A 144,179-nucleotide genomic window follows, 5' to 3' on the forward strand; every position below is an offset into this window, starting at 1 on the left:
TCGTTTTCCGTTTATGCAGTAATTTCCAGTATTCCCTTGGGTTCTTCTTCTGTTTATTTCGAATTTCGGTGACTAGATTACACTCATATCTATTCATATGTTTGTTCATACATTTTTATACTCCTTAGCTGCATGGCGGTAGTAGATATGATTTGTATCATTCCTATGTTTTCGATATTTCTTTCTAGCTTTATAGTAGTGTCTACGTTTCTGAATACATTCTTTTCCAAACCAGGGTTTGTTACATTTACTGTTCTTATAATTACAAATTCTCAGCACAAAGAAGTCAAGACTACTACCTAAAGGCCGTGCGAGCTTGTCACCAGAGAAGAAAAGAAGTCGTTCACAACTCCAGGTATATTTTGGAAATGAACGAAAAAACCAAACAATGTAAATAAAATTTGAATAATTTTGTGAAAGAAATCCGTTTATAATCAATTAATTATGATGTTCTAAAATATTAATTAATGGATTTTTTCGGAGGCACTAATGAAGGACATCCATAAGGAAAAAGAAATAACTGAGGGTTCTGAAGAGCCAGCTACAAATGTTGATAATGAAGGCATATCTATTTAAAGTGTATAAATGCCACATGTTTAACATTTTATAAACACCATAAAATCAAGTACAAATTTCTTTTCAATAAATGTTGCATTAAATAAATATTTCAAACACATGTATTGAAAAGAAATTATGTGGTGGATAATTGCATTGAACATGGATTAACACTTACCCACCAGTACATTCACAAAGTGCTAGTTTGATCACTCCTTTTGATTTTTCCAGGAGGAACCAGCGTATGTTGGCTTTCCAAGAAATCCTTCTGTGTTGGTTTCACCTTTAACTTGAATGCACAAAGATTACTAGCATCACTAATGTCACAATATTGGAAGTCTATCACCTGGCCGTCATAAAACAAACGATAGTCCTCCAAAGATTTGAAAGTCTTCAATTTCCTCCTAGCATATTCAGATCTGTGAAATAACAGGTAGTTGAAAATAACATACAAGTCAAAGTCTGAGATGAAGGTGAAGTTCGACGCATAAAACTTTAAGTAAGAGCAAATGGATCATGAAAATCACAAGTCCATTTGCCACTACTTTTGTAACGCTTCTGGCCGACAGTCATCTTGAAAATCGGGTTCACACTCCAAATCATGATTGACATCTGCATTGGCTAAAGCTATGAGAACGTCTTTACTGTGACCCGTAGTTGTTATTCCGTACTTCTTCAAATACTTCTTGAGTTCTGTGACATTTAATTTCTCCACAGGAATTAATCCCAACTTGTAAACTGTTTATAACATGACAACAGGAGATGTGCCGGCTACTGGCGTTACAATCTTAATGCTCGGCCGAATTATGCAGCCTCAGAGAAATATTTTATACACTAAAGGGACAAAATATATATACAAAAACTATTTAGAGCAAGTATTTCACTGACCGAACTCTGTAACTGTGATTAAATGTTACAACAAACGTGATCGGTAACTGCAGCGATCCTTGACGGATGCCATTTTGTCCCAAATGGTGACATGGTCACGTGATCGCGTCGTTTAGTCATGTTACCATCGACTTAACCAGCCTTTCACAGTAAGTGTACTATACCACATTTTACGCCTCTACACAAGTGTTAGAAGATCACACGTAGCCATTACTTGCACAAATATTGCAGTTTCACAGGAACAGTTTAATAAACAGCGATTTAATTCAACTGATTAAAACTGATAATATTAATGAACATGATTTGTACATTTTATGAAGTGTATAGGCACACGTTTTTGAAGGATTTGTCTAGTTCATTGCATTGGTTTGTGTCGTTTTTATAGACAAAACAATTATGAAAATTGATTGATCAGGTGTGAGTTTGTCAAAAACGAATAAAGTCCAATTCAAATTCGATTGAAACATATTTTGATGGCAAATATCTAACTCAAACAGTATTTCACAAATTTGTTAAAAATATATAACCAGATTCTTATAGTTCCGTACTAATAAAGCGATCTCTTGGTACCTTTCATTGCATACTTATGAACTAAAATAATAACACAATCATCAGTTGGTATCCTAAATGAATATTCTCAAACCTTACGAAAATGTGGGCCTGAAAAAAAACTCGGCTCCAGGTTTGTTGTTAAAGAACAGCTTGTCACCTATATAAACCTAACTGGCACATGCAGTTGACAATATTTTTCACAAAGTGTTACAAAATCAAAATGAAGTTTAAACAACTTTTCAAAACATTGTATCCTCTTCAAAACAAAGTAGGGGAAAATGAACTTTCAATTTGGATAGGAAGAGTAAACGTTAACGTTTCAAGGACAGACATCTTATGAACGCACTGCCATTTCCCTCTATTACCACTCCTAAGCACAACGCATGATGTGCACGAGCACAACGTAGTAGCCCCATACACGTGCGTGGGGTCCCATTCTTGATTTTGACGGGTTTTTTTTCAAGAAGGCCGAGAAAACACTTAGAACATAAATTGTGACACTCATCTTGCATCACACATTGGTTAGTGTTTGTTTCTAGTCGTTTGTTATAAAATGAAAACCGTGTACATGCAAATTACATGCCACACACCAGTCATCTTTCCAAAGTGACTACATTCCAAATAACTATGGTTGTAAGGAAGTGGTGATGCACTCTCAAACCATTCAATACAATGTACAATTACGATAGGGTCTGATAACGAGACATTTTGAGCCATTATCAAGTCAGTGTTAGGCGAAGTCATAAGTAGCTCAGCTGTTGATATTCAATCAGCTACGACTCTTTTGAACTTGAGTTCATATTTCTGGTTGTATTGGCAACGGTAGATTTCCGATCTTCACCTCGAAAAAATGGCCTAATATGTACAACAACGTTGACGTCACAACCGACGACCGATTTCTTACAAAGGGTGGCTTCGCAGACAAGGGTACACAGGGTTTTGCGAGGAATCTTACCTTGATTCAGGGATCGTGTGAACATAAATATGATGTGTAAGTAATCAGAATGATCCCGACTATCTGTGTTACTGTTATATGTTTTCATCGTTTTCTCTCAAGTAAGAGAAGAAGCCAGAAATGCTGATAGTTACCGTTGTTCTGCGTGATTTTGCTTCTGTTCTGGCGTCACGCTGCACAGACATTTCGACAATAACTTATGAAGTATCAGATCTTTGCATTGTATCTAATTTTAATTTCCTCTTTGCTGCCATGATACTCATTCCATGCTTAACGCTATTAAACCATTCAAAGCAATGAATAGCCGGTTGGATGTCGGATTTTTTCCAAAAGATTGTATTTATTTTTCGTTCACGAAATATTTTATCGTTATCCGATCGAAAACTCACTACACCAGGATATTTTCAACCATCCCAACCATCTATGTACTAGTAGTGTTTACGACCTCCTAGAGCATTGACGACAGATCAATCGGTGTCCTAAATTTTGAGCTGTTTACGACACAATGTAAATGTACGAGGTCTTTGCGAAATGGTGTAAAACAAATATAAGAGGTTGTCTATGACCTGCTTTACTAAGTCAGAACGGTAAGAGGGTTTTGTGAAACGGGCTCCTGTTCACCATACCATACCACACCATACAATAGTTGGGCAAAAATATATCAACATCCGTGTCCCTAGAATGGGGGTCTACCTTCTGTAATTTGAGATCTATAACCTGTTTTAAATTGTATTGTCCAAATAGTTCTATTAGTTTTAACTTTCCACGCTAGTTTTAATTCTACTGTCCATGGTCGACAGGTTTTAATAAAATACATATCATAACTTGTTCCATTGTAATATGGCCTATGTTCCCGTCACGATATGGCTGAAATATTGCCGATGTGCCGTTAAATATGAATTCACTCACTCACTCACTCACTCACTCACACACTCACTATAAACATCCGTTGAACTAGTTTCAAATATTCTCAGCTACTGCATCACGTACATCTAGTGTATATCTGCGAGCACAGCAGTCAACGGGGATGAAATATGACACGTTAACGTGTATTGACAAAAAGTAAGATTTTCCACTTCTAGTGTATGAGTGAATCTATTAGCCACTCCACTAGTAAGGTAAATTAAAAGTGAAATGTCAGGAGTGAGCTTAAAGAAAGCGTAACGGCGCATACACAGCACGTAATAATGAGGAAATTGAATTCCTGCGAAATTGCTGGCTAAGTAAACTAAGTCTGAATGTTATTCGTTACACTCCACCACTGAGTCTAACTAAAACCTAGTAGAAGGTCGCGTCAGGTAACCTTTGAGCGACCTATGTGACCGTCCAAATCAATAGCGAAATGGTTAAGTAGATTTAACCAATCAGACAACGGCTGATCGGAGGGACTTACAAAATATTCAGGTCACTGACACAGATCTCTCCGCAAACAAAAATCCCCATATATCACCATTATTTGACCTGCAGTATATACGCCTTGGGGTTTCTGTTGACATGGTTACCATTAGCTAAAATTTCCGCAAGATGGCATCCTTGAATGCTGCCCCAAACACTGTTTTCAGCGACTGTTTACTCACTGTTGTCATTCATGGTTGTAACGAGCGCCGTGTACATCACCTTGAAGGGATCGTAGGCTAAATAGCATTCGGAATCGTCCGGGTGCGAACCTTTTCGAGACACAAAGTTCTAAAGGTATGTGCAAATGTCCACTTTCGCGATTTGGTAAGTTGTGTTCTGATTGGTCAGTCTCAAAGGTTACCTGACGCGACCTCCCATAAGGTTTTGTTAGTCTCAGTAGTGGAGTGTAACGGAAAGTGCTGAGGCTAAGTTTACGTTGACTGTGGGTTACAATACATGGATTGTATGCATATATGACATAAAATGGTTTAGTCCGACGTCACTGTGAGTGTTTCTTGATATTTCCACTTCATGTAAGTCTACTATTGTTATGCAAATGTTATCATGGTCCAGAATAGTCCTAGCTCCAAAATCCATCAAAACAGGTTGTAAATTTCACACAAAATACGACGTCCATTAAGCTTATGCAATAGCTTCACGATTTTGGGATTACATAGATTGATAATCCAGTAATTGTGCACGGAGTTAAATGCTTGTATAAGCATTGATCAAACAGCTGGGATATTGCCTAGGGGCTCCTTTCACGAAGCATCATTTACTAAGGTTAACCTTAACTCCCATCCTTCAACACCGCACTAATGTTACCTTAGTGACTTACGATCACCTTAGTGCTTTCTGAAAGGAGGCCCAGGGCCAAGATCTTGAAAGCTCTCATAGCACTAAGATAGTTAGTTGTAAGTTGACGTTAATGTATGGTACTTACGACTATCTTAGCGCTAAGAGAACTTCGAAATTCTTGGCCTTGACTCTCATACTGCGATATGTAATTTAAGAGGTATTGCAGTTCATATTGTGACAAAGAAGCTGGAAGGTTTCTATTCAAGTGCATGCATAACATATTCATATCAGCTCTCTGTATGCGACATCTTTTTAGTTGCTGTTGGTTGCACCATACCTTCAAGCTAAATGTCCCAATTGTGTATGGCTGCACGCTTATGGTTTATAGCTAAAGAAAATGATATTGAGTCTTTATGTAGAATGTTTAATTTAAGTACTGTATTGCAACAAAATTTTGCAAACATAATGATAAAGGTAGTAGTATAAACATGGTTTTCATGTTCAATGTTGTTTGCTTCAACAAAATGCACTTCAATGTAGTATGTAATTATTATCACTGTATGTCAGTGATCTCATGTGGCCTCAGACAACTTGACATTCTTGACTGGAATGTTATCCTACAAAAAATAATATCATAAAAAACATAATGCATGTGTGGAAAGTGGCCCGAATACTTAATACTATAATATGAGTGATATTTCACAATCATAGTTGCCTCTTAAAAGCGAGATGAATGAATGTCATCAATTCAGAGTGTGAAGTTGTTGGCATAAGTTTTGAGAACATATGTACTGGTGGGTTCCTGGTCACATAATTTGGTAGAAAAAGCTTTCTTGGTGGTGTCAATCGAATGACATGTCAAAGTAAAATGATTTCATATCAATCACAGTCTGGACAGATACGTTGCTTAAGGGGTGTGTATGTATTTGTCATCCAATACAATTCTTGCTTTCCTTCGGAATGTTGTGTAGTACCGGGCAAGGTTCCAGTTAGAAAAATAACAGCTACTGAATTGTGAGCTGACAGCAAGTGCTTTATTGAGTAGTCTACTAGTCAGTTTCCAGCTCTGTAAATATTATATGAAAATACAATTAACATACATGTGATAAATTAATTGGACCAGCCATATTACGTAATATCCTTGAATTATACATGAATAATACAGAAAGGGCACAGCAACTACAGTTAAACTGAACGAATCAACTTCCGCAGATTACTTTGTATGCCTAGGAGGCCGACACATTACTATCGACACACTTCAATATCTATACAGTCAATATATACAATATGTGCAGCTAACTTACCACTGTGTGGCAATGAGCTGACAGTTGATTTAGTTGTCAATGTCCAATCAGGATATCCCCCAAATGTTACACAACGATGAGCCATCAGGAAAATGGCAAAAAAACAATACCACAAAAATCAGATGCCAGTACCATATATTATCCACGCAGACTTTGAAGTTATCATTAAACCAGTTGATACAGTGGCCAATCTCCTAATAAAAGTTTCACTCAGAAAAATCAAGAAAACGAGGGGGTTTGGGTATGTGGTCATTCGTTGTGATGGCCAAACTAACCCTCCCGTCATTTATAGAGGCCCACACGTGGCACTTTCTAAAGTGTCTGCAACACGAGGTGGAAGAGATTGCAAAAAAATTGCGGAACATAAGACCAATGCATTTGACCCAAGCAGATCGTGTGGCTCACATCAAAAGCACACATTGTCATGTTTGCTGTAAACCTCTGAATGGTGATTCAGTGAGAGACCACTGTCACGTGACAGGGAAATACAGATGTGCGGCTCACAATAAATGTAATCTAAAGTTGAGAATAAACCTTAAGCTTATTCATATCCCGGTGGTGTTTCACAATTTATGAGGGTATGATTCACACTTGATTATGCAAGCTATTTCAAAGGTAGAAGACAAGCTATCCTGTATCCCAAACAATATGGAGAGATATATATCCTTTTTGCTAAATGGGTTGAGATTCATAGATATTGTTCAGTTTCTTTTGTTGTCTCTAGACAGTTTGGTCAAGGCAAATAACCCAGATGACTTGGCTATAACTAATCAATACACAGAAGAGAAAACTAGAGCCTTGCTGCTACGTAAGGGTATTTACCGAAATGAATTTATGGATGACTGGTCTAAGTTTAATGAGACAGAGTTACCTCCCATTGACCGCATCTATAGCAAGCTAGCTGACACGTCTGTCTCACAAGACAATTACAAACACGCGAAAAATGTATGGGAACAACTAGGCTGTAAGAATCTAGGTAATTACCATGATTTATATTTGAAAATGGACGTGATGTTTCCAGCAGATGCATTTGAGATATTCAGGAAAATGTGTTCAAAGCACTATGGTTTGGACCCCGCATGGTATTCTTCATCACCTGGGCTATCATGGGATGCCTTACTGAAGAAAACAGGTGTGGAATTATTCACAGATTACAATATGCATCTGTTAGTTGAGGAAGGGTTATGCGTTGGTATTTCTATGGTATCGAAACGTTATGCTGAAGCTAACAACAAGTATGTGGAAGGCTATAGCCCTAATAAACCTACAAACCATCTACTCTATCTCGATGGTAACAACCTGTAAGCCTGGGCTATGAGTCAATATCTGCCAATGGGTGTGGGGCTTTACCCCACAGGGATGTCATGAGTATTGCACCTGTATATGGGTTATATACTCGAAGTGGACTTAGAATACCCCGTGGAAATACATCAATCTCATAACAGCTATCCACTCGCTCCTGAACATTTTAAGGTTAATCCCGACTGGATGTCTGAGTACCAACATAACCTGATGAATGGACCACTAGCAAATGTAGAAAAACTACCGAATTTGATGAATAAGACAAAGTATATCGTTCACTATCATAATTTACAGCTGTATCTATCACTGGGTATGAAACTTACTTATGTACATAGAATACTGAATTTCAATCAATGCCCATGGATGGAACTATACATTAGGATGAACATGGACATGTGAAAGCTGGCCACTAACGATTTCGAGAAAGATCTGTACAAACTCATGAACAACTCTGTATTTGGTAAAACGATGGAGAATTTACGAAAATGTGTCAACGTGAAGCTAGTCAGGTCAAATGAGGAAGACAAGCTCAGGAAACTGATAGCGAGTCCGGCGTACAATAAGTACTATATTCGATGATGACTTGCCGGCCATACATATGAAAAAGAGTCACAATAAACTTAATCGGCCGGTCTATGTTGGTATGAGTATTCTAGACCTTTCTAAACACCTGATTTATAACTTCTACTATAACAAGCTAAAGAAACAATACGGTGATAAGTGTGACGTGTTGTACACGGGTACAGATTCCCTGCTGATGGAAATTCAAACCAAGGACGTGTACGAGGATATGAAAAACAATATACACATGTACAATACCAGTGATTACCCAAGAGACCACCCCATGCAGTCAAGTCAACAAGAGAGCATTAGGTAAGATGAAAGAGGAATGTGCACCAATTGCTGAATACATGGGGTTGAGACCTAAGATGTATTCTATCAAGAAAGCAGACGATGCTGAAGTAAGAAAGGCTAAGGGTGTGAAAAAGAATGTGGTAAAATGACATATCAAGCATACCCTCTACAAACCTTCACTATTTGAGGAAAAAACGTTCAAACACCAGATGAACATATTCCATAGTGACGGGCATTAGATACACGGGTTGACTTTGAATAGGACGTCTCTATCACCGATGGATACAACACGATGGATATCCACGTATGGTGTCAAAACATATGCTTACAGTCATTCCTTGATCTCTGGGGGGTGTGGGGGGATGCCCCACTAAAGATATTTAAGTAACAAAGCCTGGTTACAAAAAAACAAGCTATATGGCAAGTATACTTATCTGCACCGAGATATATACCCAGTAGAAAATTTGGTATTCATATCCCTAATCAAGTTCACCAAGTCAACCTGTTGTTTCTTCCACATGACACCATCAGAGGCAAAACCTACAAGTATGTCCTGACAGTTGAGGATGTAACCAGTCGCTACAAAGAAGCTAAATCCTTGACTGTGAAGGATGCAACACAAGTAGTCCACAGATTCGAGCGCATATACAAACGCAGTCCGCTGACGTGGCCTTCTGAGTTGCAAGTCGACACGGGTAGACAATTCATGGGTGCCGTGTCACAACCGCTAGGCAAACATAATGTTGTGATAAGGAGCAGTGTGGGAGGAGAACATCTAAGTCAAGCCATAGTCGATTCAATCGCTCGTTAGCTGAATGTTTATTTGCACACCAATATTCACGTGATATTCAGTCGGCTCCCCCCACCCACAGGACCCCCAACACTGAAAGGGTAGTATCACTTCCTTGTGTGGTTGACTTTATGAGTCATGAAATAACACGACTACTCGATAAGAGACTGGTTGACGCAATCCGTATGAAAACCACCATAGCAGAGGCAGCATTACCCCATCGTAAATGAGAAAAACAAAAAAAAAGATTGTGCACTTGTTAGATATTTATATCAGCCAGGTGAATACGAGGGAGACACCTGAAAACGTGCTGCAGATCCTATCTGGTCTATGAAAATGTACAATATCAATTGAGTTGATATAAAAGCTGGAGAGCCTAACCTGTACTTCCTGGTAAATGGGCCGAGTAGAGGATTCGTTCGTGAGGAATTACAAATCATACCTTGATCTTTAACAGGCATATAACTTCACCGATGTACTCTTTTTTCTTCTCGGAAATAAGCTGAAATCGTTTTTTATCCGAGCCATGGGATTTACAGATACAATAATGACCTTTCACCCCTATTCCACACACCTAGCATGTGTAGTTGATATTATCTTTATGGTGATAAGAACAATAACCCATGCTCTGGCTTATGTCAGCCCGCATATAATACAGTGGGAGAGGAGAGTGGGGGACTCCTGTGGACAGCCGACTGCAAGTCCCTCCCATAGCCCCCAGTGTGCCTGGCCACCGCAGGTCAGTAGATGGCCTGCATGAATCTCCCATTGTCTATATCAAGTTGTGCATCCATAATTACATATAAACATAATTTCAATTTACCATGTGATTGAGCCTTCTTAGATATTTGAATGGTTATACCCTCGCTTCCATTATCGATACGCCGACCACTATCGTGTAGTCTGTTATCATCCGTCGATCTCATACCCAACCACAACGCGTACTTTATTATTAAGTAACCCCAGATATTCACAGAGTATAGTTCAAGGTCACAGGCCACGTTGTTGACTATTGACTTTCGTCTGATCACTAGCAGTTTCTTTATTTCATCCCACTGCTGGTATGCTTTCATTCCATGGCTAAATAGTTGATTAGGTACTCCCTCTATGGTTACTTCTACTTTGGTGATTGCTGGGTTGTAAAATTTCTCACTGTCTCTTTCAAATGAACTGTATTCCTCCATTGGTGTGATCAATATTTCTTTCATCGATCGAGCTGGCACGTTCATGTTGATATTCCATATGTTGTCACTCTTGTCACGTGCTATCATTCTGTGGGCACCCGTGAACGGCCACCACCTCATGGTGGGTGCTGGATAACGCCAAGAGCCGTTCACACCCGTCGTGGACTTGGGGGATGTTTAGTCCACCAACCTGTTTGCCGTGGGTTGTCGGCCCTGTGTCGGTGGAGGAGGGGATCCTGGTGGTTGAGGGCAATAGGTGCCTGCAACTGTGTTCCTGTTGCCTAATGCACCACTTCGGCCCTGACTTCACCTAGACGGGTGTTTGAATGGGCCCAGTTCAACCAATCATCTGGTCATGCCAAGCCCTGTGCATATGATTTTGTATTTGCACAAATTCTATTTCTGAATTACTTGTTAACTTTAGGTCTTGGTCCAGTTTGTTAATCAGAGAGATCTTGGTTTGGAATTATTGTTATTATACATCTGCCTAGAGTCTTTATTTGCCCATGGGCCAATCTGGTAGTACATTTTATTCAAAGTTACTGCTGGAGTATACTCTCTTGGTATCCTTGGTGCCGCCTGTTGGAGGCCCACAGGCATATGGCATTGTCCTTGTTGACACTCCATGGTGGGTCAGGAGAGTGAACAACAAACTATAAAATCATGGCTTCACAAAACCAAAAAAAACCCCCCAAAATATTATCATGCTGATGATGAGGAAGATGCAATTAGCAGACTATGCTATTCAGAACATGAAACCTGGCCTCGATTCATTGTTGCAGAGTCAAGTGAGACAAAGTTAACTTCATGTTCTCCTTTTCTATTAGAAAAAGCAATTCAAGGTATTGCTGGAACTGTTAAGAGTGTTACCAAAATTAGATCTGGTTCACAGGCAGCAAATCTCATGGAAACAAAATCATTTGCAAACATTCCTGTAAAATGTTATCCACACAAGTTTCTTAATTTCAGCAAAGGTATTATCCAAGACAGAGATAGACGTCTTGCTGATCTCTCCAGGGATCACATTGTAAGTCAGTTAAGAATGCAAGGTGTAGTTGAGGCAGAGCGTTTCACATTCAAGTAAGATGGTGTCTATTCGCCTTGAAACACGTATTTGCTTATGTTTGATGTTCCAAAGTTACCCCAATCTCTTAAAGTCGGATGCTTCTCCATGAAAATTGACCTCTATATTCCTAATCCTCTCAGATGTTTTAACTGCCAGAAATTCGGCCATGGTCAAAACTGATCTTAAAATTATGCTTCCTGTTTTTGCTGCAGTGACAAAAGATCATGATAGTGGTACTTGTACGTCAGAACCAAAATATGTGAATTGTTTGGGTTCACATATATCTTCTTCTAAGAAGTGCATGGTTTGGAAATTTGAAATGGCAATCCAACACATGAAAACAGAAAAGAATGTTAGTTTTTCAGAAGAAAGGAAATTAGCTGCTTCATCCGGCAACACTCCACTACGGAGTAAGTTAACATATGCTGAAGTGATGAAACCCTCTACTCATTCTGTTGATTGTCAGACTGACTTAACCTGGGTGACTACACAGACAGAAGATGGAACTTTACAAAAGCTGATTGGTCTTTATTTCATGCACTATGCACTCAAAGATTGCAACCTAATTTATTTCTTAGTGTTACCGATCCAATTCAAACATTTTCTGATGAACTTAATACTATTGCTGACGAATGTATTCCCAAATCCTCTACAGTCCCACACATTCGTAAACTATGGTTTAACAGTGACTGCAAACAAGCTAGAAAGGCGAGAAAGAAGGCAGAAAAGTTTATCCGTTGACATCCACCTGTCCAAATTTGAACCAGTTTACAATTTCAAATGCCAAGGCTCGTCGCACTTTTAAGCAACATAAACGACAGTCATGGCAAAATTATGTTTCTAAAATAAACTCACGAACACCAATTCTAAGATTTGGAATATGGTGAAGAAAATTAAAGGTAAAGGATCCAAATGTAGTGTCCACCACCTGAAGGAGGGTGATATTCTTCTAACTGAAACTTCTGTTATTGCCAATAAAATTGGTGAAACGTTTGCTAAACATTCCTCCTCATCTAACTATTTGCCGGCATTGAGGAAATTTAAAGACCAAGAAGAAAAAAAGAAAATTCGTTTTAATTCAGACAATGGGGAGGATTATAATGAAATTTCTTCCATTCATGAGCTCCATACTGCCCTTGGACAAGCTCATGACACCACTTCAGAACCCAATAATATACATTATCAGCTACTTAAACATTTACCTGAATCATCTTTAGAAACATTTTTGACTATCTTTGACAATATATGGACCTCTGGCCATTTCCCATCATCATGGAGAAATGCTATCTTCATTTCTATCCCTAAACCTGGCTGGGATCATACTGATCCTTCTAACTACTGACCAATATCACTTACTAGCTGTGTTTGCAAGACTCTGGAACACATGATTAATAATCATTTAGTTTGGTATCTGGAAACCAACAACCTCATCACTAACATTCAGTGTGGTTTTCGCAAAAACCGAAGTACCATCGATCACTGGATATGTTTGGAATCTTTTATTAAAAATCCCATTTTGAATAAACAGCATGCTGTATCAATGTTTTTCGACCTTGAAAAGGCATATCATACAACATGGAAGTATGGCATTCTAAAAGATCTCCATGACTTCGGTTTGAGAGGCCGTTTACCCCAATTTATATCTCAGTTTTTAGAAGACAGACAATTTCAAGTAAGAGTAGGCTCTACCCTGTCTGACCATTACAATCAGGATCAGGGTGTCCCATAAGGAAGTATTTTGTCTGTTACCTTGTTTAGCATTAAAATCAATAGTTTATCAAAAGTCGTAAATGATTCAGTCGATGGATCACTCTTTGTGGATGATTTTAACATTTCTTGTCGCGGTAAAAACATGCATACTATTGAAAGGCATTTGCAGTTATGTTTGAATAAGATTCATAAATGGTGTCTTGGAAATGGTTTCAAATTCTCAAAAGCCAAGACCAGCTGCATTCATTTTTGCAGGAAATATAAACCACATAAGGATCCAGATCTAGTATTGGATGGATCTCCTATCAAAGTTGTCAAAGAGGCCAAGTTTCTTGGCGTTGTCTTTGATCAACACCTGACCTTCCTACCGCACATAAAACAGTTAAAGACTAAATACATGAAGGCAATGGATTTATTAAAAGTAGTCTCAAATAGCAACTGGGGAGGGGATCAGAGGACCCTTCTCCAACTGTACAGATCCCTCATCCGATCAAAACTTGATTACGGCTCCATTGTACATGGTGGAGCATGCAAAAGCAACCTCAAACTATTAGATTCGGTACACCACCAAGGTCTAAGACTTTGTGTTGGATCATTTAGAACTTTTCCTGTTGACAGTCTTTGTGTCGAGGCAGATGAACCATCTCTTACACAACGCTGTATTAAATTATCTTTACAATACATTACAAAACTACACTCTAACAAATCTAATCCTGCATATAGCTGTGTTTTCAATCCTCTATATGAGGATTTATACAATAAGAAATCTTCTCTTGTTCCGCTCTTGGCATAAGAATTAAACCTTTTTATCTGCTACCGGCATTGAGCTGGGAAATATAGCTCCTTCCCTTCTTCTTTCTTCTCCTCCTTGGCAGTTGTTTGGCCACAAGTTGACCTAACATTATCTATGCTTAAGAATCAGAAACTAATGATTTACAATACAAGCGGGAATATAATCAACTAAAAAGTAAATATTTCAGTTACAAGTCCTTATTTACAGGTTGATCCAAGGACGGTGGCTTAGTGGCTTGTGCCACCATCATTGGGTCCAAAACAATATCTCCTAGATTACCGGAAAACAGCTATATTTTTACAGCTGAAGCAAATGCAATATTAACAGCTCTTAAATATATTCAAAAACATCCTAAGCATAAACAGTACGTAATCTATTCAGACTCCCTTTCTTGTCTTCAGGCTATTAAAAATATTTCATGTAAACATCCACTTTTAATTGACATCATTGAATTATATAATAATCTTGCTACTGGCCAATACAGACATCGTCTTCTGTTGGTTACCCAGCCATGTAGGCATTTCTGGTAATACAATGGCTGTTCTTGCTGCCAAGGCAGCACTCAACAAATCTGTGACACCACTTCTTATACAATATTCGGATCATAAACCTACAATTAGATCTTACATCAGTGATCTGATGCAGAAGAAGTGGGACACCCAAGTGGGTCTAAATAAATTACATGCGATAAAACCTTATATTGGTCACACCTATTTGGGATGTTTGAAGAGGTCACCAAGCGATGATGTCGCATTGGCCCCACAAGATACACACACGAATATCTACTAAAAGGTGAGAATCCTCCATTCTGCATCCCTTGTGATGAAAGAATCACAGTCAAGCATATCGTACTTGACTGTATTGAGTATTCCATCACAAGGGACAACTATTTCAAATCAAGAACTATGAAGGACCTTTTTAACAATACTAGTTCTCATTTAATTATTGCATTTTTAAAAGAATTTGATCTGTTCACTGATTTGTAAATGGATACTTATTTTATGATTGGAAGTTTAAATTAGTAACTCAATTTGTTAGTGGCTGTACCCTCAAAGGGGTTTAAAGTACTGTAAAATTATTGTCCTCCTGAGAGGGTACATAAGTCCCGCAACACTTGATGTAAATTTAAGTTTTCCAGGTTTTTAATCGTAGCATTTTTGTCATTTTAATGTATGGCTAATTCTCTGCATAAAAGCCAATGGCTGAAGGGATGGTGTAAATCCAGCTAGGGTCCATGTAGGTAGCCAAAGTAACGCAAGTCCCCATGGTCCCTAGTATGGTGATCAACCTTCAGTTGTTTCATTTTGTATTGTCCTCCGTAGTTGAACTGTTTTAGACCTAACTACTAGTTTTACATTTTCTGTGATATCCTAGTTGGTTTTACTGTCCTTCGTTGACAGTTTTTTATAATGTGCCATTGATTAATGTGTAGTTTTGTAATTAATCGTTCTTGTCACGATATGGCTGGAATATTGCCGATGTGGCGATAAATATTTAAAACTCACTCACTCACTGGCACCCGTGGCGAGCCACCTCCTCGTGGTGGGTGCAGGGTAAGGCCAAGAGCTCGCCGACACCCCCGTTGTGGACCCGGGGGGATATTTGGTCCACCAACCCGTTTGCCATGGGTTGCAGCCCTGTGTTGGTTGAGGAGGGGATCCTGGTGGTTGAGGGCAGTGGGTTCTTGGAACCGTGTTCCTACTGCTCAACACACCACTTTGGCCCTGACTTCACCTAGACGGGTGGTAGAATGGGCCCGATTCTATCAATCGGCTGGTCATGTCAAGCCCTGTGTTGGACATACCATGTTTTGAGTCTAATATCCTATTCCTTTGTGTTTGGGCTTCACATTTGTAAAAAGTATCCACAGTTTTTGCCTAGAGTCCTATGTCAGAAGGCGGTGGCTCATGGGCCAATCTGGTTAATGTCAACCGCCGAATTCTGTAGGTCTCCAAATTTCTGTCATGTGCAGAACCAGCTGGACAGACACTTTGGTAGACAAATATAGCTATTCGTGTTACATTTGCTGGAGTATAGCAGACTTGTAGCCCTGATGATGCAGACTGGATTCCTCTGAAACATCGACCTTTGTTGACGCTAGATGGCGGGTGGGGAGTTTGCCGACTATAATTCTCTCACCATGTCTCTCAACCAACACTCTGGTTCGTTGAAGAACAAACGCTGTCATGTTGATTCTGTATCATCTGATGAGGAACTTACACCTGAAGTTAATGATTACTGGCCGAGATTTATTGTCATTTCATCTTCCGATGGTAATGCGCTCAAGTTGAATCCGTTTGCCATATCCTTGGGCATCAAAGGTGCCTGTGGAGAAGTTAAAAACGTCACTCGACTCCGCTCAGGCTCACTTCTTGTGGAATGTATACGAAGACAACAGTCCGTCAATCTGCTTGGATTAAAGCAGTTTGTAAATGTCCCGGTTGTTGTCTCAGTACACACTACACTTAACTCCTGCCGTGGAATAATTCGAGATCGTGCTCGTTGTCTTTCTGACATGAGCGAGGAGGAGCTTCCGGTCGAATTCACAAACCAAGGAGTAATTGCTGTTATGCGATTTACAAGGAAACAAAATGACACTGTGATAAAAACAAACACTTATCTTTTCACGTTTGCCCTGCCAACTGTCCCAAAATCAATAAAAGCCGGATACTTCAACATTGGAGTTGATGTTTATGTTCCAAATCCTCTCTGGTGTTACCATTGCCAAAAATTTGGTCATAGTGCCAGAATTTGTACTCGCACTCAGATATGTTCTCACTCCGGTGGTACTCATGCCAATTCTGATTGCAACAATGCAATAAAGTCTGCAAACTGTAATGGTTAGCATTTGGCCTCGTCCAGGTCCTGTCCCATCTTCGTTTATCAGTCAAAAATTATGAAAGTGAAATGCACAAACAATATTTCTTATTTTGAAGCCAAAAAGTTGGTGCCAGATCCGTTTTCAGTTCCAAGTACATTATCCTTTTCAGCTGTAGCATCTTCTCCTGCCCCTATGAAAGTTACTACAGTGGCTACATCGTGCCAGACTGAAATTTCATTGATTCATGATAAACAAATATCTGTAAGTGAAAGTATCCTATCAAGTCTGACGACAAATACTTCAGCCTCTCAAACCGAAAGCCCACCATTGAAGATCACAGAGCCAGCATCTACAGAACTCTTTGACACTGAGAACAATGTTCTTCGTCAAACAAGGAAAGAAAAAAAAAACACAAGAAAAAAAAGACGAAGGTGCTTCAACACTTGGAGGCGCCACCTTCTTCGCAACCACCTGTAGAGGTTGCTACTCCATTTGCTACTCCATTTCAAACCAAAAGGAATGTTCTTCCTTCACGTTCTCGTTCACCCATTAACCCACCATGAGTGCAAGTCACATTATACAGTGGAATTGTAGGGGACTTCAGAATAATTTCAATGATCTGCAGGTATTAATTCAAGATTACAAACCATCGGTAATTTGTTACAGATAAATTTGATTAACAGCTTTACAATTTATATCATCACTATTCTCCCGGGGGAGATAAAGCTACTGGTGGATCGTCAGTACTAGTGCGACAAGGTGTGAATCAAAGTCCTGTTCCTCTAGCTACGGCACCCGTGGCAAGCCACCTCCTCGTGGTGGGTGCTGGGTAACGCCAAGAGCTCGCCGACACCCCTGTAGTGGACCCGGGGGGATATTTGGTCCACCAACCCGTTTGCCATGGGTTGCGGCCCTGTGTCGGTGGAGAAAGGAATCCTGGTGGTTGAGAGCAATAGGGGCCTGTAACCTTATTCCTGTTGCTCAATACCCCACTTTGGCCCTGACTTCGCCTAAACGGGTGGTTGAATGGGCCCGGTTCAACCAAACGGCTGGTCATGCCAAGCCCTGAGTATGTATATTCTCCTTCATAAATTTCCGAAACTTTTTAAAGTTTATCAGATGTCTTGGCTTAATCATTATATATTTGACTTTCGAATCAGTGACTTCAATTTTGTAATTTGCCTAGAGTCTTATGCCCAGAAGGCGGTGGCTCATGGGCCAATCTGGTTTATCCTCCGGGTTAACTGGAGTATATCATTTCTGTAACCCTTAGGTGTCAGTTTGCTGGAACACCACTTACATATGACATCGCCCTTGTTGGCGCTCCGTGGTGGGCAGGGAACAGATTTGATGAACCAATCTACAATTCACTATGGGTAAGCAAAATCCAAAAAAACCAAAACGGCAACTTTCAGAATCTGATTCTGAGCTTGACTCTGATGAAGATGAGATTGTTACTAAATTGTTATATTCTGAATGGGATACTTGGCCACGCTTTCTTGTTCTGGAAGCAAAGGGTGAACGAGCCCTTTCTTCTTACTCACCATTTTTGTTAGAAAAGGGATTGCAGGGTAAAGCTTGTGAGTTGAAAAATGTTACCAAGTTACGGTCTGGAGGTCTTTTGGTTGAATGTTTCCCAAGCCATTAACCTTATGACGTCAAACAAATTAGCTGATATTCCAGTTACATGTTCAGTGCACAAGACCCTTAACTTTTCCAAAGTACTAATCTGTGACAGAGACCGAGGTCTCGCAGATGAATCTGTTGAAGACATTGTATCTCTGCTTCGAAGTCAAGGTGTCATTGAGGCCAAACGATTTACATATCGTAAAGATGATCGTGTGTCCCCATCAAACACATATTTGTTGACTTTTGACACCCCGGTTTTACCTCATTCTATTAAGGTTGGATGTTTTTTCCATGACAGTTGATCTCTTTATCCCACGCCCGACTCGTTGTTTTAACTGTCAGAAGTTTGGCCACGGGCAAAATTCCTGTAGGAACAAGTTAGCTTGCTTCCGATGTGGAGAACCTGATCATGATGGGAAAATATGTACAAACACCATCAAGTGTTTACATTGCAAAGGTGACCACATGGCATCTTCTATAAACTGTCCTGTGTGGAAATATGAGGCCACGGTACAGAAACTGAAAAGTGAGAAACGTCTCAGTTACTCTGATGTCAGGAAACAAGCCAGACTTCTTACACCTGATTCAGCACGTTCATCATATGCATCAACGGTCAAAAAGGTAACTACATCTATTCTTTGTCAGACAGACCTTACTTGGGTAAAATCTGAACATCCAAAATCCCTCTCAGATTCTGCACTAAATACAGAAAGTTCCAAATCGGCCACAGATCCAGATCAGTTACCAGTAAAACAAAGAGGAACATCTACACAAACAGAGTCACATCAAATCAATTTGTCAAAAGCTACCAAAGTGGATATAAAGAAGAAACAAATTCAGCCTGACAGATTGCCAAAAGCATTGAAAACTACAGTGCAGATCCATAATAAATATGGACTGCTTGAAGACATGGATACAGAAGTATCCACCCGTGTGAGCACTGGTGACCATACAAGTGGTCACTCTCCAAAAAAGAAAGGTAGAGCAGTCTCTCCTGTTACCGGTCCTTAGATAATTAAAACACTATGAGTCATTCACCTAATCTAGTACAATGGAACTGCAGAGGCCTCAAGAATAATTTTAATGAACTACAGTTGTTAGTTCAAGACTTTAAACCGTCAGCACTATGTCTCCAAGAGACTTATCTCAAGTATACTGATGCATTCGATTTACGGCAATACACTTGTTATCACTCTTTTTCTCCTCCAGGGGATAAAGCGACTGGAGGTTCAACTATATTAGTTAGACGTAACATCATTCACAGCGATATTCATTTAAATACCAATCTCTAAGCCGTAACTATTCGCCTCAGCCTGCACATTGCGTTTACTCTGTGCTCTTTGTACATTCCACCTTCATCTGTTCTCCGACAAACTGATCTCCAAAATCTCTATGATCAGTTACCAAAGCCCTGCATCATCATGGGCGATTTGAACGGGCACAACTCTCTATGGGGAAGTACAAGTACAAACCATAAAGGCCAGATTATTGAGGATTTTATATCTGATAATAGCTTGTGTGTTTTTAATGACGAATCATACACCTATTTACATCCTGGAACTGGAACCTATTCTATATTTAATCTGTCTCTTGCTGATTCGAATATTTGCAACGAATTTGACTGGTCTGTTCATGACGACCTTTGTGGAAGTGACCACTTCTCAACTGTCCTAAAAGCTATCAAACCTGATGATGATCCACCTTTGTCACGGTGGAATTTTAATAAGGCCAATTGGTCTTTATATGAAATGTTGTGTATGGAAAAAATAATACCGGAAAACTTTATGAATGTACCAGATTTGATAGAGGTGTTTTCAGCTGTGTTGAATGAAATCGCTGAAGAATCAATTCCTAAGTCCTCTACAATTCCTCACCTTCGTAAACCATGGTTCAACAATGAATGTAAACAAGCAAGAAAGTGTAGGAAGAAAGCAGAAAAATACTTTCGCAGACATCCTACAGTTCATAACTTAAATAGTGTCAAAATGACGTGTGCCAAGGTACGACAAACTTATAAACAAAACAAGCGCCAGTCTTGGAGGCAATACGTTTCTAACATCAATTCGTGCACACCCATGTCTAAGGTGTGGAATATGGTCCAAAGAATAAAAGGCAAAGGTTCCAAATCCTCTGTTAAACATCTTAAAGAAGGTGATACACTGATAACTGGTAAGGGTAATATTGCTAATAAAATCGGTGAAACTCTTTCCAGAAATTCATCATCATCAAATTATATACCTGAATTTCAGAAATATAAAAATCGACAAGAAAGACAAAGAATTAATTTTGATTCTAATAACGGTGAAGATTATAATGAAGTAGTTTCATTTCATGAGCTACATACTGCTCTCGAGCAAGCTCATGACACTGCCGCTGGTGATGACAACATTCATTACCAATTACTGAAACATTTACCTGAGACATGTCTTTTGACACTTTTGGAAATATTTGACCATATTTGGATTTCAGGAAACTTTCCTCAGTCGTGGCACAATGCCATTGTAATCCCCATACCAAAACCTGGCCGGGATCATACAGATCCATCAAATTACCGCCCTATATCGTTAACCAGTTGCGTTTGTAAAACCATGGAACGAATGGTGAACAATAGATTAGTCTGGTATTTGGAAACGAATGATCTTTTCACAGATATTCAATGTGGTTTCCGGAAAAACCGAAGTACTATTGATCATTTGGTACGATTAGAATCCTATGTTAAGAATGCTGTTGTAAATAAACAACACGTTGTATCAATTTTCTTCGATCTGGAGAAAGCATATGATACTACTTGGAAGTATGGCATTTTGAAGGATTTACATGATTTTGGTTTGAGAGGTCGTTTACCTCATTTTATCTCACAATTTTTAACCCAGAATTATGTTTAAATGGCACACCCATTAAAGTTGTAAAGGAAGCCAGGTTCTTGGGACTTATTTTTGATTCTCATCTGACTTTCCTACCACACATTAAGTACTTAAAAAATAAATGCCTGAAGGCACTTGACTTACTGAAAGTAGTTTCGAATTCTAAGTGGGGAGGAGACCAAACTACCCTCTTGCACATATACAGATCTCTCGTCCGCTCGAAACTTGATTATGGCTCCATTGTATATGGTGGAGCATGTAAGAGCAATCTCAAACTATTAGATGTTGTCCACCACCAAGGTCTAAGACTTTGTCTTGGAACTTTCAGAACTTCCCCAGTTGACAGTCTCTACGTCGAGGCCGATGAGCCATCTCTTAACCAACGACGTATCAAATTATCTTTACAGTATCTCACTAAACTATATTCCAATAAGTCCAACCCTGCATTTATCTGTGTTTTCAATCCTCTTTATGAGGCTCTATACAATAAAAAGTCTTCTCTTGTTCCGCCTCTTGGTTTAAGAGTGAAACCTTTCCTCTCTGCTGCTGGAATTGAGCTAGAAAATATATCTCCCTCCCGTCTGATTTCGTCTCCTCCTTGACAGTTAGTGAGACCAGATGCTGACCTAACACTGACAGCATTTAAAAAATCAGAAACAAATGATTTACAATATAAACAAGAATATAATCAATTAAAAAGTAAATACTCCAGTTACAAATCCTTATTTACAGATGGGTCCAAGGATGGTGGCGCCGTGGCTTGTGCCACCGTCATTGGATCCAGAATACTATCTTCCCGATTACCCGACAATAGTTCTATTTTTATTGCAGAAGCAAACACAATACTAACAGCTCTAAAATATATTCAAAAACACCCTAAGCATCAACAATATATATTCTATTCAGACTCTCTTTCTTGCCTTCAGGCGATTAAAAACGTATCATGTAAACATCCACTTTTAATAGAAATTATTGAGTTATATAATGATCGTGCTACTGGCCAATGCGACATCGTCTTTTGTCGGTTACCCAGCCACGTTGGTATTACTGGGAACACAATGACCGATCTTGTTGCGAAGGCAGCGCTGAACAAATCTGTGACACCACTTCTTATTCCCTATTCCGATTATAAAGCTGTTATCAGATCTTACATCCGGGATATAATGCAGAGGAGGTGGGACACTCAAGTAGGTATCAATAAATTACATGACATAACACCCAATATTGGTTACACCTACTTGGGCTGTCAGTCCAGATTTGAGGAGGTCATCTTAAGACGATGCCGTATTGGCCACACCAGGTATACACATCAATATCTACTGAAAGGTGAAGATCCTCCGTTTTGTATCCCTTGTGATGAACGAATCACAGTCAAGCATGTCTTGTTTGACTGTGTGGAATATTCCATCACAAGGGATAAATATTTTAATTTTTTGAAGGATCTTTTTTTAAATAATAGTTCTCATTTAATTATTGCTTCTAAAAGATTTAGATTTGTTGTCTGAGTTGTAAATAGATAAATATTTTACGAATGGAAGTTTCAATTAGTAACTGAGATTGTTAGTGGCAGTATCCCCAAGGGGGGTTAAAGTACAGTAAAATTATTGTCCTCCCGAGAGGGTACGTAAATCCCATAACATTCTAAGTAAATTAAAGCTTTCCACTGTTTTAATCGTAGCATACGTGCAGTTTTAATGTATGGTTAGATGTGACGAAATTGCTAACGGCTGAAGGGATGATGTAAATCCAGCTAGGGTCCATGCAGGTAGCGAAAGTACTGTAAGTCCCCATGGTCCCTAGTATGGTGATCTACCTTCAGTTGTTGGCAATCTATAGCCCGTTTTTATATTGTATTGTACTCAGAAATGAAACTGTTTTAGATATCATTACTAGTTTTAAATGAATGTCTGTGATATACTAGTGATTTTGCTGTTCTTTGTCAACTGTTTTTAGATTGTTTCAAGTATTATTGATATATATCATGGATTATTTGTATTGTTCTCGCCACAATATGGCTGCGATATTGCCTATGTGACGATAAATATTAACTCACTCACTCACTCCTCTAGCTACGCCCCTTCAATTTGTTGCAGTCCGAGTTACATTAAACATAGAGTTTACTCTTTGTTCTTTGTATATACCACCCTCCTATTCACTTCAACAGTCTGAACTCCAGGCTCTATATGACCAGCTCCCTAAGCCATGTGTTATCATGGGTGATTTAAATGATCATAACCCAATTTGGGGTTCTCATGATACAAATACCAAGGGCAAAGTACTTGAAGAGTGTTCCTTGAATAATGATTTGTGCATTTTTAATGATGGTTCTCACACGTATTTACATCATGCCACTGGCACGTATTCGTGCCTTGATTTATTTAGTTGATTCTAATTTGCTTACAGAATTCGAATGGTCAGTCCACGATGACCTCTGTGGAAGTGATCATTTTCCTACCATTCTAAAATCTGTGACACCTTCTAATGTCCCTCCATCATCACGATGGAACTTTGCTGACTAGGATTTGTATGAAATTCGCTGCTCTGCAAAACTAACACCTGATGCTTTTGTTGATGTTTCTGATCCGATAAAAATCTTCTCTAAAGAACTTCTTCAAATAGCTGATGAATGTATCCCGAAGTCCTCTTCAAATCCACACATACGTAAACCATGGTTTACTGCTGACTGCAAACAAGCTAGGAAGGCCCGGAAGAAAGCTGAACAGTATTTCCGTCGCCATCCTATGGTCCATAATTTAAACAAATTCAACATTTTAAATGCTAAAGCAAGGCGTACTTTTAAACAAAATAAACGCCAGTCATGGCAAAATTACGTTTCAAAAATAAATTCACGTACGCCAATTTCAAAGGTATGGAACATGATCCAGAAAATAAAAGGTAAGGGCTCTAAATCTAGTATTCAACATCTTAAAGATGGGAATCAGTTATTGACTAATAAATCAGATATTGCTAATAAACTTGGTGAGACTTTGGCGAAACATTCTTCCTCATCAAATTATCTACCTGAATTCCAAAAATATCAAAAACAGCAGAAAAGAAATATATTAATTTTACTTCAGAGAATGGGGAAGATTACAATAAAACCTTTTCAATACATGAACTTCATACTGCTCTTGACCAAGCTCACGATACTGCTTCCGGAGCTGATGGTATACATTATCAACTTCTGAAGCACTTGCCAGAATCCTGTTTAGAGACACTTTTACATATATTTGATAACATTTGGACAACCGCAAAATTTCCTCCCCCGTGGCGAGATGCCATAATTGTACCCATCCCTAAACCTTGACGTGATCATACTGATCCATCGAATTATAGACCAATTTCACTAACGAGCTGCGTTTGCAAAACCATGGAACGCATGATAAATAATCGACTTGTTTGGTACTTGGAGACTAATAACCTAATAACAGATATACAATGTGGTTTCCGTAAAAACAGAAGTACCATCGATCATTAAGTGCGTTTAGAATCTTTTGTTAAGAATGCCATAATTAATCCACAACATGCTGTGTCAATCTTTTTCGATCTAGAAAAAGCATACGACACGACATGGAAACATGGGATTTTAAAAGATTTACATGACTTTGGATTACGAGGCCGCCTACCTCAATTTATATCCAACTTTTTAAATGACAGGCAATTTCAAGTCCGAGAGGGTTCAACCCTGTCTGACCATTATACTCAGGATTAGGGTGTCCCACAAGGCAGTATTTTGTCTGTCACTCTGTTTAGTATTAAGATCAACAGTCTATCAAAGGTTTTTACTGATTCAATCGATGGATCACTTTTTTGTGGATGATTTTAATATTTCTTTTCGTGGTAAAAATATGCGCACCATTGAACGGCAATTACAGTTGTGTTTCAATAAAATAAATAAATGGTGTCTTGAAAACGGCTTTAAATTTTCTCAAACAAAAACTAATTGTATACACTTTTGTAGAAAATATAAACCGCATAAGGAACCAGAACTATCTTTAACTGGCACTCCAATCAAAGTTGTAAAGGAAGCTAAATTCTTGGGTATAATTTTCGATTCCCATTTAACCTTGTTACCACACATTAAATGTCTTAAGGTTAATGCCTGAAGGCACTAGATTTGCTGAAGGTTGTTTCCAATTCTAAGTGGGGAGGGGATCAAACTACCCTCCTTCATTTATACAGATCATTGGTACGATCCAAACTTGATTATGGTTCCATTGTATATGGTGGAGCCTGCAAAAGCAACCTGAAACTATTAGATTCTGTCCATCACCAAGGTCTAAGACATTGTCTTGGGTCCTTCAGAACTTCACCTATTGACAGTCTCTACGTTGAGGCTGATGAACCATCTCTTGAGCAGCGCCGTATTAAGGTAGCTTTACAGTACATTACTTGATTATACTCTAATGAATCTAACCCTGCATATAACTGTGTGTTCAGTCCCCTTTATGAGGATTTATACAATAAAAAATCTTCTCTTGTTTGAAGATTTATGTAACATGCCCAACGACACGAGATGGACACAACTAGTAGACTATGATATAGCCTTTTGGTGGCAGTGGAACCACCATGGTACCGAAGGACCACGCAATAAGTTTTCCTGGAATTTATTATTATATCTATTTGTCATTTAACGAGATGACTCGATAGGCATGTATTGTATATGTTTGTATGTTATTTATGTATGTTGAAATTTATGAAATGAAATGTGACATTCAAATTTATATATGTGATTTGTAATTAAGTACATGTATATTAAGTTTTCTGTACTATTGCGAAAAAAAACACGTATGTATTGTATATAATTAATGGCAATGACAAACATGAAATCAACTTCTGGAATATTTCGTTTCGTGTACTTTTCAATTTGCGAATTTACACTTGCAAAGGTACTTGTTATCACAAGAAACATGTCTCCAACCACGACCACAGCGATAATCCTTGTACTCATTACTTGCTGACTTTTTACGTTTCTAATAGTTAATAGTTTCAGGGTGTCTGCCTGCTTTACCATCTGATCGTGAATCCCTCTCTGGATCCACTGGCCATCATACATTCTTAATATGTAGAGATCATAACCATATAAAAACATAATTGTTTGGACACTCTGAGTGACCCCAGTACCGCAAAATTGTCTGGGTCATGGCCTATCTCCTGCAATGATGCTTCTGGATATTCAAGAAATAACGACAATAAGAAATCGGTGACATTACAGCCCCTTGTTTAATACCAAGCGGGCAGAAAAAGAAGTCGGATATCGCATCAATGTGTTTTACGCATGATTTCACAGTATCATACAGAGAGACACACAGTGTATTTCAGTATTCAAGGTCATGGCCTGTGTTAGAAAGAATTTTCACAAATGCTGGTTTTCACTTCGTGAGAGGTTCAAGTAGTTCTACCAGCATATCAAGATTTTGAAGATTAAGTTGGTATGACTGATAAGGTAAACGACTATGATCTATAATACTGAGTTTTTCTACTCAAATATTTTATTAGTTTTAACATATAGCTATATTGAAGTGGTTTACCATGTTCACTTAGTGCCATAACATCACATGTGTTCTCTTGTAACCTTAATATTATCATATGCAGCCTCAATAACTTTCCAAAGTGTACCAGCGCTGGTTATGTTACTTTAGGCATAACCTGAAAGAACAACTGTTTATAGTGATTCCTCTATAATTACTTCTTTCATGTTCAGAATCTTTTCACGAATAGGAATTATTATATTTATGATCTTGCCTTCTCTTAGTATATTGTGACAGAGAATTGTTACGCTTTCCACCAAAAGGTCACTTGCTTCTTTAAAAAGTGTGTGTGTGCGTGTGCGTGTGCCTGTGCGTGTGCGACTCCATAACATCCCATCCCATCAGACTTCTACAGATCAAGCAGGCATATAATATATGTATAGTATTCCCAGAAATTATTGAGAATCATGTTGCGTCATGTAACTCATTACGTTTATTAACTTCTGGCGTTTTACTTACATAAACATGTTAAAACATCATCCTTTTACAGTCTCAGTCTTGTTTTAGCACTTTGTAAGACCTCCTCGCTCAGCAATGCATGCCTGAATACGCCTAGGCACACTACCCATCAAAGTTTGTATGTAATCGTGTGACAGGGTATCCCAATATTGGACCACCTCGGCCTTCATATCTTCAATATTTCTCAGTCCCTTTTGGTTTATTCTGTCTTTCATGACTCCCCACACATTCTCAATTGGGTTTAGGTCTGGGCTGTAACTGGGCCAGTCTAAAACTTGAACATTTTCGCCCGACAACCACTGTTTTGTGTAGCGCGCAGTGTGTTTTGGGTCATTATCATGCTGGAAAATCCAATCATCTTCATACAATGTTTGTGCTGTCGGAAGAAGGTGACCATTTAGAATGTCAATGTATCTGTCTTTTGTCAAGTTTCCCGTGAAAACACACAATGGCGTCACTCCGCGAGCCGATATGCCACCCCACATGTGAAACTTCGGGCTATGTTTTGGTCGCTGGTAGATAGGTTTGACAGTATCTTTGGTCCAAATTTTCACACAATTAGGGAAAAGCCAAACAGAACTTTCATCCGAAAAGAAAACATTATCCCAATCTTGATTTTCATGAGCCCGACACCAGTTTAAACGTTTTTCCTTTTGTGCATCTTTCATCAACGGCGAGGGAATTCCACGTTTTTTCACCCAATTAAGTCTCAGTAATTCCTGCCTAACTGTTTCATTGCATACCTGAGGACTTCCTCTGCTAATCATTTCATTTCTGATGTTCTCAACATTTTTCAATTTGCCCCTACTCACAATCTGCCCAAGTTTTCGGCGATCCACAACACTGAATTTCCTAGGCGGATCTGCCCCTACTTTGTGCTCTATCCCGGTTCCTGTTTGAATATTCTTCAAAGTTCTGTATACTGTAGACAGAGGAATACCATGTCTACAAGCTAACACTTTAACATCAGCCTCACCCCTTTCAAAATCATCTAGAATGAGCTTTCTTTTCTCTCTTGCTGTAAATTCTGCCATGTCAACACAGGAAGCCGTCTGCTCAGACAAGGGAGATAACTCTTGACGTAATGAGCTGCCTTCTAAGCCTTCAAGAGTTGTCTCCCTTATTTAGTATGCTTAGTGCATAGTGAAAGCCCTTTTTCCAATCTTAGCATCATTAGAAAAAAAACAAAGATTTTCTCAATAATTTCTGGGAACACTGTAATAGTCAGGTGGTCAAAAATCGATGACTTAGAAATTGTATCACGTTCCCGAGATAGCGTTCATGTTTAATTGAAACAAGATTATATCTTATCACATATTGTATATCTTGTATGTAAGAACATTGTTTAGTGTAGTTCAAGTTCGATCAATAGATTGTTCCGTCATTTTTTTCTAACTCGATAAAGGCTTTATTAAGGAAATGTCTGATACCTTAGACCTGAGAGTGGAGGAAGATGAAGTGATGGAACTGGTCATGGAAGAAAGGGTTATCAAGGAGGGGGCCCAAGGGTGAACACCAGAAGGTTTCCATCACAGCGTGAGTTTGAGGAACACTGGGCGCAAACACACCAGAGGGCGCACAAAACCTTTGCATGCTCTGTTAAGAACTGCAAAACTTCATTTTCATCTTTGAAGAGTTTAAAATACCACGTGGCCCATAAGCACTTCAGTTCAAAGGTTATCACTAGGAATGTTGACAAACTGTGAGCGGATGTTGCTGTAGAGGTGGAGAGGAATGACAATTTCGTGGACCCTGGGTTCTACTTTTTGTCATGGCAAACGTGGCGTAGCAACTGGGCGGGCAAGAAGGAGAGATCAGTGAAGTCCGCTACATCTTGCTCTGCCCTGTCTGTCCACAAAGCACAGGCTGCACAACTAGTTGTGGTAGAGAAATCCACACCGCCTGACCTGCAGACGGAAATTTCAGCTCTGCGAGAGAGCAATACTTTCCTGCAACAGAGCCTTGCCAAGCGTTTGGGGGTGCAGTGTTCAACCTGCCAGGACATCCCGACTAGCAGTCCCGGGCTGGATGAGTTTATCGCCAAAGGCTGGAAAGCCATGGCTGTGCTCCAGTCGGTGGAGGGGAGGCGGTTTCAGCAGCAGCTTGACCAGCGTCGCACTGCTGATGCCTTCACCAGAAGCATGTCTCACGAAAGTGGCAGCCAGCTGAAATAGGGCGGATAAATGGGATCTGAAGTGAATACTATCTGTTAGTGTGGTACATTCCTACAGTTGTTAATTCTCTGTAATGTTTTTATCACATCTGTGTTGATCTTCTTATTTTCTTTTTCTTTTAAATTCCTGGAGATTTGTTCTTGTGAATCCGATTCATGGGGAAGACCGATGGCATCATAACCTGGAAGTACATAGAAGGATCAGTTCAAGGACTTATGAACTGTGCTTGCAAACCAAGACTGATGCAATCGGAAGAACTGTGCGCTGCAGACTGATGACTGACGATGTGTTTCATGAACGTGTTACCAGTAATGGATTACCTTGTTGTGACATTGAAAATGAAAGGTGCTCTATATATTCATCGACTAATACTCTAATTCTTGGATTTTCATGGTTGGAAAATCTAATTTAAGTACATAAAATGTCCATTAAAAAAATAAAACAAGATAACGAAACTCGGGACGGGTCTTTTTAAAATAACGGGACTATTGTAACAGTCAGGTGGTCAAAGATCGGGGACTTAGAAATTGTATCACTTTCCCGAGATAGTGTTCATGCACAGGCAAAATGTAGCGCAAATGGGCTGCGCAGCGTATAGAAAATGACTAGTCTTCTCTAAATGCGAGCGAAGTGAGCAAAGGTTGGCAACGTACTTTCCTCGCTTCAGTTCGACAAATATTTTTCATGTCAAAATAAAATCTCGCTACCATCAAAGGTATAAACCCATTATTCTTCACTGGGTTGAGCTCTCACATTTCCAACCCCATGTTGAACAATTACTCACATGAAATATTTTGTATTCAACATCGCGGTAGATCAGACCGTTCTTCGTCTCCATTCCCTCCTTCCAGCATCCGGGTCAACGGAGTGAAGGAACAGGAGGGTCTTATTCTGTATGGAATACTTACAGTTACCTCCCCTGCATCATTCACCCATAACGCCAGAAGTGTTTTTATGTAGAATAAATGTGACAAAACTTCTAACAATAGCGACGACAGATAAGACAAATACACTCCAACAGGTTCACAATAAAATTAGGCAATATGGTATTTCTTTTTAATTTCTGCTTATTCATGTTCCCTCACTCCGTTCAACTGGAAGCTGGCAGGGGTAATGGGGTAAAGAACGATCTGAATACCATGAGTGGCGCTTAAAATGTTGAATAAAACATATTTCACGTGAGTAATTACTAAACATGGGGTAAGAAATGTGAGAACACAACCAAATGAGGAAATGGGAGTGTACATTTGATGGTGGCGATATTTTATTTTGACATGAAAAATATTTTTCGAACCGAAGCGAGGAAAGTACGTTGCCAACCTTTGCGCTATAGTTTGCCTGTGGTTCATGTTTATTAACTACTTGAGACAAGATTACATCTAATCACATATACGTCTTGTATGTGAAAACAGTGTTTGTTGTAGTTCAAGTTCGATTAATATAATGTTTCGTAATATTTAACAGCTATGACTCGCTCGAGAGAATGTCCCGGGATCTCCAGGCGATTACGTCATCAAAACATCTGCTGTAAATTCAGAGATTATTTACACATTAAATCCTACAGGAACACCGAGATCTGGGTTATGAGGGGTGGTTTTGGCCTGTTGTTGTTTCTTGGAGAAATGGCAGTACTGGCAGTCGTGTGGAAAATTAAGAACACACGGTTAGTACCCAGTACATGCAAACTTTACTGTTCCTGCGTATGCTCAGCTTGGTCTCACTATCATATATGAATGATGGTGTGGTTAAAACACTATTGGTATCAATAATAAATTGTTACAGCCTGTATGACAAGCAATGTATTGAATTCAGGGTTGCTTTGTTGAACAGATTTTCATTAGGGTTCAGCATTATTATGGGTGAATGAACTCTGTGATACACTGAAAGAATAAATGCATTAAGTAAACTGAACACGTTGACATACCTGACTTCTTCAGTAATCTTTAACACCTTGGCTACTACACATGATTTCGTTAGTAATCTTCAATACTTTGGGGGCCACTACCTAACATGATTGCTTCAATAATATTCAACATGTTGGCCACTACATTTGATTTCCTCAGTAGTCTTTAACATGATGGCCACTAAAATTGATTTATTCAGTAATCTTAATACTTTTGCCACCACACATGATTTCTTCAGTAACCTTTAACACGTCGGCCACTACACATGCTTTCTTCTGAAATCATTAACACGTCGGCCACTACACATGCTTTCTTCTGAAATCGTTAACACGTCGGCCACTACACATGCTTTCTTCTGAAATCATTAACACGTCGGCCACTACACATGCTTTCTTCTGAAATCGTTAACACGTCGGCCACTACACATGCTTTCTTCTGAAATCATTAACACGTCGGCCACTACACATGCTTTCTTCTGAAATCGTTAACACGTCGGCCACTACACATGCTTTCTTCTGAAATCGTTAACACGTCGGCCACTACACATGCTTTCTTCTGAAATCATTAACACGTCGGCCACTACACATGCTTTCTTCTGAAATCATTAACACGTCGGCCACTACACATGCTTTCTTCTGAAATCATTAACACGTCGGCCACTACACATGCTTTCTTCTGAAATCATTAACACGTCGGCCACTACAGATTTCTTCAGAAATCGTTAACGGGTCGGCCACTACACCTGGTTACTTTTAGTGATCACAAAGATGTTGGCCAGGACACATGATTTCTTTAGTAGGTTTTCCCAACCTGGGCCCCTACACCCGATTTCTTCAGTTATGCAAAATTGGAAGAAAACGTGGATTGTGGAAAATCAGTTTATCTCAGCCTGTGCTGGTGTTAAGGGATATTATACGTCAATGGATATTTCATACCAACCATCATCAGGGGCTAGCATCATTGATACTTTAAGAATTGGCTGGTTTCATTAAAAATAAACGATTGATGAAAGGGGTGAAAATACTGAATATGCATATAATTCCTTCTTTCAGGTGAGTTCCAATCTTCTGCCCCGATGGATACACACAAGTAAAATCTGTTTGTTCCATATTATGTGGCGCGGGTAGATAAGAAGAAATTTGAAACAAACAGTAAACACACTGACTGTATAGCACGAGTTTAGCACGTGTGGCGCTACTATTGAAGATCTGTAAAGTGACATCTTGTTTAAATTTTCCCGTATTCAGTCATCCTGGATTTGTAATTTACAACAACGCTTGTTGTTTACTAAGCGTATTGTCGCCTCTGTTGTCGTGCCTGTAGAGCCAGTTTGTAGAGTGCATGGTATCTTTTGAAATATAGTATTTCTTCTTTTCTGGGGGGCGGTGGGGTAGCCTAGTGGTTAAAGCGTTCGCACGTCACGCCGACGACCCGGGTTCGTTTCCCCACATGGGTACAATGTGTGAAGTCCATTTTCTGGTGTCCCCCGCCGTGATATTGCTGGAATATTGCTAAAAGCGGCGTAAAACTAAGCTCACTCACTCACTCACTCTTCTTTTCTGGTTAAAATAAAACCGGTGTCTTGCGTTTTATTCTTCAGTATTGTGTCATCTCATGAAATACTGAAATACAAACCTAAAGAGTGTATTATACAGTTTCATAATGAATGCGTGAATGAGTTTACTTTTATGTCGCACTCAGCAATATTCTTGCAATATGGCGGCGGTCTGTAAATAATCGAGTATGGGCGAGAACTGCCATTGTCAGGTTTCTAGCTGTTTTCAAAGTAACATGATATTCGTCATAAATCATCCAGTGAATTAAATTTCCATATTCCGACCACGGTTTTGTGTTAGGATATCCGAATGACCACATTCTTAAAATAACCACCGAAAATACCCACGTAAGAGCACACTCAAGTTACTGCGAACCGAAACCACTGCTGTCAACCTTCGGCAATCTGTGCTATGTCATAGATAGGATTAAAGGGAACAGTAACATTACCTCAATTACGCTAAAATGATCGCAACTCCCTTACTTGCGACGGTCGTAGCGCTACATGAGCTGTGTGAAAAGGATCCCACAGTATTGACCATAAATATTCGAATACCATCGGTCATCCACGATGAAGGTAAAATGTATTATATATGATTATAAATACTCAACAGAACAGTGGAGCATAAAAAATATCAAATGTGCCAATAAATGCGCGTCTGGTAGGTTGAAGTTGCCAGTCCTTCATTTCTTATTTCGCTTGCAATTGGACCATCATGATCAGTAATATCCAATTCAAATTACAAAACGTATTAATGAAAATAGAAGCTTTTCCAAACATCAGCTTTTTAATACCGACCATTACAATACGGCATTGACAGTTAAGTTGTGAGGTAGACATAGACGTGTTTGTTATATGTACAGTGTGTTGAAAACATGAACATATTCAACTACGGTTGTGATATGTAGAACCCTTCCTGTTACCTATCACAACTTTAATTAGACTATATGGAGCAGTGTTTTTTTGCCACTTCATCCAATACAAATGCTGTCCTCTCAGAAGTGAACGTACACAGGTAATTCACCCATATTTTGTTTCTCAACGGATAAACCAACTGGGTTTTCTCGTTAGCAGTGCCTTTCAGTATCACAAGTGTCAAAAACGTCCTCATTGACAACTACATGAGCAAATCTCTTTTAACTGCATCTCAGTTCACCGTCAGTATCATTTCCACTGACAACACGAGACATAATCCAATCAAGATTCCTTTGTCCTAATACCCCTAATCACTTAAACTATAATCCTTTCAGTTGCTTTAATAGAATCAGCTTGTGATGCTTATCGACAGTGGAACAGACACTCTCCACGTCGAACTGGTGGATTCTTCAACAGATGACATCCCTCATGATCATTCAGCAGGCAAGAACACGCACAAGGATCACACGTCAGAACCTCACTTTCAGCCAGCGAAACAGTCCATATTTTGCCCACTCAAGTCCACTGATCAGCGAATATCCCAGGCCAGTGACGTCATTCTGCCATGCTCCTCCACCAACTAGTTTCACTTCACTCCATACCCAGTTGCCACCTGCTGTGTTCCCATCTACCTACCCAGGCTTTCTCCCATACAAACATCCAGTTTTCCCGCATCTGCACACAGCATCTAACGCGACTGCTCAGCAACATCTAGCTGAGACCAGCAGAATACTGTCATCCAGTGATGGAAGCGATGGTAAGTTGGACGACAATATATGTCCTGGTAAAAGCATCTCCAAAGAAATCAAACCAACAAGAACTGCTTGTCCACAATTATAACAATGTTCTTGTATCTTTCAGATGAAGGCAGTGGCTCTGACTCCAGAAGCTCTTCTCCTCCGAGCAACAGGGATCAACCCAGTCCAGACAACAGCTTCGCCTCCAGTGGTGTGTACACCAATCCCAGTCCTCTTTCAAGTCCTTCCGAGACCTTCCATTCTGTCCCATCTCCTGTCAAAACTCCTGTGGCCAATAAAAGACCCCGAGCACCCGGTGGCCGCACGTGTTACACCCCGAATTAGGTCCGAGCCATGGAGAAAGCCTTCGAGGAGAATAAATACCCTGACTATGATGTCCTGGAAAATATGTCAGCGGAGCTTGAAATACCCATTAAGAAGATAAAGGTAAATAGAGTTATGTAATTGACAGATGTGACTGCATGTTTGTGCACGGCCAACATGAATATGTTGCCGAAAATTGTAATTGTAATTGTACCGGTTACAATATTTAAGAATAGATTACTTTACATCGTATCACGCATGCGTAGGTCGATGCTCATGCTGTTGTCTGCTGGATTATCGGGCCAAGATTACATTATGTACAGACCTCCACTATACGGCTGGAATATATCACTCACCTATTGCAGATGGCGTGCAGCAGCCACATCTGTGAATATGACCATCTGAAGCCTCTAGTCACTCCTTACGACATGCATGGTTATCGCGCATGAAAAGTATATGTTCACTTGGAGCACCCCAGTTTTAGTACATATCCTTGAACGACTAAAAAATGTGAACACAACAAAAAAATTCGGAGACATTTTAGTGAACTCAAAAGGACAAATGAGCACTGACTAACATATGCCTATAGACTATTCGTTTCACATGATGGTAAAGTATGCTCCTCGGGTGCTATTGACCCAATATGTAGCGACCGTTATTCTTTCGCAACAACATCGCTACATTCTGTCTGTCAACGACAAAATAACCTAAAACTCGATGAGTTGCAATAGAAACATAACGACTAAGGGAACACATATAGAAGTGCAAACATACCTTTATTCTTTTCTAGATTCCTTCACAAGGTATGTATTGCACTGTGGGTGACATTCCGGAAATAAATGAAGGGGCGTTTGTAATTTCACGCTTGTCCTTATTCGTCTCCATGAGTGTATAGTATGATTCATTGCTTGACAAGGAAGAAGTTAAATGAGCATAATTAAGTGAACATAACTGGGTTTATCTTTTACAAATAAACGATATTGACTTGGCAGTAAATACTTTTACTCACTTCCTTATAGATGAATGCAACATACCATTTTAAAGTGGTCAGATTTAACATATGTTATATTCGGGATTATACTTTCTCAGTAAAGTGCATATTCTAGTATTTTTATTGCTAAAAGATATTTATGATTTATTCAAAAAAGAACTATTGCAGTTAGAAACAAATTCACACAAATGTTTGGATGAACAGTGAAAGACGAAGAATAGTGAGTAAAGGTAATCTCAGCATAAACTTGTGAAATAGATAAAGACAACACATTGCCAGACTGGGAATTGTTTAGAAAGTAAGTACATATTGCCTTGCCGGTAATAAAGAAAGCTAAGTAAAGAATTATACAAACCTGCATTCCAAGAATAGTGGAATACCTGATGGCATTTTATAAAAAGAGAATATCTAAAAAGAAAAGAAGCGTCTATACTATTCCACCTTTTACCAAATATAGAGTGTATCATCATCCGGTATCCTTTCTACTTACTACGGTAGAACTGTGAATGTCTGTACCAGGATATTAAATCAATCCAATCCTCAGAAGTACATGTACTTTACTCTGTGATGTTAATGTAGCTGTTGATAGACTGATTAATGTATTTTGCCAGTGAAGACTTTATTCACGCTACAAAACGGACGCAAGGTACACCGTCTGTCCACGTAGTGAGAATGCAAAATTTCAGGTGTCCACGTCCTGTAAATGAAACTCAGAAAGCACAACCCGTGTGGTTTGTTGAGCTGTTGTGCGCACTATCTTCAAATGTACTCTCATGTGCTTTTGAACACGAAGCCTTATCACGTAACAAACTTAGTAGTTTATAGCCCTTTAACTATAAGTGAGTGAGTGAGTTTAGTTTTACGCCGTTTTTTAGCAATATTCCAGCAATATCACGGTGGGGGACATGTGTCATTATGGCACACTTGATTTGTTTGCGAAAGTGCATTGAAGTATGTTTTCACAAATGTTCCTACTCACAATGATAATATTAAGGTTACAAGAGAACACATGTGATGTTATGGCACTAAGTGAACATGGTAAACCACTTCAATATAGCTATATGTTAAAACTAATAAAATATTTGAGTAGAAAAACTCAGTATTATAGATCATAGTCGTTTACCTTATCAGTCATACCAACTTAATCTTCAAAATCTTGATATGTTGGTAGAACTACTTGAACCTCTCACGAAGTGAAAACCAGCATTTGTGAAAATTTTCAGATTTCTGTACCAAAGGCAAAGTCGTCGTTTATTGTTTACGAATTCAAATAAATCAACTGTGTGTTTTTATTATCATAAATAATAAACCATTGTAGCTACCATAGCTACCCAAATTTACGTATGCTATTTGCTATCACAGCTGAACCAACACTCAAAATTACCTATATATGAAGCTTTGCAATCTTCCGGAGTGAAACAAATGGCTTGCTACGTGCCTGTAGACATCATATTTTCATGTAACATGATTGAATATCGAGGTTAAAAACACAGGAATAGGATCAAATGAAGTAACTATACCATCCAAGCATCCGAAAAAAACTACACTGCTGGATAATTTTGTTACGATCAGACAAGGAATACCATGGACATTTTTAAATAATGGCATATGATGGGCATCCGGCCTCCCGACTCTTTTGGGTGAAGAAATTCTGCTAATATGGACAGGAGCCCAGTTACTTTGTCCGTCACGGTCGAAGGAGCGGGCGCTGACCAATTTGCAGTTTGGTTCCGTAATTAGACCGTTGGCGAGAAACATTATTCGCTCCGCACCAGTGCCCCTTTAATCACAACTGAAGTTGCACTGGGAACGAGCCAAGTCACTGTGTGCATTGGAGCATGACGAGGCATCCGTTAATTAGTACAAATGGCAAAGAAAGCAAGCGAGTGACCTATCCCTGTGTAGAGTATCCCTGTATAAACACATCTCACCACCACCGTTCTCCCCGCACATCCCCTTCTCACAACTAACAAAACACACATTTCTGATGCAGTTGCAACCAAAATAGGACATCAATACCTGAAAAGCATATGCAACTCGATATAATTAGTCAGCGATGAACAGTTGTCACTCGTAAATAATTATTATTTACTCTTTTTGTTTTGAGTGTATTTACACTATAATTGGTAAGCGTACGACCAAAGTGGAACTTGACCAGTAGATATTTTATTAATTAATGTGAAACCAATGAAAGGCAACCCGTGAGATGGGCTCTGCCTTTTCATGTAGCAAGTTGTCGGAGCGCACATTGAACCAGACAGGAAGCAAGACTTTGGACCGCCGCGTATATCATAGACTGGTATTCTGCCTATGCTACGCTCAGCAAGCTGGCTATAGCAATAGCGCAGCGCGGAATGGGGCAGGGGAACCAGTCTACTTATATCATTTTAAAAGGAGGGTTATCGCCCCTAGCAAGAAAAAGGTCACTAAGAGGTCGCTGTTCGGACATAGTGGCCAGGCAACAAACCCTGTTGCGTGAGTCGTCACAATCCGTGATCGTCTGTTTTCATCATAACGTTTTAGCTTATGATGAATTAACGTTAATTCATGATGAATCAGTATAACGTCACTCGTAATTTGATGTGAAAACGGTAAAAATTGATCTGACCTTCCCTGATATTTCGTCAAGTATTTGGATCTTTGGAATTAGTTGAAAGGGAGTCCGTCCCACGGTATTGGTGAATCGTCACTAGTGAATGTGCACAAATTGTGATGACGAATGGACATCTCATTGGTTTAAGGTGTCGTGCCATACTATTTCTGAGGAGATATCGAATGTTTACGGTTCAGAAACATAAATATTGAAGAAGACGAACAAGTTTATGAGCCTTGCTTTCCAGCAATGTCTTGATAATTGTATTTGGGTGAGTATATTAGTGATTAATAAGAGATAACAGATATGACCGACACCTTGGATGATCCCTGTTCGATGTAGCTGAATGAAAATAGTATATATATACTCAACGAAGTCGCGAACTTTTTACCCTGTCGTCTCATCAAGACTTATCAAAGATCATGGCTCTGAAAAGAGCCCGCATACGTTCTTCAGATATCCTCTTGAAAAATGGATGGATGTTACAATGGAGATATACTGATTGCGTAATAACCATAAGTATGTCCAAATTTTTCATATACAGAATTACGAGTGTTCTTCATGTAGCAAATTGAGTAAAGTTGGGCAAGGTTGGATGGTAACATAGTCCTTGTATTTACGTTTTACTGACCTTGTCTATAATAGAGTTACATGGCAACATTCTCTTTTCCTTGATTTTGAATGTGATTAATTGAAAGCCACAACAGCTGTTGTTAGGGTGCCATATTGTTTATTTACTAGTGTAGTTTATCATATTCCATGCTCATTAGTTTCCTTAAAGATCACTTATACTCTAGGGGGTGCAAATACATAAATCCCTCATTGATATCGTTATCAATGAAACCCTATAATTAAAACTGCTCATTTTGATCTTTGATTACCTTCAATCAACCTTTTTGACAACAGTGCACAATTCTCAGCCTCAAGCGAAATTTCAACCAATCAGAGCGGAATGTCTTCGTTACGTAATAGTAAGTATAGATATGAGGGTCTATGCAGAATTCATCTGCATTTCAGGGGTTAAACTAATTCGTTTACAGGTTTGTACAAGCCTGAAATCGCGACAGCTGTTGTGAAAACTGAAACCTATTTGTTCTCACAATCTACTATCATTTAGTTTTGTCTCCTGCATTGCCTAGTTTCTGAGTTACAACCCTTGTTTTGGCATTTCTTGTGTCTGAAACGATCAAAGGTTTAACCAATAACACCCTGATTGATTAATTACTAATTTAAATGGGGATTTGTCAGAAGGTAGTGTTTATGTATGTACATTTACTAATCTATACTGAATACACTCTGTCATGTCTGTGTCTATGTACAAATAACACCCTTCTTTCAAAGGATTAACCGCCAATACCAGAGTTCACAAAGGTGTTTCAAAGTAACAGGACATTGGGTCCTGTAAGTTTCAGATTTCTGTCTGACCCACTGAAAATTCACAGGACCCACAGAATAAAGTTAAACAAACATTTCAGATTTAACATTTCTTATAATTGGCATTGATATGATTAACATTACATGATAACAAACATAAGATTTCTAAACAGCAAACAAGTGTCACATGCTGCAAATAACACTTCACACAAAGACCACCCAGTCAGACACTGGGGCTGGCGGGTTGGTGCTTTCTACTTGACCACTGGTGAATCTGCCAGATTTGTCAGAGGGTCAGACGCTATTCGTGAACACTGCAATACATAGATTGATTGCTCATTATTGGCTAACTAAATTACTTTTTTTAAAAGAATGACGCAGATTATGCAAGTAGTTGCAAGGTGTACTATCTTGGGTGACCAATGCGACTATACAGCAATGTGAAAAACCTGAAACTACACATCACATTTTTGTTTATTAGACTGTTAAAAGACACATCACTTGGGAAATCCGCAGATGAATTATATATCACTCGTTATTGTGGATATTGATGGATACATTCCACAAACAAAGTAAAAGCCTGACATTGCTCCTATAACTTTAATTTGTTTTAATTTTAATATTTGCATTTTGTTTTTTTGTAGCATTCAACATAATCATTGTTTTGGTCATGAAGTGTAATAATACAGACAATATATACTAAGGCGTGCATGCGAATTATGTTTTACATTGTCAAACTATACATTTGCTATAACTATAAGTATACGAGAGAAAAGCAGATGGCCTTTTAGCAACTTTTAAGCGCTTGGTAATAATTAACCACAAGTAAGTGTTTTTTTAAAAATGGTGTTCTGTTCATGATTAACCAGAAGTCTTTTATATGCAGTGGTAAAAAGAGTACCAAAAAATGGAGTTTATTCGTTCTTTAGGGTTGTAACATAGAGATCTTTATTACAGGTGTTTGGTTATTCCTTTGTAGAAACTTACTAAATCAGGTCATGTATTTTTTCACCCCCTTCTTTCCATCCTCGGTGAATCTTATTCCTGCCTTTTTGTCATTGCCTATGCTTAGTTTGTTTTTTGTACATATTTTACCAGTGTGTGTAACTTGTAAAATACCACTGATAACAGTGATATAGCTGTGAGATAACTCATGGCAAATTTGACTAGAATTTCTACTCACTGATGTTTCATCTCTACTATAGTCTCTTTGGCTCAAAAGCGGACTAACTAAAAAAGACCTAATAAACATTAAATACTCAGTGAAATGCTGATCATAATCAAAACAACATGCCAGCTCTGTGAGGTTTTTGCAGTTTTTTTTGCACTAAAAAGTACAAAAGTTGTTTATCAAACTATCATTAAAATATTGACACAGTTCACTGTTTGTTACAAGGGAGGGTTAAAGAGATTTGATGTTCCTGGAGTGTTAGATATTTGTTTGTGATTTAAATACTAAGTCGTTAAATGTGCAGAATGACATGGTCAATTTTACACATTGAAATAATGACACTCAGTATTTGAATAAATTCCAATCTAATGAAACAAATAAATTATCTCAATACAATTTGTGTTCCTGTCTGTAGTCAGTCATTTTTAAAGATGCACATTTCTGTTGCATTGGCAAGCATGTCTGATGGCCAAGCTGTCACAGGTCAAATACCAGGCGAGGATATTTTGCCTCAAATTAACTCGCGGCAAATGATTAACATGCTGAAACAGATGGACCAGGTTGTGAGAAAATGGCAGTCAGTAGTTCAGAAGAGTTCACACCACACTTTAAAGCGACTGGGATGTGTTAAGGGTCAGTTATACCAATTTTGATGTATATCAAGGATTGACATCTTGGGATCAGAAAAAGGATCTGAACAGCAATTGGGTGTGTGTTGACGTTTCAACTGTTGCATAGCATGCTCTCAAATGGCATACTACAGTTAGTAGCAGACAAGTTATATCCAGTTAGGGACAGATCTCTTTCTTCACAAAAATCACCACTGAGTGGACAAGATGGAGACCACCATCAGTATGTCATCAGAAGTACTGTTTTCCTAAAATGACATCATAGTTCACCCTAGTATTATAGTAAGTACAGCCACAAGAAGGATTCTCAAGTGTTGTCACAACAACCACACGTCTAATTTCTATTTTACTTTTCAGATGAAGTGGGCTTGGGCCCAAGGGTGATGAAACTAGTTGGACATTTGCCATTGCATGTGTGTCATCAGAATAAGGCGAAGGAGATAATTCATTCACTCAGTAATTTTATTGATTTTATCATTCTAATTAAGCTGTTCATTCTTTTTCAGAAGAAGACCTCTTTGGGGTACATATAAGGATTAAAATGTCCATTTTAAAATACCTATTACAGTTGTAACAATATTTCAATAGATATTTTACAAAACAAAAAAACTTGTTTTTGTTTTGTGAGACCACCCCTATAGGGCCCCACATGGCCCACTACAGACAAGAGTTTACCTCAAACCTCACTTTTCATGCTGTGGTTCAACTGAACGGAGGTGCATTGTTCATTGGAAGACAAGTCTTCACCTACACCTACAAGATGTAGGAAATATGAGTGAGAAAGAATCAAATTCTGTATGAATGGTTCCTTTCTTATCACATTTTTCATTCCTGTTTTGTTGTAACTTTCCCGACGTGTTCGCTGTCTCCAGCCATGTGGCAAGCAAGATGGCAAACCGTGTGTCCCGTTTTTTCCTTCTTGTTCACTCTGGCAGCTGCTGTATTTGGGTTTTAAGGTATTTATGTTTCCATATATAGGTTATACTTGCCTAAATTCCTTATTTCAGTGGAACATGCAGTTCAAGGCATGTGTTACCTGTAACCTGACCACCACAGGATCCTCACCTTGTGTGTTTACGTTGCCTCGCTGAGGAATCACATGTCAATCACTGTGACATTTGCTCCTACCTGGGTGGCAGTCACTGTTACTGAGGTGGTCAATCCACCCCTCTGCAGTATGAGGTCCATGTTGAATTTGCCTGAGCTAGGCCAGTCTTTTCAACCCCCCAATGGTAGATGATTATCTCTATTCATTGTTTGCCATTTAGGGGTTCATCCAGGAGCTCTCTTTGCTGAACTATGTCATTGGCTGCCACAATTTGCTGCCATTGCCCTGGCACTGAAATTTGTGTATCACTCCTTAAAGGAGCAATACCGCAATGTGATGCAAGTGCTTAAATGTCACCATTCACTCTGCCTATGTCTCTGTCTTGCAGAGGTAGTTAGTGGATGTGGGTGGAATAGAGGAGGACCCATTTTCCTCATCCTTAGTTAAGCAGTTGACAGGTTCAGTCACTTCTAGCATGAGACTCTATTCAGTCTCCGGAGCGCCAAATGATGTCCGCAGTTATGGGCCTCCATTGCCTTTGGCTCTCTGTTGCACGGTACTCTCCTATCACCCAACAGGTACTAATGGCACTGCCACACCAGATGGGTTGTACCCTGTTTCTACATCCTCCCAGACTACTGTGATGTATCAACTTTAAAGGTACACTCTACTCAACTGTACCAATCGATTTTACACAACAAGATTACATCACTGGTAGGTATTTTCTTGCAACTACTGTGGCAGTCATGAGTATTTACATACAATGCATGTGAAAATATGAATGGGAACCTATTATGAGCATAGATTTCTTCAAGACACTGCTTGTTTACTATTGAAGAAGTAGCTCTCAGATTGCATCTATTTATAGTTCTTGGTAATGGATGTCATCTAACTTGTAATTTGCATGCCCTCTGATTAATGTGTGAAATCACTCACTCCAAAGATAAGGCAGGGGGCGCGGTGGGCTAGCTAACTAAAGCGGCAGATTAGTGATCCAGCGAGGTTGAGGTGTTGGGATCGAGTCTACCTGTGACTGGGTGTAATGTAAGAGTCAGGTTTGTGTGCAGACTCTTTCCTTGTTGTCACACCTCCTAGTGTGCAGAGCACAACCCTGCACACTTAAAAGAACCCATGAATCCGTTGGTGTATGACCAGATGGCACATACACCTAGTTGCGGTTACAGCAATGTGGAGTAAACTTACTATTTGTCCCAGTCCACCCACCTGTGAATTGGGTAACTCTTTAGGATGAGAGAGTCACAATAAAACCACACGCACGCACACACACACGCAAGTATACGCTTTGCTTACATTAATGTTTATATTTTGCTATAATGGTCAGTTATATGATAATTATGAGAATAATTCTGTGCACATATATAAATAAGTGATTCTAATTATAAAAGAATGATATATCAGTGGAAAGCTATATATTGGGCATGGTAATTAACATGTTAATTGATTAAAATAATTCAAGTAAAATCTGGTTATATGTCATGAATGGAAAAGCAGTTTCCATTCCATTATTTTATTACAGAACTGATGGGGGATAACCAAAAACCAGTAATTGTTAATCCACCTACAAAATTCAAGAGAGCCATTTGGAAACACTTTGGATTCTTGAAAATTGAAGTAAGAACGTTGGACTATCTGCTGCATTTGTGAACACACAAGTATGTATAAAGTTTGTTAACTTCTGTTTTTCAGAATTTATAATTTCCACTAATGGTAACTATGATGATACTCATCTAACTGAATGAATGACTGTAAAATATTATGACAAAATACATGATTGCAGTAACTAGGTTTTGAGTTGTAGAATACCAGTTTTATGGATTTTTCATTGTTATGGAGCTGCATACTTGAATGCATAATTGTGTTGTAGATATATTAACATTGTTGTGTGAAATATATATTTTAATTGTTCCTCAGAGTAAAATATGACACAATTGTGACCCAACTGCTTATAGGGAATAAGTTTAATTCAATGAGGACAATTTGAAAAATTCATTATTTTTTTTTTGCTGTACCTGCAAATACACATCAAATATGGCAATCCATCTTAGAAGGAAACATGCCATAGAAACTAGTAACCAGGGAGACAGAACATCTTCGTCATGTACCCTGAACTTGGGATCTGTAAATACAAGTTCCATGAGCCAACTTAGTATACAGAACGCCTTTCAAACAAAACTAGCACCTGGAAGTTCAGAAGCTAACCTTGCCATCACATATCACACTCAGTAGGAAAGTTCTCTATGCGGAAGTAAAAGAGGAAGTGAAGGCAGGTCTCGAGGCATCTCACTCAGTTGCACTCACCACTGATGGATGGATGTCATGGGCAACACAGAGCTGCATCACCATTACAGCTCATTTCATAGATGAACAGTGGGACCTTAAGAACAAAGTTCTTCTTCAATTTTTTACTCTCACATTGCTGATGTCTTGAAACAAGCCATAGATGATTAGGAGTTGAAACGTCCACATGGACAGCAGCCTATTACATCAGACAATGCAGCAACTGTATGCCTTGCTGTGGACATTGCAGAGATGACACCTCACATCAGATCCTTTGCAAACATCATTAATCTGGCAGCCCAACATGCTCTCCATATCAAAGAAGTGCAGCTTCTCAGAAGAGTCAAGAGACCTGTTACTTTTTTTCCATAAGAACAGCACTGCAAGTTACCAGTTGGAGCTGAAACAAAAGCTGCCACAACTTCCAAGCCATCACCTGATCAAAGAACTAGATGGAATAGCGCCTATGACATGATTGAACATTGCTTGGAGCAGCAGTCAGCTGTGATGGCAGCATTTATGTCACCAAATATCAAATGAGTAAAGGACCTGTACACACTGCTCATATGACATCATGCTTGCTGAACATTTCATCAAGGTCCTGGGCCCAGTGGAAACAATTACTACCATACTCTGCATATCGAACATGCAAACTCTATCAATGGTCAGGCCACTTATTCAGAATCTGTGTCAAGCTGTGGACCCAAATGCTGAGGATCTTAAACCTGTGTCTCAAATGGAAGCAGGAATTCTGAGCAGCATGTCCAAAAGGTACACGGATGTGGAGGTCAAATGAGTACTGCTATAAGAATCGTTTCTTGATTCAAGGTTCAAAGCTCAGCCCTTTCTCAGCCAACAAGAGAAGCTGGACATTCATGAGTCTCTTAGTGACTTGGCTGAAGCAATGGATAACAGCTCCCTTGAGGCATCTTTAATAATAGAAAAAACTGTTTATTTTTTTTTGATTACTTATAAATCATAATACTGATAAGATGTGTATTGTAGGTGACCTGATTCCTGTTACAGTATCGTATCGTTAAATCTGAACCATGCACAGGTTCAGATGGCAGCAGTGATCCACCACTACCTGATCTACCAATTCAGTTGACTACGGTTGTGAAGGGGAAAGTAGTCAACCCACTAAAGAAAACAGCATTGTCTTCATTTTTTGGTGATGTTTTTGTTATTTCCCTTGTACTTGCCACCCTGACCAAGAAGGAGATGATACATAATGAACTAAAAGGCAACACTGGTCATGAATGTGCAGATGTGAACACCAATCAATGCAAGTGGTGGCATGTGCAAGACCTTAAATATTCATTCTTGAGCGAAGTAGCGAAACACTTTATTATGTATTCCAACTACATCAGTTCCAAGTGAAAGGGTTTTCAGTACTGCTGGGGATATAGTAACAGCTCAGAGACCTACACTGGCTCCAGACCAAGGGGACAAATTAATCTTCCTGATAAGAAATGTTACCTTTTGAAGTGCTCCAAACACTTGTGCAGCAAGGATTCAAAACTCTTTTGGTAAAGTCTTTAAAATGTGTAATAGTTTAATGCTATTTCACTTTCAGTTCATGAGCAGTGGTTGAAACATTATATGTCACTACCATGTAATAAAAGGTTACATTATTGTAGCATGTTTTCATGTAATATTGGCATTTGCCAAGGATGTGGATTAACGACTGTAGAGAAATGATTGACTTTAACTGTTTTGAGTGAAATGTGAGCTCATTTTGCATTTACATTTATGAGTTTTTTTGTTTTTTATGGTCCGGTTAATAGTCCAGGTAATTTTTCGAACCGGAAGTGAGGGAGTGTGAGAAAATGACATGAGGTCAGAAAGGTTGGGTTGGTGCTGTGGTGTACAAGTTAAGCTGTATAGAGATAATGATGCCCAAGGTTTTGTAAGTAAAAAGTACTTGCACTTGTTTAGTGAATGTATATTCATAAGTTACGGGGAGTGATTAATTGTGACATTATTTGCTCTTTAATATGTAAAAGGAATGCGTCTTAAAATCCAGAAAATATAATGGGTAATAGCACATCGCTTACAACTGGGCAATTTACTGGTTGAATGTAAACATAATTATGCATTGCTGCTTTATTCTTTCAAGTTTATATATAAGTATATGGACCTTGTTTTAGTATATTTCTTCACTTAATAGGTATTTATTTTCGTTGACAGCTTGTACCTGTCATTGCGGTCAACATGAAATAGCAAAATAAAGACTGAACAAGAACGTGGTGTATTATCGTCTATAATGACACATGTCAATATTATCAAGCACTCTACTCTGATGGAATGTGACTGTGGGCAAGGTATTACATTTACGTGATCTATAAATAATATTTGTTCACTCATGTTTGGTGATGATGTCTCAGCTATATCTAATAATTTGCATTCAACTGCAAAGAAAAAAAATGACTGTGCTCAAAACAAGAATGATTGCTTTTCATTTAAAGGTCATATACAACGTAAAACACCACTTTGAAGATTCTGATACCTTTTGGCATGCACTTACAGAAACACATCATCAAAAATGCCAATTCAACCTTTAAAGATGAAAATACGCTATGGAAAAAAGCCCGTGAAATCAGTTCAAACGATTCACTAAATTTCCCGGAGCGCTGGGGGAAAAAGTGGTTTCAACAACCACCCTGCAGTACTCTCTTAACGCATGCACCGCTTGCAACAGTATGCCTGTCTGGAGTATGAGGTCATGAGCAGTAGTCTAATCTTGGTTGTGTACACAAACAAGTAAATAATCTACTTGTAGCATTAAAAACATGTTGATTGTAGTAAGCAGACTTTGTCACAGAGAAAGCTCAAAGTCTGGTTTATTGACACTAATAATTATATGTCTGCCAGTGGCCATATGCAATGCACAACTTCAACCACTGACCACATGCAATTAACATCTATCGGACTTATAATCCCTAAACAGAAAACCGGCTAAGTGCATCAGCAAATGAATCAGTGGCCAATGAAAAAGGTTCGTTTCATTTCGAGGGAGGTAAACCCAAGTACAAAATACTGCATTACTGTATTCATGAATAATTATTTTTATTCGTTACCCTGTATTTGTGATATGTATCATATTCACCACAAAGTGTTTGTTGCAGCCCCAGTGGACACTGGATGGGAACTTATCAAGGGGGTTCCCCTTGGACATCCCTTCAACCGGATCTCTCAGTTCAAATGGATGCCTCACTTACAGTGTTTCTTACGAAGTAGAAAACCTGTGTATTTGACTCATAAAAACATGTCAACAACAACTTCTCATGACACTATGTGAGCAATGACTTCTAGCTTTTCATGCCAAAGGCAAACACTGACTAAAGTTGACTCCCCAAAACGTCCATGACTCCCACTCATGACACCAGGGAGTCATAATGACTGCTAAAGTTCTATGCCAAGGGGAAACACTGCCCAAGGTTGTTAGGCATTCAGGAAGACCTGTCAGTCTCAGGCCTGTGGTCACAGAGCAAGGCACAAATGCTAATCGATCATTCAGTGTGTTGAAATTAAGAGCAGTCCTGTGAGTGTTCAAACACTTTCAGGAGCAGGTTTGTGGCTGTGTGGTTCATCTGGAAATGGACAATCAGAAGGTGATGACCTATATCCTGAAGCAGGACGGTATATATATACTGACATTTATTTTTCTTGCATATTTCAATTTTTCTATAGCATATTCTACACAGATTGCAGCTTATCTGTAGCTCAACTGTCTCTCCCACTAGAGCTTTGGCAGTTTCTACTTTGGTGCAACCAGTTCGTCATTTGCATGATGCCTGTTTTTCGAGCAGATGCGCTCTCTCAATGTGTTCTTGCCCCACATAAGTGGATGCTCATTTGCGAGATATTTGTAATTATCTCCCAGTTGTTAGGATACCAGATCCGAGGGCCATCATCCAGGATGCTTTCCAACTCAACTGGACGGACAGGGTTCTGTGTGCATTTCAGCCACTACCCCTAATTCCCAAAGTCCTCTCACAGCTTGCAACCAACCAACTTGACTGCTTGTGCCCTTGCACCTCTTTGGTCAGCGCAAAGCTGGTTTCTGATACTACTCTGATACAAACTTCTACAGTGCTTCTTAGCAGACATGACATGAACAGGACATGAACATGGACATGACATGAACACTCCAGCTGTTAAGTTAGAAGGCAGCCTTTCTTGTGCTGGTAACGTCTGGCAGGCGACATTCATGCGATGTATTCCATTGCCAGACTCTTAGCATCCTAAAATTGCAGGTGACGATTGACTTGCTACTTTCCTTCTGCATCCATCGCCCAGTACCTCTCTTCGACATGCTGACATCTTGGATGTCAGTAACACTCTCATATATCAAATAAACAGCTGCTATCAAGAAAGATAAGCTGCTGTTATCGGTGGTTGAGGAGATCTGCTAAGCGGCTATTTGGAACCGACTGAGTATGTTCATTCCCCACTACCAGCTGGACAAACATTCACGGGAATGTGCTTGGTTTGGCGAGACAGTTCTCATCAGTGGTCAGAGTCGTGACTCTCAACCGAATCATAACTTTCAAGATCATGATTGTTTTCACTTCCTGGTGGTGTGTTAAGGAGAAAGTCCCCAGTGTTTATTGGTGATGGTATTTTATTGTGGCATTTTTTCCTTGTTTTATTGGCATTTCGTTATGACATGCAGTACCCACTGTTTTCCTCCCTGCACCACACATCACTGGTTAGGGATTATGTGTGGAATAGTTGTGACTTGACCATACATTCCAATCCATTCGATGTCTTGGTGGTGGAACTTACGTCCATCATTGTGAATCTACTAATAGCATCTAAGCTTGGCTCCTTTTATGCCTCCTTGCCTGATTGACATCAGCAGTCAGGTGATAAGGTAAGTGGTGCTCTCTCTCTCTGCTTCGGCTGACACTTTGATTGAATGAGGGTACATGTTAGCAGACAGAATGGCTCTCCTGACTCCTGACTCTTATGCTTATATGTACCCCAAGAAATAAGTCTTCTCAAAAAGAATTATACAAACCTTTAGAGGCTATGAATTCTTTAAAGAATGTTCTTCTTGGGGTATGGCCTCCCACTTCCCCACATTTTGCTGTGTCTGATATGCTCAGCATGCAAAGTGAGTTTGAGGTAAGCGGAGTTGGTGTGTTCTTCCTATTTACTTTGATGTTAGTTTGTGTCAATTACGATTATTTGTTTTGGAGTTTAAGTGCAATTCATTCGGGAGATTTTGACTCAAATGGACTGTAGCTTGTGGTTTAAACAGGTCAGGTCTCTCAGATTTGGAGTTTCATTATTTGAATGGATAGTGTAACTGCCAATTTTAGCATTTAAACTCCAGGGTCAGCCTGCTCACAATACCATGAGTAATCATCCACATGACATCAGTATGTGAAACAAGCTGACTGACATCAGCAGGTCAGGCTCAAAGTTCATAATCTGCTGATTGGCTTCAGTGGACTTCTATCTTGGACCAAGGGAAAGATAAATTTTTGCTCATGACTTTCCCATCTCAACATTGTATTAGGTAGGTAGTCTCTGGACAGCTGTGTCTTTTTGTTGTTTCACAGAAGTGCATGGTAATAAGGTTGAAGCTACCATTTTGCTGGATTATAGGTAGCCAAGGATTTGTTCTGTAGATGCCCTGTCACATCACACTGAGTTAAATGATCCAGATACAATGGTTGTTTTCTGCCATAGTTACTGGAATCTGAAGTTGGGGAAGTGTAGATACTTGAAAATTTTCAAATAGATTGTATATTTGAGTGTAAATTAAAGACTGAAATTAGCTGTTCCTTGTGAAACTAAAGATCATTTTGTCAGTAATGTACCATATTTTGATAAAAGCCCATAAAACATTTATATAAATATGTTGCACTGTCACCCTGAATATGAATTTGCATGTTGAAAAACTCATTTACTATAAATAAGTTAATATTCAAAGTGATGTTTTACCTCATCAAGATATACAGTGAAGTGTGTTAAAAGTTTTGAAGTTGTTAAAAAGCCTATCAGTATCTTTTACAAACATTGTATATAGTTATAATTACATAGTTTAAGTTCATATTATTTAATAACTGGGTAATGTGTATTTTTCAACAAGTGAGGCACAGTTAAAATGTACAATTTCTTTTCACATAAATATTGATATGTTTTGTTTGCAGATTTTAATACTTTCCTGCATACTTTACAACAGATGTTCAGTGAGTTTTTAGAATGGTACTTGCAGATCCTCACAAGGGACTGAAATTGTTTTCAGCCACTTCATCTGTCTTTCAGGTTTTTTTTTCATATTTCAAGCGTTCTTCCTCAGGAAATTAGATCAAAGGTTCTGAGTTTGTTTTCATAAACATACGAGGAAAAATTGTTTTCATACAAGGACTATCTGTATTTTTAAACTTTTACTTACTGGTATTTATTTGCCCATAATGAAACAAAATTAAGTTGTTAAAAATACATTATGAATTGTTGCTAACACAACAATTGTCCCTGGCAGTTTTTATTGTTCGAAAGCAATTTTACCCACATGTTTTGATGAAATTTTGTGAGTGCAACTCTGCATAAAATTCAGACAAGCTGACAAGGTACCATTCTGTAATGGTCTTTCAGTTTTTATTCTTCTCTTGAATAGGTTTTATTATTTATGGGTTTTGGGTACCTTTGCAAATTGCTATATGAAACAAAAGGTTAGTCAGTTTATGCCTCCATGGTTTGTTTACTGGGCTAAATTATTGTGTGGCTATGTACATTTTTTTTGTAATTTTGAAGGATTATTTGTTCAGATATCAACCTGTGTGCCTGTAGTGTCTTTTGAATGTTTTAACATGTTATGTTGCATTTACTGTGATAATCTTCTTTCCTTCAGGCAGAGGAAGATAAGTGGCCATACAATCAAGCTGTCCCCCAAGGCGACGTTGTAGTATAAAGCTTAGAACAAACAAATATGGAGAGGGGTGCTAGTACCTCACAGGCTTACTCTGATGGAGCCTCTGCTCTGCCTGCACCAATCTATATACAGCCGCATACTCTCAGTGTTGACTCCATAGCTCTTGATAGTGACTATTCTGATGCTGAGGAGGACATTGATGTTGGCTTCAAGAGGAAGGACATAATAAAAAGATCAGAAGTAGGACGTCTCTTACATAAGGCAGAGGTAAGTTCAAACAACAAAATATTGAAAAACGTGTTTAACGTGTGTCATACAGAACACCAAATGCTTACATCTAAGAGACAAACCATGTATGTTTGCTAAGGAAACACAAGACTTGCACAGCATTAGGACTCACAAGTACTCGGGTACTCGGGGCCGAGTCGAGTAAAGCAGGACACGTGTCCAGTAGAATTGACTCCGAAACTTGCATTGGTGACAACTCTAAACGTCTCACACAATCAAGATGGATGGTCTTGAGAAAAAATCCAATGTCTTGGCGCATTTTGATCTTCATATAGTGGCCAAACGTTCAGAACGTTCTGTGAAGCATTGAACCCAAATTCACTTACCTCATGAAGTCGTATGAAGATTGCACTGAGAACATAATATGCCTACTCAAAACAGTACCTGGCGTTGCCCACGTACAGACAAGTCAAGCGTAGCCACTCACTGCTATATCACTGTCACTACTCACTACCTATCTAGGAATTTAAAGTCATGCATCCATGTCACACGACATGTAGAGGACAGGCACACTGTTGAAAATATTGCCACAAATCTTAAATCAGTTTGGAGGAATTTTTGTACATGAACAGTTTCTGGCATTACACCTGACAATGCTTCAGATATGTCAGTTGCAGCAAAAATGTTTGTCTATCACCATGTCCACTGTTTTGCCCACACACTGCAACTTGCTGCTGCTGCTGGGGTTGGTACCTCGTGGTCTTCTTTGCAAAGTCGACAATGGCAAACAATTTGATACAATTAGGCTTCACTTTTGTTGTTTCCTACACTGATATTCAATCGTTCTTTTCCAAAGCATTTCAGTGTTACATATTCATCAACCAACACATACATACACATTCAAAATAACATTCACACTTAGAGACCTAAATCTAGAAATAGTTTAATAACAATTAATACCATGGACACGATGTCTGTTCAGTAGAGTTTCGGAAGAAGAAATTAAGTGTTGTGTTAATTACTCAATAAATGCCTTGTCTTTAGTTTGAAACCAAAACGTTTTCACTATGAGAAGTCTCAAATATACATCAATCCTGACTTACATATTTTAATTTTTCAGTTCCATAGTCAGTATATCTTTAAAAGATATCTAGTGCAGCCCTATTCAACGAATGCTTTGTCTAAATATCTTCCAGCATAGCATGTGCAGTTTTTTGTGTGTTTTTTTTGCTGCAATTTACCATGATTAAAATTAATGATGTGCTTTATCATCATATGGATACTTCCTTTGATGGTGATTGTCAAGTTCTTTGTCCAAAATTGTAGATTGAGAGTTGGAACAGCCACGTTTATGTTTGAATGTAGGTTTTAGATAAGCATTCAAATTGTCAGGTACTCGGGTCTGAGTTGGGTTTGACCCCTTGAGTGCTCAAGTCACAAATTTTCAACCCGTGTGAGCCCTACACAGTATAGTAACCTTATGCATCTCTTCATTGCGACATGAGTCTACTGAGAGAGGTTTATGTCTTTCCTTCAAATTCTGGTGTGATGGTTATTTCATTTCAGTGCATACACTAAAGGTAAAGAGCACTACTTAGCAGATCATTCAGAACTTTCTTGATTTCATCTTCTCTTATCATTTTATACACGGTTTTAGGGCCTGTTCCGGCTCCTTCATCAGGTAAACCTAATAAGGAGTTAACTGTACCCTTGACATCATAATGCTTATGATGTTACTCTGCTATGACAACAGAAGACTACATCAACACGCAATACATGTAGACTTCATGATGGATACAGCTAACCGGGCTAATAGGAATACATAGAGGATACTGAATGACCTTCCGTTTCATACCATTTATATTTGGTTTGTCTGATACTTGATTTGAGCACCTTTAGAATTCAGCACCACCATTTCTCGTGAACACGTTCTCAGCCTTATGTCACGTCATATGGCAACCAGTTTGTGAGAACCCGCGACCTTCAGATTGTTAGCCCAACAGCTAACTGACTGAGCTACATCCACACAGTTTTACAATGTTTAGCTAATCATTCCCGTGACATCACAGAAATGAATGGAAAGAGTCGAATAGGTTGCTGACAATTACAAAGGCTAAGGGTAGACTTGGTGTCTCGTGCTTTTAATCTACTGGCGGTTGCCGAGTGGCCCTGATACCATTTGGCACAATTGTCCTATTCCGTAATCTACAAGATACCATGTTGTGTGGAATGAGCCGATGTGGTTCAAACTGAAAACAGTTGTTGGTGTCAGACGTCAGTTATCCACCACAACACGTTTGGCGGGGAATGTTATTTTGGACTAATCCATCTGTACGTGCAAATTATTCTTGGCCGGAGCAGAACTTTAAAATCATTCAGTGCTTCTTCACCAAACTTGGTAGTTTTGGATTTTGAACAAAATATTTTTTGCATTTCCATGGCAACATTTTTTAGTTTGACTGAAATTGTTGCACATGCTACTTTCTGCAGCAGAACTTTCAAACCTTTCAATATTCTCCTTCCACTTTGTGGCTATTCATGAACCTAATGACATAACCCAATAGCACTACTCTCTTTCCAGTATGAACATTACTGATGTACATTGAAACATAGAAGGAATCATGCAGTCAGTTGTTGATACAAACATGCTAGTATATGATTAATTTATGTATGTATGGTGTCATTCATTCATTCATTCATTCATAACTGGTTGACTTAATCTTGAAGAGTAGTTTACCATTGCAGAAGATATTGGAGACTTTGTCTTCTTCTTGTTTATGTTTCAACTAGGTTTACTTTCTTTTCCAATCCATGTGTTTTAACTGAGTAATTGTTTTTATGTGGCATATTGACCCTGATAGCGTGAGAATATTGAATAAGGTATGTGAACATGGGGCACTTCTTCTGTTCAGACTATTTGAAATGGATGTCTGCGTTCCTGAGTCTTTTACACATAACAATTAAGTACTTGCAACTTTGGTACATTTTGCAGGCTTGGTTGTTGACAGTTGATGTCTTGTTAGTTATCAGTGCATGTTACACACACTTTGTCCACAATCTCAAAGGACATAATCTTGTCGTAAATAAGGTTATGACACAAAAAAACCTTTCAATCAGTTCTTCATTTGTCACATGGTTAAAGGGGGTCCAGGTATTAAGGCGGGTACCCAGGTCCAAACCATTACCAGGGTATCCAGGGTACCCGTCTCAGCCCTACGGGAGAGACAAGTCAATCCTTGAAAAGTTCCTTTCCTGACAGTAGATACAAAACAGGACATTTTTTCTACAGACAATATAATAAACCATTGGCTACAATCACAAGGACATTCACCTCTGATGATTTATGTAAGATTGAAATGTTTTTGATGACAAACTAATTTATTGCAGGATTCTGATCATGTCAATAATGAAAAGGCTTTTGAGGATGCTGATGGAGTAAATATACTGTCAGTGCCTGCAAAATGTGCTGAGCAAGCAGAAGAATTTGTTCGAAAGGTCTGGGAAGCAGGATGGCGAGTGGTTCATCATCATTCACTCCCTGACTGGCTCAAAGACAATGATTTCCTGCTCAAAGGACACCGCCCACCCACAGGTTCATTCATGGCTTGTTTCAAGTCAATATTTCAGATTCACACTGAAACAGGCAATATATGGACACATCTTCTAGGTAAGTTAAACATTTTACAACTGAATGCATGATCATGAAGAAATAAAATGTTCCCATGCAATGTGAAGAGATCTTGAAACTTTTATAAAACCAGGCCGAAAGACCTGGAACGTTGCTGGTTGCAGATTATCATTGAGTAACAAGTATGTCCAATGTAAGAAATAGAGCATATCAACATACTTGATGGAAAATAAGACAATTGTATGATAGAAACCATAGCATGTATGCTGAAATATATAAGAACATGTTTATACTGTTGTATATAATCGAAAGAGTTTTCTTACAATGCAAACTTGGAAGACTCTGTATCCTAAGGGCAGTCTTGGGCATCTAAGGCTCAGCCAGAAAATTTTACCTCCCTTTTCTCCGCTTTCTCATAGTAGCTATCCAGCTAAATTGCCATTACAACCAAGCTCACCAGTGTCAACAAAGATAACGGTTGCAGTTGTGAAGGTTTGTTCACAGTATGACTCAGATTTTGGGGAAATCATAGAGACAAATTGCCGTGTCCAAAATTTGTGTAAAATATATGCAAGTACTCCTTCTACCACTTTCAGAATTCCTTTGCATGATTTGTGTTACTAAGTTTGGGCAGTTAGATAATTTAAAAAACGAAAGTGAGTTGTGATTGGTACGTTCAACTTCCCAGCGTAGAAACTTGATTGGGTAAAAAGCCAGCCAAGGGAGGTAATAAAATTATTGGGCCAAGCCATAGATGCATACAGGGTATAGTAGAAATTTATCGGAACATATATACCCTGGTGATATCAAGGATGAATGAGATTGAGCTTTCTAAAATTATTGGAAGCATGCTTTTAGCCCTGTTCGGTATGTTAAAAGGATGAAATTTTTAGGCAAGTTTAGGTCTGCAACCATTGCAATGTGCAGCCACTATCAGATGGTTGCAGAGGAAGCTAATGAGTGGGTTTGATTAGTAGGTTAAAGGTCACATGCAATGCAAAACACAACTAATCAGGTTCTAATTCCTTTTAATATTACTAAAAGTAATAAATTATCAAATATGCAAATTCCTCTTATTCCACTTATTCAAGTTGAAAAATAATGCAATGAAAAAATGCCCTCAAAATCAGAGTTTAAATGGTTTACTAAATTTCCCCTGCTGAAAGGCAACTCATAAAAACACAGCAAGTGATGCTTGCAAGGGTTATCGTTAAGGTCAAAGTCCGAGAACAAGATATGTTTCTTGTGATTACAAGCATCTTGTTCTGCAGAAATAAAAATACACTAGTCCCATGCTTACAGATTTCAGGAAAATGTAGCATTAGATATACTAATGGTATTGCTAAAAATTGCTCAGTTTGAAAACTGAAATGTTTTAATACATATGACCCATGAAGGTCCCGGGGTAGAATAGGCCTTCAGCAAACCAAGCTTGCCATAAAAAGCAACTATGCTTGTCATAAGAGGCGACTAATGGGATCAGGTGGTCAGGCTTGCTGACTTGGCTGACACATGTCATCGGTTCCCAGTTGCACAGATCGATGCTCATGTTGTTGGTCACTGGATTGTCTGGTCCAGAATGATTGTTTACAGACAGCCGCCATATAGCTGGAATATTACCGAGTGTGCCATAAAACTTAACTCACTTACTCACTTTTAATACATGTCTTCTGAAATAGAAAATATGTTGATTGTGACAAGTAGTCTCTGTTACAGACAAAACTCAATGTCATGTATTGACACCTATATATATGCCTGCCTGTCTGCTAATAACAATATGCAATACACAACTTCAGTCATTGACCACATGCAATTTGAACTTAACACCTATCAGACTATACATCATAAACAAAATATGTTGATTTATGGCTTGTTCTGTCTCTCTCACATTATGTAATTACACAGACAGGCAGGTGTGATATTTGTATACATGACATGTTATTATATCTGTGGGTTGCCATAGATGCATCCAAGGTATAGTGGAGCAAACTGCATCCATTTTTCTAGGATGACTGGATTGGACAGAAACTGATTTCAGTTTCAAGTTCTGCTTTGTACTTTGACAAAGGATAGTTTCCAGCCATGCGTTAGTTTACCATCTCAATATTTGTTGATTGGATGCAGAGAGCATATATTTACAAAACCCTACATCTCAATATGCATTGTTTATGGATAACAAATTCTATTATTGTATATGATATAAGTGAGTTTGTTCAAAATTCTCTGTTCACCCAGCAGAAAGTGGGTACCCTATGGAATAAGTCATGTAGCCACTAACCTTCTAGCATCTAGCAGGCAGCTTCGATTAAAATGGGTAATAATAATCAGATTGTTTGGGCGCTTCAAGTATACATTGTGCATGGAGTAATGTGCATGATAAATGGACTATTATTATTATGTTTTACAGATTAGAATTGAAATGCAGCAGAGAGGGCTTGGGGGATCCTGGCACAGTCAGGCTGGTAAAGCTCATCATCAGCTCAGGGCCTCACCCCTTCTACACGCAGCCCAGACAGCGATGGGACTTCTCCCAGAAAACACTGCCTAGTCGAACCCACCAAGAACTTTTCGGAGAATATGGAGGCTCCCCAACACTGCAGCCTTCTGTTACCCAGATTGTCAGAAGGGCTGTGCTCCCGGTGGAGAACCCAGGCACTCTCCTCATCTGCGCCAAGAGATCAGGAGGTACCAAACCAAGGGCACCAAGAACAATGGGGAGCCTGACGACAGTGTACTTGGGATACAGGCGAGACATTTCAAAGGCGAGGTCCACATATTTATCATGCTTTTCCTGAATCTTGCCAATCACATTGCTGTCAAAAGGGACAGAAAATTCAATGATATAAATAATTTCATTAGTTTTATCAAAAAGGACAAGATCAGGTTTGTTGGCTGGAATTTGTCTCAGGCTGTATATTGGCCTATTCCAGAGAAGTTTAAAAGCATCATTTTCCAGGACGCCCTGGACATGTTCAGGGTCGTCCCTTGGATGGACCTCGGGGTCAAAGCCACTGGCATGGCGGAGACGATAATAAAGGCAGCAAGCCATGCCATCATGTCTTTTAAGATAAGCTGTTTGTGCCAAGGAAGGGCATTCACTGACAAGGTGTTGGACAGTCTCTGTGAATTCATTGCAAAGACGACATTTCATATTGATATTTTCTTTAAGAATAACATTCTGGCGATTGCGCGTGGGAAGTGACTGGTCCTGAGCAGCAAAAAGGAAGGCTTCAGTTTCACATTTGTGACGAGCCGACTTCATCCAGGCAAAGGAGTCGTTTGGATTGCTGTTCTGTTCCACACACTGCATGTTCACACGATGCAGTGGCTTCTCAGACAGCTTCTCCACAAAGGACCGACTCTGGGCAGACTTGGTGAAGGACTTCACCTGGTTTACTCCCATTGCTGTAACGTCCTGCAGTACATCGCCATCAACAAAATCAACTTCAAATTTCAAATTGTGTCCAACAACCTTGACACGCTTAAAATAGCTGTGGAATTCCTTGCTTTCATCATGAGTCTTCACTTACATCACCAGAGGATCATCCGATAAATAACTATGTGCAAAAGCACACATTAAAATTCTGTCATGAAGTACTTCCACATTAATCAGACCCTGACCTCCTGAATTGATTGGCATATATAAACGATTAATAGAGGAACGAGGGTGGTGTGCTCTGTTATCAGACATGATCCTTCTGGTCAGGCAGTCAAGACCCTGGATGTCTTGTTTTGTCCACTCTACCACTCCAAAGGAATAGGAGAGGACTGGCACAGCAAAGGTATTGGTGGCTTTGACTTTGTTTGGAGCATTTAGCTCTGAGCTCCAGATTTTCTTTAAACAATATTTATACTCAGCCCAAAGTTTATCTTGAATCTGGGCATTCTGGAGCTTGTCTTGAACTTGAAGTCCAAGATAGGTGTAGGCCTGTTCTTCCACAAGATGCTCAGTAACTCCTCCCCACTGTAACCTGACCAATCCATCATTAGTTACCTTGCCACGTTTCATATGAAGAGTATTACATTTGTCGAGTCCAAATGTCATGCCAATATCATTAGAAAAGGACTCGACAAGGAGAACCTGTTCTTTCAAATTAGTATCTCCTTTGGCAAGGAGCTTGATGTCATCCATGTAGAGGAGATGGGTAAGAGGTGTTGGGGATCTGTGCTGCGGAGGTCCGGGATGGTATCCCTCTTTATTGAGCAGAAAACTCAAAGGATTTTAAGACAGACAAAAAAAAGCAAAGGACTGAAGGAGTCCCCCTGAAATATTCCCCTTCTGATTGGAATAGATTCCGAAGTCTGCACCTGCCCTTGCGAGTACATCTCAAGTTGAGTCGACCAGCAACTCATTGACGACTTGAGTAAATCAAGTAGTCGCTCAGGGAAGTCAATATACTGAAGAGACTTCAGAATCCATTCGTGAGGGACAGAGTCGTATGCCTTTTTGTAGTCTTTCCAGCTCATGGAGAGGTTGCGGTGGTACGTTTTAGCCTCTTCCATTTTCTGTACAAGAAGTTGATCCTAGCACCCCCAACATCCCTTTCTCGCTCCCTTCTGCTCTCTGTAAATTATCTCATTGGAAGAGCAGTAAGATGACACGAGGTTTGTCAAACACCCTGTGAATAGTTTATGTTGAGTATTCAGACACGTGATAGGGCGGAAGTTTTTGGGATCAGTCAAGTCTCCTTTTTTTTGGAGAAGTATTGTGCGATCTTTGCAGAACCATGGAGGAACATCACCTGTGTCCACAAGAGAATTGAAACAGTGAAGTATTATTATTATGTTTTACAGATTATTATTATTATTATATGTTTTACAGATTAAGATTGATATGCAGCAGAGAGGGTTCGGGTGATCCTGGCACAGTCAGGCCGGTAAGGCTCATCATCAGCTCAGGGCCCTCGCCCCCTCTACACGCAGCCCAGACAGCGAATGGGACTTCTCCCAGGAAACACTGCCTAGTCGAACCCACTAAGAACTTTTCGGAGAATATGGAGGCTCCCCAACACTGCAGCCTTCTGCAGAAGGGCTGTGCTCCCGGTGGAGAACCCGGGCACTCTCCTCATCTGCGCCAAGAGATCAGGAGGTACCAAACCAAGGGCACCAAGAACAATGGGGAGCCTGACGACAGAGTACTTGGGATGCAAACGAGACATTTCAAAGGCGAGGTCCACATATTTATCATGCTTTTCCTGAATCTTGCCAATCACATTGCTGTCAAGAGGGACAGAAAATTCAATGATATAAATAATTTCATTAGTTTTATCAAAAAGGACAAGATCAGGTTTGTTGGCTGGAATTTGTCTCAGGCTGTATATTGGCCTATTCCAGAGAAGTTTAAAAGCATCATTTTCCAGGACGCCCTGGACATGTTCAGGGTCGTCCCATGGATGGACCTCGGGGTCAAAGCCACTGGCATGGCGGAGACGATAATAAAGGCAGCAAGCCATGCCATCATGTCTTTTAAGATATGCTGTTTATTATTATTATTATGTAAACCCAAGTGCAAAATATTCCACTTTTCATTTGCGATTGGATGGATACAATTTTGTTTGCTTTTTGACAATCAACAATGTATATTGTATGTCATGAATAACTGATTAATGTGTTTTAATTGTATTTGGGGTTATTTTGGGGTTTCATGTGACCTTTAATGAGCTGTATTTCATGCAAATTAGGTATGTTGGATGTGAAATCTGAATAACAAGCTGAACTAGAACTGATGGTAATGGTCCATATCATTTGTGTTTTATAATGCAGGTTTGACTGTATTGAACTTTGATGCAGATGGGAATTTATATGTAATTCTGATTTTTTTGTTCCAAGGTTTGTATATATCCTTAAGCTTTGTCCTTTTGCTAAAAATATTAGTTATTGAACATAAATGTTGATAGCTACTTAATTTCATTGCTAGACTTATTGTGTAGTTCAACAAGCTGTTGAAACTGTATCCAAGTAACCTTGAGTAAATGCATTTATATAGAATGTTTCTTCTGATTACTTTTTCAAAAGTACCTTTCTCTTATACTGTATATAACAATTTGTTCGTTTGTTGTTTAACACCATATTCAGCGCTATTCCAGCAGTATGATCTCAGTATGTAATTTAGCAGCAATCTGCACAGTTGGGATCAGTTGACATGCATCAAAATAGCCTCTCTGACCACCTGACCCAGTTGTTTGCCTATTACTACAGGGCTTGTTCAAGGAAAATACTAACCAAGATCTCTATCATGTTTATAGGTATAGTATATAAAATGTACAACATGTTTGATCAGTGATCTTTCCTCTAAATTGTGTATTTGGAAAACATTTGTAATGGTATGTCTGAACAGAACTTTCCATGTAGACTGAAAGTCTTGTCTTTGTTTTCTTTTTAAGGTATGATAGCTTTTATGGGCATAGCCATCTACTTCCTGTCCAGGCCGTCTGTGGAGATTCAGTGGCAGGAGAAAGCCGTATTCTCAGCATTCTTTGCTGGTGCCATTTTGTGCATGGGTTTCTCCTGGGTATTCCACACAGTTTATTGTCACTCAGAGAGAGTTGGCAAGTTCTTTAATAAGTAAGTACTTTCAAGTCATTGTGTTAGAGAAAGTTCAGAAGGTGCACTGGCATCATTCTCTTCCCACAGAGGTTACTTGTCATATCTTCCTACAAACATCTGTTCTAATATGGCCATATTTCACAGCTCTCACAAAATCCCCTAGCGGCAAAAAATGGTAGCAGATTTATCTCCCTTTTTTTCTGCCCAACCAGAACACTTGTTACATCGACTTAGATTCAACTTGACAAATGCAAGCAATGTGGAGAAACAAAAATGACATGGCTGAGTTCTGTCCAGAAGAAACATTTGAGTATCGTGCTCGGGAAGAGGTTCTAGTTTTCACAATGCATCTGGAAATTACCAAGATCTTTCAAATGATCACTTTTGAAACAAGGTCGCTGATTGCACTGCTAAATCTGATTGCCTCCAATCAGAACACTTGAACACTCGCACCATGAAAGGGTCGTATTAAAACAGGTTACGTAGTAAGATGTGACAAGTAAGCACTGTGGGAAGAGAATGCAGTGGCACATGACCTCTGGAAAGCTTTTGTGCTATTTTGGGGGCACTTACAGCATGTTTCCCTCGGCTTTTGAAACTACTTGTACCAATCCCCTCGCAGAGATGCCAACTACTCCGATTTGGGCAGAGTAACTCCCAATTATACAGTGTAGAATCTGCTCTCCGATTTCTCGTTGCAAAAAATAATAACAAGTATTTACCGAAAACTTTATACGGTTTACAATTTCGTAATGCACCAGTTTTGTTTAGTTATTTTTGACATTACATCGATACAGCATTTAGATATGTAGCGTGTGATCTTTAGATCTCTAATGTATGATAAGTTGTTAATGATGACAGTGTTGTTTTTCTGAATGCTATCAGTAACCCACATGCGCATGAAGAATACAGCAGCATGGTGGAGTCAGATTAATCAAGCATAATCAGAAATTAAGAGCAGAATATAATGCGACATACCCCTGTTTTGCGTCATTGAAGATCGGCAAATCATATGCTTTTTGCTCCATTTGTCAAGTTGACATTCTCCTTTCTCATGGTGGCATTAGTGACCTCCATCATCATGTTTTTTCGGACAACAAACAACGGTTGGCAACGGTTAAAGATAATGTGAACCAGAAGAGGATTTCCACAATGTTCACTACGCCAAACTTTACAACGACTGTAATAAGTTCGGAAGTTATTTTCACAAAATTCGTTTCCATGGCAGAATTCAATATTTTGCTGCAAAACTTGGCAGACATATCAGTCAGAACCTAAAGTGGTGCCTTTCGCTATTTACAGGTTTTTGTGATTTATTATTTTCTCAACCCATGAAGGTCCTGGAGCAGAATGGGCCTTCAGCAACCCATGCTTGCCATAAGAGGCGACTATGCTTGTCGTAAGAGGCAACTAACAGAACTGAGTGGTCAGACTCGCTGACTTAGTTGACACATGTCATCGGTTCCCAGTTGCGCAGATCGATGCTCATGTTGTTGATCACTTGATTGTCTGGTCCAGACTCAATTATTTACAGACAGCTGCCATATGGCTGGAATATTGCTGAGTGTGGTGTAAAACTAAACTCACTCACTCACTATCATTTTCTACATTTCCATGAAACGTTTTGGAGGTTGTCTCAAAATGTAGGGATGGGTTTCGTTTTTGAAGCAGAACTCAAAAAACATTCAATATGTTTCTGCAAAACCTGTTAGATGTATCAGTCAGAACCTAAAGTGGTGCCTTTTGCTATTTACAGGTTTTTGTGATTTCATATTTTCTTGGTTTCCATGGAAACGTTTCGGACTCTAAGGCTAAAAAATCATTACGTAACCGTCAGATGATTTGTCCTTTCAAATATGTGGGGGCCTGGGAGATATGTCATCTTCTGTCCTTATGACTCATTATTTTTCCCAAGGGCTATGTTTTCTGAGCACAACTTGAAAGCTTGGCAGATATGTAAGGCAGATTCCTAAGTGGTGCCTTTTGCTGCTTACTGACTTTTGTTGTTTCCATGGAAATGATTTGGACTTAGTCTCAAAAGGGAGGGATGGGGTTCATTTTCGGAGCACAAGTGATACTTGATATCTCTCTGTAGATGATTCAGTCGATCTTGGCAGATATATACAACAAATTGTGAAGTGATGCCTTTTGCTATATTACAGATTTTTGTCATTTTTATTTTTCTTGGTTTCCATGGAAATGATTCGGACTCAAAAAAGGAGGGAGGGGCTTTATTTCCGGAAGACAACTCGAAAACTTCTAAATATCTCTCAGCAGAACTTAACAGATATGTGAGGCAGACCTCAAAGTAGTCTCTTGCTACTTGCAGATTTTTGTCTAGTTGAATCTAAGTCGATGTAACACATGCTCTGATTGGACAGAAAAAACGGTGATAAACCTGCTGCCATTTTCACCGTTAGGGAATTTTATGAGAACCGCGAAATGTGGCTGTATTAGAACAGATGTTCGTCGGAAGATATGACAAGTAACCTCTGTGGGAAGAGAATGGACTTCCATGGAAACAATTCAACCTTAGTCTGAAAAGACATCAAGTAGCCGTCAGATTGATTTGTCCTTTCAAATATGTGGGGGCCGGGGGGGATATGTTATCTTCTAATGATGTTTGTTAGTTACAGCTGGAGTGGTAGCCATTTAGTTGTTTTGGTTTTGCATGATGTTTACCTTTCATGCAGAAAATATTGCTTCAACTTCTATTCAACTTCTATTGTGTGTTTCAGGTTGGATTACTGTGGAATAGCCCTCCTGACAATGGGTTCCTTTGTGCCATGGCTTTACTACAGCTTCTACTGTCGTACTGAGCCCAAGGTGGCATACCTTGTCTTGATCTTTGTTTTGGGCATCATGTGTATAGTCGTTGCCATGTGGGACAAGTTCAGTCAACCAGGATACCGTCCTGTAAGAGCAGGTGAGGATGGAAACAGATTGCTAAATACTTTATAAATATTGCTGGTTTGTACAATACCAAGGTTTTAATACTTCTTATGTCACTTACAGGTTTAGTCATCTAATGACACTGCAGTTTCCCTTAGGTACCCTTCTGATTTTAAAGTCACATGCAACCCAAAACATAATTCAAACACAGTTATCGCTTATTTATGACATATAATATACATTACCTATTGTGAAAAAACAAAGAAACGAAATTATGAGCATACAAATGCAATACTTTGTACTTGGGTTAACTTTCCTCAAAATGGTGTGCACTCAAGTGTAACAATGTCTTCCACTGGCTGGCTCATTTTGCCAATACCTTGAGGGCTGTCTGTGTATATGTAGAGAATCTGCATGATTGTCATTTCCGGAGTATGGTGAGTAATAAGAAAATAACATTCTTTATGGACAACAACTTCTTTTCTTGTGATTCATCAAGGGCATTTAGAAGTTGGCATAGTAATACGGGACAAATTTTATGGATAGCAACTTCTTGAGTTTATTTTCACGACATTTCAGGGCTTATCCTAGCCCCCTCATCAGGTGGAGCTGAATTGAACAGTAAGGCTTACTCTTAACCCCCTGGTTGCCACAGGGACATATATGTCCTTCCTCTACATCCCTCATGTTGAAGTCCAATAAAATTCTAAATATACCACGCATATATAAATACTTTACAGTTTTGAATTCTGTGGAAAATGCCCTGTTTCTTGATACCATCCACTATTATCTCAGACCAAGCTAAAGTGATTAAAATTGCCCTTCATAATAGGCTTCATCGTAAACATCGTCATTTTTCAAACTGTACAAAATAGAGATTCACAGCGTTATTTGCATTATGTTTTGAAATGTGAAAATCGGATAATTACTGGGAGTAATGAATTTAAAAAACTGCATATTAATGATCACTGATATCAAGTTTTCATGTAAGCAGTAATGATAATTCTGAAACGTTGCCGATGAACCCAGAATCGGTTGGGATGTTTTCGAAAATGCACTTACAAGAATGCTGAAGTGCGCTTTCTGCCATATTGGTTAGTGTTTACAAATCCCGTTTCGATAAGGCTGGTAATGAGACGCCTATAACATCACGTATATTTCATAGTCAGCTGCGACAAATGCATCATTGAATTCCCCACACATCTTAGAATCAAATTACAAATGGTCTTTGTCACCAATACCAACGGTCTAGGTAAAACCAAACGAAAGATAATTGGTATGAAAACGAATGCTGTGCTCGAAAGACTGCGCGCATTTGAAATGTAAACAAAGAAAAATTCCAATTTTACACTGCATAGCATTTTCGGATATTTTCCAGCATCCAGCCGTCTAATTATGCTTACAATCGCTTAATACACTAAGTATATTCAGGGGAAGAGTATCGTAGCAAGAAAACGCAAATTGAAAATAGATACAATGAAATCATTTGGTAATTCATAAGAAACTGTCAAACTTTTAGTGCAGTGCGATGCCATGACTGCCGCAAAATCACGCAGAACGACAGTGGTACTTATCAGCATTTCTGGCTTCTTCCATCATTTGCAATGTAAACAATAAAAACATATAACAATACACAGATAGTCAGAATAATTCTGATTACTTGCATCTCACATTTACGTACAAAAGATCCCAGAATCAAGGAAAAAGTCCTCACAAAATCCTGTGTACCCTTGTCAGCAAAGCCACCATTTTGAAAGAAATCGGTCATTGGTAGTGATGTCACACGTCAACATTGTCGCTCATATTAGGCAATTTCTTTGAGGTGGTCAGTTGAACAAGAGTAAACTCAATGCCCATACCATTCCGATTTCACTTTTAGTATTGTGATGTATATTTTGCGTATTTTGCGTTCAGTTATGTTTTCATGAAACTGATTTCAGTATCTACATATATCCATACGCTATGTTTGAATAATATTTACATGGGAATTGACGCAGTAAGTGTACTATACCACATTTTAAGCCTCTACACAAGTGTTGGAAGATCACACGTAGCCATTACTGCAACATTTGCTTTAGTTCCCAGGATGTACAATATTGAATACGTTGGGACAAATATTGCAGTTTCATATGAACAGGTCAATAAACAGCGATTTAATTCCAACTTATAAGTAAAATTGATAATATTAATGAAAATGATTTGTACATTTTATTGAATGTAGAGGCACACATATTTAAAGGAATTGTCTTGTTCATTGTATTAGTTTGTGTTGTTTTCATAGACAAAACAATTATGAATGTTGATTGACCAGGTGCGAGTTTGTCAATTATCATTTTTTTTTATAATAAAGTCAATTAAAATTCGATTAAGATATATCTGATGGCAGAATATCAAACTCAAACAATATTTATCAGAAAACAATGTCACATCCAAACCTGTAATTCTTCTTATGAGTCAGCTGATGTGATGGCTAATCTGGCCTTGGTATGGAATGTTAATCCTGATGGGAGCTTGTTCAGTTTGCCGTGAACGATTATTTTGTTGATGGAGGGTGGTGGCAATGTTCTGCTCTACTAGTTGTTTAGGATATCCATTGAGGGTGATGAAAGTTGTTTTGAGGTGGTCGATTTCATCTAGGAAGTGTGCTGGGTCGCAGATAGCCTTAGCACGTCTGTTGATACAATGGCTCATTTAATTTGTGGATGGTGGTTGGATAAATAATGAATATACTGGTCCATGTGTGTTGGTTTACTATAGACAGAAGAAGTGATCTTGTTGGATGAATTATCGAGGGACACATCAAGAAAGGGCAGCTTGTGTTGGTCTTCAGTTTCCATGGTAAACTGGATGCAGAAGTGCTGTTTGTTAAGGTGATCTAGGAGAACAGCAGGGTCATGGTTAGGATCAAGGATAGTGAAAATATCATCAACCTTTCGATACCAGCATAGTGGTTGGAATTGCGATGTTTGTTGGGCTGACTCTTCAAAACTAGTCATGAAAATTTCAGTAATCAGAAGGGAGCCCATGAATCTGTTGATAGATGTTGTTCTGCCATGTGTATGAAGTCTGGAAACAGCTGGATTCCAATTCAATAATGCTGTCTATGCTGAGTGTTGTGTGAAGAGTATCAATACAACCGTTTAACTTTCCACGGAGGATATCAAGAGCTTCATAAAATGAAATGTTTGTAAATAAGTCCACAACATCATAACTTACCATTCTGCCTGATAGTCCAACAGTCTTCTTACAAATGATGCCGAGTCGCTGATGAATGATTTACCTTCTTTCCCCAAAGGGCTAAGCAGTTTAGAAAGAAATTGAGCTGTAGTGTAGTAAACTGACCCTTTGGAGCACACTAGTATTCTAGTTTTTACAGGATTTTTGTGAATTTTCATAGTGGCATGGGCATAAGGAGATCGGCAATTGATAGGATCTAACTTATTATACATGGTATCATTGATTTGCTTGCTGTCATGGAGAGTCTTTAGAGTTTTCTTGTACTGGCGTTTCAACTTCGCTGTAGGGTCCTTGAGTAGTACTTTGTAGGGGGTGATGTCACTGAGGGTTTTGTTCACAAGATCATGAAATTCAGGGGTGTCCATGGTGACTGCTGCCTTACCTTTGTCCACTTCTGTGATGGTGATGGATTTGTCTTTGCAGAGTTCTTGGATGGTCTTCTTTTCTTGTTAGGAAATATTACTGTGTTGCCTAGAAGAACGTTTGATGAGGTGCCGGAGGTAATCCACATTACCATTGGGGACCAGTTGTTGGAGGACGCTTTCAATACTGAAGATGAATTCATCTGATTTGACGGTGTTGCAAGGCCTTTAGAAAGGAGAGATGTTGGAGATCAACAGAGATCTAGGGGTTTACCTCCCTAGTGCCTCGTGCATCACCAAATTGACCAACAAGGGCACCCATGGATGAACAATAATTTCTGTGTACTGTTAATAGTATAAAATTTAGTAGTATAAACAATGGGGGCATGGGACCACCCCATATAACCCATAATAGAGAAACCTATCCTTCCCTCACTCATTTTAATTTATAAACCCCATAATACAACCACTTTTTGTCTCCCCTGTAAAGAAGTACCCAAGTCCTCCCACAAATAGAGTCGACGTTCTGGTGGGATTGGTATAAAGTGCTACGTTATACCTGTGTAAATCTGGGTAATAGTAGAACCTATCACTTTTGTCATCTCAGCTTCGAGTTGTGCCTCATACCTAGTGTATAATTTATTGATTTCCTCATCAGACATTTTGCGCATTTTATCAGCAGGGATGTTTTCTCTTAAATTTTGTTTTCCCTTACCACCAACAACTAGAGTTACCAGTCTGTCTCGCTGCTTGTTGTCCTTTTGTTCATCTGAAACTAACATCTGTTGTAGTAATTCATCACACTCCATTTTATAATATAGTAATCTAGTTTTTGATGTAAAAAAATAATATCCAACATACACTAAATACATACAGATAAAGGTTAGGTTACACACGACTATAACTTAAAAAACCGACATGTATACTAGAATCCACTAAGAACTATTAAAACGTGACTAAAAATACTAAAATTTAGTAAACTATTACCAAAGAATTACTAACTATTACTAACATTTACTAAATTGTTATTAAAAAACAAAGGAGGCTGGTCGCAGGCCATTACTAAACTATTACTTGATAATCCACTGGTTGGTCGGTTTTCAACAGGAGCTTGGCATGTTTAATTACAGCGAGGTGTTTCTTTACCTATTCTCGGTCTAGTTTACTCATCACATCGTTCTCTCTCAAACATTCCTCAAACGAATCCCTGTCCTTGCAGTGAAATAATGCCACCCATCGCGTCTGCTCCCTCAAATCTTTCAACACAGAGTTGAATTTTTATGTCAGTACCCAGATACCGTGATTTGCATGGCGGCCAGAGAAGGCTAGGTACCACTGCATGTCTTTTTTTCTCTTTTTTGTTATCTCTCTGTTAGCGCTACAGTCACCCAGGATGAACAACGTTGGTTTCCCTTTAAATTGGTTGTGTAACAATTTTAAACACTCTTGTAGACGTGTACCCGGGTCAAATATGAATTAATATAATATAATATAATACCCCTCCAACAAATCCAGTACGAAAACGGTCTTACCACAACCCGTCTATTATTGCGCAGTGCGGAGCGCATGGTAAATAAATAGATAGCTTGCACGAATCTTCCATTGTCTATATTACGTTTCATGTCCATTATTACCTATAGATATAATTTTAATTTACCAGGTGGCTCTTGAGCATTCTTCGTTATTTGAATTTGCTGTACCCTTGCTACCCTTGCTACTGTTTTATCATCCGTCAATCTCATATCCAACCATAATGCAAGCTTTGTGGTCAAGTAATCACTGATATTCACAGAGTATAGATCCAGATCACTGACCACTTTGTTGACTTTTGAGTTTCATTTTATCGCTGGTAGCTTCATTTCATCCCTTTGCTGGTATGCTCTCATTCCATGGCCAAAATTTCTCGCTGTCCCTTTTGACTAGTTCGTATTCCTCCACGGGTATGATTAAAATACCTTTCATCGATCGCGCCGGAATGTTCATGCTGATATTCCATGCTGTGTCGCTCTTATCGCGTACTACCATTCTTTGTCACTGTATCCTATTGTAGAGGATGGTCATTTTTCCAGAGTACTGATTTCAAATCTTCCTGGCAAGATCCAGACTAGTTCCCTTATCGCACTCTAATGATATGTTGTTTATCTCATAACTACCCTCATAACTACTCTCATTACTGTTTGGTAAACATTAGACTTTGATGTAATCATTGAACGTGAGTTCATATTCCAACCTGTCACCCAATGCAGTTTGGTAAAACGATGCGTGCCCAGTTAGTAACTCAAAGTCTAGTGGGATACAAAACCTGTTCCCATACGCTTCATAGATTGCTTGTTCACTAACTGATAATTTAGTTAATTCTTCTGACATGAAAATGTACCCTATACATAACCTATTTGATGATTTGTTACCAAGTCCATGATACGCACCTTTTTCACGTTCACTCTTACTTTTCCATAGGTCTGTGTAACAGTAATACACATTGCTATCGTCTATACTAAGCACCTCATTACCGCTAATTTTTATGGTGGTCCTCTTGAGTATAGCATCACCCACATTCTTCACGAGCTCACATTTGTTGGTGTTTGAAGATGTGATATTAAACACCAATCGTGCTGTACCTGCAACTATAATATCGTTCTCACCCAAGTTTGGGAATCTAAGTAATTGGCTCTTGTGTATCTTACTAGGATTATTTGTAATAGTAACCGACTGACGCAGGGCTTTGACGCCTAGTGGTTCTCTTAACCTTCGAAAAGGATTTAGCTTTCTACCATATGACATTATTAAATATTTAAATTAATATATCCCGGTAGGGGATATTGTGGGGGATACCCCTGGTTTAACCCTTGGATCTGGTGGTGATGTCTTTATACCCGTTTCACCAGTATGCGTTGATGGTTGTATGTGGGAAACGTTGACGTCGGTGTTAATACCCAATTTTTGTACGGCCGTGGTGATGATTATTTCATTGTTGTATCCCGTTATTTTATAAATTCTCAGATGCATATTACTCGGAGCCATGTACAATTCCACACCAAACACACAGTCGACTTTTGACCTGGCATATTGCAACGTGTCCTGGTATCGTTTTATAGCACTAGGTAGATCTACTGGTGAAGCAATAGCATCCTCAATATTAGTCACAAACTGTAAGCGGTTCCACTACCTATACTGGAGCGCGTCTGCAATTGAGCCCCGAGAATAGCCCACACACGTACGTTCTAATCAAATCGTTTAAATGAATAATACCAGCGCGAGTGTATCCTTTCCAGCGTAACTATTTTCCAATCATCTTCCGAACCGGGAGGCTGCTCCACTTTTTGGACCTTTAAAATTCATACGATCATCTCTCCATTCATTACTTAACAGAGCAAAGTCCTGCCTAAGTATACCTCCTCTCACTAAATCATTGCTGGCATCTTTCACTGCTTTTGGTCCATATTTGGTAGGTTTAGGAACATATCATCTGGAAAACATTTTCCGTACTAAACATTTTTCGTTTCATAAAGTTTCTTAGTAAGTCTTTTTTAAATGCTTTTACTGAGAGCCCATCGCTGTAAGGAATTCACAAATCATGCTTTAGACCTGGTAAACGCCAATCGGTCTTAGGGTCAATTCTGAATTCATTACAAATCCTTTCGTAAGCACGTCCATCATGTGTTGTTCATTACATTCCACGCCTTGTCCTGTGGAAGTGGAACGCTGATCTCTTTGAGGATACGCCTGATCTGGTAGTATATGCGAAACGTGAAAACTGATTTACTCAAGGCATCAGGCCTAGTGTCTGTCAATGTCAGACCGCACCCAGTCATAGCGCACCATATCGCGAAATTGAGTTAGTTCTGCCAAAACTGCATCGGGTTACTAAACCATGCGTGGACAGATTTCTCATCAGTTATTAATAGCCTATACTTTCCAAACACATCTACAAACTGGGTTTTAAAATACAAACCATCCACATCAACTAAGATTTTCACGTGTGTGAAGTCAGAGGCATTTATATTATCATTTTTTGGATAATGTACTTATATTATTATTATATAATATATAAATATAATAATATGTACCTTACTCTTCCTGATACATAGAGCAATGAGGCCGTTCAACTTCCATACTCTATTGATAACACGTCTGGTCAACTCGAAATAGCACTATGTGATATAACCTACTACCCATGATGGACAAATATTAATAAAAATAATAATAAGCTGTTTATTAGTGGAGCCAGACACCTAATAGCCAATGGATACTACAGCGTATGTTCTCTCAAAGATGAAATTTTTAAACCCTTAGCAGCTGAACTTAAAATAAGTGACTCATACGGAACATTCACTGGTAGGAAATTACCAGAGTTAGTTCCATACCACGAGCTATATGTTCATCTCGATCAGCTTGGCACAACGGGTAATATGAAAAGTGAAAGTCCTTCCACATTGTTGATGGCTGTCACGGTTAAAGCAGAAAAATACAATGATGGACAAACTGAGTAGTTTTCATCGAGAGAGTATAAAAAATTAGCAAATCGTAATATTTCTGAATTGAAAATTTCAAGTTTAGATCCAAAAAACAATACTATAAATATAGGATACTTAAGCATAACACTACATATACAATAATGGCTAGTAATCAAGGCCCAGGAATGCGAATAAAAAATGCATTAATGTTGGTTTATCAGACTTAGGTGATACTAGAGGGTTTGGTGACTCAGGAATAGATGGTAAAATATACGCTTTTAAGCTTATTAACAGCATTTACAGATGTGTTCCCACCGTCAGTGGTGATTCTGGTAGTACTTTTAACCTAGATACATCAAGATCTATCAGTGACACACAATATGATATAGTTCACAATGACGAGGATGACTGGAGAATATACCCATCGTTTGGTGGTAAATTACTTGATTTAGCAGACTTTGAAAGAATGAACGTTGAACAAAACAAACCATACTATCTAATGCTCACTGACGACAACATGTGGGTGTTGTTACCATCTCGAATCTATTGGCTTCTCAACATAACACTAACTTCACCATTTGTTTTCATAGAAAGCAAAGACCACTATATAAACAAAGTCATAAGTAGCTTACGTCCCATTAAATAGATGCAATATAATCATCAAACCTGTCTCGACTATGGCAGCCCACATGCTAACAAGTAAACCCAGAGTGACTGCGGCATTGCAGTTGGTTAGTGAATTCGACGGTGTGTCCACCCTCCTGGACAAGCTTACGGAGAATTCAACGCTGGCAATGCAAGTCTACCTAGGTGAACCAAGAACTGAACCTGTTATACTCATGAAGGAAATCACTCACTTGGGATAAAAAACCACAAGAATCAGGTTTGCTCTATTTATATTCAGGTGATGCATGAAGCACGTACAAGCATACAAGGTGTACGTGTTACCTTGGAAGACACTATATCTGTAGCCGCTATTTATATATTTGATCGCATTAGTTTTATTTGTTTGAAAATAACACCTGCAACATTATCAGAAAAACAATTTGAAACTATTTTCTAACAGTTATATAAACAATGGTAAGCAATCACCCTAATGTAACACCCGCTGATCTAGGAGACACAAAGCAATTCAATTCACCTGGTGAAGAAGGCACCCCATACCTCCTACACTTTAAAGACGACGCATACGAACGAATGCCACTAGCAGATTTTACAGAGCTTGAATGGTTAATTAAAATAACACTAACCAATCCTTACATCTTTTTTAATCAAAATGATTTTGTTTCCAAAATTACTAACAACAGGATCCTCCTCACATCCTTTAATCCCTTAAAAGATAATACTGTACAAGTATTACGAATACCAAGTCACACTGGTAACAAGTTAGCTCCAGTCAGCTTGAATACCAGTTTAGTCATTCGCAGTATTTACGATTACCAATGCAGTCTAAGTAAACTTATCCTCTGTGCTTTTCGTTGCACTCCACCACCGAGTCCAACGGAACCTCATGAGAGGTTGCATCAGGTAACCTTTGAGATTGACCAATCAGAACACAGCTTACCAAATTGCGAAAGTGGACATTCACACATACCTTTTGAACTTTTTATCTCGAAAAGGTTCGTACCCGAACGATTCCGAATGCTATTTAGCGTACGCTCACTTCCGGGTGGTGCACACAGTGCATGTTACAAGCATGACAATGGTGAGTAAACAGTCCCTGAAAATAGTGTTTTTGGCAATATTCAAGGATGTCATCTTGCGGAAATATTGGCTAATAGTAACCATGTCAACAGAACCCCAAAGCATATATACAGCTGGTCAAATAACTGTGTTATATACAGATTTTTGTTTGTGGAGAGATCTGTGTCGGTAACCAGAATATTTTGAAAGTCACTCTGATCCCTAAATAGTAGCCGTTGTTTGATTGGTTAATTCTATTTAACCGTCTCGTGTTTGACTGGACGGTTATAAGTCGCTCAAAGGTTACCTGATGCGACCTTCTACTAGGTTTTGTTGGTGGAGTGTAATGAAATACACTGAGACTAAGTTTACTTAGACTGATTACCAACATAATTTTTTTTTCAGATTCAAATTATGGTATAAAATCAAACACCACATTAATTATAGACGTATATCTTGTTGAGACTTCCGAGCCAAGAATACTTTTAGATGGACTGAGAATAATTTGGTTTAAAAAACATGAGAATAAACGTTGCTGAATCATAATAAGGCAAGGCTATGAGCCATTAATAAATCCTGATGTGGTTCGTATTGTAAATTAAAACATACCTATTAATATTTCACCCATTTACCTGTATGATAATCTAAACCTCATAAGCCTTAAATATATTAATCAAACATTTAATGACAGATAATTAAAAATAATTTATGAAGTATATTATAGACACACAGAATAGATCTGTATCCAGCCCTAGATGAAGAAGGAAATGTAGAGGGGAGTGTAGAGAGGTTTCGACTTAAACAGATATGTGAAATAAAACGACAGCTAGAACAAGAGCATGATAGTCGAGCATCACTACATAAGAAATACAATAGAGTTTTAAACTATATAGATGGTGCTAATGACACTAATGACAAGTGGGATTAGGGGCAGTACGAGTTGGATTGTTGACAACAATCGTAGCCGCACCTGTGGTGTTAGGACTTGAATTTGCATCTATAATTACAAGAACAGCTGGGATGGTGTTTAAATTTGTATCCTGCAAAATGAATCGTGAAGCAAAGAAACACGATGAAATTAGAATCCTTGCTGAAGCAAAGTTAAACACTTCAGAAGATCATATTTCCACCACACTCAAGGACAATAAAATCTCAGAAGAAGAGTTGCATTTGATACTAAGTGAACTAAAACTTAGTTCTTAATCCTTCCACTTATAAAAATGTCAATAATCCAAAAGCCAGAAAGGTATTGTTAGATGATATAGAAAAGTATGATTTGATAGACATTTGGAGGGAAAGAAATTACGATGTAAAAAAGTACACATGGTGGAAAAAAAATCTGAAACAACAGTCAAGACTTGATTTCTTTTTAGTTTCACAAGATTTAGCAAACATGACAAGTGACTGTTCCATACTTCCAGGATATAAATCTGATCATTCGGCAATTATGATGTCCTTTTCCAGTGAACTTCATAAGGAACGGGGTGGTGGATACTGGAAATTAAATACATCATTACCATATAATCAAGATTATGTAAATATGGTCAAGGTCATGCTTTTTGAAACAAAAATAGAATACTGTAACTTCTCTGAGTATGAACTAGGTCATACTGTGGACTCAAAATTACAACTTAAGTGACACAATGTTTTTAGAAACATTTTTGATGAAAGTGCGGGGGAAACAATATCATTCTCTTCCTACCTAAAAAAAAATCAAAACTGAAAAAATATAAAATTTAGATAAAACAATTCCTGCAATGAAAGAAGAAATCAGAGAAAATTTCTAAACAGTAAGTGTAACTTTCTGAACTATCCAAATGTAAATTAGAATTTGAAAAATTAAAAGAAGCTGAAATAAGAGGTATAAAAATAAGAAATAGAATTCAGTGGTACGAGGAAGGAGAAAAAACAACCAATTATTTCTGTCATCTCGAAAACAGAAATTATACCAGTAAGCTTTTGAATAGTGCCATTAATGATAAAAGGAAAAGTAATATCAGATGGTAAGGCTATTTTATGTGAACAGAGAAAATTTAATGAAAATTTATACACATTAGGTGGTACAATAGCAAGTAAATATACTGAGATACTCAATGATATTATTACACCAAAACTAACAACTGTTGAAGCTGAAACTCTTGAGGGTTACATTACAATAGATGAAATAACACAAGCTCTTAAATCAATGGAAAATAACAAAAGCCCAGGAATAGATGGTTTCCCAGTAGAATTCTTTAATTTTTTCTGGAAAGCTCTCCATATTTGGGTTTGCAGATATATATCAGAAACATTCAGGCAAAATATGTTAAGTCCAACAATCAAAAGAGGCATCATCACGTGCATTCCAAAAGCTAGCAAAAATAGACAGTTGTTAAAAAACTGGCACCCAGTTTCCCTACTAAATTCTGTGTATAAAATAGTCAGTACATGTATAGCCAATAGAATTTAAAAAAACTTTGAATACACTTATTCATGAAACTCAGACAGGGTGTATCTGTGGGAGATGTATTAGTGAGAACATTAGACTGTTATATGATATTTAAGTTTGAAGCAAAATTACAGGGTGAAAAGGGGCTGTTGTTACTTGTTGACTTTGAAAAAGCTTTTGACAGAGTCTCTAAAGAATTTATAATTCTAACAGTAGGAAAACTTGGTTTTGGACCCAATGTGGAAAAATGGATCAAAATCTTCATAATCCTACATCTTGTGTTATACAAAACGGTCATTTATCTCAATTTTTTCACAATGAAAGGGGCTGTAGACAAGTCGACCCAGTCTCGCCCTACATATTCCTTTTAGTGGCAGAAATTTTAGGAATAATGATCTGTAACAACAGTGCAATAAAAGGAATTACGTTGAATAATACTGAAAAAAAAATTGGACAAGATGCAGATGATACTGAATTATTTCTTGATGGATGTGAAGAAAGCTTAAGCATAGCAATTGACACCCTAAATAATTTCTACAAAATGTCTAGTTTAAGAATAAATGTAGAGAAGACTAAAGCAATATGGATAGGCTCAATGGCAGGTAGTGACATTATGTTATGTCAGGATCTTAAGCTTGATTGGCACAGTGGGGATTTTGATGTACTAGGAATGAAGCTTAATCCTAACTTGAATAACCTTTGGGTAATTAATACAAGAAAAAGACTAGAAATTATTAATAGAACTCTGGGGAATTGGAGGAAAAGAAATTTGGCATTAATAGGGAAAATAACGGTCATTAAAACTTCAGCACTCTCATCATTGGTGCATATATTCAGTTCACTCCCAGATCCTCCAAAAGAATTCATTGATAAATTAAAAGATATATTTTATAAATTCATCTGAAATGATAAGCGCGATAAGATAGAGCGAACAACACTTATTAGAAAATAGGAAGAAGGGGGACTGAGAATGGTTAATGTAGAGGTATTCATAAACTCATTAAAACTGTCAGTATTAAATAAATATCTCCAAAATAAAAATACTAGCCCTAGTACCTTTCCATTAAAGGATGTATTTCTGCTTGGAGCCAACATTGAAAATTGTGTGAGAATAATGAATCCCTATGGAAAGATGTGTTTGCAGCATGGGGAATTTGTTATAGAACACATAAAACTGATTTTACAGATATTAATCAAATCTTATCTGAACCCCTTTGGTTCAACCATCAATTCCAAAATAGTAATTTTATTATAAGACATTGGTATCTTAAGGGTATTCACTTTATAAGAGACTTGTGTAATGATCAAGGTATTTTGTCATTTAATGAATTTAAGAAAACTTACAAAATCAAAGGCACAGTTCTTGATTACTACCAGGTTCTTTCAAATATACCAAGAAAATGGAAAGATACTATTAGAAATAATCTATTGATTGTTCATAATCACTATCTCAGCACATCACTGATATGTTTACTTTCAGCACCAAAGAGGTCAAGATATTTCTATGATAAGCTCATAAGTACTGAAAATTTCCCTTCTACATGTGAAAAATGGCAAGAACTCTTTGACACTATAATCCCATGGGAACATATTTTTAAAGAATATAGAAGATGCACAAAAGATACTAAATTGATTGACTTTCAATTTGTTCTTATATACATAAAAACAAACATATATAAATAAATATCACAAACTCACGTTTTTGAGACCCAACTGCAGACGGGCAGCGGAGTGAACAAGTGTCTGACTTGCATGTCTCTCGACAATTCAGTGCAAATCACGTGATCAGTGACCGAATTACACATTGGTTTATAGAGCATATGATTCGCATCCTCAAAATGCTAATCCTGCATAAATACAATATTCAGAAAAAAACTTGATATTGTTAATATTGGTAGAGATATCTATATGTGATAAATATTATGTTCCTTAAAACAAGAACATCAAATGCATATCACTGTCAGCGAGGTAGCGAATGTCAACAATAGTCACATGATCACGGGCCCCACATAGGTCTATAAATAGACCTGTAAACAAACTGGTTACGGGAGCTGTAGGGACTGTGTGTGTATTGATGAATATCCATGGCAATATCATTCCAATTGCCAATTTTCAATAAAAAGTATTGTTATATGATCTTTGCATTGTTGTATTCGAGGAAGTTCAGTCTTGTATATTAAAAAGGTATAAACAAGGCCAGAGCAGACACAGTGCAAAGTTTTTACACACAGTTTAGAGTAAGTATCCTTCCACGCGACAAGTTCTTACTAAAATGCTTGATCAATGCCATCCACAAGTTTCAATGTTTTCCATGGCCGACCTGCGTTTTTTCTGCACTGCAAGATAATTTCAATTCCCTTTTCTTGAATATGTGTTTGGACCATGTATTTCTGCCTCAATTCGTATGCTTTATTGTCCAGGGAACCGGGAGATCAGTGCGGATAGACATGTGTCTGTCTCGCAGTAGGGCACTCTTACGAAAACTGGCTTCAATAATAGCTTGCCTGTCACACATGTATACAAATTTGGCTACAATAGGTTTTGGTGAAGCAGCTGTGTGGGGTTTTGTACTCTGGCGCAGCAGCCTGTGAATACTCAAAATGTTAATGTTGTGAGCATTCGAACTTAAATTTATTCATAATATTATATACTCAAAAAAAGAATTACGGAAAATGAAATTAATTGATGTTTAACTTTGCTCTTTTTGTAACTTAGTGTCTGAAAATTTGATACATATTTATTGGAAATGTGAATGTGTGAAAACATTCTGGTTGAAACTGAAAGAATATATTGACAATAAAACAACAGAAAAATATACCCTGACAAAATATACATTCTTAATTGGCGGAAATAATACTGACTTAATGAACCATAGACTTCTTGCTGGTAAAAAATACATTCATGTATCAAGTATTAAAAACACCAAGTTATCACTGGATGCATTTCTAAAAATACTAGGTGATATTTTCAAAACTGAAAAGTTTATTGCTATTAAGAATAATAAAATGTTACAATTTGACAGAAAATGGTCACCACTGCTGCCATATATGCAGTATGTATAATTTCTATCCATATGAACGTTTGTCTTATTGTGTACTTGTGCTGTTGCATCATTTATTTGTGTAACTGTCTACTGAGTTGAATGAATAAAAGAAAAAAAAAGTGAACTGAAAAAAATGAAATAAAATGAAAGAAGAGATGCATCATAAAATAAGTTCTGCAATAAGCGAGGACGAGAAAAAAATATATATAAAACAAGGGATACAACAAGCCCAACAAACTTTTATTACAAAAACCAACGACATTATAGAAGATTAATGTTAAACAGTTTTGCTGAAGTCAATATTTTAGGTTGATGTTACATAAACTAGTCCCATACCCTCTCACTAGGAAGACTGTTTGTTACTTCTTTACAGGGGAGGTGAAAAGTGGTCGTATTATGGGGTTTATAAATTAAGATGAGTGAGGGAAGGATAGGATTTTATATTATGGGTTATATGGGGTGGTCCCTTACCCCCACAGTTTATACTCCTACTTTACATGCTATACATGCAATACATTTATCAAAAATCTTTGTACATGTCCAAACTTACAATTTGGTATAATAAGGATCTGTCATTTCTAGTTTAATCCAACAACACTACTATATATTCAAAATAAGATGTATTCACTCTCTGAGCCTTGTTAGTTGTAACCATTCACTACTACTTCTGTTGTGTTGTCATAGTATTCCTGTTAGCAACTGGTATCATGTTGTCATAGCATTGTGACATCATAAGCATTGTGAGGTCAGGGGCAGAGTTCACTGTTTCTGTTCAGGGCCCGCTTGCACAGAGCAATCTTAGTTACAATCAATCTTTGGTCCCTACAATCAAGTTTACAATCACCATACAATTGCCCTAATCCACTTGCACAAAGACAATCTTAAGACAGCAAGGTTTTAAGATTGCGATCTTAACTAGGATCGAACTCTTCAACGTTGGAGATAGTAATTTCTTAAACTTGACAGCTGTCTACAGTTGTCTTCAAGTGCGCAAACAAAATGTGGAACTGGTTACTGCACGGAACTGACATTCCTTCCTATATCACAGCTTGCAGATTTTTCATGAAAACAAAACAAAACAAAGCAAATACAAAAAACAAAAAAAAAAACCAAAGCAAAAAACAAGTAAGAAATCCCAAAAAATCTTTGTAATGATAACGTGGAAGATAACATATATGGTAACTTGTACATCAAGGGTTATCCTCTAATTTTTCTACATTCTAATATTATTTATGAACTAAGGATGTCATACTGCAACCACTGAAAACTCATGTTTGATGATAAAATATTGAAATACAAACAAGTACATTAACAAATTTGGGTTTTGAGTTACTGACCTAGTACTCATGAAAATTAAAAGATAACATAAATTATAATCAAAATATCCTTATGATACAACACTTAAATGTACCATGATTTGTCATTGGCTGTCAATGAATCTGAGTTTGGCATCTGGTCGGTGTTATTTGGAGTAAAATCCCAAATATATCCCACAAGCATTAGATGTGTAAAGATATGAAAGTGTGACATGACTGTGGGAGTGTTGTGGAAAATGCATGACAGGGAAATAAGAAAACGTTATGATTCCATGTGTTTTGTATGTGTTGTTAAATACTTATCTACAGTATGTTAATTACTTTACGCTATTTTGTTGATAATTATTTTTTCTTTTTGTTAAAAAACTTTTTTACGCAAATTTCACATGCCTCAGCAAGTGTATTTTCCTGTTTGAGGAATACTTGTGTTATATTCAAAATGCATGGGTTAAAACTCTATTCTCTCATCAGAAAGAAACATAAATCCAACTGTAGATTATTGACAGGTCTATGATCCAAAAGAAATATGTGGAGATCTGCGCTATCACAATATAACATACATTGTATTTGGGCATGGCAGATTTTACAGCAACGGTTTAATACGCAAAGGGAAACTACTCCCATCTTGCGTAAAAACCAAGATTAGCTGTCCTTGAGTTATTGAAAAGGTCATGGCCACTGCTAATCGCATGCAGTTCGTTACTATCCTTTCCTTGTTTATCTAAAAGGTATGGTGTTAATACTTTTTCCAACACTGAATCAGGTGAGAATTATACTCTATGATATTGACTCGATAATGATGTTGTTCACTACCTCAAATAATGATATTTCAGACGTTAAATCGATGTTGCATTCTCTGTGTTGCTGAAGTGTTGAGGCGAATCGTACAGTTTTATGCAGTATATAAGCAATCCCCAAATGTAATGCTGATTATTTGTGTGAAACTGACACCAACTTGAACACCATTTTGCTACTGACTACAATGATCTTAGCTCCTTACAATTGGTTCTGACCAATTGTAAATTTTGATTGTAACTTACAATGATCTTAGTCTACAATTGCTTTGTGAAAGTGGATGATGATTGTAGCTGAAGGCTAAGATCGCGATCTTAAGTACTTACAATGATTGTAGCTCTAAGATCGTTTTGTGCAAGTGGGCTGAGTTCAGCTCAACCTGATGAGGGGGCTAGGATAAGCCCCGAAATGTTGTGAAAATAAACTCAAGAAGTTGCTATCCATAAAATTTGTCCTGTATAACTTCTTTTCTTTTATATGATGTGATGTTGCTGTGTGTAAAGAGTGACAATGGTATAAGTAAGAATCCTTACTGAAACATCGCATCATATACAATAGGAGAAGTTGTTATCCACAAAGCATGTATATATAGATGTTGGGTTTTGTAAATACATGCTCTCTGCATCTGCGTTCGATCCAGTCAAAAAACTATGGTGAACTACTGCATGTCTACAAACTGTCATTCATCCAAGTACAAAGCGGGACTTGAAACTGACAATCTGAGTTTGCATAGGTTTCTGTCTGTTCCATTGAGTTCTGTCTTTGACAGAGAATGCTTATCACAATCAACATATTTTTCTCTGTTTCCTCTGTATACATGTATTAAAGCATTTCAGTTTTCAAGCTGAGCAGTTCTTTCTTATGAAATAATTATTTCTAATGCTATACATTCTTAAAACTTGGTTTTCAAATATGCAACTAATTATGGGACCAGTGTATTTTTATTACTGTAGGCCCAAGATGCTTGTAATAGCAAGAAACATCTCCTATAATTCTCCCTGCAGGGGATATAGTAGACACCTTGTTTGTCTGTCCATCCCTCCGGTCATAAACATTTTGTTTCTGGTGCATAACTCCAAAACTGTTGAATATTTTGCAACAAAAGTTGGCACGTATATCAAACAGCACCTAATATGGTGCCGTTTGCTATTTCCAGACTTTTGTCATTTATATTTTTCTTGTTTCCCAAAGAAATGATTTGAACTTAGTCTAAACAGGAGGGATAACCTTCGTTTCCGGAGCACAACTGAAAAACCGTTTGATATCTTTCAACGAAACTTGGTAGATATATCAAACATAAGCTAAAGTGGTGCTTTTTGCTGTTTGCAGACTTTTGTCATTTTTTTTTCTTGGTTTCCATGGAAACGATTTGAGTTGGTCTCAAAAGGGAGTGATGACCTTTGTTTCTGGAGCACAACTCGAAAACTTTTTAATATCTTTCAGCGGAACTTGGTAGATATGTGAGGTAGACCCCAAAGTGGTTCCCTTTGCTGTTTCCAGACTTTAGTCATTTAAATTTTAAAGAAATGATTTGAACAGTGCAGAATTGCAAGCTTGACATTGAGAAGTATGAACATCTGTTTCAAGCTTAGAACAATAGTGGAGTGATGCGTTATATCCCGATATCAAATTTTCAAGATTAGACTTGACAAAAAACACTTGAGCCAAAGCCTGTTCGTCTACCCTCGCTGCCATCTTTGATGATATTTATACCATTTCAAGATGCTATGGTTGCCGTTTTTGGATGCTACAACTTTCAGTTTTAGAGCATATTGTTGCAGTTTTGGAAGTTTACATTCCATTTTGGTGATTTTTGCTCTGTTTTGATCACTTGCTGTGTTTTTTCAAGTCGATTTGCCAGTTCAAGCCACTTGACCTAACCACTGTGCATGCGCTATGAGCGCAGCACAGCTGTTGAAATCACATTTCACCTCATCGCTGGAGTAAAATTAGTGAATTGTTTGAACTCCGATTTTTGCAAGGGTTGTTTTCATTGCACACTTGATATCTGTCATCCCATAATGGTATCTATATGTTGATGTTGTGGTCAGGAACTGAAATGCATTTTTGACCTTTAAGTTATATCATATATGTGGCCATGTAAAGTTCAATTTTGCTTCCTCAGTGTCCTTTTAGTACAAGTATAATGGGCTAGTGAAAACAATACAGTCTGTAATCGACATGAAAAACATATTTAATAAAATGGAAAGAAATATTAAAATTGTCTCTCAAACCTAAATATCAGTTGAATAATGTTCATCCTAAATCAGATTTTGCTGTATCTCTGATAGGAAATATTCAGTTGCTGTCCTCAACATCAACATATTGATACCATATTAAGATGCCAGATATCATCCAGGCGAACAATGTTGTATTTAAGTTGAAGGAACATGGTAAATACTTTGGACCAAGCTTTTATTCGAGACAACCATATGTTGACACATCAAAGCTAGACTTAATGGTGCATTTGAAAAGATATAATATATGATGATATAACATAAAAACTCAGTATTTTAGGCATTGAAAAGTATGTGGTATCTCTCGCATGACTGCCATCAGAGACTCATCAGTTACATCAGACCCCAACTTGATTCACTTTGTCAAGAGAATCATAAGACTGAATACATGAACATTTGGACCAGTAGCCTCAGGTGCTCTGATTCACCACTGTTCACCAAAATGCTTCTATCTACTTGACCATAGAAACACCAGCCTTCTTATTGTCTGAAGAACAAGACATATTCCCCTGAACCTTGATTTCTGGCTTCAATATTTATCTTTTTTTAACTCCTTTGCTTCCATGTCAGCAAACTTCCTCCCAAACCAAATGTAGCTGCAATAAATTTCTGAAGTGAAGTGCTCATCCATGTATAATACATACACCCTTTTGGAGGAACCTATATTTTGGAAAAGTATGTAAGTATGTCTACTTGTGGACACAAAACTACATTGTATCCATTCAGAGAATTCATGCGTCAATGAATCATGATCAGCTAGCGTATTGTCCAGTAAACTAAGCCAGAAATCTATCAGTCCTGTTCCTAGTTGTCTGAGGCAAATAAATGTTGCACTTAAGCAGCCAATTGCTAATAAGCGTTGCACTTAAGCAGTCAATTGAATATTTTCATTTGTAGATGAGCCCTTATGAATGTTTTTTTCAGAAAATAGTGCTACTACACACTTCTCACTATCAGCATTCGATTCCTGCCTGTACCCAAAGCAAAACGACAACACACATGGGAATGAATTTACACTTTTAAGTGTCTCATTCATCTCATCATGTATCCATGAGCAAAGCCCTGTTAGAATTGGAGACTGGTTAATCAATTTAAATCCCCGTTTTAAATCTGCCTGTCCACATTCTCCCATTCATTTGGGATTTCAAAAGGAGTTGCCTTTGCCTTGAATAAGCATCATTGCAAATTTCATGCCCTTCCATTGAGTTTAGTGATAGCTCCTTAGTTGTTCACTCAGGTCACAGCACTAATCACACATCTAATTGTGTTAAAGAGACGTTAGGAAGACTTTTTATGTGTGGCAGACGCCCATGGAAACGATTTGGACGTAGTCTCAAAATGGAGGGATGGACTTCGTTTCAGAGCAGAACTTAAAAAATTCTAAATGTCTTTCTGCAAAACTTGGCAAATATGTGAGGCAGACCCTAATTGGTGCCTTTTGCTATTTACAAGTTTTATGATTTCTCATTTTCTCTTTTCCCATGGCAGCGATTTGGACCTAGTCGAAATAGGGAGGGATTGGCTTCGTTTCTGGAGCACAACTTGAAAACTATGTAATATCTTTCAGCAAAACTTGGCAGATATATGAGGCAGACCACAAAGCGGTGCCTTTTACTATTTACAAAGTTTTAGCATTTTTATTTTTCCCAGTTTCCATGGAAATAATTACGACTCAGTCTCAAAATGGAGGGATGGGCTTTGTTTCCGGAGCACAACTCGAAAACCGTTTCATGTCTTTCAACAGATCTTGGCAGATATGTGAGACAAATCTGGAAGTGGTGCTTATTGCTGTTTACGGGTATAATGGCATATATATTTTTCATGACTTCCATGGAAACCATTCAAACTTAGTCTAAAAAGACATCAAGTAGCCGTCAGATGATTTGTTCTTTTAAATATGTGGGTGCCAGGGTGGGGATATGTCATCTTCTGATGACTCTTGTTTCAGCAGATCAGGAGTTATCTCAAGCAAAATCCACCTATCAACTGCACTCACACAATGGGTTTCTGGGGCCTATTGTTAGTAGATGAACTGTTTAATCGTTTTGCATAAAATGCTAACATATTTAATCATATTTAATATGCCTGTTCTTACCTCTGTAGGTGTGTTTGTTGGCCTTGGTCTAAGTGGAGTGATTCCTGCGCTGCATTATGTTATCACCGATGGTTTCTACCATGCCATCAACTTTGCTGCCCTTGGTTGGCTGTGTCTGATGGCGTTACTGTACATAGCAGGTGCATTCATTTATGCTCTGAGAATACCTGAAAGAATATTTCCCGGAAAATTCGACATATGGGTAAGTAACTAACACATATACCAAATTTTTACCCCCGGCATGTAATGCAGGTGGATATAGTCGACGCCTTGTCTGTCCGTCTGTAGTCATTTTGTTTCAGGAGCATAACTCAGAAACTGTTCAATATTTTTAGACCAAACTGGATAGATTTAAAAATCTCAACCTATAGTTGTGCCTTTTGCTATTTACAGGGTATTGGGATTTTTATTTTTTGTGTTTTTCCATGGAACATTGTGGTGTTAGTCTAATAGTTGGGTGGGCTTTGGTTCCGGGGCAGACCTCAAAAACCGTTCAATATTTTTCTGCAAGTCTAGGTAGATATGTGTGGCAGATCCGTAAGTGATGCCCTTTGCTATTTACAGCTTTTTGTGATTTCTTAGTTTGTCGGTTTCCATGGAAACGATTCAGACTTTGTCTCATAAGTGAGAGGTGTGTTTCGTTTCTGGAGCACATCTGAAAAAGTTCCTAATATCTGTCAGCAAAACTTGGTAGATATGTGTGGCAGACCCCAAAGTGGTGCCTTCTAAATATCGTTCTGCAAAACTTGATAGATATATAGGGGAGACCCTAAAGTGGTGGCTTTTGCTATTTACTGAGTTTTTTTTACTTTATCATTTTCCCAGTTTCCATGGAAACGTGTTGGACTTAGTCTCAAAATGGAGAGATGGGCTTCGTTTCCGAAGCAGAACTCGAAAACTGTCTAATATCTTAGAGCAAAACCAGGCAGATATTTGAGGCAGACCACAAAGTGGTGCCTTTTGCTATTTACAATGTGTTGTCATTTTTATTTTTCCTGGTTTCCATTGAAACAATTCTGACTTAGTCTCAAAATGGAGGGATAGGCTTCGTTTCCAGAAGACAACTCGAAAACCATTTGATATCTTTCAACAGATCTTGGCAGATATATGAGACAGATTTTGAAGTGGTGCCTTTTGCTGTTTACAGATATATGGCATTTATATTTTTCATGACTTCCATGGAAACTTAATCTAAGAAAACATCAAGTAACTGTCAGATGATTTGTCCTTTCAAACATGTGGGTGCCAGGGGGTGGATATGTCATCTTCTGATGACTCTTGTTTAACCCTTTCCAGGAACTGCATGTTGCGTTTCTATTAAAATGTGTGTCTTCTGGAGTGGGATAGGTAATGGGCACATAACTGATAGAAAAAAGTACATTATTTTCCTTATCCTGACACTTAAATCCCTTGTAGTTCCCAATGAAGTTCACTCACCCACGACTTGCTTCCCTTTAATACTTTCCAAAACAGTAACATGACCAACCGTGCTTGTCACTCTTTCCTGAATATGCCTGACCCAAGGATCTTCTGGGAAATCCATAGTACCCTTGGTAGGAAGATTGGGAGAGCTTGACATTATGAGTCAGGATAAGTATAAGATATCAATTTTGCTTACAAATATTTTCTTTATCCTGGTACAAGCATATGCTTATTATGCTTCTAGAATCCGATGGATTTGGTGGTAGGTCAGGCTATTTTGGTGGATCTATGGCTGTCTTTTGTCACCTTTTGTTGAGAGGGGTTGTTACAATGGCACTTGTCAGACAGGTGAATCTCTTGATTTTTCCTATAAGTTTCCCTACTAGCAACTCATGGGTTATGATATCTTCTTTATGAGAGCAGTTGCAATCCTTTCACATGCGAGTGTCTTCCTGGGTACAGAGTTGAAGGTTATCAACAAGTCATATGATAGAAAAAGAGATTTCAACTTGGCCTCTTTGTGGAACTGTTAGTTGTGGTGCTAAATTGATGAACGCTGGTGACAACTTCGATGGTGATGTCTCTGAGGTAGTGGTCGGGAAACACCATATCTGACTTCCAAAAGCAGCCCTCCATTATCACTGTAGATCAGTGCCCATGCAGAGCAAGTGTGGATGTCAGAGTTTGGATTTCCTGATTTTGTGTGGGTTGGATGCTCGTGGAGGTTGCTGCTTTGTAGGTCCTTAATGTAATGGCTCTCATCCAAAACGATATTGTCATTCTTGAGACCTCTGTAGACGTCTCTGTAGACAATGAGATGAACAGGGTCTTGAATTACACTATCCTTGTTTTAGTCCTTTGCAGATATATCTGTAATGATCTCATTGGACACAATGGTAAGTCTATGGTGTCCTCTGGTCCAAGGATTGTAGATAGCGCTGGTATATGGAACTGTCTGTCTGGTTGGCCAGGTAACTGATTCTACTTTTACTAGTCCCTGATGGACTACAATTTTGTTTCTCGTGCTGAATCAAGTTCGTCCAAAGTCCAGCGCATGTGTTTCAGACATCTGAGCTGCCACCTGAGGCGAGAAGGGTCAGAGTCTTCTGTACGAGTAGCTTGGAGGTTGCTTGCTCTTGTGCCTCATCTATTATGAGATGCTGTAGGACTATGTTGAGATCCCAAGCTGATACTTTCAATTTCTTTTGCTGATCTTCTGGCACTTTCATCACCTTAAGACCCGTGAAGGTCCCAGGGTAGAATAGGCCTTCAGCAACCCATGCTTGCCATAAAAGGCGACTATACTTGTCGTAAAAAGTGACTAACAGGATCGGGTGGTAAGGCTTGCTGACTTGGTTGGGACATGTCATCAGTTCCCAATTGCGCAGATCGATGCTCATGTTGTTGATCACTGGATTGTCTGGTCCAGATCGATTGTTTACAGACCGCCGCCATATAGCTGGAATATTGCTGAGTGCAGCTTAAAACTAAACTCACTCACCCACTCAATCTTGTAGGACTTGTTACAAGTTTCATTGATGAACTTTAACACGGCATCTAAGTCTGGCGCTCTCATAAAGGGTTCCATGTGATGCAGAGGGGAATCTCTTCACATTAAAGGGTAGTACATGTTGATTCTGGTATCTGGCTTCTTTGTCAAAGGCTGCACTGAGGCTTGAAAGGCATCCAGTAGATTGGATCATTTGCGAGATCATGAATGAGTCAAAATCTTCATCTGTCATTTTTATTGGCAACAGCTTCGATTGACTACTTTGATAGGACGGCTAAGTCCAGTCCATTCACTATCCATGGCGTAACCTCAGTTTCAGAGAAGATGAAGTCTTCATCCGTAAAGGTTCTGTCTAAGACTTCAATATCCAGCAAATTGTTCCTTCACGTGTATTTTTTATGCATATAATCCTCCTTCGGCAAATGCTACATGTGAATTCTCTTTCCATGAATGATCTTCATTCCATGAGTGCTTGTTCTGCAAATGCTTTTTTTTGTAAATGTTTCTCCACATCTGTAGACTGATCAGTATCTGTGTGAGCTGCGGGAAATGGAGTGACTGGATCACGGTGGGGATTCCATCCTGCTTGACATTCTGGAATGATGAGGATTCATGGATGCCCATTCATCAGGGTTAGAACTAAACTTAAAATGGCCACTGGCCCTCCGGGGTAGTTCAACTGTCACTAGCCCAGACACAAAATAAGTAGTCCTGAGGAATGGAAGTTATTCACTGAATTGTTAATATTGTGGCACTGTCTACAAATCATCTGATACAGAAGATTGCTTCACTAGTGATAGGGCTGCTGAAAGAAGGTCATGGGCTCTTGCTTCAATCTTTCTGAGTTCATCAACATCAGGAGCGCCTGAAGTCGTTTTTTGATTTGTTAATCTACGGAAAATAGCAGGTCGCCAGACAACGGAGGCAGAATGCACATCAAAATGATAGGAATAATTTTTGGAACCAACCTGAATGTCACAATGTCTGAAACCACTTATGGCATTTCAGATGGTCATACATTATTGGCGGAATTCGAATTATAAACTTGTCTTTGCAGTGTTATTTTAATTTGAAAGACACGATTATCGAACTCATGGATTGGCAACGTGTCCACATCAAAGTTGTCAAAAAAACCCAAAACAAAACAAAAAACTAAAGAAAACAAAAAAACAAAATCTGAAGCAACACTGTTTGGCGGAAATAAATAAGCAAACTAAATAAATGAATAAAATACACAACAGTACTCATGAAAGTTGTCAAACGTACCATGCCGTACCATGTTTTCGGGATATTTGTTTTCCCCGTAATTTCTTGCGTTCAGTGACATGAGAGTGCCACCTGTAAACACTGTCTCGTGTGCAGAAGCTTCCGTCGCAGTCGGAACACAAAATGTTTGAAATGTTCAGATTTGACGGAAGTTGTGGCTTAATTTCTGTCAAAGTACTAAAAATCTACCATAGAACATAATGCACTTTGAAAACCTTTGTAAATGAGATAATAACTTTTGAAATAACGCTTGCAACTTGTCAAGCGGACCATCGTCTGCTCAAGTGAAAAGCCAAACATAAATATCACGTGACTCGAATGGAATGTTGTCGACATAATAGAAAAAACAAAACATTGTTCAAACACCGAATTGGTCAACTCTTACATATATTTTTTTCGTGCATGGCGGGCCATGCAGACAAGAAGAATGAATGTGCAAATGATTGAATAACTTACCTGTAAATATGTTTATTTTTAACAAATTTTACAAAAAAAAATAGTACAATAATCAAAAACAAAATTAACAGTTTGCTTGGCTTTTAATTTAAATGATACGTTGTACTTGTTGATTTCCGTGGAGAAGAATGCATCACATGCGCTTCCATTCAAGGGTGTTACCCTGCTCAACAATGAGTAACCCAAAAACATGGTACGTCACTTCTAGTGCTTGTGCTTGCAGACAAGACACAAAATGTATGTTGCATTGGAAACCAGCGGACGACAGAACATTCTAAGAATAAATTTATAAAAGGCTAGGTGATATTTATTTAGGGAATTACAGTTTTGATAATCTACTGATATGCAGTAATATTCATGATCATCTTTAGCGCTATTACCCCGAGAACACGTTACACCATGGTATATCAAGCTGCTGTTTATTACTTTTTATGCAATTGCGTAAATATTTAGTGAAAGTCATGTGACATCTCGAACTTCACGCTCAGACGACGATGTCTAATGCTAAAATATGTGCACGAAGCATTTTTATTGCAGGTAACTTATGCACGATGCGTCCACTAAGTTCCATAATTTACGTATAGGTGGCAAGGTTTTGAGTAAAACGTTCTAATTGGCATCAGTTTACCTAAAACTTGCGTCTAAATCTACAAGCTTTCAAGCTTTAGGTCATGTGCATGATTTGGACCAATCACGATCTTTATAGCAGACAGGCGGAAATGCTTCATTAGAAACCAATAATGATCCAATTATTTATACTCCATCTGGGCCAGTAGCAAAGAACTGAACATGTGGAAATGTATAACTGAATTTGCCATATGTTATGAGAGGCGTGTGCGAGGCTGTGATTTGTCAGATATTTATTCACTATCAGGGCCAGCTGTGAAGAACTGAAGAAATGGAAAGGGATAACTAAAATTGTAAGCCGTGTAACTCTTTCCAACCTATACCGTGTGGTAAAGCAAAGGAGCGATAACATGATTTGAAAGAAGCGACACGATGCATATGTTAACTTTTGAGTTTTGCAACGATAGAGATTCATTAGTCTGGTGATTTGAGTAGAAAATGCATGATCTCAATTCCAGTACCTGATGAATAATAGTAACCACTGAAAAAACCCAAGTAGTCCGCCGGACTACTGCAGTTATATTTCCATTCGCCCGACAAAACATTTATTCGCCACCGGCGTGCGGGCGAGCGTAAAGATCGAACCCTGTTCATGAACTGTAGCAGATCCCAGGAAGTTGGTGGAGACTCTATGTTTCAAGACAGCAGAGTCTTCTGTCTGTGAAGATCTTCTCAGATCGTGGCGTTTGTCTTCATCTGTAAGGTAAGGTAAGGTGAGATGTGGGCATCAATTTCTCATGAGTTAAGTCTCAAACGTTGACTGTAGAGTTCTGCTGTGGAGTCATAGACATGATCTGTTCAGTGAACTGCTTCATGAACACCAAGGGGTCAAAGTTGTGCCTAGTAGGCTGGAACTGATGCAGAGTAGATGCCAAACCTTCCTCTAAACTTCCTTGCAGCTGTGATGAGGTTACACTGCTGCTGTCTTTAGTACCTGATGTCTGCGTTGCTGATGGGTGGTCTGCAAATGAGGTCATGAGCTGACAACATTGCCACAGACACTATGATGATTTACTAGTAGCTTTAACTTCAGGCAGCAAACCCAGCAGATCATCAAAAACGTTTGCTTCGGCAGGAAGCACGATGTCTTCATTAAAAGACCTCTGACCTCCAATGAGCTCCTGGATGCTGATACCCGTGAAGGTCCCGGGGTAGAATAGGCCTTCAGCAACCCATGCTTGCCATAAAAGGCGACTAAGAGGCAACTAACGGGATCGGGTGGTCAGGCTCGCTGACTTGGTTGACGCATGTCATCGGTTCCCAATTGCACAGATCGATGCTCATGTTGTTGATCACTGGATTGTCTGGTCCAAACTTGATTATTTACAGACTGCTGCCATATAGCTGGAATATTGCTGAGTGTGGCGCAAAACTAAATTCCCTCACTCACTCCTGCATGCTGACAGTTTCTTCTGCACAGCAGATGATGATTTCTCTTTTGTCTGTGTGTGTGTGAAGCCTGGTCAACATTTCAGGTAACCTCAAAGAAATTATAATGAAAGGTTTCTTTGTGATGTTATCTCCTACAAGGTATGTTTCATAACAGGAAAAAACGTCAACCAAAATCCAACTGTGCATTATGGGTAAAAATGGATGAGTGGGTCTAAATTGATGAAAATAATGTTTCTGGACCCCCTCCAATGTTAAATAGATGGGCAGATGTAAAATAGAGGGGGTCCTCACTGAATTTGATGAGTCAAAACACTCCAAAACCCTCTCTTGAGCCAACACTGACTTCCAAGATAGCTGCTGTCACCAGAATTGACTCAATTATGGATAGAATTGTCCATAATTGAGTCAAAGTCATCATTTTTGGTTGTTATCTATAGTTTTGAAGGATGCCTTCTGGTGACAAAGTAATTAGGATTTGACTTAGGGAAATCTGAAAGTCAATATTATGCACAAGAGTAAATTTGAAAATGTTGCCATTGTAGTACATTTTAAGTAGTAGAAGAAGGAAATGATCATAATAAGCATGAGTCAGGATAAGTACATAAAATCAATTTTACTTTTCAAATTATATCTTTCTAATTAAACCACAACATATAACAACTTCTATTATCGCTTCTGTAACTCAGAACCTATAATATGTCACTTCAACATTTGCAGTAGAATTGCCCTTGGTTACCAGTCAGTTAACTGCCCTTGATCAATCACATTGCACAAAAAATACTTGCTGTTAGAGGAGCTTTGGGTTTATTATAAGTTATAGAAGAGGTAAAGGTAGTGTGCTAAGTATTAGTTTTATGCATATGTTGGGAAGTGACATGGTCAAGCGCATATGTCTTGACCGTCCAAGGACAATGCGTATTTCTACTGACTAGATGATTCAGTGCTGGAGGCAGTTTGATATCCAACAGATTATGGTGTGAAACTGGGTGTCAGTTTCAGAATAGTCGAACCCCATTGTCTCGAACTCGTTTGAGACGAATTCTCGGATGTGTCGAACTAGATGTGTCGAATTCCTGGTTGTGTCGAACTCATTTTAGGGTCCCCAAAGGCTCTAACAAGTACCCTTTTGTCTCGAACTGTCAAAGCTGGTTGTTGCAACTGAAATCTTCAGTCGCACAGTCGGAAGTCATCCTCATAAACGTGCTACCTAAAGATCAAAAGTAGAGATTAACGGACTCAACAATCAAGTGACATGTTTAACTACGCATCTATACACACATTGTCAGCACACTTACCAACTGAACTTTACTCAAACAGTTAACCATAATTAAGTTGTTACCAGTGACACGTTGATCACGGACCGACAGGATATCTCTAAACAAACAATGGCGCATGTTGTTGTCATGTGACAGTCTATGTTAGCGGTCATGTGATTTCCTTGAAAATACAAAATGAGAAGTGAGGAAAACGGAGTTGGATTATCTAAATTGATGTTTTGGTTTTGGTTTAGTATTTAAGGTGTAGGATCAATTTTTTTAACCAGTACGGTTAGTAACATGGCAGAGCAATTCAGCGAAGGACCCGCTCAGCCCGGGGGGATAACTGGATCGCTTGTTACACCTAAAAGGCGAAAATTATCTGTGAAGACAATAGAGACAAAATACGAGGCTGTCATAGCTGTTGAGTCGGGTGGAAAATCCAAAGCAGAAATTGCAACTGAATTTGGTATAAATAACGATGTGTTAAGCACCGTGGTCGTGTTGGTTCTTGGTCTTTTCAATGCTGACGGATGTGTCGAACACTCGGATAAGTCGAACTTTCCCCTTGGACCCGATGAGTTTCACACAATGGGGTTTGACTGTATATGCAAATCATGGCCACGATCCTATAACTGAATACACCTTCAGAGATGGTTAAGGTATTTCCAGTGCCAGGTTGCTGCTCCCGTGCCAGTCAATTCGTTAAGAATGTTAATCGACCATGAGATTCTAAAGTGTAGTCTTGAGAAGCAGTATAGCCTGTTGGGATGTGTCCTTGATTGGTTCTCGTCCTACCTGTCAGATCGGTCCCAGAGTGTTATCATCAAAAACACATAATCGTCACGGATTGATGTATGTTTGGCATGGGTTCTGTTTTGGGATCAGTACTGTTCAAATTATATACTGCACCACTGGGAGAGCTTCTCAATAGCCATGAAGTGCCACACCATTTCTACACAGATACTCCCAGTTGATAAACAGTGCTTTTCTTGGTGTCAAACATTCATCTCTTGCAAAAATGGCAACTTACACAGCTGATGTCAAAACATGGATGACAGCCAAAGTGCTGAAGATAAATGAGAGCAAGACGGAAGCCATCTTCATTGGACCAAGACAGAGACTCCAGAAACTAGATGTGACTGACATCCCAGTATGTGACATCACAGTCCCACATTATGGATCCGTGAAGAATCTGGGAGTATATCTTCCGTCAGATCTTTCGATGGACTGATGAGTATCAGAACTCTGTAGAGTATGCAGCTAACATCTGCGGAACATAGGCAGTATACGTCATCGCCTCAAGACACTGCAGCAACTTTAGCAAGATCCTTCACCCTGTCCTGGCTGGATTATTGCAACAGTTTCTTTGCTGAATCTACACAGTCAAGCATTAACCGCCTCCAGAGAATTCAAAATATAACTGCTCGTATGGTTCCTGTGTCACCTCAGTCCACTGACATAAACGCGATCTTAAAATCCCTGCACTGGTTGTCCATTCATGCTCATGCTGTTCACAGAACTGCTCCTGAGTATCTATGTGAACTCTTAACAAAGTACCAGTTAGCTAGATGCCTCCAGTCCAGTTCAAAGCAACTCCGATTTGAGATGAAAACATTTGGAGGCAGATCTTTCAGTGTGACAGCAGCTGTCAAATGGAATCAGCTCCCTGACTCATTAAAAAACTCTCTTCCATCATTCAAAGCCCATCTGAAAACCTATCTGTTCAACTACTGTCTTTGCTAAAGCGCTTTGAGAATGCATAGATGTGTTCAAAAGCGCTATACAAATGGAACTACTACTATTATTATTATGTTTTACAGATTAAGAATGAAATGCAGCAGAGAGGGTTTGGGTGATCTTGGCTCAGTCAGGCTGGTTACGGTCATCATCAGCTTAGGCCCCTCGCCCCCTCTACAGGCAACCCAGACAGCGAATGGGACTTCTCCCAGGAAACACTGCCTAGTCAAACCCACCAAGAACCTTTTTGGAGAATATGAAGGCTCCCCAACACTGCAGCCTTCTGCATTACCCAGATTGTCAGAAGGGCTGTGCTCCCGGTGGAAAACCTGGGCACACTTCTGTTCTGTGCCAAGAGATCAGGAGGTACCAGACCCAGGGCTCCGAGAACAATGGGGAGCCTGATGACAGTGTACTTGGGATGCGAGACATTTTAAAGGCAAGGTCTGCATATTTATCATGCTTTTCCTGTATCTTGCTGTCAAAAGGGACAGAAAGTTCAATGATGTAAATAACTTCATTGGTTTTATCAAAAGTCAAGGTCAGGTTTGTTGGCTGGAATTCATCTCAGGCTGTATATTGGCCTATTCGAGAGAAGTTTAAAAGCATTGTTTTCCAGGATGCCCTGGACGTGTTCAGGGTTGTACCATGGATGGACTTCGGGTTCAAAGCCACAGGCATGGTGGAGACAATAGTGAAAGCAGTGAGTCATGCCATCATGTCTTTAACGACATGCTGTTTGTGCCAAGGAAGAGCATCCACTGACAAGGTGTTGGACAGTCTCTGTATAATCATATTATTATTATGAGCCATTTGCTCATTCATCTACATGTAGACCATAGTCCTGTCTAGACATAATATGCTGCTGGTTCCAGATTTATAAGACAAGCGGCAGATTGGGATAAGCATTGCAACCTGAGGACAGATAATTGATTGTTTCCAAGAAAGGGTGTCACACATATTGAAGAAACACATTTTATTTGATTGCATTATCAAAATAATTGCACTTTAATATACTAATATCATTCAGGATTACTGCAAATAACATACCTGTATAACATTGTTATTTCTGACTGATATCCCTTCACTGTCAGCCATCCATTGCTATTTGAGACACTTGTGATATCTCCCTCCACAAACTGCTTGTGCATGAGTGAGGTTGGAAAACCACACTTCTTTGCAGTGTGTACCACTGTCAGGTCCATTCAGTGTATGAGTTCCCATTGGATGTTATTTAGTTTTACTGTAATAACTTCAAAATTGAAGTTCATGTTGTTTACGATGAAACTTGATGGTTCTTCAGTTCTGTGTGAAAGCTGTAGTAGTTCAGTTGATGTCGCTCCCCTTCTTACATGTAAGGCATTTTGGTTGGATCTTCAATAAAACACTTACCTCATGTGACCATAACTTTCTGTACCCAATAGTCAATTAAGTTTAGAACCAAGATCGGATAAACAACAAGTCAGCAATTTAAGAAAGTCACAGTGATGTCAACACCAGAAGTGACATTGTCAGAAAATAAGAGACCTCACCTGGGAATGAAGTAACAAGGGACAAGATTGATTACATCATAAAAAGAGTAAATCCTGGAATTCACAGGAAGGCCTCAGAATATTTGCACATGTCCTTAACATTATTCAGAAGTCAGGCCACTTAAGAGAAACTAGAGACACATTATAACCTTTTTGCCTGAAACTGTTCTTCACAGGTTTAATATTGATTTTTTTTCAAAAATCCAAAGAATTATTGTCCATGTTCTTTCACTGAAGGAATTTTTTCTCTTCTTGCGGAAGATGGCTGTGATAAACTAATGTCAACACAGATCAACGCTCTGACAGACAGGAATATGTTGATTCTCCATGTTCTGATGCATGTGAGAAATTTCTGGTAGTGATTAAGAAAGAGCTATAGAAAAATGGTCCAGAAACATTACACTTGGCAAGATCTATGATATTCAATCAGATTCTGGATATTCTTCGGAATACTACACATCTGTTCAATCCCAGGAGAAGGATGAGGATTGCCTTGGATTGCCCTTGGCTACAAATCCAGCCGTGAGCCTAAGTCAGAGACCAATGTGCATAGGGCTACCAATCCTTTATCAGTAGATTAAAGATGTTTCATCTATGAAGTATCCAGATGCCTGGGTTGGAAATTATTTCAAGGAAAGGACACTGATAATACGAACAACCGAAAAAAGAAATGCCAGGGATTTGCTGACAAAGTACCAGGCTCCACCTGAACAAAACTATCCTAGTGATTGTAGGTAAAGATTATTGTAAACTACAATCAAAAGTTAATATTGGTTCTAGACCAAATAAATAGCTGAGATGAATGTTACAAAATGGCATTAAAGTCAGGGTATGTTTCACACAAGTAATCAGCTTCATGTTCAAAGATTGAAAGAAAGATTTATATTACTTTCTTGAAACCTGATGAATGGCTTTGACACTTCTAAAAGCCTGAGAATGCGCCACTGATTTAATGTAAGAAAGATAGTTATTTGTGGTAGTGAATCACTTAATTATCAATTTAATATAAAATCCTAGTATTACCAGCAATGCTGGAAGAAGTTTAACTCAACAAACCTTTTCAGCAAACAAGGAAATTATAACAATTAAATGGGCCTGCAGGCAATCGGCAATGGCTGAAATCTATTTCATTGCCTCAATGCCAACTCAACCTATTAAAACGAGCTCAGAATGATTTCACTGCAATCCAGAGCAGTGTGAAAATTCAACTTCACCTTTAGAATTTATCCAGTGACACCTCACAATAGCTGTTTTTTCTCGAGAGATATCGTGAGCTGTTTCAGTCAGTCTGTGTGATTTCAAGTGGAAAAGATTCCAGCAGGGGAGACCTGAAATCCGAAATTGCTAATGACCCTGCAACAGTGCCGATGATAGCAGATTTCCTCTACATGTTAAGGAAAGATCAACAGTTTTTGCATGGGACATGGAAAAGTTCAAGCTCCCTTAAGGAACATGCACATTAGAATTTTTGGAAAAGATGCACTAATAGTGTCACTAATGATGGATAGTGATGGATGAAGCCATCGTCTCGAGAAAATCCAAAGATGTTTTTAAGGGTCATGACATCTGAAAAAGAATGTTACTGGCTCAAATGTGAAAGAGGTTTTCTTGGAATTAACAGTTATGATAAAATTTGTTTACCTAAATTCAAGTGAAATTTGCCATTAGTTTAAGTCTACCTACAGTCAGTCAGAATGCATGTTCCTTTAGCCTTTTGCTTAGCACTAGTGAGGGCAGTAAACTAAACTGACCAAAATCGATTTATTAACAGTTCTTGATGAAGTATCACTATATCTAAGAAATGTTGGGTGGTGGGGTGACCTTGTTTAAATTGTTCACTCATCATGCTGAAGACCCAGGTGCAATTCCCCACATGGGTACCCATTTATGGTCATGCATAATAGCATATCGGCATTGTCAACGAGTATGATTATCAGACAGACAGTGCATGGGTATCCTACCTGTTATGTTCAACTCTTCTTAACGCAAAGATTGTGAATGTTAGAGAAGAAAATCACTGAAAAAGTTTATTTTCTGAAAGGAAACATGGACCCTAAGTCTTACTTCACAGAGCAAGCATTTTCCCCAAATGGAAGGGCATAGTGATAAAACTATGATTATAAGAAAGTCAGAGGTGTTGCCAATTTCTTAAAATATGGATATCAGTCAACTGGAATCACATTGGGCCTAATTTATGCAGGTTGAATTAGTGTGCAATGTTTTAAAACTGAAAGAATTAAACTTGAGTACAGTAGTCCTTGAGTTTTCTGGAGATGACAGTGATGGGGTTATTTCGTTTTGTTTTTCCAAGTACTTGCAAACAACATGCGAATAATTGCTCAGATACAAATGTGGTAAGTTTATTTGACTGATACATTTCCATGTAATTAGCAGAATAACATGCATTCCTGCTTTTAATTAACACTTTTATGCTTTCAGTTTCAGAGCCACCAAATCTTCCATATATTTGTAGTGGCAGCAGCGTTTGTACACTATCATGGAATCTCTGAGATTGCCAACTACCGCCTTACACGAGGGGACTGCCTTGAGACCGAGATTGAATGAGCATAATGGATAACTATGGTTTGCCATCTGAAGAAGTTTGTGACAGTGGATAGGAGAAAGCAAGTCAGTTCAAATTGGTGTTTGTTGGCTCATCAACTTGATACTGTAACTTCGATTTTGACAGCTGTCAGAAACGAGATGGAGTGTTTGAAATGATCATCCCAGGTCTTCTAGACTTTGTTGCCTTTACAGTTTATATTGAGCCAAACTGCGCCTCACTTTGCTCTTACATTTTGAGGATTATTTATTTTCATTAAGAGAGACAAATCAATTTGAAACTTGCTTTGAGTGTGTTTGAATGATACCTTACATTGGCTGAAACGGATACCAAAGCATGTTTGCATAGTTTTCAATTAAAGTTGGTGACCAGTCTGAAATTGTGATAATGTCTATTTCTCCATGGCATGTGATACATGAAGAGATTTTATAAGTAGATTACTGAGGGGGTCACAAGGACCAAATTGTCCTGATATCACTAATATGCAAAGTGTTAACTGTGCCACTTTTATGCCATTTGTTTTGAAAAGTGTATATATTTCTCTGCCATAGATGCAAACTTTGACACACAAGATCCAAAGTGTAACATTTCTCATAAATTTCTCAGTTATCTTTCTGACACTGCTTAAGTGCCTTGACGTGAGGTTAGGAATACAGAACTTTGTATGATTTTAAAATGAAACTAAATAACCTCGCCAGCTGAAATTCTGCATGCTGCAAATGTATTATCTGCATTGATTGGGAGTAAGGGCAAAATGTAGTATTTTGCCTTTGGTTTAACTTCTAAACTCACCTTGAAAAAAATACTCAGAAGTATGGGACAGGCTTTATAGTCAAGGATGATTCAAAGTCAAACACCTTCTGATAACAAGTGATACATCTAAAAAGTAGTTTCAGCACACCAAGACTGTCCATGGATGATAGGCCAGCATTTTCAACAGCTAATCTTTTTGGTTTCAACAAATTTATAAATATCTGAGACCTGTGTTGCTTTGGATTTCCATCCCACATTTAGTTTCCCTCTAAAAGTTGTTTGAGAGTGAGGAACTCAACAGAACTAGAACATCATACCCACTGGTTTTAATCCATGGCAAGGCATGTCATGTCATGCATTCACCCAGTAATTGTGTTTTTGTCAGAAAATTTGGCAACATGTTGTCGATGAATGAGAAACAAAACAAAATGGGAAACAAAACGTTTTGTGTGTGCCTAGATATAGTGTTCAACATATCAGAAAATATTACAGTTTTCTATAAATGGTAAGTACAATTTGAAATACTTGTCAGGTAACTTTTTGTTGAGGTGGAGGTGCAAATGGGTATCACATGCTTTTAGGCTTTGTTAAAATGTTTCATACATTATTGATGGTGCTTGGCTTTTGCACAGATTTGTACATGATTTCTATTAGGGCCAGGATGGGTAACCCAGATACACGGGATGGGCAGGTAAGAATTTAGAACCAGGTACCCATCTCAGTACCAAGACCAGTTATGATCGTGTGACTAATTTGTTAAACAGTACACTTTTATCACCACAGGGTTGTATTGTCTTTAAAGATTTAGGTATGAACTAGTCACTTCTTTTGAAAATAATACATGGTTAAAACAAGGCTCCAGATAATTCTTCAACCTGAGAAGTACGCTTTTATTTTTTTTAAATATAAGAGTACTGGGAAAAGTTAGAGTACTGAATGGAATTTTATGGTGTGTAAGTAAGTTTCATATATGCATCACAACATTGCTACTATTGTGTAAACAGGTCAATGAACAATAAAGCAATATTTTTTCAGTTAAATATATCCGTAAATGATTCTAATACCATACACCATCCCTGTGGTGCGTATCTGATACATTTTCTGATTTTTTTCCTACCTTATCGAGCATATTTTTTATCCTTACATATGCAGATACGGCCCTTACAGCCCTTAGGTTAAGATATTGAAAAAGTTTTATCCTCCAAGCCAAAGAATATATTGCCACTTCATGCATATTTGCTGTCAGGAATTAACATTATGTGAAAGCAGATAGGGTAGGGAAATAGAGGGTAGGGTACTTGGACATAAAACTTGGACCCGTCCCAGCCCTAATTTCTATAATGAGTGTAACTTTTAGAACATTCTCTGTAATCTTTAACATAAAACATTATTTTAATTCATGATAAATATCATTCAGTGATTAGTTACACGTAACAGTGTGCCTATATTTGTAGCATACTACTGTCACTGTGTCATCACCTATTTTCTTTCAGTTTGAAATTTAAAAGATGATATTACAGGCCAAGATTTGTATTGTTGAACTAAGAGTTAATTATTACAGTTTTGTCTCAAAACAGGTCAATATATTGACCTACTGAGATAAAACTGTAATAATTTTGAAATTACCATGCTCACCCAACACTGAAGAAAAAGGTTTTTGAAGCGGACCATCCAGCTTTGCGCGGGAACAATCTGGTCTACTTGATGTGCATTTAACCAGTAGTGTTAAGCCAGTTTAAATTATGTTGTTTCTTCTCAACTAATCTGGATTATATGAGTTATCAGCTTGTTGGCTCTATTCGCCTACCTTTGCTGATAGACTGGTACATGCAAAATGAAATCAGATATATATGTTTATGTATTTTTTCTTACACAATTACAACTCTGTACAATTCACATGTTACACAACTTTAGGCAGAAAGAAGCAAAATCTGCATACTCCATGAGGGTGTTTTCATCCTGCTATAGGTGCATTTTCAGACCTAAAAGGGTTTCATCCAATCTGATATATTTCCTAAGATCACAATCCTAAGGATTTACACTAATTGTATCTCTAAGATTGTTTTGTGCAAGTGGGCCCTGGTCTGTAATTTGTACAATCATTAACGCTTCCCTTTTTATTAATCGGTATGACGCTTTCTTCTTTCCAGACAGCCAGGAATACATGTTGTTGAAGTGATAGATTAAAAAGTCTCGTCTAGAAGCAGTGCACGACATATCTTGGAAAAATATAGCACTACTCTTTTTTGTTTTAGCTGACCTGAGTAATATCTGCTCGTGAAGGGTCGTCAATCACTTGATACTTCCTAAATCCAAACTTTGCCCACAGAATGTTATTTATGTATCTTGAAGAAGAATAATCAGACATGCTATGCATGTATCATGACTACATGTAAAGTATATTGTTTTGGGGAATGACAATAAAATATGCTATATTTTCTGGTGTTTTGGGATATTTCTCACACCTTATTTAACCTTTGACCTTTATGCAGTGTTTGTGACTGCCAATAGTGCCATGGCTTGACATGTATTATGTCCCTCTGTGTAGCCAGTTATGCATGTTTTTAGTAATTGTGTAATTTAATTAGCAGGCTCTATGGTAGAATACTGGAACTGTTTCTGTCTGTAATATTCTAGGGTGAAAAACAGACTAAGCAAAAAAGACTTGTTATATGGCATTCAGTGCAAAGGCCAGTAACTCTTTATGTGATGAAGAAGCAGAACTGTTAATTATCTTGTGCAGTTTGTTTTCAAGTATGCCGGTAACCGTTTCAGCCCTAGTGTTCCTTGGGGATATATTCCAATTACTTTGAAGACACAGTTGATTTTAACATGGTTGTACACACATGTGAACATGATGATATGTTAAAGACTTGTTCATATTGTTGAATAGTGTGCCTCTCGGGAATGTTGTGCAAGAATGATTGAAATCACCACTGAGTTGTTATGTTGTAAATTTTATGTATATAATATATCTTCTCATGTTAATTTATGTTTGGTGCTCTTTCATTGGTGTAGATACATACATGTAAATACAAATGAACACACACTCTCTGCATTTAAAAACTAGCAATAAAAAGGTGAAGTAGATTGCTCTCTTTATCTGGTTGTTTGTATGTCTGAAATGCCCATGCTACAGAAGATACTGAATAGTTAAGTACGGCATATGAATGTAAATATTTACTTTATCATGTTTCTATACAGAGATACATCTGTCTCTCTTTCATTCACACTCACAAACATGCACACACAGAGCAAACAACATAAAAAACAAAAATACACTGAGAAAACCCACTTTATTAAGCATGCACTTTTCTTAAGAAGTTACCAGCTCTCTGCATAGTTGCGTTTTTTCATGCCTCTGGGTTTTAAAGGAATCATTTTCTCATTAAAAGATTTTTACATGCAAACCAGTTTCTGATTTCTGATTTTAAGCTCACCTGACTGATTACCAAGTGAGGTTTGTCAGGGCCTGCTTGTCCATTGAATTGTATCAGCTTCAGAGCTATCTGCTATCTCACAAGAAACAAGTCACAGCGACCACATTGATTGGTTAGCTTACATGTCTTCTATAGAGACTCTAAAGGTGTGCATCTCATATTTTGTTTTTGTATTTTATGGATGGATGCTACTCAGCTATTTCGAATTGGACTGATAATTACAACATGCACAGTTCATAATGGGGTTCCATGACTATTTCTGTCATTATACTACTTTCTTTGACTTATAACTTGCACTTGAAAAAGTTCAAAATTCAAATTTGGTTCTTTAAATGTGTTCTTTTTGAAATTGCATGTTTCTACCTGTAATGATGACATATCTTCCATTAAATGTTGTAATATCATTGCTGAGTGCAACTTTTGCTGTGGTGGTGTTGTTTTTATTGATATGATTGCATATATCGGTATATGGGCTCTGAGGTGAGCTACAATGGTATGGCATTATTTTCTGCTACAAAGGTTCATTAACTCTTTTTTGGGGGACAGCAGTTAATACTACAAACAGGAATGCATACAAATGACGTGAAGGTGTAAACATAAGAGTGATTGTCAAATGATTGCAACTGTTCATTAGAATTTGTGATTATTGTGTTTAAACATGTGCTGTGTTGGACTAGGCTGATCTGTGATAAATGTCAACATTTAAAAGAAAGGCAGTTAAGACACTTCCAATAATATCTGATAAATATGTTAATGATATTGATAATCATTCCGAAACAGATGGTCTTCATTGTCCTTTGCTTGATCCCATTGTCACTTGTCAACGTTCCTGTGGAAGTTCAAGGGAAGAAAATACACAATGTGTGTGGCATCAACTACAGAGGATCAGGGGATGACCTGGCTGCTTGTGAAGAGAAGTTTTGAGATAAAATGTAATTGTATGTATGTAATGGTGATAGAGGCATGCATCCTGTGGAGTATGTAGGTGTTTTTTCCGCTTGTGTCAGTCATGAAGGTAATGAATTAAATGGCTATTTCATCTTTGTGTGATTTGGTTCAGAATGCTATGGTGGTGAGTAGGTCCATGTTATTTACCAAAATGTATAAATGAGGGTGCTTGAAGGAACATTGAGCTTCTACTCCCTGTGAATGATTCAGTACAGGACTGTTGTTCATTTATATGCCATGTGATGTTAAATTTAATCGTGTCAGGCAATTTGTTTTTCTTGGTCAGAAGTCGATCCTCAATAAAGCAGCCCCATCCAAATGTGAATGCTTTACATGTTTGTGCCAATGGCTATGGCTATTTGTTTTTGTCACAGTATGTAAAATCTTGGGGATTATTTGGTGAGGCTTCCAAAATAATGTCTCAAGGGAACTGTTTAGACATAATGTTTGGACATGACAATAGTTTGTCAGCCATCTGGCTATTGAAGTATTTACTGTCTGTATACTGAATTACGAGGGTTGGCTGAAAAGTTCTAAGCCTCACTGTGAAAAAAAGTTACAAAGTCCACGTTTGTAATTTATTTTTCTACATAGTCCCCTTCCAAGTTCACACACTTTTGCCAGTGATGCTGCAAGGCCCGAATCCCGGTCAGGAAGAAATCTTCTTCAGCTACCCTAAAAAAATCAGTCACAGCGGAAATGGCGTCATCATTACTTGCAAAATGGCGACCGGCGAGTTCCTTTTTCATTTTGGGGAACAGGTGGAAGTCAGAAGGAGCCAAATCAGGTGAATAAGGAGGATGGTCAATGAGTTCAAAGCCACAATCGCGGATTGTTGACATGGGCACCACCGATTTGTGAACAGGAGCATTGTCTTGGTGGAAGAGGACACCTTTAGCGATCATCCCTCGTCGTTTGGCTTTGATTGCTTCTCGCAACTGGTTCAGTAGATCAGCATAGTATCTGCCGTTGATAGTTTGACCTTTTTCAAGATAATCAATGAGCAGAATACCCCTGAAATCCCAAAAGACTGATGCCATCACCTTTCCAGCTGAAGGAACAGACTTGGCTTTCTTCGGAGCTGGTGAATCAGGATGCTTCCACTGTTTTGACTGCAGTTTTGTTTCTGGTTGAAAGTGATGTATCCAGGTCTCATCCATGGTTACAAATCGTGCCTCAAAATCATCGGGATCTGCTTCAAAACGCCGCAAATTGTCAAGGGACGTCTGGAACCTGACACGTTTCTGTTCTGCTGTCAAGAGCTTTGGCACCCATCTTGCAGAAACTTTCGTCATTCCTAATTCGCTGGTGATAATATGCTCAACCCTCTCATGACAGATGCCCACTACACTAGCAATATGTCGAGTAGTCAATCGTCGATCATCCATCAACATATCGAGCACTGTTGAAGGCCTTCCTGAGCGTGGGTCATCATCAAGGCTTTGTCTCCCACGCTGAGAACTTTTCAGCCAACCCTCGTATTATGAATAGTGATAAGAGTTTCTGGCCCGTGAACTGCACATTCTGTTTTTCTGTTGGAAGCATATATTAATGCTAGATAGCCGATTTTTATCCCCCGACAGAGACGCACGCACGCACGCACGCACGCACGCACGCACGCACGCACGCACGCACGCACGCACGCACGCACGCACGCACGCACGCACGCACGCACGCATCTAGGTGACGACTCGTCTGTCTGTCCGTTCGTCCGTAATCATTTTGTTTCCCGAGCATATCTCAGAAACCATTCAATATTTTTACACCAAACTTGATAGATATAATAATATCTACCTATAGTTTTGCTTTTTGCTATTTACAGATTGTATTTATGTTTGTTTTTCGTAGGAACATTTTGGTGTTAGTCTAATGGTGGCGTGGGCTTCAATTCCTGAGCTGAACTCAAAAACCATTCAATATTTGTCTGCAAAACTTGGTAGATGTACCAATCAGAAGCTAAAATGGTGCCTTTTGCTATTTGCAGGTTTTTGTGATGTATCATTTTCTCGGTTTCCATGGAAACGTTTTGGACTTTGTCTTTAAACTCAGAGGTGTGTTTCATTTTCCGGAGCACATCTCAAAACCGTTGTAATATCTATCAGCAAAAGTTAGTGGATATGTGTTGCAGACACCAAAGTGGTGCCTTTTGGTATTTACAAGCTTTTGTAATTTATTATTTTCTCGTTTTCCATGGAAACATTTCAGACTTAGTCTCGAAATGGAGGGATGGGCTTCGTTTCCGGAGCAGAACTCAAAACCGTTCAATATTTTTCTGCAAAACTTGTTACATACATGAGTCAGAAACTAAAGTGGTGCCTATTGGTACTTACAAGTTTTTGTGATCTGTTATTTTCTCGGTTTCCATGGAAAATGGAAGGATGGGCACAACTCAAAATCTGTTCTTTATTTTTCTGCAGAACTTGGTAGATATACCAATCAGAAGCTAAAATGGTGCCTTTTGCTATTTACAGGTTTATGTGATTTTTCATTTTCTCAGTTCCAATGTTTCCATTTTCTCAGTTTTAGACTTTGTCGGAGGTGTGTTTCGTTTCCGGAGCACATCTACAAAAGTCCCTAATATCTGTCAGCACAACTTGTTAGATATATGTGGCAGACCCCAAAGTGGTGAATTTTGCTATTTACAGATTTTTGTGATTTATCATTTTCCCACTTTCCATGGAAACAATTCTGATTTAGTCTCAAAATGGATGGGCTTCTTTTCTGGAGCACAACTCAAAAACTATTCAATATCTTACAGCAAAACTTGGCAGATACCTGAGGCTGACCACAAAGTGGTACCTTTTATATTTACAATGTTTTGGCATTTGTATTTTTCCTGTTTTCCTTTGAAACAATTCTGACTAAGTCTCTAAATGGAGGGATAGGCTTCGTTTCCAGAACCTGAAAACCATTTCATATCTTTCAACAGATCTTTAAGACAGATCTTGAAGTGGTGCCTTTTGCTGTTTACAGATATATGGCTTATATATTTTGCATGACTTCCTTTGAAATGTTTCAAACTTAATCTAAGAAAACATCAAGTACCCGTGAAGGTCCCGGGGTAGAATAGGCCTTCAGCAACCCATGCTTGCCATAAAAGGCGACTAAGCTTGTCGTAAGAGGCGACTAACGGGATCGGGTGGTCAGGCTCGCTGACTTGGTTGACACATGTCATCGATTCCCAATTGCGCAGATCGATGCTCATGTTGTTGATCACTGGATTGTCTGGTCCAGATTCGATTATTTACAGACCGCCGCCATATAGCTGTAATATTGCTGAGTGCGGCGTAAAACTAAACTCACTCACTCACTCATCAAGTAACTGTCAGATGATTTGTCCTTTCAAATATGTAGGGGCTGGGGGGATATGTCATCTTCTGATGACTCTTGTTTACTTTCATGGTCACTGTATCTGGATTAAATTTTGTACATTGTACATTCAAGTTTTTTTTTTGTTTAGAGCTAGGTTGATGGAAGATCAGTCAGTGGAAAGTCATTCTAAGGGTAGTTCTTTCCTTCAGTATAATTAACCTAATCAAAATGTCTGTAAGTGTCTGTGTACGGACTTTGTGTGCTGGCAGTTATGTACCTGACTCTGAGAGTATGCACATAACTCATGTATGCGTCAAAACATTCACAAGAACTAGAATCTGTACTTTACTGAGACAGTGTAATCCCAAATATATCGTGTTACATTTAATCTCATCTCTCTATCTCATTTCAGGATCTCTGAAGGCCCAGATTAGAATATTGATAATATTCAGTTGTCAATAAAATATAATGTGTCGACCAAATGACAAGTTGATTTCATAAACATTTACTACTTGGAAATATCAAAATATTTTGAAGTTTGGGACTCACTCTCTTCTTAGATCGACTGTTTATCGGGAAAATGGTAGTTGATGGTAGACTTGCAGTTGAGCATAGACAGCGTTTACCCCCTGTGTAACTAGAGGAAAACTGAGTTTTGCTGTATGTTGAGTATGTCGCCTGCACCAGAAATGTAATTGTTATTACAGTGGGAATACCTTTAAGTGTCCCATTCATTTAGCAAAAGGCAACATTTTACTAGTGGATTCTTGTTTGACAGTATCTTTCCTTGCTCCTCCCTCTCAGCTGAAGCATATTTTGTAGGAAATATATGGTCTTTTCACCTTTTTAATGCTGTTGGTGATGCGGCTATCTCATTGTTTAGTAGTAAAGTCCGTACAAGCACTTATCTTGTTCATTTACTGATTTATGCTGGATTGAAGATTAAATGGTAAATAGGTACAGAAAAAAACAGATCTCTGTGTGTTATTGTGAAAGTATATTGGGTTTTCTTTCTTATTGTACTTGCATTGTTATTCAGGATGGTTAATGTCATTATAGTTTGCTCAGTAAGGTCAGTTTTAGACATTTATGACTGTGATTGATTGACCTAAGTTTGAGTAATGTGTGAATATCTGTTCAAGAACTGATCTTGGGTAGAGGGGAATTCCAAATTTATATTTTGTAATATATTGTAACATATATATTGTTTTGGTTGACATGTGTACTGGGTTATATGTAATTTTTCAAAGCACCTTGGACCAACTACCATACCCTAGGAACCAACCGACCTGATACTGTTGGGGTGTCAGGAATTTTTTTAAAAATTATTAACTTTATCATAGTTAATATATCTTGAAGCACTGATAAGAAACATGTTCCATCACTAAGAAAAATTCCCCAGCCACAAACCTGCCAAGATATTTACATGGTTGGTTCCTTAAAATCTGCCAAAGCCAGTCACATGTTTGATCTATGCTCCATACAAATAGTATGGAACCATCCATGTTTCAAGCAATAAAGAGAAAAAAAAGCATACTAGGCTAGTTGTTTTTGTTTTCAGAAAATTGTTAACAATACTTTTTTGTGTGTTTGTGATGGAAGTTCAGTTGAATATGTTAACAAAGCCACATGAAAAAGAATCTAATGGTAACATGTAAGTCACAATCTCAATATTCCTCCCTTTCTGTAGAATGCCTTCCTGTAATTGAGATCTTGTTAGCCTCCTCAGTGCCTGCAGGAAGAAAGAGTTGCATCCTGCCTGCACAGTGCCTGGAAATATGGAACATGGTCAAGATTGTTTCTAGTATAGCAGACATGTGTAAACTGTCTGCTATATCTGAATATGTAGCACATCACATTAACTGCATGCCATTGTGTGTCCCCAATATTTTGACATTCACCCCAGTCACAAAGGGTCTGTCAGTGTCCTTGTGGACAAACCATCAACAAAGTGCCTGCAAGGTTGCAGAGGATTTCTGTGGTGCAGCATAAACGCATACCAGATCATCACAGAATTTGAAGTCATTTTTTTCCTGTTGTTGCATTATAAACACACTCTTCATATTGTCTAATGAAAGTCCACTGGTTGCAGTCCAAACAAAACCTAGTACTCATCTGTGAACAGTACGATTTTTGGCATGAACTCTTGCTCATAACCAGATGAACAACTTGACAGTGGGGAATGTCAGTGCTTGACATCTTGACCTTAAGACTTGCAGCAAGTTTCCTATTCCAAATTGTGCCATTAATGTGTGTTGATGTTTGTTTCCATGCTTAATGCAATTAAAGGCAATGGCAGAGATGTTTGTTCATTGACTAAATGGGGAACACACACAACTTTTTCTTTTGAAACATGACTCCATAGCACTATTGTGTTTCTTAAGAATGTTTTGGAACAATTCATAACTTAACAATAGTTAATCCTATGGATACTCTACTGTAAAGGTATCTTTCAAAATTACACTTACTGACACTCACAAGAGACAGGTGTTCTTATATTTTGTCAGAGGAATATGTTTCTATTGAATGCAACAGACCTTATTTATAACAACTTCTTTTATTTCGTAATGAGAAGTTTTGATGATACAGATACTTGTACTTGTCAAGCAGAAATGGAAAGGTTATATAGACACCAGAGTTTGCACAAATTAGATGGGTTGTTTTCATTAGATTGGGCTTGGTTGAGGAATGCGTCATGAGGGGCTAGAGTGGAGTATCCTTGGTCTTAGTTGATGGTGGGCTTTTGGCGTTTGATGTTGATGGTTTTGGTGTGCTTGCATAAGTGAAGCCCGTTTGATTGTGACAAAAATGATGACGGGCTTGCTTTGGTGAGGTCAGATGTCATTTGCTATCGGAATTGGTAACGGAAATCTGGTGTTCTTTAACTGGAGTGTTGATGGGTTTGGACATTACATATCTGGCTTCCACGCCAGGAATAATCTACAACAGGGATAGGTCGCTCGCTTCACCGTCCAACGCACACAGTGACTTCGCTCGTTCCTAGCGCAACATCAACAGAACTTCAGCCAGTTTATTGTATCAGTCGGAATTTTACAGCGAATGAATGAATTATAGTAAGAATTAAGAGCAAGACTTGAATGTGAATGAAAGAAATAAAGAAAAAGAATGAAAGAAAGAAGTACATGTGTGAATGAATGAAAGAAAAATGATGCACCGCGGCCTTCCCTCCCAAAACATGTTTAAGAACGCAAAAGTATCGCGAGAACATGTGTTAACATCAGCTGTCCTTTTAAAAAGGTGTACTCAGACATTTTGGTTTACATTAATAATTAATTCAGATGCCTTATTGCATGTGTGGAATGGAATGGACACATGCAACGTAAAACACAACTTGCAGATTCTGGTACCTTTCGATATGCACTTACCGAAACAAATCATAAAAAATGTCAATTCAGCCTATAAAGTTGAAAAAAAACGCGATGAAAAAAAAAGCCCGAAATCGGAGTTCACACGTTTCACTAAATTCCCCCCTGGATCTGACGGAAACTGGTGCAAACTCTTGTCAGTTTCACGTCCTGCTTTGTACTTGGACGAAAGACAGATTCCAACCACGCAATAGTTTACCATCTCTACCGACATGATTTTTGATTGGATCGAGCGTAAATTCAGAGAACATGTATTTTCCAAACCCAACATCTTTATATACATTCTTCATGGATAACGACTTCTTTTAGTGTATATGATTTTGTTTGACAACAGTATATGAATCCATACTGAAACGAGGCATCAAGTACACAAAAAGAAGTTGTTATCCATATAGAATCTTACTCTCCTGTGACTCACTATACTTCTAAAATGTCCATCAAACAAGTCATCTTTCTGTACACATGAACAATGAACCCTCAGCATATCAGCAAATGAACCAGCCAATCGGAAGCCGTCGTTACACTTGAGTGCATATTCACCCGCTATGACTGGGTTCGGTCTCTCGAGGGCTTTGTTTCGGGGCAAGTAAGCCCAAGTACAAAATATTGCGATTGTACGCTTATAATTTTGTTTATTTGTTTTTTCAAAAGCAGCAGTGTATATTATGTCATGAATAAGTGATACATGTGTTTTAATTACGTTTGATGTTTTTGTTGCATGTGACCTTTAACAAAATGTTAACTGAGACTGTCACAAAGCGTTCTAAACACCTTTCCAGTTTTACCAAATAATATGATCAACAAGAAAGAAAGAAGTTATGGAACTATTACCCTCAAGCATCACAAGCATCAATGGCGGATGAGATCATATCGGCGATATGTCATATTTTTCACACACCTCAAATACACCCTAACATTTTGTTTTAGATTATGAAACTATCAATGTTACTTGCAAACATTTCACCCGATAGTATATTCCTCTCATATGAATTAAAGGTGTATGTGAAAGATGTTTTTGAGGAAGTAACTAGGAATACTCGAACGGCTTATAGCATTTCAGGGGCGAAATGTCATATTTTTCACACTCCTCAATTACATCCAAACAATTTTCTTAAGTCAAAAAACTATCACTATTACTTGCAAATACCTTTTGAACTAAAGGTATATGTTTCCCTTCTAAAAATTAAACGAATGTGTGAAAGAGTGTTTTTATCGGCACAATTTAGTCTATCTTCGCGGTGAATTGAGAATAGAAGCCAGTGAGCTATAACATACCGACGTGAAACTTTACTACAAATCTACTGTCCTAATACGGGCACTAATACCAATTGTGTGACTTAAACTAAATGTAACATTTCAGGGGATAAACTATTTTGTTTACAGGTTTGTAGAAACCTTAAATCGCGACAGCTGTTGTGAAAAATGAAAGCTCTTTGTTCTCACAATCCGCTATCATTTAGTTTTGTCTCCTGCTTTGCCTAGTTTCCGAGTTACAACCCTTGTTTTCATAGACGATTTTGTCAAAGTCACTTGCTGTCGCTTGGTTGTAATCCGTGTTAGGTGGTATAATAAACCTACACGTTATTTGTCATCATTCACTTCATGCTCAGGTGTAGTGAGTGAGTGAATCCAACGAGAGACAACAGTTTTAATCTTTGCACTATAAATATAATACAAGTATTCTTCAAACAGGAAAACTGCACTTGCTGAGGTATGTGAAATTTGCGTGAAAAGTTTAACAAAACGAAAAAATAATTATCATTAAAATGAGTGAGTGAGTGAGTTTAGTTTTACGCCGCACTCGGCAATATTCCAGCTATATGGCGGCAGTCTGTAAATAATCGAGTCTGGACCAGACAATCCAGTGACCAGCAACATGAGCATCGATCTGCGCAAGTGGAAACCGATGACACATGCCAACCAAGTCAGCGAGCCTGACCACCGATCCCGTTAGTCCCCTCTTACGACAAGCATAGTCATCTTTTATGGCAAGCATGGGTTGCTGAAGGCCTATTCTACCCCGGGACCTTCACGGGTCTCAGGTATAATTATAACAGGTATAATTAGTGCTAACGCCACTTAGATTACCCGACAAAGGTCCCCATTTGGCATTTATTGTGTTTGGATCGATAACACGCTGATTGATTAATCACTTTTATACGGATTTCATTGGGGATTTGTCAAAAGGTAGTGTTTATGTATGTACATTCACTAATCTTTCTAGCTAAAATGGATAGAATTATCACTGAAACGACCGCAAGTTATCAGAAATGAGCGGGCCACTGTAACTTGATGATGCCCGCAAAATGCTTGACGACGGGCCATTGTCAAGCCCTTTATTAGGTGACGTCATAAGTAGCTCAGCTGTTGAAGTTCAATCACCTACGGCTCGTTTGAACTTGGGTTCATTATTGGCTATATATCTGCCTCACATTCGTCACATGTGCCTGTGCCATTATGCACTTTCCTGTCTGTGCCAACCATGACAATTGCACCATAAATAACAACATACAGCAAAGAAAATATCGACTTGAAGTGTAACGTTGTTGATCACTAAAAACAATGGTGGCTGGTAGTTTGAGCAAAGGTCAAGGTCGAATGTCGTCACTCTCAACAGTGCTCCATTGGGTGACCAATGGGACTATACAGCAAAAAACCTGAAACGATACATTTCGTATATACCTTTCCACGGGGCAGTGCTTCATGCCGCTCTCTGTTATCCCCCTTTGTCGCGGCGCTAGTGTCTTACGCCATTAAACGGCTGCAAATATTGATATTGACGCTTGACGTCGGGGAACTTACTGTTGACTGGACACCGTCTAGACTTGTTTACAACGTCATATTTGATTGCCGCGGGGTTACAAATAGCACAGACTAGTTTATCATTGCTTAATGGTTGCGCCCATGAAATAAGCCGTGGCAAGGTCTATATTAGATTACTTCATAATCATACTTGTATGCATTTTGAAACTTAATAAAAAGAAGATATCTGCGAATGTATAACAGGAATGTAACATCTAGACATTTTATAGTTTGTCTACATGAATCATAATTCGCACCCACGCCTTAGTGTATGTCATCTATATCATTACACTTCACGACGAAAACAATGATTCTGTTGAAATCTACGTCAGCTTAATGAAAACAAAATGCAAATATTAAAATTAAAGTTACAGGAGCAATGTCAGTCTATTACCTTCTTCGATGAATGTGTCCATCAATATCCACAACAACGAGTGGTATATAATTAATCTGCAGATTTCCCAAGTGATGAGTCTTTTAACAGTCTAATATACGAAAACGTGATGTATTGTTTCAGGTTTTTCGCATTGCTGTATAGTCTCATTGGTCAGCCAATAGAGCACACCTGGCAACTAATTACATAATGTGCGTAATTCTTTCAAAAACATTAATGTAGTTAGCCAATAATGAGCAATCAGTCAATGTATTGACAGTTAATCCTTTCAAAGAAGGGTGTTGTTTTTACATAGACACAGACACGACAGAGTGTGCTCAGTATAGATTAGTAAATGTACATACTTAAACACTACCTTTTTACAATCCCCATTTAAATCCCCATAAAACTAATTAATTAATCAGCGTGTTATCGGTTAAATCTTTGATCGTCCCAGACACAAGAAATGCCAAATGGGGACTTTTGTCGGGTAGTCTAAGTGGCGTTACCACTAATTATATATACCTGTTATAAATACATTAACTGAGCATGAAGTGAATGATGACAAATTACGTGTAGATTTATACCACCTAACGGAAGTAGTGCACAGCGTCTCCCTGGCGTCTTTCGATTGTTCTCGGTCACGTGACCCCGATTGTGACGTCATTCGATTGTTCTAGGATGACATCATGAGTTGGTGTGTACGGGGTGTGACGTCATTCGATTGTTCTAGGATGACGTCATGAGTTGGTGTGTACGAGGTGTGACGTGGTCGTTAGCAACGGGGGTGTTGCTAGGCAACGGTGGTTTTTTGTGCGCGATCTCGCGGGATCTCGTGTGATCTCGCGAGAAGGAAGCGTGTTTCAAGATGGCGGCAGACGGACGGCACGGGACGGGACGAGGGAGGGTGGGAGGGAGGGAGGGAGGGAAGGGAAGGGAAGGAGAGGAGAGAGGGGGAGGAGGGAAGAGTGAGTGGAACGACGGCGATGGGATGGGATGCATCGTGTTTCAAGCAGTCTTTAGGGAGCAGGTGGGTGGCCCTGAAAAGGGCCGTGAGGTGTGGATGCTTCACAGTCAGCATCGGCAGATGAGTTGGAGTCCTCGGAAAACATATTTGCCGGGACAAATGCCATCGTGGAGGGATTGCGTTCCTTTGGGGACACCCCCACCACAATAGAGACATACGTAAAACTTGGCTGTGGGGACGACGTCGAATCGATCGGATGGACGGGCTTTCAGACAGGTAGGGCACATGATGAATCGCCACTGGTCTGCTAATTCTTGTAATGGCACCATTTCCGTGTTGGCTGTTTTCTTGGCTGTAGTGCCTGTTCTCGCAGTGGCTGGTGGTGGTCGCGCTGGCGTGTCAGCTCCTGTCGTTCCGTCGTCGTCGTTGCCGCCGTCTTCAATCTTGATGGTCGGTTCTAGTGGTGGTGAGGGTGTGGTGGTGGTGGTGGGAATGGGAATGAGGGGCGCTGTCCCTTCTTTCTCTTCTTCTTCCTCCTTCTTCGGGCTGCACCGGAGACACTGTTTCCGTCCACAGTTTCTTCGGTAAGGGGCTGGTCGGCCCATTTTCACTTTTCGTGTATCCATATCTACGTCACACAAACAAGGAGTCGACGATATGTGAGGGTGACTAGTCATGGCCACGTTTATATAGCCTCGACGACGTCACAGCCATGACGTCGTGCTTGCGCGTGAGATCGTAACGTCATCATGGCGCGTGAGGTCGTGACGTCATGGTCGTGAGGTGTTGTCTTGTGATTGGCTGAGTTCTGTTATATAAGATGAGGAGGAAGACGACAGCGGACAACCATGGAAGAAAACTGGGATCTAGAACTGATCTCCGTGGAGACACCCCCACCATCGCCAGCGCCCATCCCTCCACCACCACCGGCTTTTCCATCATGGCGACACTTGCCAGCTTGGCAGTGTCGCCAATGTCAGGGAGGGTTGCCCGTGTATTGCAAGGGCACGGATGACTACAGCGGGACTTTTCAATGCGTGCATTGCGGCACGGTGTTGAAAGATACTTATCATCACAGGGTCAAGTGCCCCGTGAAAACCAAGATAACCATTCACCCGTGTCAGTGCATGATGCCGCCCCTGTGGTCGTTGTGATCACCAAAACGAAAAAAAAACGGTCCTTTTCAGGACCATCCAACTTTCTCTAAAGAATGCTTTCATGCTATGACAGTCATAACAAGACATGTGTGTTGGGTTTTTTTTCAACGTTTTATTTCCCCCGCTAACAAGAACCATGGTGACAAAAGAGTCAGGATTAGGGGCGTCCCTGATCTTTTGTTTACAAACGGTAGGAACTCGAACATGAAGAGAACATCATAACATCAGAACCATAAGAACAACATGTTTGACAGGGCTGTGGATCCTGGACGTCGTTGTTGTTGTCTGGTAGGCGTGTGAGTTGAAACCAGCGTTTCACACGTTCTTCATTGACGAGGGTGTTGAAGGGATCAAACTGTTCCATCACGTCGTCGAAAGTCCATCCACGGGCACGATGAGCCATGACAAACAGGCAGTACATTCCGCAAGAGCTAGAGAACCAGGGTTGAAGTGAATTCACATTCCACCGCTGTGCGAGCCATCCACTGCAGGCCATGACATGCCAAACGTCCGGATGCAGTTGGTAGAGATCACTTATAGAATACCTTGGTCCATAGTAGTGGGTAGGGACGCCATAAATGTCAAAGTACTCAAAGACACCCGGTGCTGGACGATACACGCACACCCAGTGTTGTCCCGGGAGATGACTGGGGTCCGTGTTGACGATGTAAGCTTTAGGATAAGGTCCGTGTCGTTCACTTAGCACAGTGATGGCAAAGTGATCTCGGGCAAAAGTCCCTTGGTAAAGGGGTCGCAGCAGGGGGTCCTGTTGGACGTAGGCGTTCAAGTCCTTGGTCGTCAGTCCATCCATCCTTAGACCATCAGAGCGTTGCGGAACCGATCAATTTCCAACACGCTTTCGTATTCCTCGTAGCCGACGAGAGTGACCGGACGCGGTAACGGTTCTGCAAACTGGAGTTCGAGTCCCAACTTGCCTGTGTGTCGTGGGTAGTTATGGCCTTCGTCTGCTCCCAGATCTGCCGTCAAATCCACCACCCACAGTGTGAATCCGTTCCTGAACTCGTCTATGGTGAGGTTGCAGGGATGTTCTTGCCACAGGTGTCCCGTGTTGCAAAACAGGTTCATGTACAGCTGTTTGAGCGAACCACTGTTGTTCTGAAAGTCACTTTTGATTTCTGTGCCATGCACTTCCTGGCCATTGAGTTTCAGTTTGAGACTGGTCACGTTGTTGTGTTTGAAATGGAAGGGGTTCTTTTCCTTGCTACCGGCAAAAGCATCGTTGTCCACCAGTCCCAACACCACGCGTTTGGGCAGTTGTCCTCCCACCAGTTGATCTTTGTGGAAATCGCGCCCTCCTCCTGGAATGTCGTGAGCCGTGACTTGGACTCGGGTCAAAGGATATTTGGCCGTGACTCCTGGTGACATGTGTTTCACGTGCTGTTCCCGTATGGCAGGATCGATGTTGACTTGGCGTACGTAAAACTCGGCTTTGGTCAGTTCAAATCGACATTCCACATCTCCAGCACTCATCAAGTAGAAATCACTCGGGCTCCGAATCAGTTCTAGTTTCATGGGGACGCCATCCACCAGGTACCGGTCTTGGAGAAACAGGTCACAGTGGAGACGCCCTGTCAGTTCCACTTCTCGGGTGGGTAAAATGACCCGCCGTCGTGCGACGAGTCCTGCATTGACATTCTGAGCGACGGCATTGAAGTCATCCATTTTTCCATCTGTATCTCCAGGTGTCGGATACACTGATGTCCTACCATGTCAGTACGTGCCCAGACGACGGGGACGGAAATGGAGTGTCACGATGGTCTTCCCACTCTGGAATGGCACGGGTCGTCCTATGTCATCCATTAAATAGATTTGAATGGCATCCGTGGTTCCCTGACGCAATCCCATGTAGCGTACATGCTGGGGAGTTTTCATCATGACGCTGTCTTCCATCATTTGACGAGATACGGGAACATACATCAGTAAGGGAGTCATGGTATCCCCAACAATTTGATCTTCTACCACATCCGAGTAGACGTAAACCGTATCACAGCCAGCCAGATGGTCGGCTTCCTGTTCCCCCACCACAAGAGGACGGTCAAACACACTCACTTGGACAGGGTAAGTGGAGACTTGACTTATTTCCTCTGCTTCATCGACCACGGGGAGTTGCATGAATCCGAGCATGTGTACCAAGGAAACAGGCAACACCAGTTGCGTGGTGTAGGCAGACCTGATGGCATCGTGGTCTGGTTGGGTGGCTGTTTTGCAGGAAGAACCCGAGATGGCCCTGCACATGTCTTTCGGTGTGGGAGCATAAAAGTTGACGTGCGTTGGGCTGCGCATTTCAAATCGGAGTGCTTCTTTGGGGTAGTTCACGGTGACGGTGTAACGACCTCTGGCATCCGCCTGGTAGACATTAGCTGTATGCTTTTCCAACAATCGTGCTGAAGCAGGATGTTCAGTCTCTGGACCAGTTCTCGAGCGGAATACACGCCTTCGGGAATGATCACCTTTTCGCTGACGGCTCGGATGATGCCTGGGTTCTCTTCGATCACGGTCGCATCCGGTGCTCCTGAACTGTAAATCCTGGTCAAGCATTCCAAGTTCACGCGAAGCACAAACCAGTTGAAGGGGTACGACACATTGTACCACGTCATGGGAAAATGAAGTTCACTGACGCCCACTTCCCACTCTTGACGATTCACTTGAATGGTAAAGGGGAGTTTGACTTCGTAATGGTTCACCTTGTTGTCGGGATGAACATCCATGGACGCATCGCTGGGTAAGGTGACGTAAAAGTCCCGCTTGGAGGAAAACAAGGACATGGCCATCCTTTCTTTTTGCTCTTAGGGAACCAGACTGGACATGGAGGGAGTCGAAGATGCGGTAGCGGCAGCAGGAGCAGAAGAAGAAGTCAACGATGACGGCGACGATGATACCAACGTGGGTTGTGGGAGCAAGTATCCCAACGAACTGGCCAACAACGCTGTCCACAACTGTTTCTCACCGTGGTCCAATGCCAACTGAACCATGCTCATGACGACCACGCCATATATCAGCAACACTTGGGAGAAAAACACCACTTCACTGCGTGGCAAGTCCATGCCAAAACAACACCAACGTGAGGAGGAGGAGGAAGCCTTCTCCTTGCACCTGAGCCTGGGTTCGCTCTGCATGATCGGGCAGGGAGTATGACCCAAATGACGGTGACAGAGGGATGCCACCCTTATTTAAAAGACCAAATGAGCCGCAGGGATCCATGAATCGAAGCTGGCCGGGTAACCTGACCACCTCACTAACACTTCGTCCTTCTTTTGACGCCGTCGACGTTTCAAGACCTGATCGACTTTGTACACGTCATCCGTTTTCTGAATGGGTTGTAGTTCCTCGCGGTAAAAGGTGCCTTGGAGCACTTCTCCATGATCATCTTTCACTCGGTAGACAGGAGGCACACGCCCTTTCACGACGCGATCCACGGTGAACAATTCGCTGGTCCAGTTGGGAAGATACCCTTTGTCAAAGGTCCCTTTGGTCTTGTTCAAGCGAACATGGGTCCCAGGTAACAAGAGAGAACGCTGGTGTTGATGGTGCTTCTGCTTCTGCTGACGTTGCTTCTGCCGTTGCTTCTGGCGCTCCATGTGATCCAACACCCGAATTTCGTCGTAAGGGTTGTGGGGATGCACATCCACGGATCGCTGTCCGATCGTGCGATGAATGCGATGATAGTATCCATGCATCAGCTGGGGTAAAGCCTTGAGGTAGTGACGTGTTCCATGTTGGGTGAAATAACGCCACATACGGTTTTTCAACGTTCTTTGAAAACGTTCCACCACCGAGGCTTTGGTTTCTGGGTTTTGGCTGGTGTAGAAATGAATGTCCTGTTTCTTGAGGAAGGCTTGGAAAGTTTTATTGACAAATTCGGTCCCTTTGTCCGTCTGCAACATGGAGGGCACACGTCCTTCAGCTTGTTTCAGGATTCGTTGAAAGGCTTCGATCAACGTGGTGCCGGTCTTGGACTTCATGGGTTGCACCCAAGCCATTTTGGAGAAGACATCGATGACACACAGCAGATACCGATAACCTTGGTTCTCTTTCTGATAGGCGAGGAGGTTGCTCAAATCGGCTTGCCACAATTCGTCCACACCGCTCACACGGTAATGATCCCTGGAAAAGGATCGTCGGGCAGGTTTGTGCAAGGTGTACGTGTCCTGGGTTTTCAACCATTGTCGAACCTGATGTTGCGTGAGTGGGGGTTTCCCCTTCTGGGTCCTCCCCTTCTGGGGTTTCCCCTTCTGGGATTTCCCTTTCTGGGGTTTCCCTTTCTGGGATCCCACGGCTTGCTGTTTGACTGCTGCTTGCCACAAACCACGCCACCCTCCATAGCCTGCTGGATGTTTGGGATCGTAATAAGTATGGTGAAGCCATCGTGCCCAGGCAGGCGACAAAGAGGAGGAGGAGGAGGAGGACTTGCTGCTGTTGTTGTTGTTTCTCTGGGGACGTCTCATGCTAACACTGTTGTAGATGTCACCCTCTGCTCTCTTTTATGATTAAAAGTCAATCCATTGACGCACTCGGTTCAGAGGGGAAGAGGGAGTCTCTGTCTTCTTCTTCTTCTTCTTGACGCCAGCAAGATTCGATTAAGGTGGTGTTAAAAACAAGGCTTCTCCTCCTGGACGTTTGACACGGGTGTCAGGTGGTGTTGCCTGTCGTGTGCCAGGTTGCTGGGTGGTGGATGCTGATCCTTTTGTTTTCATCATCCAGGACCAATGGAGAGGGTTGCCAATCAGTTCATGAGGGACGTTGCTGGAAGCGAGATACTGAGCCAGAACGTTCCAACCCCGTGGAGGATCTGCTTTGGTACGTTGTCGCACCAGATCATTGATGAGATCCACCATGTGAGTCCCAGGCATGGGTTCCCCTTCCACCACTAATTGACCGTTTTCATTCCAACCCAAGTAAGGATGGGCTTGTATCCGTGCCATCAACTGTTTGGCCTTGGCTTGCAGCGTTTTAGGAATCGTTTGCACCACGTCATTCAGAATGAGGTCAGAGGAGGATGAGGAGTGTTCTGAAACAAAAGAATCAAAGAACAACATGAGTCAGTGACTCTGTAACCGGCTTCGCGCTCTCCAAGCTTAGGATGACAGCTCTCTTAGTCTTAAGACTTGTAGACCTAAGACTTCTAGGCGACCTCTACACAGGCCAGAGTGTAACTCAGTAAGTAAACCGTACTTACGGGGAGCAGCTAGGAGGGGAGGAGTCCCTCCTTTCCCGAGGGGTGTTGTTCCTTCCTGACTGGTGTTGGCAGGGATTCCATTCCATGGTTGCGTACGGCTGGTGCGTCATGCTGTTGTTGTTGTTGCTGCAGCTGCTGCTGCTTTGTCTTGAAACGCCAACATTTGTTGCAACAAGGTGTTATACTGCTGCTCTCTGTCCCTGAAGGGTATCGTGTCATCACGAACGAGGGTATCCATATCGTGAAGCGTGTGTAACCGTTTCTGTTCCAACAGGTTGGACTTGAGCAAATGACGTTGTCGTTTTTCGTCTTGCAGACTTTGCCATACCTCTTCGGGGACCATGACCATCTTTCATGCATGCTTCATCATGGTGCAGAGACAACTAACCCCAATCCGAGAGGATCCCTGTATTTATGATCATATCCCCAACAGACCAGACACCAAAGGACCCACCACCGAGGCCAAGGCAGACAAGAGACCCAATCCCCTGCCTTTCTGTTGTAACAGTTTGCGTTTCTTGGCCACAGACACTTTCTTTTTCATCAACGTATGCATGAGTGGACCATGCTTTTGTAAACGATGTCGTTGCTGTGCTGTCATGGGAATGTTACCTCCATACAAATTCACCACACTTTCGCAGATGGCTTGAATCAGTTCAGACAGAGCATGCTTCAAAATAGCCTATCGCATGGCTGGTGTTGCTGTAGGACTACACACATGACAGAGCGCTTCTTTGTGACGTTTCAAACGGGCAGACATGATGTTCCTGCTGCTACTGCTGCTACCATGGAACTGACAAGGATAAGGATGAGATACCTCTATTTATTTAGGGTAGCGTCAGTGGAGGAAGTGGGAGTAATGCCGTTGTCTTCTTGTTCTTTTTCTTCTGGCTTCGTAACACCATGCGGGTCAAGGCTGCCCCTGGGTCTGTTTTCTTGTTGTTGCCCTTCTTGGTCTGTTTCCTGGAGTGACGACGCCCCTGAGGTTTCCTTTGAGGCTGCCTCTGAGGTGGCCTTTGAGGCTGCCTTTGAGGTTTCCCTTGAGGTTTCCTTTGCCGACGAGTTGGGTGTTGTCGCTTCTGTTGTTCCTCCTGCAGGTAGAACTGCCAGTTCAACAAGATGCGTGTCAACACGCCTGCCAACGTCCCACTGCCACTGCGTTTCATCAGGTAACTCAGACGTTCATCCACAGGCAAACGTGGATTGGTCATCTTGGTTAACACGTCTTGGTGTCTCAACAGCCAGGTCTTGTGTTGCGTCTTCAAAGGAACACGTCCTGCTCGCATATTTCTCACGGCGATGGAAAACCATTGCAACAGCCGATGACGTCCTTTGATAGCCACACTCTCTGCCAAAGGCAAGCGTTTCACAAGGCGGATGGGTTTGACTCTTCTGCGTGTCGCCGGTTTGGAGCGTGTCGTTTTGGTGGAGCTAGGAGCACGAGGTCGTTGAATCATGGCCGGAGACGTCAAGGGTTGAAAGGGTTGAATCATGGTAGGAGACGACGACGACGAGAACGAAGGGGTGACATCAAAAGAAGAAGAAGAAGGAGGAGGCGACAAGGTGACGGCAGGTGAAGCACGATGCGTATAGACAGGGACAAACGTGTTTGCTGCTGCCGCCATGGTGGGAGTGGCGGGGTACAGCTCTTTTAAGGAAGGTCTTCTGGGTTTGGCAGAGGAGGAGGAGGAGAAGGAGGAGGAGAAGGAAGCAGGAGGAAGAGATGTCCTGAGACTTTCGTACAACCGCTGTACACCCGAGCGATGACGTTCGGTGGGATCACGTCCCAAGGTGTTGGGGAGGGTTTTATGAGCGGGTTTAAACAAGCCTGTGGCAACAACAGCATGTTTGCGGGGCTGGGTCTGTTTTCGTCTGTTTCCCATGGCAGGTCAGACTCAACTGATGGGTCAGGTCGACAGTCAGCGCTATTTATCACTTGGGAACGTAAAGGGTGGTGGGGTTGCGAAAGAGATGAGTACGCACACGATGTTCTTTGGCCGTGGTGGATTTCAAGTCCAGAAACAGATAGGAATAAGGAGCCAAGGTGGCATCCTCGTAGGCTGCTCGAAGGAAATCCGTCTGTCCTGGAAAGATTTGTCGAGCCAAGTGATCCATTTGAGAGGCATCCCTCAGGTTTTTAAACAGCACCAGATAGTGAGCATTTAAACTAATGGTGCGATGATGAGGCGTCGAGGCAAAGAGGTTTTGCGTCAGGTACAACACGGACGTGTTGCGATGATGACTTTTCTTAGTAAACCATCGCAACACGTCTGCCTCTTCCTCTTTGCTATGATCGCCCAGCAAATCGTCAATGATCAACCAGTGGGGTGCAGGCAAACCACCCCCACCCCCAGCCCCAACAGACCCTGCTGCAGGTAACTGCGTGTTGGCTTCGCTCATGGTTTGCACAAAGGTCAGGGGAAGGTTTAACTTTGATGTCAACACTTCCAAATCTTCGTGCATGGGTTGCCATTCACTGTACACCCAAACGATCCCCTGAGGGGGTAGATCGAGAATCCCTGGTTGAAACACTTGTTCCAGCAACGTTTTGACGAACGACGTTTTACCCGACCCTGTAGGGCCTGCAATCAACATGGTAAAAGGATGACGTAACGTGAGTGGCGTGACCATGGCATCCACCAGGTCGTCGCCCCTTAACTGTGTCCCTGACATGGTCCCTGACAGTGTCCCTGACAGTGTCCCTGACAGTGTCCCTGACATACGTCTTATCGCTCTGCAGGTGACACCAGAAATGACCTCAAGGATCGATGAACCTTGAAGATATATACAACACATTCAAACCATTCACGTTGAATTTTATTGGAACAACACCAACAACTTGTGAACCACAACAACAACAACAACAGATCACCACCAGTTCAAATGGTCGTGGGGATTACAAGTCGAACAACGTAGAAAGTCCATTTGTCCAGGATGAAAATGATTTTCATCGTTAAACATGGGAATATCTGGATAGTCCTCGGGAGGCATCATCTCTGATGCAGTCATCTCGGATGAAGTCGTCTCTGGAGCCATCACGGATGTCATCATGGGATCTGCCGTCATCAGGCCTGAATGAGCAGACGTGTCGGCGGAAGTCTCCCCTGGCACTGTTGTTGTTGTCTGCTTTGCATCAGTCATGGGGACAGTCGACGGTGGCATCTCTGGTGACAGCATCGGTAGTAGATCATACAAGTCTTGTAGATCAGGAGGCAACTCATCGTGGGGTGTTGCGTCGGGGCTAGCAGGAGAGGGTAACTTGTCGGGGTTGACATCAACAGTTTGCTGATCATTGTTCCACAGCACATCAGACGTCATCTGTTTCTTGACACTCTGTGGGTCTGCTGCCTTGGTGGTGGTGGTGGTGGTGGTGGTGGTGGTAGGGGCTTCCTTCTTCTTCGTCTTCTTCGTGGTAGGGGTACCTTTGGGAGGGGTACCTTTGGGAAGGGTACTCTTGAGACAAGTACTCTTGGGAGAGACACTCTTGGGAGAGGGACCCTTGAGAGAGATACTCTTGGACACCTTCTTAGGGAATGCCTTGACGGGAACCTTCTCCTCCAACTTCTGTTTCTTTTGTTTTGGAGGAGCCGTGGCAGGGGTATCCTTAGGATTGACCAGGGTCTTCTTGGTGGGTGTTTTCTTCTTCTTCTTGCTGACCACCACCACCTCCTCCTCCTTCTGTGTCTTCCTCGTCATTGTGGCGGCAGGGGTTGTCCCTGGTGGTGGTATCACCACCCATTTAGGAGGGACGGCCTTGGGTGTCTTGACTTTTGTCTCTTTGGAGGATTCCGACTTACGAACGGTATAAGTGACACAGATGAGGTCCTCATGGATGATGAGTACGTCCTTCACATGATAACGTTCATCCTGGAGAAGAGCAAAGTACCTCGAAGGGGATTGGATGTATTCAGCCCTCATGATGTGGACCATGTTGGAAGAAGGGAGCCTACAAATGCTCTGTGCGGTCGCGTACTTTGTTGAGTTAAGTAAGTGAAAACCATACTTACTGTGCTGACGTGGAGATGCTGCCATGCTGACTGAACTGGTACGACTGAAGACGTCTCGATGGATCCCGAGTTTTTTATAGTCCACAGCAGCTGCACGTGCTATGACGTCACGCATTGACGTCACGCATGGCGTCACGAGCCTGTTGCTTCTGCACCGCCTCTTGCACCGCTTGTCTGATCTGTTCTAAGAAGTGTCTCTCTTCCAGATACGTGGCGATCACAAACAGCAACGTGAACAACATGATGATGAATGACAAGTCTCACACACAAACTCTTCTTTATATATACACATACATACGATGACGTCATGACCTTGGATGACATCACTCGGTCGTCTCTGTCACTGTGACTGCTTCTGCATCGCTTCTCTGACCTGTTCTAAGAAGTGACTCCGTGACTCCGTCCCTCCATAAGATCAGCCTTCTACGATCATCCCAAACATCCTGCAGAGTCAGTTGTCGTCTGTCACTGGGTGGAGCCTCTCTGGGAGTCTCTGTGGGAGTCTCTACTCCCAACACTCTCATGGCGTCTGTCTCGCCACATTCCTTCAACGCTTTGCAAAAGAGGGTGTAAGCTTGGGGTCCTCGCCGGGGTAGAACATCTAATAAAGCTCTGATTGTAAGAGGTTTGTGGTACCTCCATGATGTCAGCCTTCATGAAGAGGGTAAGGAGTTTAAACTCCACCAATTTGTCGACCACAGCTTCGATATCTTTGATGGCTACGACGAGACTGAAGCGATTGGTCCTGAGCTTATCACGGTGAACAGACTGCATCCTTTTGTGTTTTTTGGCTTGGGGGTGCAACATACCGAAAACCAAGAGGTGAGTGTGTGTGTGCGCTCTCTCTCTCTGACGACTAAAGTCAGAATGAGGAGTTGCGTTGAGGAGGTCTTTATGCCGCGTGACGTCAGGACACGTGACTTTATGACACGTGACTTTATGACACGTGACTTTATGACAACAGGGTTTGACCAATGAGGTGTTAGGAGGGTGTGCGACCATGGACTCCACCAGGTCTGTGCTTAACAAGATCATCATAAAAAAGGGTGACCATGGACTCCACCAGGTCTAACCCTGAAGACAAATGACACGACACATGAATATCAATACATCACATGATGTTTTTATGACTCTTGATAAACATACAAACAAACAAACCATGTATACAGTATCATCAGTTTTCTTGTCCATGACATGATCAGCAACCACAACAACAGTCACTTTGTTGAGTCCTCAGGCATAGTCACTCACCCTTATAGCCATAAGCTAGTGTTTCGACTGGCATGCCTTCGGAATCGTAAATCACGCGTCGCTTGGTGTACACCATGCGGTACACTTTGCTGGTGTCCTTGGACAGCAAGGTGTTGTTCTGGCGGAGTCCTGTCCGTATGATCCGACGTGGATAAGGCACAGTGATGCTGACTCGATCCCTCTTACAGATGAGATTCTTCATGCTGTCAAAGTGAACGTATTGACTTGCTCTGTGATTCAGAGTAAATCCTCGGACTTTGCTGACAGCTACTACACTGCCGTCGGGTTGAGGATGTCGTAGCTTGTAGGTGTAGTTCTTGGGCCCTGCCGATGCAAAGATCTGAATGCTATTGCCCCCTCCCAGCTCGTCGGTGAGTTCTCCCAAGGTGTCTCCCAGGGGAGGGTTGTACTGTAGGGGACGATGAATGTAAATGATACTGTCTGTATCAAAGTACAGGATGCGGCGATCCAAAGGTTTCAGGTAGGAGTAGAGCTTGAGACGGGCTTGTGCTGTGACCCAGGCTGCAATGACCACGTTGTGAGCAGGATGTAGGTCGCGAAATTCTGGGCGAGGTTCATACGTGACACAGAGGAGGTCTTCGTTGATAATGTTGACATCCTTTACTTGGCACTGTTCATCCCGAAGGAGGGCAAAGTACCTTTGTGGAGAACTGATGTACTCTGTCCTGTCGAACCCGATACGTTGACCAAACTTGCCCCAGTGGTTGTTTAGGCAGGCTTTCGCGAGGGCACGTAGTCCAGGGTTTTTGCGAATGTGAGCACGATCCAACGTGACTCCTTCTTTTTGCTAAATCTCCCTGATGTACTCCTCGGGGTCTGTACAACCTTCAGGGTATCCGCTGGCCTCTTGTTTGATCTGGAAGAAATTGTTTACATACTTGGCAAACAATCCTCCCTCTTGCGTGTCAGGGTCGTAGGTGGTGAGACTGTCAAAATACCAAGCCTCGTAGATGTCAAGGACTTGATAGCCACACTCTTGAACGGCATACTACAACTCCTTGCTGACGTAGGTGCCCACCCATGCTCGATCTTCGTCACCGTGGGGACAGGAGCCAACAAACTCTTCTTCAGCACAAGTGCGACACAGAGGAAACAGCAGCTTGCCATGGACGCGGTAAGGAAGCACAGGATGGTAGAGGTCCGTGGGTGGCAAGACCCGACACTGAATGAGTCCATGTAGGTCAAACAAGTCTGACACGGGAGGATGATCCTTGATCTCGGGATGTCCCAAGGGGTACGTGCCATACTTGCAGATGTAAGGGTAGAGAGAACACACGTCCACATATTTGATCTCTTCCTCTTCCTTCGCTTCATAGTAGAGTTTGGTGGCGTTGGTGCGTCCTCCAAAGAAAGCCTCTCTGGGATCCAATGGATCAGGCAGGTTAGCATGAGGTCCTTGCAGGGTGGTCAGGAACGCTCTCAGATCCTCGGTGTCTTTCTGTTCTTTCAAGAAATCACATTCCCACTGGGTCACTACTTGGTCGATGTCAGGATGCTGTCGTAACACACCGAGCCGGTACATGGTGTGATGGAATCGTTCCCAAGGGGTTGTGCCCAGGGTGGCATGGGGTTCACTTCGGCCTGTCTTGTAACATCGAGTACATCCATGCCAGAAACAACCCAGGTATTCGTACACGGTACGTGTGTTGGCATCATAACCGTCCACCGTGTAGCGGCTACCATCACCACCATCAAAGCCAGCTTCCCCACCATTACAAGCATGTTGTATGTGGAGGCCAGGGTGTTGATGCATGATCCAGTTCAACCAGTGCAGACACTGAAGAGAGTAATGACGCTGTGGACGATAGCCTTGTGGAGGTATGATGGCAATGGTACGTGGTTCCAAAAACAGCTTTCTGAAAGTGAGCATACAAGCCATGGGGAGAGTCATTGCTTCGTAGAAAGGGTCCACGTCATTCTGCTGAATGAAGATGTGACGAATGGCAGCACAACCTCGACGTAAAATATCCACATCACTGACAGTAGGCCAACAGTTCTTTGTCCAGATCAAAGGCGACCACTTCAGCCACTCGTGCATCGTACCAGGTCAAGAAAGCTTGACGTTCTGCAGGAAACATGCTGTCAGGATCATAAGTGGAGGCGGGAGGATAAGGACCCACATAACCTTGGTTATGGTCGGTGTTGAAAAAGTGTGGAAAGTATCCTTTCTTGAGTTCCGTCAATCCAAACGTTTTTGGAAACTGTTTGAGAGCCATGGTGAGGAAATTGAGGGAATCCTTGAAGACGAGACGCCCCACAGTCATCTGCAAGATGTGATTCCCTCGTAGCGTGACCTGCGGTGCTTTCACGAGATGGCGGTGGAAGTACTGTTGGAGCAAGTGCCCATCATACCCAAGGTAATTGTGAGCCATGACCAACACTTTGTCATCGTCAATGGCAACGTTTTCTTCTGGTTCTTCGTCATCGTCTTCTTCTTGTTCCACATCAACTGGGGAGGATGGTTTGGCGTTTCGAGGGTGGACAGTTTGATGATGGTGCCTTCCGTTTCTTTACGGTTTTCTTTTCCGCCAGACTGAGCAACCAGTCGCCCATGTCCTTCAAGGTGGTCGCCCCTCGAAACACTTTGACACGACTAGGTCCTTCTCCTTCTTTACGCCTGGGACACTTTTCGCAAAGTTCGCTCGAGGCCTCGGGAATACATTTGCCACATCCCAGATGCACCACACACAAGTTGGGAACGTGTGTACCTTGATCTTGGGTGCATTCAAAGTCGTAAAAGATAAACTGACGCTGTTGCCGTTCTTTGTCTTCATTCCTTTTTTCACCATCATCGTTGCATTTGGGTGGTCCGATGGGTGTCATGTAGCACTGATGGTTGGGTTTCAAGGGCTCTTTGCAGATTTTGCAATTACGATTCGTGCCACACTTGTGGTTGGCCATCCCCTGGATGTGCCGAACGTTGACTCTGGCATAGCAGTGATGACAAGTGTGGATGGTGGAGCAGGTGCTGGGATGCTTGGCAGAGGCTGCTTGATGGCGCTGAAAACAGGTGGGGTTTCAAAACCATCCTCCACATTGAAGACAGGAGAGTCCTTCGTTGACCACGTCACCACAGTACCCAGCATGTAGACACCAATGGCAGCAAAATTCCCGAGTGCAGCGATGATTTTCTGGGTGATCATATCCTTGGTCACAGGTGTCGCAGTAATACGAATAACCTGTAAAAGCGGCCATGGAGGTGATGACATCGTAGTGGTGATGGTGATGATACAAGTGCAGGATCTTGGTCGGTTGAGGCACCTCGCTCTTGTACAGGAGCCGATTCATGACATCCTGAGAGTAAATTTTGAGTTGGTAGTCAGGCGGCAAACGTTGACTGAACAAGTCCCACGTGGCATGCCCTGTACACGGTCCTTCGGGAATCCCAAGTTGTCGAAATAAGGCCTTGGCGACTTCCAGCTGAGCGGGTCTACGATGATCGCGGATGTATTTCCATTGCTGGGTCCATTCCTTCGTCACGGGATCAGGTTGGTGGACATGATGCATGGCCACGACGAGGGCGCGAGCAAAACAGAGTGGATCGTTTTCATTCTTGATTTGGACAATGCATTGTTTGTTTTCCAGGAAAACGTTCAAACCAACAATGTTTTTGAGACGTCCGTGTCCCTCGCCAATACGATCAGGATCATCTACGTGCAGTAAGAAAATGTCCATCGTGTCGTCGATGTTCAAGTCATGGTTACTCTGTTGCACGTTTTCCACCTTGGCCATGATGTGTTCCCCCTGGAGGTTCTCCATACGTCGAAACGTGATTCGAATGGGTGTATCCAAGGCAGGGTGTTCTAGGGTCAGTCCCACTCGATCCCCACTTTCGCCATTCACTTCGTTTCTGAGATCTTGCAAGACGGCATCAAATTGCTCCCTGAGAACGATGGGTAAGTCTTCAGGTTGTTGACGTTGCAGCCATGCTGGGTTAAACCTAAGTTTGTAGCGATGACTGTCAGTACGGAACATTTTAGTGACTAGTTTGGACGCCGGCTCCAACTGGTAGGGTACAGGATCCTCTTCAAGGTCTTCTGCTTCAAGTTCATCGCTGTTCGTGGTCGTTGACGGCATGATGAGAACTGACAAGACCCACGCGGAGCCGGCTTTATATAGACGGTTTATGACGTCACCCTATGACGTCATCGCAGGCTGAGCAGTGTGAGCCAGTGCTGGCAGTGTTGGTCTTTGTCGGCCAGTGTCAGTCAACCAGGAGTTCGTGGAGTGCACCAGGAGTTCGTGGAGTGCTTTTTTTTTTTGTTGTTTCCGAGGGGCAGGCCCATGACGTCACACATCCCTATGGCGTCTCCATACGTCGAAACGTGATTCGAATGGGTGTATCCAAGGCAGGGTGTTCTAGGGTCAGTCCCACTCGATCCCCATCATGGCCATTCACTTCGTTTCTGAGATCTTGCAAGACGGCATCAAATTGCTCCCTGAGAACGATGGGTAAGTCTTCAGGTTGTTGACGTTGCAGCCATGCTGGGTTAAACCTAAGTTTGTAGCGATGACTGTCAGTACGGAACATTTTAGTGACTAGTTTGGACGCCGGCTCCAACTGGTAGGGTACAGGATCCTCTTCAAGGTCTTCTGCTTCAAGTTCATCGCTGTTCGTGGTCGTTGACGGCATGATGAGAACTGACAAGACCCACGCGGAGCCGGCTTTATATAGACGGTTTATGACGTCACCCTATGACGTCATCGCAGGCTGAGCAGTGTGAGCCAGTGCTGGCAGTGTTGGTCTTTGTCGGCCAGTGTCAGTCAACCAGGAGTTCGTGGAGTGCACCAGGAGTTCGTGGAGTGCACCAGGAGTTCGTGGAGTGCTTTTTTTTGTTGTTGTTTCCGAGGGGCAGGCCCATGACGTCACACATCCCTATGGCGTCGCGTCACACGAGGCCAGTGATGCTGATTGGCGGTACGCATCAGCGTGACGTCATCGACTCTATATATAATCTCGAGGTGTTCCAGCTTTTCCTCATCAGTTGCTGACTGAAGCTTGAAGCATGCAGACGTCTCCCGCCGTCGCCGTCGCCGCCTCCTCTGTGTCCTTTCGTTGCCGCCTGTGCGAAACAGATGACCACAGTTATCTGCACTGCCCCAAGGTGACCTGTACCGGGTGTGGTGTTCAAGGACATCGCTATAACATATGTCCAAAGAAGACCAACAACGGCAGTACCAACAAACACGATAACTGTGGTAAAAACGAAGGTCATCGCAGTTACGACTGTCCACATCCCTGTCGTCACTGTGGCCATGAAGAGCACAAGAGCATGAACTGTCCTAACAAGACCTGGAAACGTTCGGCTCCCACCAACCGGTCGAGTGAACCGCCGAAGAAAGTGAGTAAACAGGAAGACAATCGTCTACTGACTCGTCTCCACGACAAGATCACCCTCGTTCCAGAACGCATGGACACCATGTACACTCTCATCCAACGCATCTTGGAGTTTGTTGAACCCATGGACGATGATGTCTCCAGCGACAGCAGCAGTGGACCACAGTCATAAACCAACCCCAAATAATACCAACGGCCCTTTTCAGGGCCACCCACCTGCTCCCTAAAGACTGCTTGAAACACGATGCATCCCATCCCATCGCCGTCGTTCCACTCACTCTTCCCTCCTCCCCCTCTCCCCTCTCCTTCCCTTCCCTCCCTCCCTCCCTCGTCCCGTCCGTCTGCCGCCATCTTGAAACACGCTTCCTTCTCGCGAGATCCCGCGAGATCGCGCACAAAAAACCACCGTTGCCTAGCAACACCCCCGTTGCTAACGACCACGTCACACCTCGTACACACCAACTCATGACGTCATCCTAGAACAATCGAATGACGTCACACCCCGTACACACCAACTCATGATGTCATCCTAGAACAATCGAATGACGTCACAATCGGGGCCACGTGACCAAGAACAATCGAGAGACGCCAGGGAGACGCTGTGCACTACTAACGGATTACAACCTAGCGACACCAAGTGATTTTGATAGAATCGTCTATGAAAACAAGGGTTGTAACTCGGAAACTAGGCAAAGCAGGAGACAAAACTAAATGATAGTGGATTGTGAGAACATATGGCTTTCATTTTTCACAACAGCTGTCGCGATTTAAGGTTTTTACAAACCTGTATACGACACAGTTTATCCCCTGAAATATAGATGAATTCTGCATAGAGCCACATATCTATAATCATCACCTCCCTATAGAAATTGGTCGTTGGGCAAATGTTCCTAGAGAATATCGTCTATGCTCTTTATGTAATTCTCATGCAGTGGGAGATGAATGTCATTATCTGTTCAGGTGCGATGCTTTATTACAGTATAGACAAATCTACCTTCGTACCTGAATTCTGTATCGCTGTGGAAAGTTGTCAAACTGTTCTCCTCTTAAAAAACGCACAATCTTAAAAATATTGCTGTGTACATGAATGTAATATTTAAATCTACAAAGATAACTTAACATTTGGCTCTTGTTCGCTGTTTATCTGCCATATTGTCATATATATATATATTTATATTTATTTGTATTCTCATGTACCACCGTCGGTGGTGTTGAGTAATAAATTGAATTGAAATTATACCTACTATTACGTCACGCCGCGCCGCTCTAATTGGCTGGAATTTCGTTTGCGTTTGAGAATTGTACACTGTTGTCAAAAAGGTCGGTTTAAGGTAATTAATGGTCGAAAAGAGCAGATTTAATAACGGGGTTTCACTTATAATGATGTCAATAAGTGATTTATGCATTTGCACCCCAAAGAGTATATGTGATCTTTAAGATTGTCAGCAAGATATCTCAAGAACGGTTCACTGGATTTTCTTCATGACTTTTTATCCCCCCGGTATGTAATGCGGGGGGATATAGTCGACGCCTCGTCTGTCCGTCCGTCCATAATCATTTTGTTTCCGGAACATAACTCAGAAACCATTCAACATTTATAGATCAAACTTGATAGATATGATAATCTCAACCTATGGTTGTGCCTTTTGCTATTTGCAGTTTGGTTTTTGTGATTTATTATTTTCTCGGTTTCCATGGAAACGTTTCGGACTCGGTCTCAAAATGGAGGGATGCGTTTCGTTTCTGGAGCACATCTAAAAAAAGCTTTCAGCAAAACTTGGTAGATATGTAGGGGAGAACCTAAAGTGGTGCCTTTTGCTATTTACCGATTTTTGTGATCATTTTCCCACGGCCCATTCCCATGTTGCACATCGACGTAAAGCTGGTTTCCAGGGCTATCTGGTTGTGTTATCAGAAATGACCTGTCGTCGACAGGTTCGACGTCGGGACGCTTTTAAGTCCGATGGCGATTTTTGGCAGCTTTACACGATTGGGGGACTTGTGATGTTTCGTACATCGACCCCATGGTTTTGATTTTACTCTGGATCGAAAGCCCTGTGTCTTGGCTTTCACGTCATGTGCGACACATGCGGATGCAGGCAGTCATGTTTTCCCACCCTTAAAGCCACCCAAAGCTAAGCCTCGTTCGTGTGACGGGAGCCAGAACAGCTCAGATTTGGGATCACAAGGGTTTGATCCATGCATCCTGCGTTCACTAATTGTCTCCCCCTGGGAGAAAGAGACATTCTGCACACATATCATGCATGAAAATGTTGCCACGTGCATGAAGCACCTTGGGTTATCACGGGGTCGACATGGGGCGCCTGGTTGTACGTCCAGGCCCTTTTCGCCATCTGTTATAGACATGTAATTTTACCAGCCTTACTCGGAGAGCATCTTTTAAACGTCACTCGAACGTTGAATATTCACATCCTATTCACATGTTTCACGTCGACGTGAAGCTGGTCCCCAGGGCTATCTGGTGGTATCATCATCATTGTCAGGAGTGACAAGTCTTTACCGGGTTCGACGCCGGGGCACTTTTAAGCCCGATTTATCCCGATTTACGACAGTTTTTCACGCTGTAGGTACTTGTCATGTTTCGTAAATAGACCCCAGGGTTTTGTCTTTGACATGGGTCGGAAGCCATGTGTCTTGACTTTCGCGTCACGTGCGACACGCGTGGCTGCCGTCATTTTTTTACCCACCCTGTGCGTGCGGCGGGATGCAAAACAGCTCATTTGATATCACAAGGAGTGGATGGGTGAGTGGATGAGTGAGTGAGTGAGTGATTAAACATACCTACACATACACTTACGAATGGAAAGCCAGAACTGCTCATTAGCTTTTGGTGTCAGGTGTACGCCATCCTTGGCTAGCAGCGCAGGTCCCATCCTCATGTGCTGACTGTGTTCCCAAAGGGTGGCATCCAGACGGCGTCGTAACATCGCCGGTTCGCCTCCTCCACCTTCCGCTTGTAAGCAGAGACAGTCATGTTCCTTGGTTTTACCCTCGGAGATTCCATATTACTGCCCTGGAGCCTGGCCGTTTCCACCGAAGGTACGAGTTCTAAGCCTCACTGTGAAAAAAAGTTTCAAAGTCCACGTTTGTAATTTATTTTTCTACATAGTTCACACACTTTTGCTGCTGATGCTGCAAGGCCCGAATCCCGGTCAGGAAGAAATCTTCTTCAGCTACCCTAAAAAAATCAGTCACAGCGGAAATGGCGTCATCATTACTTGCAAATGGCGACCGGCGAGTTCCTTTTTCATTTTGGGGAACAGGTGGAAGTCAGAAGGAGCCAAATCAGGTGAATAAGGAGGATGGTCAATGAGTTGACATGGGCACCACCGATTTGTGAACAGGAGCATTGTCTTGGTGGAAGAGGACACCTTTAGCGATCATCCCTCGTCGTTTGGCTTTGATTGCTTCTCGCAACTGGTTCAGTAGATCAGCATAGTATCTGCCGTTGATAGTTTGACCTTTTTCAAGATAATCAATGAGCAGAATACCCATGGAATCCCAAAAGACTGATGCCATCACCTTTCCAGCTGAAGGAACAGACTTGGCTTTCTTCGGAGCTGGTGAATCAGGATGTATCCAGGTCTCATCCATGGTTACAAATCGTGCCACAAAATCATCAAAACGCCGCAAATTGTCAAGGGACGTCTGGAACCTGACACGTTTCTGTTCTGCTGTCAAGAGTTTTGGCACCCATCTTGCAGAAACCCTTTGTTGGTGTTGGTGATAATATGCTCAACCCTCTCATGAGAGATGCCCACTACACTAGCAATATGTCGAGTAGTCAATCGTCGATCATCCACGCCACGCTTAAATTCTGCAGCTTAAAAGCTGAGAACTTTTCAGCCAACCCTCGTAGTCTAGAAGATCCAGCAGGTCCTCGACCAGGTCCCGAAGATCAGTAGAGGCCGACACGTCGTTGTCTCCCACTTGAAAGAAAACAATGCCCTGAAAAGCTGCATCAAGGGCATCCACCTCTGCTTTCATCCGAGCGACGGTCGCCCCTCCAATCGTACGCACGGTAGTGAGGATGCCATGCCGAGGGGGACAGACTTGACCAAGTCGCCGCACGAAACTATGCCCCAGGATGGCAAAGTGCAGTGGCTTTGAAACAGGAGCTCCAAAACGTGCGCAGGCCATGACTTGAATGAAGTAGTTCTTCAAGAACGAATTCTGACAATGAGTTGTGTCAAACAATATCAGCACAAGTGCAGTGATGCTCGTATCTGACTGCTAAGTATATATAGCCTTGGTCATTGTTAAGTGTTTGTACTAAGCTCTGCATTGAACTCACAGGATCAATCGTTCATGGATTAAGACCTCTTGTTAGCTTAAGCCTGACACCTGACACGACTCACTCATCTCGTTCAGTTATGGGATAAAACAACCAATCAACGATTGGTGCTTTCAGTCGTAATTGCCGCCACTTTGGTTGGCTTCCATGTCTCACTCAGAAACTCACGGATTAGGCATTACTATCAAAACATCAGAGCCAAGCTGTCCCACCCCAACAAGTGCTTCTGCAAACATGACACCAATCACGGCACAATTCCAGACAATGTAGTGATGTGATGTGATGTGATGTGATGTGATGTGATGTGATGTGATGTGATGTGATGTGATGTGATGTGATGTGATGTGATGTGATTGTGTGAGGGTGACCTTTAGTAACACTAAGAATCACAAAGGCAGTGTCTTCGCTTTCGTTCCAGCTGGGTTTAAAGACAATACCAAGGCTTCATCCTTCCATACAACATCAAACTATCGGCAAACATGGAAACCCGGTATTGAGGATCACACCAGCTGGAATTGAAGACAATACCAAGGCTACATTTCCATACAACATCAAACAACTTCCATACAACATCAAACCATCGGCAAACATGCAAAACCCGGTATTGAGGATCAGACCAGCTGGAATTAAAGACAATACCAAGGCTACATTTCCATACAACATCAAACAACTTCCATACAACATCAAACCATCGGCAAACATGGAAACCCGGTATTGAGGATCAGACCAGCTGGAATTAAAGACAATACCAAGGCTACATTTCCATACAACATCAAACAACTTCCATACAACATCAAACCATCGGCAAACATGCAAAACCCGGTATTGAGGATCAGACCAGCTGGAATTAAAGACAATACCAAGGCTACATTTCCATACAACATCAAACAACTTCCATACAACATCAAACCATCGGCAAACATGGAAACCCGGTATTGAGGATCACACCAGCTGGAATTAAAGACAATACCAAGGCTGCATTTCCATACAACATCAAACTATCGGGAAACATGGAAACCCGGTATTAAGGATCACACCAGCTGGAATTAAAGACAATACCAAGGCTACATTTCCATACAACATCAAACTATCGGGAAACATGGAAACCCGGTATTAAGGATCACACCAGCTGGAATTGAAGACAATTTTTCCGGGCCAGTTTGTAGGCATTGAAAATATGTCACATTCACCTGGTAACATATTGTCAATGCCTCGGCCGACAGACTGACTTTGTAGACCTTAATGCAAGTGTAGCATTTCACTTGTGTCAAGGGTTACATCACCTACCCATTTGCACCTACTCTGTTTATTTGGCGCTTTTAGTTTTTAGTAGTAGTGTTAGGTGTTTTTGTTTTGAGTTGGTAATGTTTGAGTTTCGTAGTCACCTTCTCTCTGTTGGTATATTTTTCACGTTAATTTAATGTTTTTGGTTTGGGGTTAGTGTTTTAGGCGGCGTTACTTTTAGTTTATCATTTATCTCCAGTTTTACGTTCTGTCATTGTCAATGTTTATTATTCAGTAATACGCACCGCGGTATTCATGATTTTAGCTTTAAATTTATGTCATTTAGGTTTGGGTTAGCGGTTTAGTTTTAGTTTTAACATTCGCGGTATTGGTGCTTTTAGCTTTAAGGTTATGTCATTTAGGTTAATTCGGAATGGGTTAGTGATTTAGTGTAGAGAGAAGGACGTAGACTTCCCGTTTTAATTTTATGTTATTTTGATTGGAGGTTAATGGTTTGGATTAGAGGGGGACGGTGTTAGCTTGTCCTTTTAATTTAGCATGCACCATGATAACCATAGCTCACGAATTCAATACCCATACAATTGCCGTACATAATGGACAGATACCTCAAATATGTTAACACAAATGTATAATACAAATCATGAAACCTGGAAGGATACAACTTTCATTCCAAAGTCTGATTGCTGTGAAGGCACACTTGAGTCGACGTAGGAAGGAGGTCGTGGTTCTTCAAGTACTGTTGGCAGTTGAGCTGCTACACGTGATGAACAACACATACTACACTTTACATCAACGTGCATAACAAAAGGTCACAAAACGCCAATGTCCGTCTGGCATGCCATGCCGTCGCATCTACCCATCAAGCAGATGCCTCACGTAAATAGCTGTACACACTACACCAATAGACCGCTCATTTCCCATCTGTCACACCTTAGGGAATCGCAAAGATTTGACACGGCAAATCATGAACCACCACCAAATCGCCTGGGAGTCTCCTGTCAAGACTCGAACGGGTTTGCCTGCGCCAGCTACCCTTTCACCATCATCGCCTCCCCTCTCGGGATCGTCCCCTCGCCTGCTATGCAACACCAGCATTTCGTTCTGCTTCCGGCACTATTACCCATCTCTAGGCAAAAGTCGGCAGAGTCTACACTTGCTCACGGGCAAATCAAGACTCGAACGGGTTTGCCTGCGCCAGCTACCGTTTGACCATCATCACCTCTCCTCTCGGGGTCGCCCCCTCAACCTCTGTGCAACACCAGTGTTTTTCCTGCTTCGTGGCTGAGACATCGCCTGCTTCTACGTAAAATCACGAATGAAGACTTGAACGGGTTTGCCTGCGCCAGCTACCCTTTCACCATCATCACCTCTCCTTTGGGGATCGTCCCCTCGCCTGCTACGCAACACCAGTGGAAGTTAAGCGGGAAAGAAAAGTGGCACTATATGCAGACGTTTGCAGCTATGCACAGCATTGCAGGTATGCATGGTATGCATCGCCAGACACCCCACGGAAAGACCTTTCAAATGAATCATAGATATTAGAAATCCAAAGATGGATAACGAAATTAGAACGAAAGCCTATTTCGCCGTAGTAACGGAACTAACATGCGGCATTACATACGGACATGCCTAGCATCTTTGCTCAACGTTGCACATGCACATGCCGTACACCGCCAGAAGCGAATTGAAATGCTCTTTCTAATGAATATAAGATATTAAAAGTCGCATCAGGCATGTAGACATTGTTAACCAAAGGATCCTGCGCTGATGGTGTTGGCTACGCACAGGACACTCGGCATGACACGTAGACGTATGCAGCTTGACATGCCAGTGCACATGGGCATGTCATACATCGTCTTGAACCCGATTTCCATGGGCTTTAATATGCACTATAGATGTTAAGGGTCTTCGAAAGGAAAGAGAAATTATAATTAGGTATTGTGGGGTCGACATACGTCGGCGGCGCAATTCAAGCGGGGTAGAAAAGCGGCACTATATGCAGACGTTTGCAGCTATGCACAGAATGGCAGATGTGCATGTTATGCATCACCAGACACCACACGGAAAGACATTTCAAATGAATCAAAGATATTAGAAATCCAAAGATGGATAACGAAATTAGAACGAAAACCTATTTCCGCTACCGGCACCGTCGCGATAGAACTAACATGCGGCATTACATACGGACATGCCTAGCATCTTTGCTCAACGTCGCACATGCACATGCCGTACACCGCCAGAAGCGAATTGAAATGCTCTTTCTAATGAATATAAGATAATAAAAGTCGCACCAGGCATGTAGACATTATTAACCAAAGGATCCTGCGCTGATGGTGTTAGCGACGCACAGGACACGCGGCATGACACGTAGAGGTATGCAGTCTGACATGCCAGTGCACATGGGCATGTTATACATCGTCTTGAACCCGATTTCCATGGGCTTTAATATGCACTAAAGATGTTAAGGGTCTTCGAAAGGAAAGAGAAATTATAATTAGGTATTGTGGGGTCGACATACGTCGGCGGCGGAAGTCAAGCGGGGTAGAAAAGCGGCACTATATGCAGACGTTTGCAGTTATGCACAGCATTGCATATGTGCATGTTATGCATCGCCAGAAACCCCACGGAAAGACCTTTCAAATGAATCATAGATATTAAAAATCCAAAGATGGATAACGAAATTAGAACGAAAGCCTATTTCGCCGTCGAAAAGGAACTAACATGCGGCATTACATACGGACATGCATAGCATCTTTGCTCAACGTTGCACATGCACATGCCGTACACCGCCAGAAGCGAATTGAAATGCTCTTTCTAATGCATATAAGATATTAAAAGTCGCATCAGGCATGTAGATACTGTTAACCAAAGGATCCTGCGCTGATGGTGTTGGCTACGCACAGGACACGCGGCATGGCACGTAGACGTTTGCAGCTTGACATGCCAGTGTACATGGGCATGTTATACATCGTCTTGAACCCGATTTCCATGGGCTTTCATATTCACTATAAATGTTAAGGAAAGAGAAATTATAATTAGGTATTGGCGGGGTCGACATACGTCGGCGGCGGAAGTCAAACGGGGTAGAAAATCGGCACTATATGCAGACGTTTGCAGCTATGCACAGAATGGCTGATGTGCATGTTATGCATCGCCAGACACCCCACGGAAAGACCTTTCAAATGAATCAAAGATATTAGAAATCCAAAGATGGATAACGAAATTAGAACGAAAGCCTATTTCCGCTACCCGGCACCGTCGCGATAGAACTAACATGCGGCATTACATACGGACATGCCTAGCATCTTTGCTCAACGTTGCACATGCACATGCCGTACACCGCCAGAAGCGAATTGAAATGCTCTTTCTAATGAATATAAGATATTAAAGGTCGCATCAGGCATGTAGACATTATTAACCAAAGGATCCTGCGCAGATGGTGTTGGCGACGCACAGGACACTCGGCATGACACGTAGACGTTTGCAGCCTGACATGCCAGTGCACATGGGCATTTTATACATCGTGTTGAACCCGATTTCCATGGGCTTTAATATTCACTATAAATGTTAAGGAAAGAGAAATTATAATTAATAGGTATTGTGGGGTCGACATACGTCGGCGGCGGAAGTCAAACGGGATAGAAAATCGGCACTATATGCAGACGTTTGCAGCTATGCACAGAATGGCAGATGTGCATGTTATGCATCGCTAGACACCCCACGGAAAGACCTTTCAAATGAATCATAGATATTAAAAATCCAAAGATGGATAACGAAATTAGAACGAAAGCCTATTTCGCCGTCGAAAAGGAACTAACATGCGGCATTACATACGGACATGCCTAGCATCTTTGCTCAACGTTGCACATGCACATGCCGTACACCGCCAGAAGCGAATTGAAATGCTCTTTCTAATGCATATAAGATATTAAAAGTCGCATCAGGCATGTAGACATTGTTAACCAAAGGATCCTGCGCAGATGGTGTTGGCGACGCACAGGACACTCGGCATGACACGTAGACGTTTGCAGCCTGACATGCCAGTGCACATGGGCATTTTATACATCGTGTTGAACCCGATTTCCATGGGCTTCAATATTCACTATAAATGTTAAGGAAAGAGAAATTATAATTAGGTATTGTGGGGTCGACATACGTCGGCGGCGGAAGTCAAACGGGATAGAAAATCGGCACTATATGCAGACGTTTGCAGCTATGCACAGAATGGCAGATGTGCATGTTATGCATCGCTAGACACCACACGGAAAGACCTTTCAAATGAATCAGAGATACTAGAAATCCAAAGATGGATAACGAAATTAGAACGAAAGCCTATTTCCGCTACCGGCACCGTCGCGATAGAACTAACATGCGGCATTACATACGGACATGCCTAGCATCTTTGCTCAACGTTGCACATGCACATGCCGTACACCGCCAGAAGCGAATTGAAATGCTCTTTCTAATGAATATAAGATATTAAAAGTCGCATCAGGCATGTAGACATTGTTAACCAAAGGATCCTGCGCTGATGGTGTTGGCTACGCACAGGACACGCGGCATGACACGTAGACGCATGCAGCTTGACATGCCAGTGCACATGGGCATGTTATACATCGTCTTGAACCCGATTTCCATGGGCTTTAATATGCACTAAAGATGTTAAGGGTCTTCGAAAGGAAAGAGAAATTATAATTAGGTATTGTGGGGTCGACATACGTCGGCGGCGGAAGTCAAACGGGGTAGAAAAGCGGCACTATATGCAGACGTTTGCAGCTATGCACAGAATGGCTGATGTGCATGTTATGCATCGCCAGACACCCCACGGAAAGACCTTTCAAATGAATCAAAGATATTAGAAATCCAAAGATGGATAACGAAACTAGAACGAAAGCCTATTTCC

General features: G+C 40.4%; 3 protein-coding genes and 1 pseudogene across 4 annotated transcripts; 2 read left to right on the top strand and 2 right to left on the bottom strand.

Annotated features, from left to right (window-relative positions):
• Window positions 1-16,251: 16,251 nt before the first annotated feature.
• Window positions 16,252-29,628, top strand: LOC137296414 (uncharacterized; annotated as a pseudogene).
• An 8,904-nt stretch (window positions 29,629-38,532) lies between these two features.
• Window positions 38,533-104,794, top strand: LOC137295553 (adiponectin receptor protein-like). Of its 2 annotated transcripts, XM_067826943.1 has the most exons (8): window positions 38,759-38,918; window positions 42,179-42,252; window positions 52,036-52,323; window positions 55,672-55,951; window positions 62,296-62,476; window positions 65,197-65,384; window positions 87,009-87,202; window positions 100,641-104,794. In XM_067826943.1, the coding sequence occupies exons 3-8, from the start codon at window positions 52,114-52,116 to the stop codon at window positions 100,764-100,766; spliced, it is 1,179 nt and encodes a 392-aa protein (XP_067683044.1). In that variant the 5' UTR covers window positions 38,759-38,918; window positions 42,179-42,252; window positions 52,036-52,113; the 3' UTR covers window positions 100,767-104,794. The 2 variants fall into 2 exon arrangements, with proteins under 2 accessions (XP_067683043.1, XP_067683044.1); XM_067826942.1 differs by lacking the exon at window positions 42,179-42,252 and having other exon boundaries at window positions 38,533-38,918.
• A 13,921-nt stretch (window positions 104,795-118,715) lies between these two features.
• LOC137297160 (uncharacterized protein F54H12.2-like) lies at window positions 118,716-119,585 on the bottom strand. Its single transcript, XM_067829176.1, has one exon. It carries the CDS (start codon window positions 119,583-119,585, stop codon window positions 118,716-118,718), a length of 870 nt encoding a protein of 289 aa, XP_067685277.1.
• A 9,781-nt stretch (window positions 119,586-129,366) lies between these two features.
• LOC137297161 (uncharacterized) lies at window positions 129,367-130,269 on the bottom strand. The gene has a single exon (XM_067829177.1). It carries the CDS (start codon window positions 130,267-130,269, stop codon window positions 129,367-129,369), a length of 903 nt encoding a protein of 300 aa, XP_067685278.1.
• Window positions 130,270-144,179: the final 13,910 nt, after the last annotated feature.

This window comes from Haliotis asinina, chromosome 9 (genome assembly GCF_037392515.1).
Source record: "Haliotis asinina isolate JCU_RB_2024 chromosome 9, JCU_Hal_asi_v2, whole genome shotgun sequence".
Classification (NCBI taxonomy): Eukaryota; Metazoa; Mollusca; class Gastropoda; order Lepetellida; family Haliotidae; genus Haliotis; species Haliotis asinina.

Bases quoted from the DNA above. Each gene is read 5' to 3' on its own strand.
- LOC137295553 (XM_067826942.1), top strand. From the start codon at position 52,114: ATGGAGAGGGGTGCTAGTACCTCACAGGCTTACTCTGATGGAGCCTCT. The intron at 52,324-55,671 runs GTAAGTTCAAAC...AATTTATTGCAG, and splicing joins GTCTCTTACATAAGGCAGAG to GATTCTGATCATGTCAATAA. The intron at 55,952-62,295 runs GTAAGTTAAACA...TTTCTTTTTAAG, and splicing joins TATATGGACACATCTTCTAG to GTATGATAGCTTTTATGGGC.
- LOC137297160 (XM_067829176.1), bottom strand. From the start codon at position 119,585: ATGGATGACTTCAATGCCGTCGCTCAGAATGTCAATGCAGGACTCGTC.
- LOC137297161 (XM_067829177.1), bottom strand. From the start codon at position 130,269: ATGACTCTCCCCATGGCTTGTATGCTCACTTTCAGAAAGCTGTTTTTG.